At 35.8% G+C, this 135,472-nt stretch overlaps 7 protein-coding genes, 4 long non-coding RNA genes and 4 pseudogenes across 65 annotated transcripts; 8 read left to right on the top strand and 7 right to left on the bottom strand.

Moving 5' to 3' along the window:
* Window positions 1-14,701: 14,701 nt before the first annotated feature.
* LOC137723575 (receptor-like protein 6) lies at window positions 14,702-18,174 on the bottom strand. The gene has a single exon (XM_068462773.2). It carries the CDS (start codon window positions 18,056-18,058, stop codon window positions 14,891-14,893), a length of 3,168 nt encoding a protein of 1,055 aa, XP_068318874.1. The 5' UTR covers window positions 18,059-18,174; the 3' UTR covers window positions 14,702-14,890.
* A 3,338-nt stretch (window positions 18,175-21,512) lies between these two features.
* On the top strand, window positions 21,513-22,031 carry LOC137722098 (uncharacterized). Its single transcript, XM_068461080.1, has one exon. It carries the CDS (start codon window positions 21,513-21,515, stop codon window positions 22,029-22,031), a length of 519 nt encoding a protein of 172 aa, XP_068317181.1.
* A 1,674-nt stretch (window positions 22,032-23,705) lies between these two features.
* Window positions 23,706-24,518, top strand: LOC148697589 (uncharacterized). The gene has a single exon (XM_088691958.1). The coding sequence runs from the start codon at window positions 23,706-23,708 to the stop codon at window positions 24,516-24,518; it is 813 nt and encodes a 270-aa protein (XP_088548084.1).
* Window positions 24,519-47,477: 22,959 nt separating this feature from the next.
* Window positions 47,478-49,344, top strand: LOC148697588 (uncharacterized; annotated as a pseudogene).
* A 2,571-nt stretch (window positions 49,345-51,915) lies between these two features.
* On the top strand, window positions 51,916-54,689 carry LOC137723781 (uncharacterized). 5 transcript variants are annotated; one of them, XR_015961762.1, is made up of 4 exons: window positions 51,916-52,387; window positions 53,380-53,557; window positions 53,685-53,764; window positions 54,474-54,689. It is a non-coding gene; the product is annotated as an uncharacterized LOC137723781 (long non-coding RNA). The 5 variants fall into 5 exon arrangements; XR_015961761.1 differs by lacking the exon at window positions 54,474-54,689 and having other exon boundaries at window positions 53,356-53,557; window positions 53,685-54,194; XR_015961759.1 differs by lacking the exon at window positions 54,474-54,689 and having other exon boundaries at window positions 53,265-53,557; window positions 53,685-54,194.
* Window positions 54,690-54,930: 241 nt separating this feature from the next.
* Window positions 54,931-70,236, bottom strand: LOC137722096 (receptor-like protein 54; annotated as a pseudogene).
* Window positions 70,237-71,373: 1,137 nt separating this feature from the next.
* LOC137723798 (receptor-like protein 48) lies at window positions 71,374-73,424 on the bottom strand (annotated as a pseudogene).
* Window positions 72,883-80,805, bottom strand: LOC137723797 (uncharacterized). Of its 50 annotated transcripts, none has more exons than XM_088692795.1 (13): window positions 80,518-80,805; window positions 79,807-79,856; window positions 79,586-79,729; window positions 79,144-79,191; window positions 78,180-78,377; window positions 77,798-77,904; window positions 76,609-76,699; window positions 76,369-76,512; window positions 75,489-75,596; window positions 74,829-74,898; window positions 74,480-74,552; window positions 74,298-74,381; window positions 72,883-73,464 (listed from the first exon to the last, which is right to left on the bottom strand). In XM_088692795.1, exons 5-9 carry the CDS (start codon window positions 78,361-78,363, stop codon window positions 75,565-75,567), a joined length of 558 nt encoding a protein of 185 aa, XP_088548921.1. In that variant the 5' UTR covers window positions 78,364-78,377; window positions 79,144-79,191; window positions 79,586-79,729; window positions 79,807-79,856; window positions 80,518-80,805; the 3' UTR covers window positions 72,883-73,464; window positions 74,298-74,381; window positions 74,480-74,552; window positions 74,829-74,898; window positions 75,489-75,564. The 50 variants fall into 50 exon arrangements, with proteins under 50 accessions (XP_088548921.1, XP_088548918.1, XP_088548883.1 ...); XM_088692769.1 differs by lacking the exons at window positions 72,883-73,464; window positions 77,798-77,904 and adding exons at window positions 73,763-74,013; window positions 75,702-75,760 and having other exon boundaries at window positions 78,180-78,329; window positions 80,518-80,791; XM_088692792.1 differs by having other exon boundaries at window positions 72,883-73,313; window positions 73,395-73,464; window positions 74,480-75,596.
* A 996-nt stretch (window positions 80,806-81,801) lies between these two features.
* On the bottom strand, window positions 81,802-84,876 carry LOC137723799 (uncharacterized). The gene is made up of 4 exons (XR_011066968.2): window positions 84,706-84,876; window positions 83,856-83,924; window positions 82,434-82,481; window positions 81,802-82,082 (listed from the first exon to the last, which is right to left on the bottom strand). It is a non-coding gene; the product is annotated as an uncharacterized LOC137723799 (long non-coding RNA).
* Window positions 84,877-85,478: 602 nt separating this feature from the next.
* Window positions 85,479-88,970, top strand: APTX (APRATAXIN-like protein). Its single transcript, XM_068462982.2, has 6 exons — window positions 85,479-85,845; window positions 85,923-86,047; window positions 86,206-87,155; window positions 87,453-88,107; window positions 88,197-88,367; window positions 88,526-88,970. Exons 1-6 carry the CDS (start codon window positions 85,815-85,817, stop codon window positions 88,859-88,861), a joined length of 2,268 nt encoding a protein of 755 aa, XP_068319083.1. The 5' UTR covers window positions 85,479-85,814; the 3' UTR covers window positions 88,862-88,970.
* Window positions 88,971-89,928: 958 nt separating this feature from the next.
* LOC137722095 (uncharacterized) lies at window positions 89,929-90,702 on the top strand. Its single transcript, XM_068461077.1, has 2 exons — window positions 89,929-90,158; window positions 90,324-90,702. Exons 1-2 carry the CDS (start codon window positions 89,929-89,931, stop codon window positions 90,700-90,702), a joined length of 609 nt encoding a protein of 202 aa, XP_068317178.1.
* A 4,073-nt stretch (window positions 90,703-94,775) lies between these two features.
* On the top strand, window positions 94,776-96,159 carry LOC148697587 (receptor-like protein 6; annotated as a pseudogene).
* A 2,013-nt stretch (window positions 96,160-98,172) lies between these two features.
* LOC137721660 (pyruvate decarboxylase 2) lies at window positions 98,173-101,062 on the bottom strand. The gene is made up of 6 exons (XM_068460680.2): window positions 100,387-101,062; window positions 100,040-100,203; window positions 99,287-99,937; window positions 99,082-99,199; window positions 98,692-98,880; window positions 98,173-98,579 (listed from the first exon to the last, which is right to left on the bottom strand). Exons 1-6 carry the CDS (start codon window positions 100,906-100,908, stop codon window positions 98,409-98,411), a joined length of 1,815 nt encoding a protein of 604 aa, XP_068316781.1. The 5' UTR covers window positions 100,909-101,062; the 3' UTR covers window positions 98,173-98,408.
* Window positions 101,063-123,958: 22,896 nt separating this feature from the next.
* LOC148697586 (uncharacterized) lies at window positions 123,959-126,569 on the top strand. 2 transcript variants are annotated; one of them, XR_015961756.1, is made up of 5 exons: window positions 123,959-124,629; window positions 124,880-124,895; window positions 125,095-125,196; window positions 125,878-125,975; window positions 126,135-126,569. It is a non-coding gene; the product is annotated as an uncharacterized LOC148697586 (long non-coding RNA). The 2 variants fall into 2 exon arrangements; XR_015961755.1 differs by having other exon boundaries at window positions 123,969-124,629; window positions 125,095-125,126.
* Window positions 126,570-126,576: 7 nt separating this feature from the next.
* Window positions 126,577-127,269, bottom strand: LOC148697585 (uncharacterized). The gene is made up of 2 exons (XR_015961757.1): window positions 127,071-127,269; window positions 126,577-126,925 (listed from the first exon to the last, which is right to left on the bottom strand). It is a non-coding gene; the product is annotated as an uncharacterized LOC148697585 (long non-coding RNA).
* Window positions 127,270-135,472: the final 8,203 nt, after the last annotated feature.

Below are 135,472 nucleotides of genomic sequence, written 5' to 3'. Positions count from 1 at the left end.
AAACAAAATCAACAAAGATACACAGGGAAAAGAGTGGAACATGAAACCTAACCCTCCCCTCCTAAGCCGAACCTAAAGGTCTAAACCTACAAAACAGAACAAGCAACATCACAAGGTTAAAGAAAAAATCAAGAAAGTAAGACGAACCTATGTGTTGAGATGCATATTAATTTGAGAAGTGGAAGCCAAGAAAGCTAATATAGTCTGAAAACAAAGTAGCAAGAATCGCCATCGGAGGGGAATCAAATCATACCAAAGTTGGAGAAGACAAGCCCATATTAGCAAAATTGTCCTCAACCACATATCCTTCGTGATATATGTGAGAGGCATAGAAAGCCATCTTCCAAGTGCGGTCCAAACAAATAGACCATTGCGTACAAAGAGGCCAAGGAAGATCAAAATTAGTCAACTGGAGAGCAGAAATTCACCTTCCAGCCAAAGACAATGCCAACCCACTGATATGCGAACTCTACACCAGTAATAACTGCTGATAATGACAGCAATTTTGCATGCAAGATAAGGACAGCAATTTGTTGTTGAACAATTTGGATTACCTAAGTTCAGAGATCATATCAGACAACTGATTACATATTTAGAGAGGAGATAATATTACATAACACAAATTTCATTAGACAACCAACCTTTTAGATAGAGGTACGCCCTCTTCCCTTCCCACTACTTTGCAATTGTATTGTTCTGGCTTGTTGCAATATTTGATGATCGAACAACTTTATACCTTTTAACTTACCAAAATCTTTGACCTGAAAAATCAACACTTTTTATAGCGATTTGATAATTAGATTACAACGGTATTCGGAATACGACACTCTTTTTTCAAGTTCTTGTTCAAAAGCATTCTTTGTGGATTGATAAAGATTACTTTTAAGCACCATGAAACCTGAAGCGAAAGAAGAACGAAGGTCGCATTACATAATATTTTACATAAATGGCTAGGACACACTTAAAACTAAAATGTTACAGTGAAGAAAGTTCTTATTTCTTGGGCCTTGGTCTTGAAATAAAGAAAAAGAAAGAGAGGATGCGCCTGGGCATAACATGTGTAGAATATTTCAAGAATATATATATATATATATATATAGAAACTTATATTGATTCATCTTCCTCGCGTATTCGCTAAACTCCTTCCCCGCTCAGGTGCTCCACTCATGCCTCTACCTGGGACTTATTATTTGGACCACATCTTACTGTTTGCATGGGGAGTTGAACAAACAACTATGAGGACCGACAGATAAGATAGACTGTAAATTGCAAGACTGATTACGAACCTAACTTGCAGATTATAAAGATGCTAATGCAATTACCACTCACTTGGCTCCGATACCAAATTGGGGCGGAAGCTATATATGATTATGAAATAGGCAATCACCATCACAATTATCATCAGAGATGTTAGATGGAAAAGGGATAAGATGAGGTTCATAAACTTCTGGGATGAATATACCATGATACCAACTGTTATAAACAAATAAGAAGAATTGAACGAATGATTGATCGGTATTTACTTTATACTTGAGATACTTAATGAACTGATTGGGAGTTAAACACAAATGCCAATTAAAATTAGTGGTGATGAAAATATTTTTCATAATGAAATTAATGAATTTAAATTAATGATGCAAATATGACTTTGAAAATAATTTTATTTCAAATTGGAAACCAACTTACAATTTTGTCTACTGACGATTGATAAGAAAACAGATGGTGCTCGTAGGCATCCTTGATTGAAAATTAAAATACAAGTGTTTGATGTTTGATATTGGGATGGAGCTTCTTTACTTCTGTTATGAGAATTTTTAGAAGTATTTTTCTCCTTTCGACTAAAGTCCTCCTGCCCTGAAAATGTGCTCCTCTTTTATCCTGCTGAGAGGAATGATTGAGGCTGCCACAAGCTATAAAGGTTGGCTGATGATGAAGCTTTTATTGTGTATTCATGTGTTCTGACTTCGACATGATGGATGATTAGTAAAAAGTGATTTTACTATTCATGAATAGTGACTTGTTTGCTGTTACTGCTGATGAATGGTTCCTTGTCAGAATGATTGCTGCTATGTTAATCACATGGCTAGAACTGTGCGATTTACATGGGTAAAACCCTTAAAATGATTACAAATGATTTCATTTCAAAATTCAAATTTCAAATGGATCCTGAGAATCTTGGTAAGCGGACCACTTGACGGGTTGAGACGAAGCGTCTGATGAATCTGAATTTGTTTCTTCTTCTTCCTTGAGCAACAAGGCTGCTTCTGCCATAAGCTTATCTGCCAAATCTTGAAGTTGCGAGGATTTCTCTTTTTTCTTCGAACTTGTCACTTTGGATGATCTGGATGACTTGGTTTTGCCCTTAAGAAAGGACGAAAGACTAATGTCCGATAAGATTGAGTATTCTCTGGATTTCTGGCAATGCCTTCTGTGCTAGTGGAGATACCATTGGAACAGGAACAATGGGGAACTCGAATGAAACAAACCGATAATTTTTTGATAGTTGAATTTGTCCCAAAATCTGGCCTGTTTTGGCTTCATAGTTCTATCTTATGATCCAGGGGATCTTGTATTTGGCTATGAACAATGATAGAAGGGTGATTCTGCCATCGATCTGGCTTCTGTCAAACCTTTGCTGGAAACCAGATGATAAGACCTGCATGAGTTCTTCAAGTAATAGGCTGGCTGTTGGGCCATGTAATTGACTACCAATTAGGAAACCATGCTAGAAAGATGAGCTTGAAATTTCTGTCAAAGGTTACAAACCATGAATGGCTGAAATCAGCCGTCTGATGAAGAAATATATTAGTCTAGGCTTGAATGTAATCAAAATAATTATAATGGTTGTTCAGAAAGAGAACATGCTGGGTATGAAGTGGTTTGGTTTGGTAGAGGGAGATTCCCCAATCTTGTTCAGTAATAAACCTTCCAATATAGAGGGAATGGTAAAGTATTTTATGATCATGGGTGGTACTGTAAATTGGCTTAATAGCAATGCTTTCTGTCTCAGAGAGAATGGCTTGATAGTATTTAAGGGTTTTGAAAGATTCAGTTGGGTGATGATGGAAATTTGGAGGAAAAATAGTTTTGGCTATTTTTTTTGGGCTTTGTTTTTTGTCAATGTGGTGTGGGATGCAAAATAGGTATTCTATTGGGTTTTTCTTGACATATGGGGATGTTTTAGCATAGCTAGGTGGTTTGGATGATGATGGGGTTGACATGGATGAATATGGATCATATGACCTGGTTAAGGCCTTTTGGTAGTTTGGTCGGAAATTTCCTACTGTGGATCCTAAGGGAGTGAATCGGTTGGTGATGGCTAAGGCTGACGAGAAATCGGGAATAAAATCATGTTTTACTAGTGGTGGAGGTGGAAAAGTGGTTGGAAGCCTTCTTTGGCTATTGCTGTTTCCTGTCATTCTTCCCTTGCAGAAATTCTCTTGTTAAAAAATATGGGATGCAATTGTGGCTACCTTTAATATACTCAATGTCAAAATAAAAAATACTTAATATGGCTTGCTACCGTGCAAAAATTTGTTTGGATGACATATTTTGAACATCTTTTTGTAAAACATATTTTGCAGATTTGCAATCGACACGGACTAAATTTTTTTGATTTAATAAATCATCTTGAAATTTGCTAATGCATAATACAATAGATAAAATCTCTTTCTTAATAGTACTATAATTACTTTGTGTAGAATTCCATATTCCTGAATGGAAACGAACAATTTGTTCAGGAGATCTGGAAGAAACTAACTGCTTGAGGATACCTTCATAACCGATATCAGAAGCATTGGTTTCAACTATTTTGAATGAGTTGGGAGTTGGAATGCCAAGACAAGGCAAAGTCTTAACATGTGTTTTGATCTGTTTAACAATAGAAGTATGAATGGTAGACCATGTTGGAGGATTATCTTTAAGACAATCAAACAATGGTTTACACTGCTGACGGAGACGAGGATAAAATTCAGAAACATAGTTTAATTATCCAAGGAATCTTTGAAGTTGTGTTTTATCAGTGATTTGATCTGGAAATTTATCAACAAATTGAATGACTCTATCAATAGGCTGGATAGTAGACTGGTGGATATTATATCCTAAGAATCTAATGTTGGTCTGAAACAGTTTAATCTTGGATGCAGAAACAACTAATCCATTGGACTTAATGATTCTAGCAAATAAATGCAAATGCTTCCAATGTTCATATATAGACTTTGAATAAAAAAGCACACCATCAATATAAACAATCGAAAAATGGCTGTATTGGTTAAAAATTTCATTCATGATATTTTGAAATTCACTTGGGGCATTTTTGAGGCCGCAAAGCATTACATTTCATTCATAGTGTCCGAAAGGAGTTACAAAAGCTGTTTTGTATTTATCAGATTTATGGATTTGAATTTACCAAAAACCTGATTTCATATCAAATTTTGAAAAAATAACTGCTTGAGAAAGTCTTTTTATCAAATCTCTTTTGTTGGGGATTGGATACCGAATCCATTCCCGAAATTTCATTCAAAAGTTTATAGTTAATAACTAATCGGGGAGTACCTCTTTTTAACTCTGCGTTCTTTTGAACATAAAATGCAGGCATGACCATGGTGACTGACTTTTTCGGATAATTCCTTTATTATGAAGTTCTTGTATCTCTGTTTTGCAGAATTCCAAAATTCTTGACTCATTTGGATTGGCCTGGCTTTGGTTGAGATTTTTGATTCATTAAACTCCTTGATGTAAGGAAGTTTAACAATGTGTTGTTTTTGATGCCAAAAGGCGTTGGGGATATTAGAACAGATGTCATTAATAAGCTTCATTTGAAAATTATTAATAGTTTCTAACAAAGACTTGTTTGTTAGCTGTTCTTCAATTCGTTTGTGATTAATTTCTTCCTTTAAGAAATTAATTTGTTGTGTTTTATGAGTGATTAAATTAAGGGATCGTGAAAACTATTTTTCTATACGTGTTTTAATTTTTTGAGATTTGTTTCCTTGCAGAATTTAAATGTGACTTTCTGTCCTAAGACATGGGTGGTGATCCTATTGTGATGAACCTTAAAAGGATATATAAGTGCCAAGAAAGGGAGACCTAATATGACAGGATCAGAAATATTTTTGATTAAAACAAATGAGGCTTTAAAACAAATATCATTTTGGCAAACATGCGCTTTTGGTATTTCAAAATTTAACTGCATTGGTGATTGGTTTGCAGCACTAAGTATTTCATTGGACTTATGATAATACCTAGTAGGAATTAACCCTTCTTGAATACAATTCAAGTCTGCGCCCGAATCTATCAAAGTAATAGTTTCAATATGAAAATCATCAATTATTATTTTTATTTTAGAATACCATTTCTGGATTCTTATCTTATCTAAAAGACCTAAGATTAAATCTTTTGAAGATGATTTGCTCGAGTGAGCATCAGAGTGGGGATCTGAAGAAGAACTACTTTGTCCTTCATCATGATTATCAACAAGAGTTTGGGTTCGGACTCTACTGAGGTGTGTACGAATTTCTAGGTTTTCGGACTTTAGAAACCTAATTTCATTTTTGATTTTATTAACTTCTCGTTGAAGATCTTTGATTGTGATTTCTTTCTTAGTCTTATTGAACCTTTCCAAGGTTGTGCTAAGAGAGATTTTCGGAGTTGGCTGAGGTTGGCTACTGCCAGATTCTTTAGAAGAAACTAACTTCTTTAGTTTCTTAAGATAAAAAGATTTGAGTTCAGGGTCATCGACTTTATTTATTAATTCAATAAGAAGATCTTCTTGTTCTTCTTGCTTATTGAGCACTGAAATTTTGTTACAGCAAGCATCGGTACATCTTAGCTTGATGTCTGGAGATGAAAGGTTAGTTGAAGAACTATTACCAGAAGAGGATAATTCCAAACCATCATCTAATTGACTATTGTCTGTGTCCTTAAGTTCTAAGATTCTGATTAACTGAAGCTTCTCTTCCTCAGAGATCTTCAATTGGTTAATGGTTTTCTTAACACGACAATCATAGGCGTAATGGACATACTTGCCACACTTGTAGTAGTTTCCTTTTTGTTTGGGATTTTTGGAGTGGATTTTTCCGAGAGGATTTCCTCTTCCACTTGTTGGATTTTGATTTTTCATAAAACTTATTAGTTTCAAAATGTTTATTTTTTGAGTTATATTTATTATATTTGGGATAAGATCTACCTGAGTACTTATTAGAGTACTTGTGATAGACCTGGGATTTTTTCTTCTTGTTAGAAGGAGCAATAAGAGGTAATCCGTATTGTTCACAGAACGTTCCTAACTCATATTTAGCGATGGATTTGTCTTTGTTAACTTGTTTTGAAATTTTCATATCAATACACATTTTCAAGCCTTCCTTCTGGATAATATTAATTATATTTCCATAACTAAGGGTATGATATGGTATGATATCTTCTTCGTTAACTAAGACACTTTGAATTTTATGTGCAAAAAGATTTGGTAATCCATTTATAAATTTTTCTTTCCAAAATGGTTGGTTATTGTCTTCTCTGAGCATGACTCTAGACATGAACACATCTTTGTACCATCTAAAGTCCCTGAGAGTAGGACATCTCAGATTGCAAAGTTGATCATGGATCCTAGAAGTGACATTATTAGGTGTTCCTATAAAATGTTCTATTATTGTGAATAACAATGTATTGACTGCATCTGGGACTCCTTGTCCAATTTGCTCGTCAAAGATTGGTATTCCTTCTTCGTCTTTTTTAACAGCGTTTTTTATTTCATTTCTGAACTGTTTAGTGAGATGTTTCTCCCACCAGGAATGAAGCATTCCTATAAATCCAGTGACCAAAAGGTCGTCAACTTGTGTTTGGCTGAGATTATGATTGGTAATATATCTATTAGCAACCATAGAGATATGTTGAAGTTTGTTTAGAAATTCTTGTTCTGACAAACCATCTATATTCCATTCATAAAGTTTATCAGAAAAGACTGAGAATTCGTTTTGGATATTTCTTTCCTCAAACTGGAAATCTGGAGGTGTTGGCCTAGGATACCAATTTTTAGTAAGGGATGTTGGGTTGACTCTTCTATTGGTAATCCTTTTGAGTTCAAAATTTTGAAATGCTTGTTCAACTTTTTGAATGGAATCTGAATCATTGTCTGACTCAGATGAAGATGAAGATATTTCTGATTGGGATTGATCAGAGGGATGTTTTAAGACATGGACTGTCTTTTCTTGTTTTAATTCTGTTAACATTTGGTCAATTTTTTGACTTGTGGAAAGAGTTTTTAAGGCTATTGCCTTTGAAATGGATTCTGGGAAATTAACTAGGGGCTTCTCCCTGATTAGGGATTTTGGTTGAGAAAGTTTGTCAATTTTAGTTTCAATTTTATCAAGTTGTTTACCAATAGTGTGAAGACTCTGATTGGTAAAATTGTTTTGTTCAATGACAGGTTTAACTCCTGCATCTTCCTTAGGAAGCTTAAAAGGAGTTGCTGGGATTTGCGTATTTGCAGTGGTAATAAGAATTGTTTCTTGTGGAGAGTGACTAGAGGAGATAATAGTCTTGTCTTCTTTAAACCAATTTTCTTTAGTTATTACTTTTAACTTCTTATCAGACTCATAATATTTTTCAACATAATCGAAGAAAAATACTTCAAATCTGTGTGTTTGCATAAATTCTTTCCATTTTTTTTATGAATTTCTAATTTTTCTTCTTGAGTGTATTTATTTCTGAAAATATTCCTTCTTGGAATGTTTTCTTCAGCTTCAATATCGGCATTGAGCTTTTTTCTGTCCAGTTTAAAGGGTTTGTTTAAAGCTAAAAGCTGATGATGAATCTGACCTGTGTCAAAATCAGATTTTGTAGGAGAATGTTGTTCTCCTTGATCTTGAGGTTGGTAAACCAGATGTGTAACCTGAGAGGTCGTTTCGAATGATTTTAGTTTAATGTTAATTAAGTCATTAATTAATTCTTGTTGGGTGATAGACGAATTGGAGGCTACAACCTTTAATTTCTTATTGGCTATTGAATTGATTAACTCTTGATCTTGACCCATCCTATCAGTTGGTATGGATCCAGAAAAAGAATTTCTATTTGGAGTAAAAGATTTATGTGAGTGAACTGATTCACAAGATCTTCTTGCTGGATAATCAAAATTGATTTTAGCAGTTCCATCAAAATATTGTTCTATGTTGTCTAAATTAAATAGATTGTTTTGGATGGCAACTGGTTTGCTTTCATTAATCAAATACCAATCTGAAGGTAGACTGATATCTGACCACCTAATGGTTCTGAGAATTTTAATGTTTGCATTTTCTTGGTTGGTTTGAATTAGAAGTGTGTGGTCTCTAGGACTCTTGGTTAAAGCTTGAAAATTCATGTTTGTGCTGGTGACTTTATAATATACTTTGTATATTAAGGCCAAGGGCTGTGTTCCTTCAAGGACTTGGTATCCTGAAGTTTTGATGTTGAGGGTGAGTGCTTTCAGCATGTGGGGGGTTTGAAAGACTTATGGTAAGGTCTGGAATTCAATCAAAATGGATAGGTACATTGTATAAACTTGACTCGATCACTCCAAGTATGCTATCACTAAAGTTAGTAAATCTAGCATCTCGGAGACATAACAAAATAGAGGTATTAAGTCCTCTACGTGTTAATGGTTTTATGGCTATCTGAACTAAGCCAATGTGAATGTAGTTATGACTATCTTTCCTATGAGATTTAATTTGTTCTTGAGAAAACAATTGACAAGTTTCATGTTCTTTGCTAAGAGCATATGCTTTTTCAACAGTTTTAACATGATGTTCACTTCTAAATGAGGCTACTAATCATTTCTTTTTGTAAATATTTTTACTTGAAACTTTGGGAATATTCCAATCTGAAAAATCAATGCTGTCATCAGTTTGAAAATCAAGTTTTTGTTCTTCATTAACAATATATGGTATTGTGCCTAAACTGGATCTAGGGCTAGTGCTGGCCATTGAATTAGATCTAAATAATCTACTCATGAAATTCACAAATCAAGCAAACAAAATACAGAAAACTTATATATATATATATATATATATATATATATTATAGGCATATGTATATGCGTGCGTTTTGAGTTAGCAGAAAAGAGTTGGGTTCTTTGCCCAATAATTACATCTTTTCAAGAAAAGCCATGCAGCTTTTCATTATGGCTAACAGACATACCCATTGACCGGGTATCTAACTGCATGCTTTAAAACATATATGACCTTTGGATAAGAGGTGTTTTGTATCAGATATATCCATTGGACATACTGCTGCAATGTGTTGTATCCCATGGTGAAAAGACATACTCAAATCAAAGGATGTGTCGAACGGGTGTAATTCTCCCTATATATATCGGTGACATTAGTAGAAAATGATTCATTCAGAAATTTGTTGTCTACACAATTTCTTTTCTCTCTCTTCTCTCTCCATCACATTCATACAATTTCTTTTTAGTTATTTCTAAGGGAATATAATTCGGTTTTGCTAATCGAATATTCCATACTTTGTTGTATCCTTAAAGTGACTTGCCAAGAACCCTTTAGCAAACTCATTCGAGTGGGGGCAAATAACACTTTAAGGAAACGATTCAAATTGTACCTCAAAATTATCATTCAGATTATTCTCCACAATTCTACATTTACTCTAACAACATGGAATCCAGTTGCGTTGCTCATTTCAATGCCTCCACCTTTAGTTTATTTAAACATGTCTTTGATGAACACCAGTTATTTCTTAAAGCTGAGGGAATATCTTCACTACCATGTTGTGCACAGCTTTGTAATACCATTTCCTCCATCTCTTGCAGAATACAAATGTCCCGATTGCAACTCCTAAGCCAAACGTAAATCCAATTTCGACACTAATATGATCTCAATCAATTTCATGTCCATAATTTGGAAGGGGTCCATTCAATGTTGGTGGTGATGACAATCTTACTTTGTTATTCATCGTCAGAGGAGGCCCCCATAATCCTTTGTTCCCTATAAGCAGGCCCAACAGGGCAACTGTCAGGGGCCCAAGATTGAGAGGGGCACCAAAAGTTAAAAATCCACATAACTAGGTATTAAAATAAAAAATATCTAGAGCCTAAATTGAACGGCCCAGTTTTTCTACACATAATCCGTTTCTTAAGTTAAATGGCCCATGTTTTGGGTCATTAAAAAAACAAAAAAAAAATTAAAATAAAATAAAAACATAAGAGGGACCACTTGTCCCTAATTAACCCTAAGTTCCTAACATAACCTTCTTTTTCCCGATTCCCCACCTCTCTTTGTTCCCACTTCCCCATTGCCCTGCTTGCCGTCTCTGTCCTTTTCTTGATTAATTGAATTATTTGATTCATTTCAAACCCAATTTTTAAGTTCAATTTTATCAAATTTTCTAAAATGTTAGACTATGTGTTAGTGCATTTATAATATATAATAGATGTTAGGGTTTTTATAATATATAATATGTGTTGGAATGATAATTTTGATAGAAAATTTTTGTTATATCATGTGTAGGTAATTTTTACAAACAACTTTTCAAAGCCATGTCCTTTAGGAAACAACTCTCTGGTAATATGAAAAGGAAAAAAAAAAGGCAAAGGATATTGAAATTACGGAAACTTTAAGAGGATCTCTTGATAATTTTTTTTCTACAAAGAATGAGTCGGTTGAAAATTTGAGAGAAACTAATGTTGGTGAAGAGTCACAATATGTTGTTGAGGAGTCTCATGATCATGAAATTGGTGGTTATGTGGAGAAAGATGTTAATGACGAGTATCATGACCATGAAAATGGTGGTGATTTGGAGGAAAATGTTGGTGATGAGTCTCAAGACCATGAAAATGGTGCTGATGTGAATTTAAATGTTGATAATGATCATATTGATGTAGAGAAAAATATTGAATCCCCTGAACCTATTTTCCATTTAAACATTAATGATTCAAGAGTTTGGGATAGTCTTAATGCAGAAATGAGAGCCTTACTTGTAGAAAAGGGACCAATTCGAGAAACTAATATCACCTATCCTAAGGACAAACTCTCTAGAACGTTTTCTTCACACTACTATGATAAAAAATTACGAACGGGGCGTGAGGGACTAGCCGCCCCCCCCCCCCCCCCCAACATTGACTGGGTTCCAGTCCTCGTTAAATATATTTTTTTAAACATATGTTTTCGTATTAAAAAAGGGCACACTTTGAGCTTTCGCACTGGGCACCCAAAAACTTAGGACCAACCCTGCCTATAAGAGAGGCATTTTCAAATCTCAAAAACTAAGTACAAGCGGGATCATGCTGACCAGTTGATTATTTGAGAGATTCAAGAATGAAAGGAAAGTAAGCTTAGCTAACTGTGGTGAAATTTCCAACTCAACTTGTTGTGTAACATATTCAAGGACTCGAGTTTTAGCATGTTACCAAATGACTCTGGAATTTCACTTGTGAAACCAATACTTGACAAGTCGAGGTAATATAGTGATTCGAACTCTCCCATTTCCTTAGGTATTGGTCCGCTAAAATTGTTGGATAAGAAGTGATTCAATGTCAAGATGGTTAGAATCTTTACCATATCTCTCTCTGAACCTTTGCTGGTCACTGTTATAGCGTGCTCAAAATAAGCCTCAGCCCCTCCTTTCTTAAAGCTGGTTTCACTTTCATCAACTTTGACGGCCGATAGGGAATCATCTTCATTTGCCATCATTGCTCACCATGTTGTCAAACGTATTCCGGGTACTTCACCATTGAAATTGTTGTAAGCTAGGTCTATGATTTGAAGCACTGCCCAAGTGCCAAGAGTCTTGGGATTCCAATGCCTCCGTAGAAGTTGTTAGATCTCAAAACAAAGACGCGGAAGGTGGAGATGTTCTTCAACAACCATGGGAAGATATCTGTCATCTGATTGTTTGCAAGGTTTAAAACCTTTAAACGTGCACAGTTGGCTAGAGACTTTGGAAATTGACCCTCTATCTGATTTCGGTTAAGGGATAGAGTTTCTAAGTCACAACTTTCAGGAAATTGAAAATCAGAAATGGTTCAAGTTAAGGTCGTTTCTGAATAGTGCATAAGCCGGCATACAAGATTAACTGTAAATGAGACATCCGGCCTAGTCCAAGTTTAATATTTTTGAGGGTCGACCAATCTACTTTCATCATCTTTGCATGTCTATTAATTCTAGGATCGTTCGTATTGGGAAGTTTATTCCTGGTTACTCTTAGGGTTTAGACACTCGTATCATTTCTTCTATAGGGATCCGACCTATCCCTCGCAAAGTGCCTACTATTCTTCATGTGCTTTGGTCTCCTCCTTGTTTCCTTGGATTAAACTTAATACATATGGTTTGTCTAAAGGAAATCCTGATCCTGTTGCATGTGGAGGAGTTTTCAGGGATTGTCATGTTAGTTTCTTGGTGTTTTTGCCAATGGATTGGTCATTGCAACTCCTTTTTGGAAGAATGATCAACAATTATTATTGGTGTTGGGTTTGCATATCAACTGGGTTGGCATTGCCTTTGGTCGAAAAGTGAATCTTCCAGTGTTATTTCTGCTCTCCAATCAACCGATTTTGATCATCCTTGGCTTCTTCGTACACAATGGTCTACTTGTCTGGATCGCATTCGGAGTAAGCCTCTCACATATATCATGAAGGAAATGTTGTTTCAGATAAATTTGCTAACATAGGTTTGTCTTCTCTAACTTGGTGTGACATGACTTCCCTCTGCTAGCAGCTTGTGCTGCTTTGTTTTCATACTATGTTGGCTTGCCTAGCTTCTGCTTCTCAAACTGATGTGCATCTCGCCATGCAAGTATGTCTCCAATTCTTGTTTTTTCCTACCCTTGTGGTGTTGTTTGACTTGTTTTGCAGGTTATAGACCTTTCAGGTTTGGTTTTAGAGGGGTTAGGTTTCATGTCCCCCATCTTTTCCTTGTATCATTTTTGTTTTCGTTTCTAAAGGGGTAAGATCTATGTCCCCCTTCTTATTCATGTACTTTTTCTACTTTTCTTGGTATAATGAGGAGTAAGGTTTATGTCCTACCTAATTAAGTGTAACTTATTTTTTCATTATCAATAAAATATCTCTCGTACTGTCAAGGTTTTCTTAAAAAAAAAAGAAAATTAAATAAATAAATAAATAAATAAATAACCAAACTTTCTCTTCGGTTATTTCAATTTGGGGGGCATACTAAGTATCATATTGTACAAGAGGAATCTTGGTTTGTTAATTTTATTACAGCTGCCAGTAGTTAGTTAGAATCTTTTATTAGCACAAGCGTGTGCAGTAATCTAAGTATAAATACCCCTCTGTTATATTATTATTCTTATCAATGAAAGTATAATTTTCCTAATAGAATCTACATGGCTGTAGCCAACCATTTTTTTTCTGTTTTGTTTTAATTGCATGGTCAACGAATTGGAAGCTGCCTCCCCCAAGTAATTATAAGATATAAATTGTTTGTCCTCGCGGCCGGCCTGACTTTGAAGTCTTGTTCCATCTATCTAGAACCAGCAGGTAAAAATGGGATAGAATATGTGGTTTGCTTGACTTTGAACTCTTCCTCCATCTATGCAGCACACAAGTTTAAATTGATGGCGATAACTTATGCTTTTATTATATATATAGTTTTGAATGTTGAAATAGCATTGCCATGCCTTGGATGAATTAATTTCAACAAAAAACTAGATGCGGCAAGTACCTGTAAAGATTTCCATGTCTCTCTCAAACAAAGAAAATAGAGGAATATAAACAAAACAAGGGAGGACAAACAAAGCCAAAACAAGGGAGAAGAAACAATTCAATATGTAAAACTGTCTGATTCGGCCACTTAGTACTACAATATAGTGGTATTCATCTTCACTTATAAGTGAGAGATCTTAGGTTTGGTTCTCGCTAAAGACAAATTTGAACCATATTATATTTAATCCATTACGAGGCTAAGGTCACATTCCCCCCTTAGTGTAGATAATATTGTTTGCTAAAAATAAATAATTAAAAAAAAATTTGTTTGATTCAATGTTGATTTCCCATTTAATTTTGTTTCCATGTTGACTCTTAACCTCGACTGATTACGATGGTGATGTCAAATTATCAGAAAGACAGGCCAAAGGTCCACTTCCATCAACATCGATATTTTTTCAACTTGTTAACTATCACTTGCATCGTAGGACGAGTGTGAGGTTTTATCATAAAAAAACCTCGATTTTAGTTTAAGTAGGGTTATGATATTTACACTCTTCTTTTCTCAGAGTAACGGCCATCCCATTTAAAGGAAGCAAGAGCAAAGTCTATTCAGCTCAACCGTGATAAACAATCATGTGCACTAATTTAACAGTCATCACCAAGAATTAATAAACCGGATCAAAATCTTCATTTGGCATAAATTTTTCGTTTTTACAGAAACTGAAGGAACTGCTGAGGAGCTGTCTTTCCATATCCTTATCAATCAAAGAAAACTGAGCGATAATATGTAAACAAAACTTGACCAATGAATGAAAAAACAGCAAACATTTAAAAATCAAAGACAAAAATGAATAAACGTTCATGTTTTCAAACAAACAGAGGAGTACAAACACATAAAAGCAAAGAGCTATTTTTTTCACAAACCAAAGCCAAAACAAGGGAGAACAAACAAAAGAAGCACAATTAACCATAATAACCCCTTTTCCTTGGTCGTGTGCATGTCTGAATGTCCATCTGAGAAAAGTGTTAAAATGGAATTCATTCTTATCGTTTTTAAAGCAACCTCGACGGTACAAGAAATTTATTAATCATAATGCAGAAAGATACAAAATAATTTCCAAAACTAACTACAACACAAGTTATAAATTAAAATGTGAAACTATAAAGCATAGTTTTTATTTGTTGGATCTTACCCTAAGCATAACATGGAGTCCAGCTGCATTGCTTCTCATAACCATTTCAACGTCTCCACCTCTGATTTATGTGAATACGTCTTCGATGAGGATTAATTCTTTCTTCAAGTTGAGGGAATATCTTCACAAGGATTTTATACATAGTCTTGTAATACCATTTACTCCATCTCTTGAAGAACACAAGTGACCCAACAGCAACTGCAAAGCCAAATGCAAATCCAATTTCGATACTAATAAGACCCCAATCAATCTCATTTGTAGAATTTGGATGGCTTCTGTTCAATGTTGGTGGTGGTGACAGTCCTGCCTTGTTATCTACTGTCAACGGAGGCCCCCATAATCCTTTGTTCCCTGTAAATGAGTCTCTTGGAAATGTTGAAATTTGAGTACCAGCTGGGATCTTGCCGATAAGTTGATTATTTGAAAGATTCAAGAATGCAAGGAAATTAAGCTTTGCCAGTTGTTGTGGGATTTGCCCACTCAGCTTGTTTTGTGACAGGTCCAAAGACTCGAGTTGTTGCATGTTACCAAATGATGATGGGATTTCACCTATGAAAGCGTTACTCGACAAGTTGAGCAAATATAGTGATTTCAAATCTCCCATTTCCTTGGGTATTGGTCCACTGAAATTGTTGCATGAGAAGTCAATCAAGGTCAAGATAGTAAGAATCTTTGCCAGATCACTCTTTAAACCTTTGCTTGTAATCGTTATAGCATGCTCATAAAAAAATTCACCCCCTCCTCCATGAAGGTTTTCACCTTGAAAAACACTAACTGTTGACGGGAAACCAATATCTTTGTTATCTTTCATTGCTTGCCATGATGTCAGAGAGAATCCCGGTACTTCACCATTGAAATTGTTGTATGCTAAGTCTATGATTTGAAGAACGGGCCAGGTGCCATTGGTCTTCTGTACTGGACATCCAATGCCTCCATAAAAATTGTTGGACCGCAAAGCAAGAACGCTCAAGGTGGAGATGTTCTTCAACAAGCATGGGAAGGTGTCTGTTAACTGATTCTCTTCAAGGTTTAAAAATCTTAACCTTCTGCACCTGGCTAGAGACTTTGGTAACTGACCTTTGATTTGATTTTGGCTGAGGTCTAGAGTTTCTAATGAGTCACATTTTTCAGGAATAGTAATAATTCCAGCAATGTTGTTTTTCCTCACATTAAGTATCCTGAGTGTACTCATTGTAGCCAAGCATTGGGGAATCTCGCCACTCAGAGAATTATTGGACAAATCAAGAGTGAGAAGATCACTTGCATTGCATATTGAGATTGGAATACTAGAACTGAAATGATTGTCTGAGTAATCCAGATAATGGGCATACGGTGGGACAATTGAAATTGGCCCCTTAAGCTGGTTCGAATGAAGGTCAAGCTCAGTTACATGAGATGTGGAGTTGAGGAAAGGAGCTTCTAGAGTTACTAAAGAGTTACATGAAACATTTAGGTATTCAAGAGAATCAAAATTCCAAATCCAATTGGGTAGTTGGCCTTGAACTTGGTTATCCGAAAGGTCCAAACTTCGTAAATTAGTTTGATTTCTCAAGAAAACTGGGAATGTTCTCAACTTGTTAGAAGCCAAACTGAAATCAATAATTTGAGGAAATGAAGAGTATGAGGAATTGCCGCCCTTGTATAAAACCAGCAAGCTATTGTGTGAAAGATCAATGCTCGTAAGATTTGGCAGCTGATAAGGACCATTAAAAGGAAAGGCACTAAAATTATTTGAAGAAAGAGTGAGGGTTTCAAGCCCTTGAAAATTAAAGATAGACACCGGTACTGGTCCTTCTAAATTGTTGAAACTCAAATCAATGAAAGTAACTAAACTAGAAGAGACGTTAAAAATTTCAGGAAGTTGCCCAGAGAAATTATTATGGTAAAGTACTAAGTCCGGCAACAAGGGAAGAGAAAACAGAGATGACGGAATACTCCCCACCAGTTGATTGCTGTCCAAATGGAGATGTACCAAATTAATAAGGTTTTCCCAATGAATAGAACTAATTGGACCATTAAATGTGTTTGATGACACACCCAAACCAACCAATTTAGTTAGGTTCCCGATTGACTTTGGGATTGATCCAGTGAAATTGCATTTGGAAAGGTCTAGTGTGGACAACATGTTGAGGTTGCCAATAGAGTCATGCAAGAACCCTGAAAAGCTTGTCTCTCTTAAAATCAAGGATTGAAGAGATCCATTCTTGGGAAATTCTGGCAAAGAACCATGAAGTTCAGGATTAAGGGAGAGGTCAAGAGTTTGTAGAGTAGGTACCTGAAAAATCTGCTTCGGAACTGCTCCACGTAAACCACAATGACATAGACTCAAGGTAGTCAACTTTGAAAAATTGGCAAAGAATCTTGGAACTGGAGCAGAGATATTGTTTCCGTCCAAGTTCAACACCGTTAGGTTTGAAAAGTTGGAAAAGAATCCTGGAATTGGACCGGAGATGTTGTTGCCAAAACCACCCAATTGAATCACGGATAGAGATTGAAGCTTAGCGAGGGATTGATCGATAGGACCCGAAAGATTAGTTCGAGACAAGCTCAACACCTTTAGGTTTGGCAGTGAAGATGATATCGCTTGGCACCAGTGAGTCTTCTCTACTGATATATCTACACCGTCAAGATAAAGCTCTGTAAGCTCCGTGAGGTTCTGGAAAAGCATGCTGAACTTCGGGCTTTCAAGTGGTTTGCGGCGCCCGTTATTGTAACGTTGAGAAATATCAAGAACCTCCAACCTTGTCAAGCGTGAAATCTCAATGGGAATTTTCCCGAAATAAACATTATTTGATAAATTTAGATACCTCAAGTTTGTCAGCTTTCCAATTGCAGATGGAATGAGAGAGCCGTCGACAAAATAGTTATTGGCCAAGTTGAGGCTTTGAAGATGCTGAAGATCGAAGAGACTGCTGGAGCTGTCAATGCCACCCGAAATGTATTGGCTGCTAATGTCAAGACTAACAACACGCCCGTTGGTACCGCAAGTAACACCGACCCAAGAACAACAGTCGGTACTTGAATTCCACGATATAAACTTGGACAAAACCGGAGACTGTCCCACTGAGTCATCAGCATCATCAAACGTGAGGTTTTTCTTCAAATGGAGCAATGAAAGTTGCTGGTCTTTGACGCACTGGCTGTAGACTCCAGTTGTGATATTATCACAGATAATGAAGAAGAATAGGAGGACGAAAGATTGTAAAGTTTTCATTTTTGCAAGCTGATCAAGGGAAGTGTTTGGTGAAGAACTAAGGATTGTTGTGGTGGCTTTAAATTAATTTTCCTCGCTGCTGACTTGACGAAGTCTATCTCCCATCTATATCTGTAAACTGTTGCTAGTAATATTAAAACGTTGCAGAAATGAACTAGACAATGATGTGCCTTCAATATCGTGGAAAAATAGGTTTTTGGTTGGCATGAGTTGCTGACTTTGAAGTATTTCCCCCATTTTTCTAATGGAGTAGGTTAGAACTACGATAGGTGTAGGGAGTAGGTTAGAACTACGATAGGTGTAGGGCCGGAGAGAAATTCTATCTTAATTCACATGGCGATAGAGGCACAGAGAGAGAGAGAGAGAGAGAGAGAGAGAGAGAGAGAGAGAGAGAGAGAGAGAGAGAGAGAGAGAGAGAGAGAGAGAGAGAGGGAGGATATATCAATTGTAGGAACGAGGGATTCCCAATATGATACTCACTTAAGATTACTTCAATTACTGATATTATTGGGTCATCTAAAGTTTCTTGTCAAAATTGCATTGCCAATACGGACGCATTTGTTGACAGCGGGAGTAAAGAATTCAATTTAGTTTTGGGTTAGGTCATATTTTTGTGTGACCATGAAAACAGAACAAACAGTCCAAAATCAAAGACAAAACAAACTAGATGTTTATGCTATCAAACAAAAAAAGAGCTACATGCAAAATACATGAACGCAAAGATCTCATTTCCAAAAACCAAAGCCAAAACAAGCGATTACAGCCACAGAAGCATATATAATTAAGTAAAATTGTTTGATTCATTGTTGATTTCCTATGCATTTTCATTTGCTTGTTGACTTTTGATCTCGGCTCGATTAATTACGATGTGGAAACCAACTAGATGGCGTAGAGAAAAGCAACTAGATAGCGGAGAGAAGAAGGCACAAAATTCTGTCTCTACATAGATCAGTCTATCTATATATAAGACCTGAAGAAAGTTGAGGTTCCACCATAAACATAAAACTAATTGGCAACATAGGGAGTAACTCAATCTCTTATAAGTACATGCAAGGTCTCTCCTCTCATCAACATGAGATTCATTCTCAACAAGACCACTTTTCATGAAACAAATTAATATAATCTCATTGCAAAATTAATATCATCGCAAGTTTTGTTTTGTTCTTTTTCTTGTCAAGGCCATTTTTATTTTTCTGATCTGCATTATTGTGCTTCGGTTCGGACAAATAAGTCTTCATCCAAAAATCAAGGCAAAATATTATGAATTCCCTTTAAAATTCAGACATTATAATTGGCTCAGTTCAACTAAGTTGACTACTAATTGCAGCAATTCAGGCAGGTGGAGAATTTGTACCGAGACTGATGTTAGGAGGTTACAAGAGTTACCATAGTTAAGTCTATTCAAGAACAATACATTATTGTTTAGCTGTTATGTTGTTATTAGCTTTTATTAGGATATAATTAGCTTTCCGTTTCATTGTAACCACTAGGTAGATAGCTTACAGTTTAGGTAGATAGCTTACAGTTTATGTATAAATATGGGCTGTAATCCCTCAAATGAATAGATTGAATACACATTTTCTACATGGTATCTAGAGCCTAATTTTATTTTTTTTTTCGACATGGCTTCAAGTAGTGCATCGGCTTTTCCCCCTATCTCTATCCCCAATATCTCTCATCTTGTCGTGGGAAAGCCAAGTCAAACCTTTCTTGCTAGGCCAAAATCTTTGGCATTTTGTTGATGGCTCTTTTCCCTGTCCTCCATCCACTTTGGCCTCTTCTTCAAGTGATGACAAAACAACTACTCCTACACCTACGCCTAATCCTGACTACATCTCTTGGTTTCAAACAAATCAAAGTCTCATTAGTATCCTTCGTGCCACATTGTCTGAAACCGTCCTTCCTCAAGTCATTGGGTTCTCCACCTCAAAAGATATATGGGACTGTCTCCAGCAAAATTTCTCTCAACAGTCACTTGCCAATGCTGCACAACTGAAATTTCGTCTATTCTCTCTTACCAAAGGCTCCAAACCCGTTTCTGATTACCTTGCTCAAGCCAAAAGTTTGGCTGATGAACTCACTGCTATCCAAGAACCTGTGTCCAATTCTGACTTGGTTACTTACGTCCTTCGTGGTCTGGGACCTGATTACCAGATGCTTGTGATGGCTCTTCTCAATTTCCCGCCCCTCCCACCTTTTTCTGACCTTCGCACCAAATTGCTTGCTTTTGAGGGGCAACAAGCCTTTGCGGCTCAACTCAATTCTACACAGAGAGCTAATATTATTTGTGATACAGGTTTAGCTAAGTTCATTTCATAACAGAAAATTGATAACAAATTTACAGACTTAGGGTTCTATATATGTTTGAATTTCCATCCTAGAAAATTGTTAAGAAGGAAATGGAAAGGTTAGCATTGGGGACAAATTACCAGACTTATCAGTATTACAAAACCTCGACGGTATAAGGAAATTTACTGAAAGTAAAATAGAACGATACAAAGTGACTTCCAAAACTAACTACAACATAGTTAAATTAAAATGTGACAGTGAAACCAAAAAGCACAATTCATATACAGTGGCGAAGCAGGAGTGGCAGCCGCCACTCCCCTCGCCAGGAAACACCACTGGAGAGCTGGGTTCGCCACTCCCCGCACCAGAAAACCCATTGGTTCATCTCCTCTGTTTGCTGGGCGATCTGTTTTGCTGCGTGCAGTAGCAGTAGATTGCTATTTTTTTTTAAATCCAGGCCAAAACGACGTCTTTTTGGTCCTGATAAAAAAAAATTAAAAATTTTAAAATAAAACGGTGCCATTTTGTATATTTGAAAAAAAAAAAAATATATATATATATATATATATATATTATAAAGGGGGACCGCGTGTTGCCTCTTGGTTGTCCCCCGTTCCCCTTTACTTCAATCCCTCCCATCCCGTTCACCAATCAGAGACGGAGAGAGAGAGTAAGGCTGCTCCCAAAATCCCAGCAGCCAACCAAGTTCCAACACCAACCGTTCCCCTTTAATTTTTGTTAGGCTGATTCCTGTTGAGCCTTCACAAGCTACTCTCTAGCCGCTAAGCCGTCGGCTTCCAGCCTTCAAAGGTAAATATTTTAATTCTTAAATGTATATCCCTTATTAAACGACAATATCTTGGAGCATCCTAAGATTGCTGGCTTTCCTTGATTATAGAAGTAGATTGATATTTGTTAATCATGTATTAACATTCATAGTTGACTTCCTAGAATAGTCTCTTGTATTGTAGTATAAATTACATAGTCCATGTAAGGTAGAACTTGAATGTGAATAAACTACCATTATTATTATTTACTTGTTTGTTCTGAAACCCAAAGAACCAAAACCTTAGCAGCTTTATAATTTTAACATGGTATCAGAGCACCGTTTCTGGTGACTCTGAATACCCAATGTTTCTGCACACATCAAACAGACGGTATCACCATGAGTGAATCAGCAGCCAATCCAAAACCAACAGAGATGGCTACTGACATCTCAAATCCGTTCGTACTACATCCCTCTGATCAACCTGGGAATATTTTGGTCTCCAAAACCCTTCAAGGTGACAACTACAGCACATGGAGCCGTGCTATGCGCATCAGTCTAAGCGCGAAGAACAAACTGGGCTTGATCGATGGAACCATTGACCCTCCTGCTGAAACAAATAAGCAATTTGCATTGTGGCAACGATGCAACAACATGGTCCTCGTATGGATTCTGAACTCTGTGCATGAAGACATCGCAAACAGTGTTTATTACTACACATCAGCAGCAGATGTGTGGGCAGATTTGCGTGATCGCTTTTCTCAGGGAAACGATTCATGTGTGATTGTTGAACACAGACAGGAGCAAAAATCGATCTCAGTTTATTACACGAAGCTGAAAGCACTATGGGATGAATTGACGTCCTATCATGAGCCTCCAACGTGCACTTATGGGGGCTTAAAGAAAATTAATGAATGAGACGGGAAGGAAAGGGTGATGCAGTTTCTCATGGGATTAAATGAATCTTATGCCGCAGTACGTGGGCAAATCTTGTTGATGCAGCCGCTTCCAGACACTCAGAAGACATACTCTCTTGTCCTACAACAAGAGAAGCAAGTAGAGGTATCTCTCACTCGTAATAATAATAATTTGCATGCTATGAATGTTACAAGCAACAGGGAACCCGCTGCACAATGAGGAAACTCAGGGAACCTATCTTTTAAATGCTCTTATTGTGACCAAAAATACCACACTGTGGATCGTTGCTTCTATCTTTATGGCTTCCTACCGGGGCACAAATACCATGGCAAGAAAGTAACACCCCCCAACAAGAAGAAGCATGCAGCCAACCAAGTACAAATTGATGATAAAACCACCAAAGTTGGTGACCAGCACCACAAGGGAACCACTAGTGACGGGCCAAAATTTACTACTGAAGAATACAATCAAATCATGGCGATGCTTAAGAAAAACAACCTTGACGGTAACCCGCAACACTTTTCAAATGCCGCAGGTACACCTCTGTCTAATATGTCCAAAGTTTTATCAACTTAAACCCACTATTGGATCATTGATAGTGGGACAACAGACCACATCTCTCCTTCACCTCACTTACTAGATAAGAAAGCTTTGTCCATATTTGATTCTGTACAAATGCCGAATGGGGGAAAGGCAATTATAGAATCTGTTGGTTCAGTCCAAGTCACTCATTTTATTAAAATTGATGAAGTGTTGCATGTGCCTAATTTTCGCGTTTATTTGTTATCCGTTAGCAAACTCACCGAGTCCTTACACTGCATAGTGATTTTCTTTCCCACTTTTTGTGTGATACAGGACATGGATACGATGAGGACGATTGGCCTGGGCAAGCGATATAATGGGCTCTATTACTTGTCGCCAGAACAAAACCCCCACCTTGCTCACAACGTAAGCCGACATTCCAACCTTTGGCACCAACGCTTAAGACATCCATCTACCGATCCCTTTCAAGTTTTGACCAAGCAAGTTCCAACCATCATGTTTGACTCTAGCCATTCATGTGACGTTTGTCCTCTTGCCAAGCAAACTCGGTTATCTTTTCCATCAAGTTTTATTTCATGTAACGCACTTGATTTAATACATTGTGATATTTGGGGACCTTATTGAGTCAATTCCCATTCGGGGGCTCGATATTTTTTAACCATTGTTGATGATTATTCTCGCTATACTTGGATTCATCTTATGCGTTTAAAGTCTGAAACACAAGGGTTGTTACGTTCTTTTATCGCTTGGGTTTAAACACAATTTAATCGCATGATCAAAACCATTAGGGCAGATAATGGGGCTGAATTTACTTCCTTACGACCCTTCTTTGACAACACGGGTATTGTGTTCCACACATCTTGTCCCTCAACTCCCCAACAAAATGGGGTCGTTGAAAGGAAACATCGCCACCTTTTAAATGTTGGGAGATCACTTAGATTTCAAGCTAATTTGCCTTTATCCTTTTGGGAGGAAAGTGTTCAAACAGCTTGCTACTTAATTAACCGTTTACCCACACCACTTTTCCATCACAAAACTCCTTTCAAACTCTTGCATCATACACCTCCATATTTTACCCACCTTCGAGTCTTTGGTTGCTTATGTTATGCCACAAATCTCACCCCCGCACATATGTTTGATGCTCATGCTCGAAAATGCATTTTTGTTGGATACCCTCTTGGTCAAAAAGGTTATCGTGTTTATGATCTTACTACACAGAAATTTTCCACTACTCGTGATGTTGTTTTTCACGAAGATCAATTCCCTTTCATCTCTCAGCCACCAGATCACCAAACCGATAGTCTAGTCTTACCTCTTCCTACTACCACCATTGATCTTCCCAGCACCTTACCTTTGGAACTTACCTCGTCGCAAGCCAACAACCCCATAGCTCCTCAGCTTGACACGTCCATACCACCTCCCACTATTACCCCTCCCATAGACCCACTTATTCCCGAGCCCAACCCTCCACCATTATCCCATCCCATGCTTCCCACTTCACCGACACCATCTTCCCCACTTCCCCTTGCCAACCGACACTCTCACCACCCCACCAAACCTTCTGTGCGACTCCAGAGCTACCGCTTATATCACGTCCAATCGCTTGCTCCTGGTGCTAACTCCTCATCCATGTCAGGTACTCGCTATCCCTTATCTCACTATGTTTCTTATGCTCACCTTTCATCATCCCATCGCTCATTTGCTTGTGGTATTTATGCCCTTGTCGAACCAACCAATTTTGAGCAGGCTTATGGTGATCCTAAGTGGCAAGCTGCCATGCAATCCGAGCTTCTTGCCCTTGAACAAAACAGCACATGGACTCTCACTCGTCTCCCACCAGGTCATCAAGCCATTGGTTGCAAATGGGTCTATAAAATTAAGTACAACTCTGATGGTTTCGTGGAATGTTATAAGGCTCGCCTTGTTGCTAAGGGCTTCACCTAACGCGAAGGTCTTGACTACACTGAGACCTTCGCCCCTGTTGCCAAGCTTATCACTAGCCGTCGCCTCTGTTCGCCATTGGTTTCTTCACCAAATGGACGTCCAAAATGCCTTTCTCCATGGCGATCTTGAGGAAGAAATGTATATGCAGTTGCCTCCTGGTCTTCGTCGGTAGGGGGAGCATAATGTATGCCGACTCAACAAATTTCTTTTCCATTGAATTTTTTTTCCTAAAACTATTTTTTATTGATTTTTAAAGTTGAAAATATGAGAATATCTTTAAATTAAGGTTTTAAATCATTAATTTCAATTGTTTAAATATTAATTATAATAGATTTAGCATGGGAAAATATATTTTGAAGAACATGAATATGATAGTTTGTCGTTATGGTGAGAGAAAAAAAAATAAATAAATTGAAAAGAGGGGGATCGGTATGTAAATAGCGACTTTGGCTGAGATAGATTGCTAGTCATGTAGCGACTGTGCATGCATAGGATCGCTATCTTACTAGCAACTTCCTTCAAGAACAATAGGAATAAAAGTACCGATCGTAACATTTTTACCCCTCCTTTTTTTCTTTTTCTTTTTCCATTGAATTTTTTTTCCTAAAACTATTTTTTATTGATTTTTAAAGTTGAAAATATGAGAATATCTTTAAATTTAGGTTTTAAATCATTAATTTCAATTGTTTAAATATTAATTATAATAGATTTAGCATGGGAAAATATATTTTGAAGAACATGAATATGATAGTTTGTAGTTATGGTAAGAGAAAGAAAAAAAATAAAAAAATTGAAAAGAGGGGGCTCGGTATGTAAATAGCGACTTTGGCTGAGTTAGATTGCTAGTTTGGTAGCGACTGTGCTTCCATATGATCGCTATCTTACTAGCAACTCCCTTCAAGGAAAATAGGAATAAAAGTACCGATCGTAACATTTTTACCCCTCCTTTTTTTCTTTTTCTTTTTCCATTGAATTTTTTTTCCTAAAACTATTTTTTATTGATTTTTAAAGTTGAAAATATGAGAATATCTTTAAATTTAGGTTTTAAATCATTAATTTCAATTGTTTAAATATTAATTATAATAGATTTAGCATGGGAAAATATATTTTGAGGAACATGAATATGATAGTTTGTAGTTATGGTAAAAGAAAAAAAAAATAAAAAAATTGAAAAGAGTGGGATCGGTATGAAATTAGCGACTTCATTTCAGTTAAATTGCTAGTAAGCCAGCGACTGTACTTCTATGCGATTGCTAGCTTACTAGCAACTTCCTTCAAGGACAATAGGAATAAAAGTACCGATCGTAATATTTTTACCCCTCCTTTTTTTCTTTTTCTTTTTCCATTGAATTTCTTTTCCATTGAATTTTTTTTCCTAAAACTATTTTTTATTGATTTTTAAAGTTAAAATTATGAGAATATCTTTAAATTTAGGTTTTAAATCATTAATTTCAATTGTTTAAATATTAATTATAATAGATTTAGCATGGGAAAATATATTTTGAGGAACATGAATATGATAGTTTGTAGTTATGGTAAGAGAAAAAAAATAAATAAAAAAATTGAAAAGAGGGGGATCGGTATGAAATTAGCGACTTCATTTCAGTTAAATTGCTAGTAAGCCAGCGACTGTACTTCTATGCGATTGCTAGCTTACTAGCAACTTCCTTCAAGGACAATAGGAATAAAAGTACCGATCGTAATATTTTTACCCCTCCTTTTTTTCTTTTTCTTTTTCCATTGAATTTCTTTTCCATTGAATTTTTTTTCCTAAAACTATTTTTTATTGATTTTTAAAGTTGAAAATATGAGAATATCTTTAAATTTAGGTTTTAAATCATTAATTTCAATTGTTTAAATATTCATTATAATAGATTTAGCATGGGAAAATATATTTTGAAGAACATGAATATGATAATTTGTAGTTATGGTAAGAGAAATAAAAAAATTTAAAAATTGAAAAGAGGGGGATCGGTATTTAAATAGCGACTTTGGTCTAGTTAGATTGCTAGTTCGGTAGCGACTGTGCTTGCATATGATCGCTATCATACTAACAACTCTCTTCATGGAAAATAGGAATAAAAGTACCAATCGTAACATTTTTACCCCTCCTTCTTTTCTTTTTCTTCTTCCATTGAATTTTTTTTCCTAAAACTATTTTTTATTGATTCTTAAAGTTGAAAATATGAGAATATCTTTAAATTTAGGTTTTAAATCATTAATTTCAATTGTTTAAATATTAATTATAATAAATTTAGCATGAGAAAATATATTTTGAAGAACATGAATATGATAGTTTGTAGTTATGGTAAGAGAAAAAAAAATAAACAAAAAAATTGAAAAGAGGGGGATCGGTATGTAAATAGCGACTTTGGTCGAGTTAGATTGCTAGTTCGGTAGCCACTGTGCTTCCATATGATCGCTATCATACTAGCAACTCTCTTCATGGAAAATAGGAATAAAAGTACCGATCGTAACATTTTTACTCCTCCTTTTTTTCTTTTTCTTTTTCTTTTTCCATTGAATTTTTTTTCCTAAAACTATTTTTTATTGATTTTTAAAGTTGAAAATATGAGAATATCTTTAAATTTAGGTTTTAAATCATTAATTTCAATTGTTTAAATATTCATTATAATAGATTTAGCATGGAAAAATATATTTTGAAGAACATGAATATGATAGTTTGTAGTTATGGTAAGAGAAATAAAAAAATTAAAAAATTGAAAAGAGGGGGATCGGTATTTAAATAGCGACTTTGGTCTAGTTAGATTGCTAGTTCGGTAGCGACTGTGCTTGCAAATGATCGCTATCATACTAACAACTCTCTTCATGGAAAATAGGAATAAAAGTACCAATCGTAACATTTTTACCCCTCCTTCTTTTCTTTTTCTTCTTCCATTGAATTTTTTTTCCTAAAACTATTTTTTATTGATTCTTAAAGTTGAAAATATGAGAATATCTTTAAATTTAGGTTTTAAATCATTAATTTCAATTGTTTAAATATTAATTATAATAAATTTAGCATGAGAAAATATATTTTGAAGAACATGAATATGATAGTTTGTAGTTATGGTAAGAGAAAAAAAAATAAATAAAAAAATTGAAAAGAGGGGGATCGGTAGGTAAATAGCGACTTTGGTCGAGTTAGATTGCTAGCTAGGTAGCGACTGTGCTTCCATATGATCGCTATTATACTAGCAACTCTCTTCACGGAATATAGGAATAAAAGTACCGATCGTAACATTTTTACTCCTCCTTTTTTTCTTTTTCTTTTTCCATTGAATTTTTTTTCCTAAAACTATTTTTTATTGATTTTTAAAGTTGAAAATATGAGAATATCTTTAAATTTAGGTTTTAAATCATTAATTTCAATTGTTTAAATATTAATTATAATAGATTTAGCATGGGAAAATATATTTTGAGGAACATGAATATGATAGTTTGTAGTTATGGTAAGAGAAAAAAAATAAATAAAAAAATTGAAAAGAGGGGGATCGCTATGCAATTAGCGACTTCATTTCAGTTAAATTGCTAGTAAGCCAGCGACTGTACTTCTATGTGATTGCTAGCGTACTAGCAACTTCCTTCAAGGACAATTGGAATAAAAGTACCGATCGTAATATTTTTACCCCTCCTTTTTTTCTTTTTCTTTTTCCATTGAATTTTTTTTCCTAAAACTATTTTTTATTGATTTTTAAAGTTGAAAATATGAGAATATCTTTAAATTTAGGTTTTAAATCATGAATTTCAATTGTTTAAATATTAATTATAATAGATTTAGCATGGGAAAATATATTTTGAGGAACATGAATATGATAGTTTGTAGTTATGGTAAGAGAAAAAAAATAAATAAAAAAATTGAAAAGAGGGGGATCGGTATGAAATTAGCGACTTCATTTCAGTTAAATTGCTAGTAAGCCAGCGACTGTACTTCTATGCGATTGCTAGCTTACTAGCAACTTCCTTCAAGGACAATAGGAATAAAAGTACCGATCGTAATATTTTTACCCCTCCTTTTTTTCTTTTTCTTTTTCCATTGAATTTTTTTTCCTAAAACTATTTTTTATTGATTTTTAAAGTTAAAAAATATGAGAATATCTTTAAATTTAGGTTTTAAATCATTAATTTCAATTGTTTAAATATTAATTATAATAGATTTAGCATGGGAAAATATATTTTGAGGAACATGAATATGATAGTTTGTAGTTATGGTAAGAGAAAAAAAATAAATAAAAAAATTGAAAAGAGGAGGATCGGTATGAAATTAGCGACTTCATTTCAGTTAAATTGCTAGTAAGCCAGCGACTGTACTTCTATGCGATTGCTAGCTTACTAGCAACTTCCTTCAAGGACAATAGGAATAAAAGTACCGATCGTAATATTTTTACCCCTCCTTTTTTTCTTTTTCTTTTTCCATTGAATTTTTTTTCCTAAAACTATTTTTTATTGATTTTTAAAGTTGAAAATATGAGAATATCTTTAAATTTTGGTTTTAAATCATTAATTTCAATTGTTTAAATATTCATTATAATAGATTTAGCATGGGAAAATATATTTTGAAGAACATGAATATGATAGTTTGTAGTTATGGTAAGAGAAATAAAAAAATTAAAAAATTGAAAAGAGGGGGATCGGTATTTAAATAGCGACTTTGGTCTAGTTAGATTGCTAGTTCGGTAGCGACTATGCTTGCATATGATCGCTATCATACTAGCAACTCTCTTCATGGAAAATAGGAATAAAAGTACCGATCGTAACAGTTTTACCCCTCCTTTTTTTTCTTTTTCTTCTTCCATTGAATTTTTTTTCCTAAAACTATTTTTTATTGATTCTTAAAGTTGAAAATATGAGAATATCTTTAAATTTAGGTTTTAAATCATTAATTTCAATTGTTTAAATATTAATTATAATAAATTTAGCATGAGAAAATATATTTTGAAGAACATGAATATGATAGTTTGTAGTTCTGGTAAGAGAAAAATAAATAAATAAAAAAATTGAAAAGAGGGGGATCGGTATGTAAATAGCGACTTTGGTCGAGTTAGATTGCTAGTTCGGTAGCCACTGTGCTTCCATATGATCGCTATCATACTAGCAACTCTCTTCATGGAAAATAGGAATAAAAGTACCGATCGTAACATTTTTACTCCTCCTTTTTTTCTTTTTCTTTTTCCATTGAATTTTGTTTCCTAAAACTATTTTTTATTGATTTTTAAAGTTGAAAATATGAGAATATCTTTAAATTTAGGTTTTAAATCATTAATTTCAATTGTTTAAATATTAATTATAATAGATTTAGCATGGGAAAATATATTTTGAGGAACATGAATATGATAGTTTGTAGTTATGGTAAGAGAAAAAAAATAAATAAAAAAATTGAAAAGAGGGGGATCGCTATGCAATTAGCGACTTCATTTCAGTTAAATTGCTAGTAAGCCAGCGACTGTACTTCTATGCGATTGCTAGCGTACTAGCAACTTCCTTCAAGGACAATAGGAATAAAAGTACCGATCGTAATATTTTTACCCCTCCTTTTTTTCTTTTTCTTTTTCCATTGAATTTTTTTTCCTAAAACTATTTTTTATTGATTTTTAAAGTTGAAAATATGAGAATATCTTTAAATTTAGGTTTTAAATCATTAATTTCAATTGTTTAAATATTAATTATAATAGATTTAGCATGGGAAAATATATTTTGAGGAACATGAATATGATAGTTTGTAGTTATGGTAAGAGAAAAAAATAAACAAAAAAATTGAAAAGAGGGGGATCGGTATGAAATTAGCGACTTCATTTCAGTTAAATTGCTAGTAAGCCAGCGTCTGTACTTCTATGCGATTGCTAGCTTACTAGCAACTTCCTTCAAGGACAATAGGAATAAAAGTACCGATCGTAATATTTTTACCCCTCCTTTTTTTCTTTTTCTTTTTCCATTGAATTTTTTTTCCTAAAACTATTTTTTATTGATTTTTAAAGTTAAAAAATATGAGAATATCTTTAAATTTAGGTTTTAAATCATTAATTTCAATTGTTTAAATATTAATTATAATAGATTTAGCATGGGAAAATATATTTTGAGGAACATGAATATGATAGTTTGTAGTTATGGTAAGAGAAAAAAAATAAATAAAAAAATTGAAAAGAGGGGGATCGGTATGACATTAGCGACTTCATTTCAGTTAAATTGCTAGTAAGACAGCGACTGTACTTCTATGCGATTGCTAGCTTACTAGCAACTTCCTTCAAGGACAATAGGAATAAAAGTACCGATCGTAATATTTTTACCCCTCCTTTTTTTCTTTTTCTTTTTCCATTGAATTTCTTTTCCATTGAATTTTTTTTCCTAAAACTATTTTTTATTGATTTTTAAAGTTGAAAATATGAGAATATATTTAAATTTAGGTTTTAAATCATTAATTTCAATTGTTTAAATATTCATTATAATAGATTTAGCATGGGAAAATATATTTTGAAGAACATGAATATGATAGTTTGTAGTTATGGTATGAGAAATAAAAAAAATAAAAAATTGAAAAGAGGGGGATCGGTATTTAAATAGCGACTTTGGTCGAGTTAGATTGCTAGTTCGGTAGCGACTGTGCTTGCATATGATCGCTATCATACTAGCAACTCTCTTCATGGAAAATAGGAATAAAAGTACCGATCGTAACATTTTTACCCCTCCTTTTTTTCTTTTTCTTCTTCCATTGAATTTTTTTTCCTAAAACTATTTTTTATTGATTTTTAAAGTTGAAAATATGAGAATATCTTTAAATTTAGGTTTTAAATCATTAATTTCAATTGTTTAAATATTCATTATAATAGATTTAGCATGGAAAAATATATTTTGAAGAACATGAATATGATAGTTTGTAGTTATGGTAAGAGAAATAAAAAAATTAAAAAATTGAAAAGAGGGGGATCGGTATTTAAATAGCGACTTTGGTCGAGTTAGATTGCTAGTTCGGTAGCGACTGTGCTTGCATATGATCGCTATCATACTAGCAACTCTCTTCATGGAAAATAGGAATAAAAGTACCGATCGTAACAGTTTTACCCCTCCTTTTTTTCTTTTTCTTCTTCCATTGAATTTTTTTTCCTAAAACTATTTTTTATTGATTCTTAAAGTTGAAAATATGAGAATATCTTTAAATTTAGGTTTTAAATCATTAATTTCAATTGTTTAAATATTAATTATAATAAATTTAGCATGAGAAAATATATTTTGAAGAACATGAATATGATAGTTTGTAGTTATGGTAAGAGAAAAAAAAATAAATAAAAAAATTGAAAAGAGGGGGATTGGTAGGTAAATAGCGACTTTGGTCGAGTTAGATTGCTAGCTAGGTAGCGACTGTGCTTCCATATGATCGCTATCATAGTAGCAACTCTCTTCACGGAATATAGGAATAAAAGTACCGATCGTAACATTTTTACTCCTCCTTTTTTTCTTTTTCTTTTTCCATTGAATTTTTTTTCCTAAAACTATTTTTTATTGATTTTTAAAGTTGAAAATATGAGAATATCTTTAAATTTAGGTTTTAAATCATTAATTTCAATTGTTTAAATATTAATTATAATAGATTTAGCATGGGAAAATATATTTTGAGGAACATGAATATGATAGTTTGTAGTTATGGTAAGAGAAAAAAAATAAATAAAAAAATTGAAAAGAGGGGGATCGCTATGCAATTAGCGACTTCATTTCAGTTAAATTGCTAGTAAGCCAGCGACTGTACTTCTATGCGATTGCTAGCGTACTAGCAACTTCCTTCAAGGACAATAGGAATAAAAGTACCGATCGTAATATTTTTACCCCTCCTTTTTTTCTTTTTCTTTTTCCATTGAATTTTTTTTCCTAAAACTATTTTTTATTGATTTTTAAAGTTAAAAAATATGAGAATATCTTTAAATTTAGGTTTTAAATCATTAATTTCAATTGTTTAAATATTAATTATAATAGATTTAGCATGGGAAAATATATTTTGAGGAACATGAATATGATAGTTTGTAGTTATGGTAAGAGAAAAAAAATAAATAAAAAAATTGAAAAGAGGGGGATCGGTATGACATTAGCGACTTCATTTCAGTTAAATTGCTAGTAAGACAGCGACTGTACTTCTATGCGATTGCTAGCTTACTAGCAACTTCCTTCAAGGACAATAGGAATAAAAGTACCGATCGTAATATTTTTACCCCTCCTTTTTTTCTTTTTCTTTTTCCATTGAATTTTTTTTCCTAAAACTATTTTTTATTGATTTTTAAAGTTAAAAAATATGAGAATATCTTTAAATTTAGGTTTTAAATCATTAATTTCAATTGTTTAAATATTAATTATAATAGATTTAGCATGGGAAAATGTATTTTGAGGAACATGAATATGATAGTTTGTAGTTATGGTAAGAGAAAAAAAATAAATAAAAAAATTGAAAAGAGGGGGATCGGTATGACATTAGCGACTTCATTTCAGTTAAATTGCTAGTAAGACAGCGACTGTACTTCTATGCGATTGCTAGCTTACTAGCAACTTCCTTCAAGGACAATAGGAATAAAAGTACCGATCGTAATATTTTTACCCCTCCTTTTTTTCTTTTTCTTTTTCCATTGAATTTCTTTTCCATTGAATTTTTTTTCCTAAAACTATTTTTTATTGATTTTTAAAGTTGAAAATATGAGAATATATTTAAATTTAGGTTTTAAATCATTAATTTCAATTGTTTAAATATTCATTATAATAGATTTAGCATGGGAAAATATATTTTGAGGAACATGAATATGATAGTTTGTAGTTATGGTAAGAGAAAAAAAATAAATAAAAAAATTGAAAAGAGGGGGATCGGTATGACATTAGCGACGTCATTTCAGTTAAATTGCTAGTAAGACAGCGACTGTACTTCTATGCGATTGCTAGCTTACTAGCAACTTCCTTCAAGGACAATAGGAATAAAAGTACCGATCGTAATATTTTTACCCCTCCTTTTTTTCTTTTTCTTTTTCCATTGAATTTCTTTTCCATTGAATTTTTTTTCCTAAAACTATTTTTTATTGATTTTTAAAGTTGAAAATATGAGAATATATTTAAATTTAGGTTTTAAATCATTAATTTCAATTGTTTAAATATTCATTATAATAGATTTAGCATGGGAAAATATATTTTGAAGAACATGAATATGATAGTTTGTAGTTATGGTATGAGAAATAAAAAAAATAAAAAATTGAAAAGAGGGGGATCGGTATTTAAATAGCGACTTTGGTCGAGTTAGATTGCTAGTTCGGTAGCGACTGTGCTTGCATATGATCGCTATCATACTAGCAACTCTCTTCATGGAAAATAGGAATAAAAGTACCGATCGTAACATTTTTACCCCTCCTTTTTTTCTTTTTCTTCTTCCATTGAATTTTTTTTCCTAAAACTATTTTTTATTGATTTTTAAAGTTGAAAATATGAGAATATCTTTAAATTTAGGTTTTAAATCATTAATTTCAATTGTTTAAATATTCATTATAATAGATTTAGCATGGAAAAATATATTTTGAAGAACATGAATATGATAGTTTGTAGTTATGGTAAGAGAAATAAAAAAATTAAAAAATTGAAAAGAGGGGGATCGGTATTTAAATAGCGACTTTGGTCGAGTTAGATTGCTAGTTCGGTAGCGACTGTGCTTGCATATGATCGCTATCATACTAGCAACTCTCTTCATGGAAAATAGGAATAAAAGTACCGATCGTAACAGTTTTACCCCTCCTTTTTTTCTTTTTCTTCTTCCATTGAATTTTTTTTCCTAAAACTATTTTTTATTGATTCTTAAAGTTGAAAATATGAGAATATCTTTAAATTTAGGTTTTAAATCATTAATTTCAATTGTTTAAATATTAATTATAATAAATTTAGCATGAGAAAATATATTTTGAAGAACATGAATATGATAGTTTGTAGTTATGGTAAGAGAAAAAAAAATAAATAAAAAAATTGAAAAGAGGGGGATTGGTAGGTAAATAGCGACTTTGGTCGAGTTAGATTGCTAGCTAGGTAGCGACTGTGCTTCCATATGATCGCTATCATAGTAGCAACTCTCTTCACGGAATATAGGAATAAAAGTACCGATCGTAACATTTTTACTCCTCCTTTTTTTCTTTTTCTTTTTCCATTGAATTTTTTTTCCTAAAACTATTTTTTATTGATTTTTAAAGTTGAAAATATGAGAATATCTTTAAATTTAGGTTTTAAATCATTAATTTCAATTGTTTAAATATTAATTATAATAGATTTAGCATGGGAAAATATATTTTGAGGAACATGAATATGATAGTTTGTAGTTATGGTAAGAGAAAAAAAATAAATAAAAAAATTGAAAAGAGGGGGATCGCTATGCAATTAGCGACTTCATTTCAGTTAAATTGCTAGTAAGCCAGCGACTGTACTTCTATGCGATTGCTAGCGTACTAGCAACTTCCTTCAAGGACAATAGGAATAAAAGTACCGATCGTAATATTTTTACCCCTCCTTTTTTTCTTTTTCTTTTTCCATTGAATTTTTTTTCCTAAAACTATTTTTTATTGATTTTTAAAGTTAAAAAATATGAGAATATCTTTAAATTTAGGTTTTAAATCATTAATTTCAATTGTTTAAATATTAATTATAATAGATTTAGCATGGGAAAATATATTTTGAGGAACATGAATATGATAGTTTGTAGTTATGGTAAGAGAAAAAAAATAAATAAAAAAATTGAAAAGAGGGGGATCGGTATGACATTAGCGACTTCATTTCAGTTAAATTGCTAGTAAGACAGCGACTGTACTTCTATGCGATTGCTAGCTTACTAGCAACTTCCTTCAAGGACAATAGGAATAAAAGTACCGATCGTAATATTTTTACCCCTCCTTTTTTTCTTTTTCTTTTTCCATTGAATTTTTTTTCCTAAAACTATTTTTTATTGATTTTTAAAGTTAAAAAATATGAGAATATCTTTAAATTTAGGTTTTAAATCATTAATTTCAATTGTTTAAATATTAATTATAATAGATTTAGCATGGGAAAATGTATTTTGAGGAACATGAATATGATAGTTTGTAGTTATGGTAAGAGAAAAAAAATAAATAAAAAAATTGAAAAGAGGGGGATCGGTATGACATTAGCGACTTCATTTCAGTTAAATTGCTAGTAAGACAGCGACTGTACTTCTATGCGATTGCTAGCTTACTAGCAACTTCCTTCAAGGACAATAGGAATAAAAGTACCGATCGTAATATTTTTACCCCTCCTTTTTTTCTTTTTCTTTTTCCATTGAATTTCTTTTCCATTGAATTTTTTTTCCTAAAACTATTTTTTATTGATTTTTAAAGTTGAAAATATGAGAATATATTTAAATTTAGGTTTTAAATCATTAATTTCAATTGTTTAAATATTCATTATAATAGATTTAGCATGGGAAAATATATTTTGAAGAACATGAATATGATAGTTTGTAGTTATGGTAAGAGAAATAAAAAAATTAAAAAATTGAAAAGAGGGGGATCGGTATTTAAATAGCGACTTTGGTCTAGTTAGATTGGTAGTTCGGTAGCGACTATGCTTGCATATGATCGCTATCATACTAGCAACTCTCTTCATGTAAAATAGGAATAAAAGTACCGATCGTAACATTTTTACCCCTCCTTTTTTTCTTTTTCTTCTTCCATTCAATTTTTTTTCCTAAAACTATTTTTTATTGATTCTTAAAGTTGAAAATATGAGAATATCTTTAAATTTAGGTTTTAAATCATTAATTTCAATTGTTTAAATATTAATTATAATAAATTTAGCATGAGAAAATATATTTTGAAGAACATGAATATGATAGTTTGTAGTTATGGTAAGAGAAAAATAAATAAATAAAAAAATTGAAAAGAGAGGGATCGGTATGTAAATAACGACTTTGGTCGAGTTAGATTGGTACTTCGGTAGCGACTGTGCTTTGATATGATCGCTATCATACTAGCAACTCTCTTCACGGAAAATAGGAATAAAAGTACCGGTCGTAACATTTTTACTCCTCCTTTTTTTCTTTTTCTTTTTCCATTGAATTTTTTTTCCTAAAACTATTTTTTATTGATTTTTAAAGTTCAAAAATATGAGAATATCTTTAAATTTAGGTTTTAAATCATTAATTTCAATTGTTTAAATATTAATTATAATAGATTTAGCATGGGAAAATATATTTTGAGGAACATGAATATGATAGTTTGTAGTTATGGTAAGAGAAAAAAAATAAATAAAAAAAATTGAAAAGAGGGGGATTGGTATGAAATTAGCGACTTCATTTCTGTTAAATTGCTAGTTAGCCAGCGACTGTACTTCTATACGATTGCTAGCTTACTTGCAACTTCCTTCAAGGACAATAGGAATAAAAGTACCGATCGTAATATTTTTACCCCTTCTTTTTTTCTTTTTCTTTTTCCATTGAATTTCTTTTCCATTGAATTTTTTTTCCTAAAACTATTTTTTATTGATTTTTAAAGTTGAAAATATGAGAATATCTTTAAATTTAGGTTTTAAATCATTAATTTCAATTGTTTAAATATTAATTATAATAGATTTAGCATGGGAAAATATATTTTGAGGAACATGAATATGATAGTTTGTAGTTATGGTAAGAGAAAAAAAATAAATAAAAAAATTGAAAAGAGGGGGATCGGTATGAAATTAGCGACTACATTTCAGTTAAATTGCTAGTAAGCCAGCGACTGTAATTCTATGCGATTGCTAGCTTACTAGCAACTTCCTTCAAGGACAATAGGAATAAAAGTACCGATCGTAATATTTTTACCCCTCCTTTTTTTCTTTTTCTTTTTCCATTGAATTTTTTTTCCTAAAACTATTTTTTATTGATTTTTAAAGTTAAAAAAATATGAGAATATCTTTAAATTTAGGTTTTAAATCATTAATTTCAATTGTTTAAATATTAATTATAATAGATTTAGCATGGGAAAATATATTTTGAGGAACATGAATATGATAGTTTGTAGTTATGGTAAGAGAAAAAAAATAAATAAAAAAATTGAAAAGAGGGGGATCGGTATGACATTAGCGACTTCATTTCAGTTAAATTGCTAGTAAGCCAGCGACTGTACTTCTATGCGATTGCTAGCTTACTAGCAACTTCCTTCAAGGACAATAGGAATAAAAGTACCGATCGTAATATTTTTACCCCTCCTTTTGTTCTTTTTCTTTTTCCATTGAATTTCTTTTCCATTGAATTTTTTTTCCTAAAACTATTTTTTATTGATTTTTAAAGTTGAAAATATGAGAATATCTTTAAATTTAGGTTTTAAATCATTAATTTCAATTGTTTAAATATTCATTATAATAGATTTAGCATGGGAAAATATATTTTGAAGAACATGAATATGATAGTTTGTAGTTATGGTAAGAGAAATAAAAAAATTAAAAAATTGAAAAGAGGGGATCGGTATTTAAATAGCGACTTTGGTCTAGTTAGATTGCTAGTTCGGTAGCGACTATGCTTGCATATGATCGCTATCATACTAGCAACTCTCTTCATGGAAAATAGGAATAAAAGTACCGATCGTAAGCATGAGAAAATATATTTTGAGGAACATGAATATGATAGTTTGTAGTTATGGTAAGAGAAAAAAAATAAATAAAAAAATTAAAAAGAGGGGGATCGGTATGACATTAGCGACTTCATTTCAGTTAAATTGCTAGTAAGCCAGCGACTGTACTTCTATGCGATTGCTAGCTTACTAGCAACTTCCTTCAAGGACAATAGGAATAAAAGTACCGATCGTAATATTTTTACCCCTCCTTTTGTTCTTTTTCTTTTTCCATTGAATTTCTTTTCCATTGAATTTTTTTTCCTAAAACTATTTTTTATTGATTTTTAAAGTTGAAAATATGAGAATATCTTTAAATTTAGGTTTTAAATCATTAATTTCAATTGTTTAAATATTCATTATAATAGATTTAGCATGGGAAAATATATTTTGAAGAACATGAATATGATAGTTTGTAGTTATGGTAAGAGAAATAAAAAAATTAAAAAATTGAAAAGAGGGGGATCGGTATTTAAATAGCGACTTTGGTCTAGTTAGATTGCTAGTTCGGTAGCGACTATGCTTGCATATGATCGCTATCATACTAGCAACTCTCTTCATGGAAAATAGGAATAAAAGTACCGATCGTAAGCATGAGAAAATATATTTTGAGGAACATGAATATGATAGTTTGTAGTTATGGTAAGAGAAAAAAAATAAATAAAAAAATTGAAAAGAGGGGGATCGTTATGTAAATAGCGACTTTTTGAGAGTTAGATTGCTAGAACAGTAGCGACTGTACTTCCATATGATCGCTATCTTACTAGCAACTATCTTCAAGGACAATAGGAATGAAAGCACCGATCGTAACATTTTTACCCCTCCTTTTTTTCTTTTTCTTTTTCCATTGAATTTCTTTTCCATTGAATTTTTTTTCCTAAAACTATTTTTATTGATTCTTAAAGTTGAAAATATGAGAATATCTTTAAATTTAGGTTTTAAATCATTAATTTCAATTGTTTAAATATTAATTATAATAGATTTAGCATGGGAAAATATATTTTGAAGAACATGAATATGATAGTTTGTAGATATGGTAAGAGAAAGAAAAAAAATAAAAAAATAGAAAAGAGGGGGCTCGGTATGTAAATAGCGACTTTGGCTGAGTTAGATTGCTAGTTTGGTAGCGACTGTGCTTCCATATGATCGCTATCTTACTAGCAACTCCCTTCAAGGAAAATAGGAATAAAAGTACCGATCGTAACATTTTTACCCCTCCTTTTTTTCTTTTTCTTTTTCCATTGAATTTTTTTTCCTAAAACTATTTTTTATTGATTTTTAAAGTTGAAAATATGAGAATATCTTTAAATTTAGGTTTTAAATCATTAATTTCAATTGTTTAAATATTAATTATAATAGATTTAGCATGGGAAAATATATTTTGAGGAACATGAATATGATAGTTTGTAGTTATGGTAAGAGAAAAAAAATAAATAAAAAAAATTGAAAAGAGGGGGATTGGTATGAAATTAGCGACTTCATTTCTGTTAAATTGCTAGTTAGCCAGCGACTGTACTTCTATACGATTGCTAGCTTACTTGCAACTTCCTTCAAGGACAATAGGAATAAAAGTACCGATCGTAATATTTTTACCCCTTCTTTTTTTCTTTTTCTTTTTCCATTGAATTTCTTTTCCATTGAATTTTTTTTCCTAAAACTATTTTTTATTGATTTTTAAAGTTGAAAATATGAGAATATCTTTAAATTTAGGTTTTAAATCATTAATTTCAATTGTTTAAATATTAATTATAATAGATTTAGCATGGGAAAATATATTTTGAAGAACATGAATATGATAGTTTGTAGTTATGGTAACAGAAATAAAAAAAATAAAAAAATTAAAAAGAGGGGGATCGGTATGTAAATAGCGACTTTTGCCGAGTTAGAGTGCTAGTTCCGTAGCGACTGTTCTTCCATATGATCGCTATCTTACTAGCAACTCCCTTCAAGGCCAATAGGAATAAAAGTACCGATCGTAACATTTTTACCCCTCCTTTTTTTCTTTTTCTTTTTCCATTGAATTTCTTTTCGTAAAACTATTTTTTATTGATTTTTAAAGTTGAAAATATGAGAATATCTTTAAATTTAGGTTTTAAATCATTAATTTCAATTGTTTAAATATTAATTATAATAGATTTAGCATGGGAAAATATATTTTGTGGAACATGAATATGATAGTTTGTAGTTATGGTAAGAGAAAATAAATAAATAAAAAAATTGAAAAGAGGGGGATCGGTATGAAATTTGCGACTTCATTTCAGTTAAATTGGTAGTTAGCCAGCGACTGTACTTCCATATGATCGCTATCTTACTAGCAACTTCCTTCAAGGACAATAGGAATAAAAGTACCGATCGTAACATTTTTACCCCTCCTTTTTTTCTTTTTCTTTTTCCATTGAATTTTTTTTTCCTAAAACTATTTTTTTTTTATTTTTAAACTTGAAAATATGAGAATATCTTTAAATTTAGGTTTTAAATCATTAATTTCAATTGTTTAAATATTAATTATAATAGATTTAGCATGGGAAAATATATTTTGTGGAACATGAATATGATAGTTTGTAGTTATGGTAAGAGAAAAAAAATAAATAAAAAAATTGAAAAGAGGGGGATCGGTATGAAATTTGCGACTTCATTTCAGTTAAATTGCTAGTTAGCCAGCGACTGTACTTCCATATGATCGCTATCTTACTAGCAACTTCCTTCAAGGACAATAGGAATAAAGGTACCGATCGTAACATTTTTACCCCTCCTTTTTTTCTTTTTCTTTTTCCATTGAATTTTTTTTCCTAAAAGTATTTTTTATTGATTTTTAAACTTGAAAATATGAGAATATCTTTAAATTAAGGTTTTAAATCATTAATTTCAATTGTTTTAATATTAATTATAATAGATTTAGCATGGGAAAATATATTTTGAAGAACATGAATATGATAGTTTGTAGTTATGGTAAGAGAAATAAAAAAAATAAAAAAATTGAAAAGAGTGGGATCGGTATGTAATTAGCGACCTTCATGGAGTCAAATTGCTAGTTAGTTAGCGACTGTCCATGCATATGATCTCTATATTACTAGCATCTCCCTTCAAGGACAATAGGAATAAAAGTACCGATCGTAACATTTTTACCTCTCCTTTTTCTCTTTTTCTTTTTCCATTGAATTTTTTTTCCTAAAACTATTTTTTATTTATTTTTAAACTTCAAAATATGAGAATATCTTTAAATTTAGGTTTTAAATCCTTAATTTCAATTGTTTAAATATGAATTATAATAGATTTAGCATGGGAAAATATATTGTGAAGAACATGAATATGATAGTTTGTAGTTATGGTAAGAGAAAAAAAATAAATAAATAAATTGAAAAGAGGGAGATCGGTATGAAATTAGCGACTTGAATTCAGTTAAATTGCTAGTTAGCCAACGACTGTACTTCTATACGATCGCTAGCTTACTAGCAACTCCCTTCAAAGACAATAGGAATAAATGTACCGATCGTAACATTTTTACCGCTCCTTTTTTTCTTTTTCTTTTTCCATTGAATTTTTTTTCCTAAAACTATTTTTTATTGATTTTTAAAGTTGAAAATATGAGAATATCTTTAAATTTAGGTTTTAAATCATTAATTTCAATTGATTAAATATTAATTATAATAGATTTAGCATGGGAAAATATATTTTGAGGAACATGAATATGATAGTTTGTAGTTATGGTAAGAGAAAAAAAATAAATAAAAAAAATTGAAAAGAGGGGGATTGGTATGAAATTAGCGACTTCATTTCTGTTAAATTGCTAGTTAGCCAGCGACTGTACTTCTATACGATTGCTAGCTTACTTGCAACTTCCTTCAAGGACAATAGGAATAAAAGTACCGATCGTAATATTTTTACCCCTTCTTTTTTTCTTTTTCTTTTTCCATTGAATTTCTTTTCCATTGAATTTTTTTTCCTAAAACTATTTTTTATTGATTTTTAAAGTTGAAAATATGAGAATATCTTTAAATTTAGGTTTTAAATCATTAATTTCAATTGTTTAAATATTAATTATAATAGATTTAGCATGGGAAAATATATTTTGAAGAACATGAATATGATAGTTTGTAGTTATGGTAACAGAAATAAAAAAAATAAAAAAATTAAAAAGAGGGGGATCGGTATGTAAATAGCGACTTTTGCCGAGTTAGAGTGCTAGTTCCGTAGCGACTGTCCTTCCATATGATCGCTATCTTACTAGCAACTCCCTTCAAGGCCAATAGGAATAAAAGTACCGATCGTAACATTTTTACCCCTCCTTTTTTTCTTTTTCTTTTTCCATTGAATTTCTTTTCGTAAAACTATTTTTTATTGATTTTTAAAGTTGAAAATATGAGAATATCTTTAAATTTAGGTTTTAAATCATTAATTTCAATTGTTTAAATATTAATTATAATAGATTTAGCATGGGAAAATATATTTTGTGGAACATGAATATGATAGTTTGTAGTTATGGTAAGAGAAAATAAATAAATAAAAAAATTGAAAAGAGGGGGATCGGTATGAAATTTGCGACTTCATTTCAGTTAAATTGGTAGTTAGCCAGCGACTGTACTTCCATATGATCGCTATCTTACTAGCAACTTCCTTCAAGGACAATAGGAATAAAAGTACCGATCGTAACATTTTTACCCCTCCTTTTTTTCTTTTTCTTTTTCCATTGAATTTTTTTTTCCTAAAACTATTTTTTTTTTATTTTTAAACTTGAAAATATGAGAATATCTTTAAATTTAGGTTTTAAATCATTAATTTCAATTGTTTAAATATTAATTATAATAGATTTAGCATGGGAAAATATATTTTGTGGAACATGAATATGATAGTTTGTAGTTATGGTAAGAGAAAAAAAATAAATAAAAAAATTGAAAAGAGGGGGATCGGTATGAAATTTGCGACTTCATTTCAGTTAAATTGCTAGTTAGCCAGCGACTGTACTTCCATATGATCGCTATCTTACTAGCAACTTCCTTCAAGGACAATAGGAATAAAGGTACCGATCGTAACATTTTTACCCCTCCTTTTTTTCTTTTTCTTTTTCCATTGAATTTGTTTTCCTAAAAGTATTTTTTATTGATTTTTAAACTTGAAAATATGAGAATATCTTTAAATTAAGGTTTTAAATCATTAATTTCAATTGTTTTAATATTAATTATAATAGATTTAGCATGGGAAAATATATTTTGAAGAACATGAATATGATAGTTTGTAGTTATGGTAAGAGAAATAAAAAAAATAAAAAAATTGAAAAGAGTGGGATCGGTATGTAATTAGCGACCTTCATGGAGTCAAATTGCTAGTTAGTTAGCGACTGTCCATGCATATGATCTCTATATTACTAGCATCTCCCTTCAAGGACAATAGGAATAAAAGTACCGATCGTAACATTTTTACCTCTCCTTTTTCTCTTTTTCTTTTTCCATTGAATTTTTTTTCCTAAAACTATTTTTTATTTATTTTTAAACTTCAAAATATGAGAATATCTTTAAATTTAGGTTTTAAATCCTTAATTTCAATTGTTTAAATATGAATTATAATAGATTTAGCATGGGAAAATATATTGTGAAGAACATGAATATGATAGTTTGTAGTTATGGTAAGAGAAAAAAAATAAATAAATAAATTGAAAAGAGGGAGATCGGTATGAAATTAGCGACTTGAATTCAGTTAAATTGCTAGTTAGCCAACGACTGTACTTCTATACGATCGCTAGCTTACTAGCAACTCCCTTCAAAGACAATAGGAATAAATGTACCGATCGTAACATTTTTACCGCTCCTTTTTTTCTTTTTCTTTTTCCATTGAATTTTTTTTCCTAAAACTATTTTTTATTGATTTTTAAAGTTGAAAATATGAGAATATCTTTAAATTTAGGTTTTAAATCATTAATTTCAATTGTTTAAATATTAATTATAATAGATTTAGCATGGGAAAATATATTTTGAAGAACATGAATATGATAGTTTGTAGTTATGGTAAGAGAAATAAAAAAAATAAAAAAATTGAAAAGAGAGGGATCGGTACGTTGTTAGCGACTTTTACTTTGTTGAATTGCTAGTTAGGTAGCGACTGTGCATCCATATGATTGCTATCTAACTAGCAACACCCTTCAAGGACAATAGGAATAAAAATACCGATCGTAACATTTTTACCCCTCCTTTTTTTCTTTGTCTTTTTCCATTGAATTTCTTTTCCATTGAATTTTTTTTCCTAAAACTAATTTTTATTGATTTTTAAAGTTGAAAATATGAGAATATCTTTAAATTTAGGTTTTAAATCATTAATTTCAATTGTTTAAATATTAATTATAATAGATTTAGCATGGGAAAATATATTTTGAGGAACATGAATATGATAGTTTGTAGTTATGGTAAGAGAAAACAAATAAATAAATAAATTGAAAAGAGTGGGATCGGTATGAAATTAGCGACTCCATTTCAGTTAAATTGCTAGTTAGCCAGCGACTGTACTTCTATACGATTGCTAGCTTACTAGCCACTCCCTTCAAGGACAATAGGAATAAAAGTACCGATCGTAATATTTTTACCCCTCCTTTTTTTCTTTTTCTTTTTCCATTGAATTTTTTTTCCTAAAACTATTTTTTATTGATTTTTAAAGTTGAAAATATGAGAATATCTTTAAATTTAGGTTTTAAATCATTAATTTCAATTGTTTAAATATTAATTATAATAGATTTAGCATGGGAAAATATATTTTGAGGAACATGAATATGATAGTTTGTAGTTATAGAAAGAGAAAAAAAAAATAATAAATTGAAAAGAGGGGGATCGGTATGAAATTAGCGACTCCATTTCAGTTAAATTGCTAGTTAGCCAGCGACTGTACTTCTATACGATTGCTAGCTTACTAGCAACTTCCTTCAAGGACAATAGGATTAAAAGTACCGATCGTAACATTTTTACCCCTCCTTTTTTTCTTTTTCTTTTTCCATTGAATTTTTTTTCCTAAAACTATTTTTTATTGATTTTTAAAGTTGAAAATATGAGAATAACTTTAAATTTAGGTTTTAAATCATTAATTTCAATTGTTTAAATATTAATTATAATAGATTTAGCATGGGAAAATATATTTTGAAGAACATGAATATGATAGTTTGTAGTTATGGTAAGAGAAATAAAAAAAATAAAAAAATTGAAAAGAGGGGGATCGGTATGTAAATAGCGACTTTTCCGTAATCGGATTGCTAGTTAGGTAGCGACTGTACATCAATATAATCGCTACCGTACTAGCAACACCCTTCAAGGACAATAGGAATAAAATTACCGATCGTAACATTTTTACTCCTTTTTTTCTTTTTCTTTTTCCATTGAATTTCTTTTCCATTGAATTTTTTTTCCTAAAACTATTTTTTATTGATTTTTAAAGTTGAACATATGAGAATATCTTTAAATTTAGGTTTTAAATCATTAATTTCAATTGTTTAAATATTAATTATAATAGATTTAGCATGGGAAAATATATTTTGAAGAACATGAATATGATAGTTTGTAGTTATGGTAAGAGAAAAAAAAAATTAAATAAATTGAAAAGAGGGGGATCGGTTTGAAATTAGCGACTTCATTTCAGTTAAATTGCTAGTTAGTCAGCGACTGTACTTCTATACGATTGCTATCTTACTAGCAACTCCCTTCAAGGACAATAGGAATAAAAGTACCGATCGTAACATTTTTACCCCTCCTTTTTTTCTTTTTCTTTTTCCATTGAATTTTTTTTCCTAAAACTATTTTTTATTGATTTTAAAACTTGAAAATATGAGAATATCTTTAAATGTAGGTTTTAAATCATTAATTTCAATTGTTTAAATATTAATTATAATAGATTTAGCATGGAAAAATATATTTTGAAGAACATGAATATGATAGTTTGTAGTTATGGTAAGAGAAATAAAAAAAATAAAAAAATTGAAAAGAGAGGGATCGGTATGTAATTAGCGACTTTTACTGAGTTGAATTGCTAGTTAGGTAGCGACCTCCTTCCATATGATCGCTATCTTACTTGCAACTCCCTTCAAGGACAATAGGAATAAAAGTACCGATCGTAACATTTTTACCCCTTCTTTTTTTCTTTTTCTGTTTCCTTTGAATTTTTTTTCCTAAAACTATTTTTTATTGATTTTAAAACTTGAAAATATGAGAATATCTTTAAATTTAGGTTTTAAATCATTAATTTCAATTGTTTAAATATTAATTATAATAGATTTAGCATGGGAAAATATATTTTGAAGAACATGAATATGATAGTTTGTAGTTATGGTAAGAGAAATAAAAAAAATAAAAAAATTGAAAAGGGAGGGATCGGTATGTAATTAGCGACTTTTATTGAGTTAAATTGCTAGTTAGCCTGCGACTGTGATTTCATATGATCGCTATCGTACTAGCAACTCCCTTCAAGGACAATAGGAATAAAAGTACCGATCGTAACATTTTTACCCCTCCTTTTTTTCTTTTTCTTTTTCCATTGAATTTCTTTTCCATTGAATTTTTTTTCCTAAAACTATTTTTTTATTGATTTTTAAAGTTGAAAATATGAGAATATCTTTAAATTTAGGTTTTAAATCATTAATTTCAATTGTTTAAATATTAATTATAATAGATTTAGCATGGGAAAATATATTTTGAAGAACATGAATATGATAGTTTGTAGTTATGGTAAGAGAAATAAAAAAAATAAAAAAATTGAAAAGAGGGGGATCGGTATGAAATTAGCGACTTTATTTCAGTTAAATTGCTAGTTAGCCTACGACTGTGATTCCATATGATCGCTATCGTACTAGCAACTCCCTTCAAGGACAATAGGAAGAAAAGTACCGATCGTAACATTTTTACCCCTCCTTTTTTCTTTTTCTTTTTCCATTGAATTTTGTTTTCCTAAAACTATTTTTTATTGATTTTTAAAGTTGAAAATATGAGAATATCTTTAAATTTAGGTTTTAAATCATTAATTTCAATTGTTTAAATATTAATTATAATAGATTTAGCATGGGAAAATATATTTTGAAGAACATGAATATGATAGTTTGTAGTTATGGTAAGAGAAATAAAAAAAATAAAAAAATTGAAAAGAGGGGGATCGGTATGAAATTAGTGACTTTATTTCAGTTAAATTGCTAGTTAGCTAGCGACTGTGCTTCCATATGATCGCTATATTCGTAGCAACTCCCTTCAAATGTGATTTTGATCAAATGGGTAGCACTGGAAGTGATGTCTTCACTGAGATAGGGTTAACAAATTGGAAGAAAGGACCCAAAAATCTTCAAGTCCATGAGGGAGGTGTTGGAAGTCTTCATAACAAAGCTGTACAACAAGCTAGAGATTGGATGACACAAAAACAACACATTGAAACATTTGTGATTAAGCAAACCGATGAAGCTCGCATTAATTATCGTACTTTATTGAGTGCCTCACTTGAGTGCACAAGATGGTTGTTGGGACAATGTTTGCCTTTTCGTGGCCACAATGAATCGTTGAAATCAAGCAATAGAGGTAATTATTTGGAGCTTATGCAATTTCTTTCCAAGCATAATGAACAAGTTATGAAGGTTGTGTTTGTGAATGCTCCCAAGAATCTTAAGTATACTTCTTCTAATATTAAAAAAGATTGTGTCCGTGCTTGTGCCATTGAAACTGTAGATGCAATTACTAAAGATATGAAAGGTGCATTTTTTTTCTCTTTTGGTTGATGGAGCACGTGATTCTTCAACTAAAGAGCAAATGGCAATGGTATTGCGTTATGTGAACAAAAAAGGAGAAGCAATTGAAAAGTTTTTGGGTGTTCAACATGTCTCATCTACAACTAGTAGCTCACTTGAAGAGGCCATTAAGAGATTGTTTGCCACAACAGATTTGAGTATGTCCAAGTTATGAGGACAAGGCTATGACGGAGCTAGTAATATGAAATGTGAGTTAAATGGTCTTAAAACAAAGATTTTGAACAAATACCCTCAAGCAATTTATATTCATTGTTTTGCACACCAACTCCAACTAGCTCTTGTATTCGTGGCAAAGGAAAATGAGGATGTTGCCAATTTCTTCATCAATGCTAGTAGTTTGGTGAATCTTATTGGATCATCGTGTAAGTGTCGTGATGCATTTAGAGAGAAGCAACAAGAACAAATTCAGAAAGCTCTTGATTTTGGTAATCTTGAAACGGGTAAAGGGTTAAATCAAGAAAGCAGTCTCATGCGTCCATGTGATACACGGTGGAACTCACATTATGGTACTATAGTTAGTATTATTGTTATGTTTGAAGCTGAGGTGGAGGTGGTTAAATGGATTAAAAGTGATCACAACCAAGATAATCTTGGTGAAGCAACTAGGTTATTCAAAGACATACAAACTTTTGATTTTGCGTTTCACCTTTTCTTGATGAGACTTATATTGGGAATTATAAATGAGTTATCACAAGCATTGCAAAAGAAAGATCAAGATATTCTAAATGTGATGGCGTTAGTGGCAGTATGCAAGCAAAGACTACAATCCTTGAGATATGATGACTTTGGGGACTTGTTTCCTGATGTAGAAAAGTTTTGTGAGGAGCATGATATTATCGTTCCTAACATGGAGGATTTGCATTTCGTACCTTGAAAATCAAGGCGTAAAGCTCCAAGAATCACAAACTTCCATTACTATCGTGTGGACCTCTATTTTCAAATCCTTGATATGCAACTAAAGGAGTTGAATGATCGTTTCAATGAGGTAAACACCAAGTTGCTTCTTTGTATGGCATGTTTGAGTCCGATGAATAAGTTTGCATCTTTTGACAAAGCAAAAATTGTTCGTTTAGCCCAACTTTATCCTCAAGATTTTGATCGTATGGACCTCATGAATCTTCCAATTCAACTTGACAATTACATTCATGATATGAAGATGCATAGTGAGTTTTCATCATTGAGAGGAATTAGTGATCTTGCAAAAGAGTTAGTGAAGACCGGGAGGTGTGAAAGCTATATGTTAGTGTATAAGTTTCTTACATTGGTTTTGGTGTTACCTATTGCAACTGCTTCGGTGGAGAGAGCTTTTTCTGCTATGAAGATTGTGAAAACACCATTGCGTAACAAAATGGGAGATTAATGGTTGAGTGATAGCATGGTTGTTTACATTGAGAGAAATGTATTTTCTTTTATTGATAATGAGCCTATTATGCAACGTTTTCATGACATGAAACATCGCCGGCAACAATTGTAATTTGTTTGTATTGATTAATTATGGAAGACATTACTATATAAAAAGATTTAGTTGTTGTCATTTTTCTTTAACCTTCCATTCTTTTAAGTTCGCCCCTCCCTTCGAGAAATCATGGCTTTGCCACTGCCATTGGCCCCCTTATTTCCCTGCTACCAAACATTAAGGCTTCAACTTCAAACTTTTAAGCCATCCAAGCCACAAGTAGCCAGCCTCCAGCCGCCATTCTTGGCCCCCCTCTTAGATGAAGTTTTTAATGTCCAAATTTATATTAGCCTTAACCCTAATTGCTTATTTAATTTGAAATTTTGTTTATTTTATATAGAATCATAGAGTAATTAATCAATATGGTTATTAATTATTGATTATGAATATGAAATCTTATAATTATTGATGAATAAACTTGTTATTTAAAGTAAAAATTGATTTCTTGATTATTGATTAATTGACCATTGATATTGATTAATTGAATTGAACTTTGTTTCATGAATAATTTATATGATATTGGTATTGATTAAGAATCTAAGACTTTTTTATCTTCTCATAGTATACAATTACGTAATGAAATGATACTATAAGAAACAATGTTTAAACCCTCCTCCAAATATTCCAAATGGTCATCCTTCAAATATTTTAGGTAGTCCTTTTCGACTATTCCGGGTAGTTCCCACAAAGCGAGGACACTGAATTTGATGAAATATTGGCTAATCTTTTTTAACCTTGTACTCTTTTAAGTTCGCCCCAACCCGCCATTTAGTGCTACTGTCTAGTGGTATTTCTCTTCACTTGTAAGTGAGAGGACTTAGGTTTGATTCTCACTAAAGGCAAATTTGAACTACATTATTGCTAGCAAATTGTCAAGGTTAGCCCACTCCCCTATCCCCTTAGTGTAAATAATATCATTTGTTCGAAAAGAAAAAAAAATCGCCCATCCCCCTTATAATTCCTGGCTTCACCACTGTGGACACACACAAAGTGTGTGAGAAAATTTTTTATTTTTGTTTTTGAAATAGAAGGAGAGAGGAAGAGAGTAATAGAGAATGTGGGAATGGGAAGTTTTTATTTTTTTTATTTTAATTAGAGATATGTTAGGATTACATGTAGGTGAGGCTTTGGAAAAAAAAAAAGCAAAATTTGGTTGTGTGAAATTACATTTCTACCCCATATTTCTTATTCATGTTCTGTTTTAATTAGAGGGTTAAGCTGATAATTTCATAGGGTTTTGGTTGACAATGAGTGTTTTGTTAATTAGTAGATATTATTTTTTATCTAGTTTTCATTTTTGTCCTTTCTTTTTCGTAAAATAGGGTCTTTGTTTATTTTTCTTTTTGTTCTTTTAAGTTTATTATTACTTTTATTTTATTTTTCACATCTTGAGGACAATGTGTGTTAGGTTTGGGGTGGAAAATAAGAATTTTTAGGTTTTTTATTTTTGTGTCAGTTCAAAATATTATTCATTTTTGAAACATAGAACGCAAGAAAAATAATAGTCATAGTCTGAAGAATTGAAAAGAAAATTTTCAAGATCTAGGTGAAAAATCATACCTAAGACATTTCAGAGAATCAACTCGATTGGAGCAGCAATGGCGTCGTCTTCAGTAGAGAGATCAAAAGCCAAATGGCGTCGGACACTTTCTTCTGCTTGATCTGAGCATCAGTGAAAAAGACAGATATATGGAATGACATGTTCATCTTCGTCTAGCGTGAAAAGAAATCAGAGGGTTGGGATTGGATTTTGGATGGCATTTGGTATTTATACCACCTCTTTCAAATCCATCAAAATCATTCACCAAATAAAATCCTACTAAATCTTTGAGCTTTTGACTACACCTTTACTTATGCGATTTTTTTTTAAAAATCATAATTGATTACCTCCGGATTTGGATGAATTTTCAAAACTACAGCATGATTTCAAAATCTTTTAAAATCCTCTTCTAAAATCTTAATTGACTACACCTAGATTTCAAAGTTTATTAAAATCTTATTAAATCCTAATTTGAGTACATCCCCTTATTTTGGTGCATAACTTTTTAGTGACAACCTAAAACGAAATTGCATCCATTAAAATACTATCGTTGACTAGACCCCCTAAAAATTGTTTAACCCATAGTTTTTGACATTTTGTTTGTCGAAATTGCATTGCCTTCAAATGCAATACAAAGTAGACTTCACAAAAAAGTGTGTAAAAAAAATTATGTAAAAAGATGGTGCAATGGATCCGGCTCGTGTGTGTGTGTATATATATATATATATTTGTATGGATAATGCTAGAGAGATTAAATTTAGAGGCAGTTTTGAAAACTAACATGACAGCTGATGATTGATTTATTAGATGTGCTTATTTCTATTGATGACATATAATTTAATTTGTAAATTTAATCTCTCTAACATTACTCTATCTGTTTACAATTCTTCAGCAAGGGCCATCACATTTATGAGAGATTTTTCACTATGACCGGTACATGAGATTGTACATCACATGTCACTAAACAAATAGTGGGATATGCGTGCTAAAATACGTGGTGTACCACTTATGTTTGCGTCTCAACTAAAAATTTCTAGGCAATTAAAAAACACAACTCCTGTCTTAGAATTCGATGACGGCTCTCACTCTCTTACCCAGCTCTGAAATCGCAGACTCTTTGCGAGTCTTGATTGCAGTTTCTATCGACATTTTTATGAGCTTGATTCCACATTCCGTAATCTGCATCTCCGATTCTTCAAGCCTATTCTACGATCTGCATCTCCGATTTTTCAAGCTTATTCTACGATCTGCATCGCCGATTCTTCGAGCTTGATTCCACAATCTACAGCAACCGTAATCGTCATTGGAAGCCAGATATGCTAAAATTTTGGTAAATTAATTTTCAGTTTTGGTTAGGGTTCTTGGCGAACCAGTTTCGGTAATCTAGCTTTGAGTTCTGATGAAGAATCTTGGTTTTGTGGCGTTTAATTGCATGGCTGAGGTCAATTTCGCAATCGCAGATTCAATTTTAAAGCGCAAGTCCAATTTCAGTCTGAATCGCAAATGCAGTCATCATTACAAGTAAGCTCAGATCAGAAAATCGCTTTTTTCTCTCTTTTCCTCTGTAAATGTAAGATGAACTAGTATTGACATAGCTTGAAGTTTTCAATAAACATTTCCTGATTTAATTTGTATATCGGAAATGAGAAAACATATATGTATGTATGTATATTTCTTAATGCACTACTGCGTAATGTGCATGTAATTATGTAGAGTGCATCGTCTCAGCAGACGGCGTAATGTGCATGTAGGATCTTAGAACAGTCATATGGCCGTTTTGGTACTTACTAGCTGAGAGATATCATTAGTTATATGATATGTTTGGATAAGATGCTGAAGATTAAAGAGACTGCTCGAATTGTCAATCCCACCCGAGATAGATTGGTTGCTAATGTCAAGACCAACATGTCCATTAGTACTACAAGTAACACCATCCCGTGAACAACAGTCAGTACTTAAATACCCTGATGTAAGTTGACGGAATAGGAGAAGAATCATAAAATGTAAGGTTTTTTTGTTGAAATGGAGCAATAACAGTTGCTGGTCTTGAATTCACTCGTGGTGAACTGCATATAGTGATAGTAATGATGTTGAAGAAGAATAAGAGGAAATATGGGTGCAACTGAACAACTGAACATAAAAAGTAACTAAGAATAACTGAACAACTGAGAATGGTTGTGGTGGCTTTAATATGCATGGTCGACGAATGAGAATAGGCACTCCGACTAGCTATGATAAGATTAATTATTTGTTCTTGTGGCTGGCTTGACTTTTAAGTTTTGTCACCTGTATGTGCTTATTTCTATTGATAACTTATCATTTAATTTGCAAATTTAGTCTCTCTAGTATTACTCTATTTGTTTACAATTCTTCAGCAAAAGCCATCACATTTATATAGGAAAGAAAAAATGAAGGCCATTAAAAAACAGAACTCCCGTCTTAGAATTCGATGACGGCTCTCACTCTCTCACCCAGCTCTGAAATCGCAGACTCTTTGCGAGTCTTGATTGCAGTTTCTATCGACATTTTTATGAGCTTGATTCCACATTCCACAATCTGCATCTCCAATTCTTCAAGCTTATTCTACGATCTGCATCTCCGATTTTTCAAGCTTATTATACGATCTGCATCGCCGATTCTTCGAGCTTGATTCCACAATCTACCGCAACCCTAATCGTCATTGGAAGCTAGGTATGCAAAAATTTTGGTAAATTAATTTTCAGTTTTGGTTAGGGTTCTTGGCAAACCAGTTTTGGTAATCTAGCCTTGAGTTCTGATGAAGAATCTTGGTTTTGTGGCGTTTAATTGCATGGCTAAGGTCAATTTCGCAATAGCAGATTCAATTTTAAAGCGCAAGTCCAACTACAGTCTGAATTGCAATTGCAGTCATCATTACAAGTAAGCTCAGATCAGAAAGTCGCTTTTCTCTCTTTTCCTCTGTAAATGTAAGATGAAGTAGTTTTGACATAGCTTGAAGTTTTCAATAGACATTTCCTGATTTAATTTGTATATCGGAAATGAGAAAACATACATGTATGTATGTATGTATTTTTCTTAATGGACTACTGTGTAATGTGCATGTAATTATGTATAGTGCATCGTCTCAGCAGACGGTGTAATGTGCATGTAGGATCTTAGAACAGTCATATGGATGTTTTGATACTACTAGCTGAGAGATGTCATTAGGAAGACAACAACATCCTCTGCAAATCGAACATGTTTGAATCTGCTCGTCCTATGCTTTGTCTATTAAATCTTTAAGCTATGCCACAGATTTTATATTTTCTTGTGTTGTTATAAGCTCAAATCTATGGTGGGTGTTTGTGTTTTCTGTTTCTTCTCTCCGATTTGCAATTTCATTTCTTTCCTGCAAGTATGAACCAGTTGTGATAGGGTTATCTGATATTTCTTTCCTGTGAGTATGAACCAGTTGTGATTGGGTTATCTGTTTCTTCTGTCCGATGTTTATGCATGCAAGCATGTCTATCAAAAACATTTGTCACCAAGAAGAGTGATGATTTCTTCTGTCCGATATTGAATGAGGTAATAGTCAGTTTTTTGTTTGTGTTACTAATGATTTGAGTGATCCAAATCCCATTATTTTTAGGAAACATGAACAGCACCGCCATCTTTAATTGGGCTAAACTTCAGTGATCCAATTCCTCTAAAGTTGCACCACTTCATGTTGAATTGCTCCAGCCCATCACAGCTCACGGTCCACTCGGTGATTCGTTGTGTTTCTCCAATTTAAGACTCAAATTCCATGCTTTGTTCACAAATTAACTTTTCTACATAACTCATATAAAACAAATTATTTCAGCAATTTAACATAAAATCAGAGCTACTTTTATAGATAAAAAGAAATACAAAATATACAACCCTAACTTATCTTTTATTAGTCCTCGAGCAAAACATTGAACAAAAACAAGAAATTAACTAAAACAAAAAGCAAAAATGAAGGCTCACTTTCGCTGGCGAAACAATTACACTGAGCATATGCAACAAGCCTTTAAACCTCTAGGTGTCCCTAGTAGGAGGAGTTGTGTTTCCTGAGGGTTTACCAATTACGCTACCCCGAAATGCTTTATGTGAACATTCCAACTCCACCACCTCTTATTTATGTGAACATGCCTTCTGTGAGGACCAATTCTTTCTTCAAGCTGAGGGAATATCTTAACAAGGATTTTATACATAGTCCTGTAATACCATTTACTCCATCTCTTACACAACACAAGTGACCCAACGAACAACTGCAAAGCCAGACACAAATCCGATTTCCACACTGATAAGATCCCAGTCAATCTCATGTCTAGAATTTGGATGGTTTCCATTTGCTTGTGGTGGTGACAATCTTGCATTGTTATCCATTGTCAGCGGAGGCCCCCATAATCCTTTGTTACCCATAAATGATTCTTTTGGAAATGTTGAAATTTGAGTACCAGTTGGGATCTTGCCAACAAGTTGATTATTTGAAAGATTCAAGAATGCAAGGAAATTAAGCTTTGCCAACTGCAGTGGAATTTCCCCGCTTAGTTTGTTCTATGAGAGGTCTAACGACTCGAGTTGATGCATGTTGTCGAATGACGTTGGGATTTTGCCTATGAAAGAATTACTGGACAAGTTAAGGAAATATAGTGACTTAAACTCTCCCATTTCCTTAGGTATTGGTCCATTGAAATTGTTGCCTGAGAAATCAACCAAGGTCAAGATAGTTAGAATCTTAACCATATCCATCCTTGAACCTTTTCCGGTAATTGTTATACCATCGTGAAAAGAAAAACCAACCCCCGCTCTCCCTCCTTTACCTGGCAATTCTAGGTGTCTGACCTTGCCAAGGGAATCATCTGCATTAGCCCTCATTGCCAGCCATGTTGTCAAAGATCTTCTCGGTATTTCACCACTCAAATTGTTGTGAGCTAGGTCTATGACTTGAAGCACTAGCCAGGTGCCATTGGTTTTGGGACATGCAATGCCTCCATAAAATTTGTTGGACTACAAATGAAGAACACGCAAAAGTGGATATCTTCTTCAAAAAACAAGGAAAGGCATATTTTATCTGATTGTTTCCAAGGTTTAAAACCTCTAATGATGTGCAGTTGGCTAGAGATTTTGGAAACTTCTCCGATTTTCCCCAAGGTCTAAAGTGTGCAATTCACATGATTCTAAAAACTCAAAATTTGAAATAGTTCCGGTGAGGTTGTTTCTCCTCAAATTAAGTGCTCCCAGACTCGTTTCTGTAAACAAACATTGAGGAACCCTGCCACTCAAGGAATTATTGGACAAATCAATAACGTCAAGAACTCCATTGTATATTGATTCTGGAAACCTAGTCTTTCTGTCAACTTGATAGAAGCCAAATTCAGTGCACCAATTTGAGGAAATGAGGAGTATGAGGAATTGATACCATTGTACAAAATCAGCAAGCTATTGTACGAAAGATCAATATTGGTAAGATTTTTTAGATGATGAGGACTGTTGAAAGGGAAGGCACTGAAATTGTTTGACGACAAATAGAGCTGCTCAAGCCCCTGAAAATTAAAGATAGACAAAGGAATTGGACCTTCCAAATTATTAAAACTCAAATCAAGGGTAACTAAGTTGGACGTGGCGTTCAAAAACTCACTGAGTTGACTAGAGAAATGATTACTAAAAACCACAATTTCTTGCACCAAGGGGAAAGAAAACTGAGACGACATAATTTGACCTTCCAAATTATTATAACTCAAATCAAGGGTAACCAAGTTGGAAGAGGCATTAGAAAACTCACTGAGTTAACTAGAGAATTGATTTTGGGAAAGTACTAATTCTTGCAACAAGGGAAGAGAAAAGAGAGATGGCGGAATACTCCCTTCAAGTAGATTGTTGACCAAATGAAGATCTGCTAGATTAATAAGGTTTTCCCATTGTATAGAACTAATTGTACCGTTGAACAGGTTTGAAGACATGTCCAAATAAACCAATTGTGTTAGATTCTCCATTGATTTTGGAATTGATCTAGTGAAATTGCAGTTGAAAAGATCAATTATCTCCAAATGCTTGAGGTTTCCAATAGAGCCCGACAATAACCTTGAAAAATTTGTGGCGTGTAGAACTAAGGACTGAAGAGATCCATTGTTTGGAAATTCTGGCAAGGAGCCATGAAGTTCTTCATTAAATGAAAGGTCAATAATTTGCAGAGTAGGTACTGAAAGATCTCTTTGGGAAATGTACCTCGCAACGAACAACCGGAGAGACTCAAGGAACTTAACTTCGAAAAATTCGCAAAGAATCTTGGAAACGGAGCAGGGACGTTGTTACCATCCCAATTGAACTCCCTCAAGTTTGTAAACTTTCCAATTGCCGAGGGAATGTGAGAGCCATAGCTAAATTTGTTATCGGCTAAATTGAGGGTTTGAAGATGCTTAAGATCAAAGAGACTGCTGGAATTGTCAATCCCACTGGAGATAGATTGGTTGCTAATGCCAACACCAACAACATGTCCATTAGTACTGCAAGTAACACCAAACCAAGAATAACAGTCAGTACTTGAATTCCATAACATGAACTTGGGTGGGGGAGTAGCTTCCAACTGGGGATCATGGAATGTAAGGGTTTTCTTGAGATTGAGCAATAACAGTTGCTGGTGTTGAATACAATGGTGGTGAACTGCAGGGGTGGTATTAGCACATGTAGTAGTGATAATGGAGATATTGGAGCAAAGTTTTCATTTTTCAGACACTTAATTTGGTAAGCTTAATTAGCAGAGAAAGTAATAAAAAAACAATTGGACAACTGAGAACAACAGAATTGGACCAAGGGGAAAGAAAACATAGGCGACGGAATTGGACCTTCCAATTTATTATAACTCAAATAAGGGTAGCCAAGTTGGAAGAGGCGTTAGAAAACTCATCGAGTTGACCAGAGAATCGATTTTGGGAAAGTACTAATTCTTGCAACAAGGGAAGAAAAAAGAGAGACGGCGGAATACTACCTTCAAGTAGATTGTCGGCCAAATGAAGCTCTACTAGATTAATAACATTTTCCCATTGTATAGAAATAATTGCACCGTTGAACAGGTTTGAGGACATTTCCAAATAAACAAATTGTGTTAGATCCTCCATTGATTTTGGAATTGATCCAGTGAAATTGCAATTGAAAAGATCAATTCTCTCCAAATGCTTGAGGTTTCCAATAGAGCCCGGCAATAACCCTGAAAAATTTGTGAACCTTATAACCAAGGATTGAAAAATCCATTGTATGGAAATTACGGCAAGGAACCATGAAGTTCTTCATTACCTGAAGGGTCAATAATTTTCAGAGTAGGTACCTGAAAGGTTCCTGAAAGATCTCTTTGGGAAATATACCTTGCAACGAACAATAGGAGAGACTCAAGGAAGTCAACTTTGAAAATTTCGCAAAGAATCCTAGAAATGGAGCGAAGACATTGTTAGCATTCCGGTTGAACTCCTTCAGGTTTGAAAGGTTGGCAAAAAATCCTGGAATTAGACCCGAGATATGATTACCATCCAATTGAATCACGGATAGAGATTGCAGCTTGGCGAGGGACTGATCAGCAGGACCTGAAAGAAGAGTGTTAGACAAGCTCAACACCCTCAGGTTTGGGAGTAATAATGATACACCACTCAATCCTCTGTGCTGATATATCCACACCATCAAGATATAGCTTTGTGAGATCTGTGAAGTTGTGAAAGAGCATGTTTAAATTAGGGCTCTCAAGTGGCGTGCACCCTGATTGTAAGATTGAGAAATATCAAGGACAGCCAACCTTCTCAATTGTGAAATCTCAGCTGGAATTTTCCCCTCACAGTCATAATAGCTATATGATAAATTTAGGTACCTCAAGTTTGTAAGCTTTCCAATTGCAGATGGAATGCGAGAGCCATAGCTACTTATATTACGGAAAATTCTATTTTAATCCTTGTCTAAAATTACTTTTTGAATAAGACCTTGTCTAAAATTACAAATTAATTCTAATCCTTGGCATTTAGTTGTAATTTTTGAGTAGCAAATAGGTTGTAATAATTATTGAGTTTTTTGTTTGTAGGTTATACATTGATTTCCTATAAATAATAAAAATGTTATTTTTCATATATTTTTTTATTGTGTGTAAATTTCTCCATACTTATGTATATGCATATTACATACATATGTATGTTTAGATATTATAATTACCCATCGATACATTTGTACCAACACAATTGTGTCGATACATTCGTACCAAAAGTTATGTACTGATACAATTGTACCGAAACTTATGTGCCGATACTTTTATTCCTATGAGTAAAATAACGTACCTAAAGTTATGTACTGATACAATTGTACCGAAACTTATGTACCGATACTTTTATTCCTATGAGTAAAACATTGTACCTAAAGTTATGTACTGATATTTCCGTACCTATAAATAAAATAAGGTACCGAAAGTTATGTATAAATTATTTTTGTTTTGTTGTTGAATTTTTTAATAATAAGAATATGTTTTTTATTAAATTTTTATCTATTAATATGATTGGAGCACAAAAAAGTACATTTATTATGGATTGATAAAGAATTTCGAATGGTAACAGAAATAACAAATGTGTTATAATTACTCATAGGCTTCAGAAGTATCAGTACAAAAGTTTTGGTACGAATGTATCAGTACATAACTTTAGGCACCTTATTTTACTCATGTATAGAAGTGTCGGTATGTAATTTTCGGTACAAATGTATCAGTACATAATTTTCGATACAAATGTGTTGATACAAATGTATCGATAAGTAATTACAGTATCTAAACATACAAATGTATGTAATATGCAAATACATGAAAAAAAATGATAATACATGATAAATAACATTTTTATTATTTATGGGAAATCAATGTATAACCTACAAACAAAAAACTCAATAATTAGTACAACCTCTTTGATATTCAAAAATTACAATTAAATGCCAAGGATTAGAATTAATTTTTAATCTTAGACAAGGTTTAATTGAAAAAGTAATCTTAGACAAGGATTAAAATAGAATTTTCTATTTTTCCAATTCGGTGGCCAATGGCCGTTCCTATAAAACCGTTCTCAGTTGTCCAATTGTTTTTTATTACTTTCTCTGCTAATTAAGCTTAGCAAATTAAGTGTCTGAAAAATGAAAACTTTGCTCCAAAATTTCTTCCTCCTACTCTTGTTCAATATCTCCACCATCACTACTACCCGTGGTAATACCATCCCTGCAGTTCACAACCAATGTATTCAACACCAGCAACTGTTGTTGCTCAATCTCAAGAAAACCCTTACATTCTATGATCCCCAGTTGGAAGCTACTCCCCCACCCAAGTTCATATCATGGAATTCAAGTACCGACTGTTGTTCTTGGTTCGGTGTTACTTGCAGTACTAATGGACATGTTGTTGGTCTTGACATTAGCAACCAATCTATCTCCGGTGGGATTGACAATTCGAGCAACCTCTTTGATCTTCAACAGCTTCAAAGCCTCAATTTAGCCGATAAAATTCTATTTTAATCCTTGTCTAAGATTACTTTTTGAATAAAACCTTGTCTAAGATTAAAAATTAATTCTAATCCTTGGCATTTAATTGTAATTTTTGAATATCAAAGAGGTTGTAATAATTATTGAATTTTTTGTTTGTAGGTTATACATCAATTTCCCATAAATAATAAAAATGTTATTTATCATATATTATCATTTTTTTTTTATGTATATGCATATTACATACATTTGTACGTTTAGATACTATAATTACTTATTGATACATTTGTACCAACACATTTGTATCGATACATTCGTACCGAAAGTTATGTACTGATACATTTGTACCGAAAATTACGTACCGATACTTCTATACCTATGAGTAAAATAAAGTACGTAAAGTTATGTACTGATACATTCGTACCGAAACTTATGTACTGATACTTCCGAAACCTATGAGTAATTATAACACATTTGTTATTTCTGTTACCATTCAAAATTCTTTACCCATCCATAATAAATGTACTTTTTTGTGCTCCAATCATATTAGTAGATAAAAATTTAATAAAAAAAAAACAAATTCTTATTATTAAAAAATTCAACAACAAAACAAAAATAATTTATACATAACTTTCGGTACCTTATTTTATTCATAGGTACAAAAGTATTGGTACAGAAGTTTCGGTACGAATGTATCAGTACATAACTTTAGGTACGTTATTTTACTCATAGGTATAGAAGTATTAGTACGTAAGTTTCGGTACAATTGTATCAGTACATAACTTTTGGTACGAATGTATCAATATAATTGTGTTGGTACAAGTGTATCGCTAGGTAATTCTAGTATCTAAACATACATATGTATGCAATATGCATATACATAAGTACGGAGAAATTTACACACAATAAAAAAAATATATGATAAATAACATTTTTATTATTTATAGGAAATCAATGTATAACCTACAAAAAAAAAACTCAATAATTATCACAACCTATTTACTATTAAAAAATTACAATTAAGTGCCAAGGATTAGAATTAATTTTTAATTTTTGACAGTGTTTTATTCAAAAAGTAATCTTAGACAAGGATTAAAATAGAATTTTTCGTTGGAAAAAAGGCCTCAGGTATTGGTGGCTTGACTATGTGCTCTATAGGATTGGCATTGAAGTCTTCGGGCCATTATAAATGTATCATAAAGCAGGGGCTAGAGGAGAACGTTGTGGAATTGTGATATTTTTGGGTTGACTTGTTGACTTATAGATTTTGGAGTCTTGGTTTTTTTCTTTTCTTTTTTAAGTGATAAGTGAATATGAAAAAGATAAATACACACTTTTTATCTCCTAGGCATATGCCGTTTTATTTGAACTCATATAATAATCTTTTTGTACATCCATTTTCCTCTCTACACATATTAATTTTAATTAAACTATCAATATCTTTTTAAAATTTCCTATCATTAAATTGAATATTTTCAATAAAATCAACAAAAAAGATTAAATAAGAGTGTAGGTAAGTCCCTTGACAACCCCTAATCACAAATTTACAATAGCCTAGAGGCAATTACAAAGCAAGTGGAAATTTATCACTTGAGACGATACTAATGATATAATTGGATTTATCCATGACATTGTGGAATTGTGAGATTGCTTTTATGGGTTGATGACTCGATGTTGATTTTGAAGTCTTCATTGGTTTGTCTAAATTTATGGATTTTGATAGAGTTTAATTTTTAGATATTTTCATGTAAAATCTTGAGTGAAATTCTTCAAAATCTCAGAGGAATGTGAGATTTGTGAATGCTGAAAAATCCACTACGAAATATCTCTGATTTGAGGGAATTGGACTAATTTGTAATGTATTTTTTGCATTCACAAATTTCACCTTTCCCCTGTGATTTTGAGAGAATTCATCTAAAATATCTCGATATGTTACTAAGCTTGTTAGAAGGCCAGGTTGGCTACCCTTAAAGATGTAAGCAGTGGTATTTTTCTAAGAAATGGAGATAAAAGTCTCGATGCATTCTAATGATCCTAAAGAATTTAGGGAAAGTATGGATTTCATATAGTTAGAAAAAGTCATATAATCTTATAATTTTTATAAAAACTTGTATTTCACATTAAGTCCGGTTGAATATATATGAATATGCAGCAACGCCTATGGCCTGCACAATAATAATTGTTTCGAAGTATGGTTTTCCCACTTTTCCGCAGGTTACTCAGAATCGGCAAGATCCCCTCTTGTTCTTGCTGCTTGGGTCTCCCTTGGTTTGCTAGAATAGATGGGTCAATACCGCTCTTTGCTAGGACTAGTTAGATATGCCAATCCCTCCTTCCTACACGAGAACAGAAAAACCAATAGACCGTGAACACGGGCACGTGCGAACCGACCATGTATTTTTTAATTATTAATTTATTTATTTTACACATGTCAATTTATTATAGGTTATTTAGAGGCCTTACTAATTTTATTGGGACTGAAAATTGCACATATAAGGCACGATTGTGTTGGAGCAATATTAGAAAATATGAGAAATATAAAAGAATTCCAATAATAATAATCATAAAGAAATTCAACATTAATATAAACAACTAGAGAGAAAGTTAGAAAAACTGACAAACTTGGAGATTGAGGCTTGCATAAATGCAATGTCCTAAAAATAGAATTTCGCCCCTAGTCTTGTGCTTGTAGTTTGGTAGGCGTCCGTCTCCCAGGATTCAACAATCTATAATCCGAAGTCAAAGCACTTCAATCATCGGACTCTGACGAATTTCATATATTTCATACTCTCAAACCACGGCTCGGAATTTGACTAACCAAGAATAAAAGACCTTAGAGAAAAACTCTTCTCATAATAATCTCACGACTATACTAACATGAGTTTATATAAAACCTAAGATACTGGTTGATTAAGAGATGCAAACATACATCTATTAGATGATACCGTTTACCAAGGATTGCCTTGATCCCTTTCAAACGGTTATGCATTTTTCATTCAATATTTTGATTTAAATATTATAATTATTAATATTATAACATATAAATTCCAACAGATTGTGCAAGGGTTCTCCTTTCACCGATATGAGACTCTTTTGCCTTCACATTCTTGTATGTATAAGGCACAATTGTGCCCCGCAATCTTCATTGTCTTTATTTCTCTTGTTTCTTCGTTTATCTGTCTATAATTATGATTGAGACTGAAATTTGCAGATAGCTACAACTCCAGAAGACATGTGCATTACTTGGCCTTGAAGTCTTACGACATCTGCCTGACTAATTAACGTGCACAAATAAAAAAAGGGTGGGGAAGAGAGCGAGAAATTTCTTCCCTACAAACACCAGCACAGCCAAGTGGAAGATGAGCGTAGATGACAGTCACATTCACACTACCCCCGTGCTCTTCAGGTTCCCATTAAATGACTGTGAATGTTGATTTTCCAAGGCTGGAAGAGGTAATGGTATAGCAGACATAACATGGCATTAATTTTTTTCATATTTGAAGAAAAAACTACATGCATCCGGCAAGTACATAATCTAAAGCTTTCCATGTAGTTTAGGATAATATTGTTACGAAGCTTCTCTTCAAATCGATGGATTTTCATTTTATTGGTATTTGCATTGCATCATGCACTTGCTTAGTCCCAAAACCGGAATTTGAAAGCAGAACACAACTTTAAGCCAAACTAAGCTAGAATTTAGATTAATTTTACACATAGCTTCAACTCACTTATTCCCGGAAAGATAATAACTGCAACTCCTAAGCCAAACGTAAATCCAATTTCAACACTGATAAGATCGCTACCAATCTTGCGACAGGATTTTGAATGGCTTCCATTTGATTGTGGTGGTGGTGACAATCCCGCTTTCTTGTCGGCAGACAAAGGAGGCCCCCATAGTCCTTTGTTACCTATAAACAAGGCTTTCGGAAGTGTTGGAATCTGAGTTCAACTTGGGATCTTGCCAACAAGTTGATTATTTGAGAGATTAAAGAATTCAAGGAAAGTTTGCTAACTGCAGTGGAATTTGCCCGCTCAGCTTGTTCTGTGAGAGGTCTAATGACTTGAGTTGATGCATGTAGGCAAATGACGATGGGATTTAGCTTGTGAAAGAACTACTAGACAAATTAAGGAAATATAGTGACTTAAACTCTCCAATTTCCTCAGGTATTGGTCCACTGGTTGCATGAGAAATCAACCAAGGTCAAGATAGAATCTTAACCTTATCCATCCTTGAACCTTTTATGGTAATTGTTATAACATCCTCAAAATAAAAATCAATTCTGCCTCTTCCTATTTAACTTGAAAATTCTAGAAGTTTGATCTTGGCAAGGGAATCATCTTCATTAGCCCTCTTTGCCATTGGTTTTGGGACATGCAATGTGTCCATAAATTTTGTTGGATCGAAAAACAGGTACACACAAAGTGGATTTGTTCTTTACAAACAAGGCAAGGCATCTTTTATCTGATTGTTTCCAGGTTTTAAAACCGGCTTGAATTTGAAGTATTATTGCAGGGCCGGCCTGGACAGCAGGCCCCTCAAATACTTTTAATTGTAAGTGATAAAAATATTCCATGTAGTTTTGTGGTAAAAAACGTAGCTTCAACTCACTTTGCAAAGGTGCAGGAAATCATGAACCAAAAACAGTCAAGCTTCAACTTTAAGATGAAAGAAAAAAAGGAGAAGACTGCTGCCTTTTTCTTTTCTAGCATGCGCAATTCTAACCCCTTTGATTCGTTGCTTAGACATGAAAGGAACATCATCACTTGAGAAAATGGCAATCGTAGCGAAGAATGATATCTTATTCATTTCAGTATATTACAGATTGTTTAGGATTGAGCATTAGACCGTAGTATCTCCAAAACTCAACATCCCTTCATACAGTACTATGTAAATTGTAGACATCCTTTCATGGCTTCCGACTACAGTTGTTATTGAACTTTGGGGTTGGAATCCGAGGATTTTAAACCAGACATCATCAGTGCCTAAGTACCAATTAAAGCTAGTCCAAAATTTTGAAAGATTGATTTTTTATGTTTCAAAAGACTTGTGCGTTGTTGACTTTGAAGTCTTAGTCATTTTTTTACTTTTGCATTGATTAGCATATGTGAAATGAAAATCTCACACTTTTTTTTTGGTTGAAAACGGGGCATAAGCCCGAAAGAAAATGAAGATTATATAAGAATATCACAAGGTCACAAGACCCCATCTATATCTGCAACTAGCAACCGATCAATAGCGATATATTATTGCATCGTCACTGTAGGTAAATCCCTTGACCAAATCCTAATCACAAATTCACAAATAGCCTCCAAGTTAATACAAAGCAAGTGGAAATTTGTAACGTGAGAGATACTAATTGATATGATTGGAATTTGGATGTATTCATAACATTGTGGAATTGTGAAATTGCTTTTAAATTGACGTTGATTTTTGAAATCTTGATTTGTTTGTCTAAAGTTATGGATTTTGATGAACGAAATTCTTCAAAATTTTGGGAAAAAAAAAAGTGAGATTAGTAAATGCTTAAAATGCATTATGAAATCTCTGCAATTCGAGGGAATTGGACATAATTCTTAGCGTATATAAGCATCACAAATTGCACCTCTCTCCTTGCGATTTTGAGCAAATTCATTTAAAATATCTATACATGTTACCAAGCTCGTTGGGAAACCAGGTAGGCTACCCTTAAATATGTTGCCAATGTATCTTTGTAAAAAAAAAAAATGAAGATAAACATTTGTTGGTTTTAGAGATTTAATTAAATATGTTACAAATGTGGACCACAAATTATTTTAAATTTTTTATTTAAAATTAAACATAAACAGTACCTAACGAGAACTAAGGGTGGGCAAACGGGCTCTGGACCTGCGGGTAGGGGCAAGTATTAGAAGTTCGGAACAGGTACGGGGTAGGTCTATATTATTTTACCTACAAAACGGGACGGAGCTGGTCCAAGTAAACATAGGGGAGGGTGGATCCAGTTTTCTGAAGACACAGGCCCCCGGCCCGAACCATATCCAATAACCACATACGCTTAAATTACACACACACACACACTCGAATTGAAAGTCTGAAACTCTTTCTCCTCAGTCCTCCCTCTCGATCTTTCTCTCCCATAGTCCTACCTCTCGATCTCTCTCTCCTAGAGTCCTCCCTGACTCTTATCCCTCTCGATTATCAATCTCTGTCTATCGAACTCGACTTATCCCTCTCGATTATCAGTCTCTGTCTATCGAACTCTAAGGGACGGACGACGGAGTCAGTCTCTCTCTATCGAACTCGAGGGGACAAACAACGAAGTCGAACAACTGGAAACGACAAATCAGTCATCTCCTCTGTCCGACTCAGATTTGCATGGAAGCCAAGCTCTGCTGACGGTCTTTTTCAGTTTCAAGGTATTATGTTGTAGGGATTTAGGATTGAAAATTAAATTAGGATTTAGGGATTTTGTGGGGTTCTTGAATCTTGACTTTTAATCTGTTCCAATTTCAAATATTTTGTTTAATTGAATTTGAATATTCTGTTGGGTATTTTTAATTAGATTATGTAAACTGGATTTGAATGTTTCATGCAAATTAGATCAGTGGAGGGTTTCATGCAAATTGTTAGGTTATGAATCATGTACATAACCTGCTCAATGGGCATGCCGCATATCGATCTGGAATTTTTGAATGGCTTTACCAAGAAAATACCTAAGAGTTTGAGTTAATTTCAAGTCTCGATGTGCTTGACTTGCATGGGAACATGCTCAATGGGCATATCGATCTGGAATTTTTTAAGCTATCTGAGATCACTGATGTTGATTTGAGTGGCCATATGTTTGTTAGTTCTAGTTCCAGTTCACAACAGCAGAAGTTTCTACCCCGCCTTTCTGAGACTATTAAATACTTCAATCTTAGCCACAACCAGCGCACTGGGTCACTGGTAAGCGGTGGTGATGCTACAAATGTTTGAAAACCTTAAATAAAAAAATAAAAAAATAAAAAAAAAAACACCCGTGGACCGGGCCCAAACCGGTCCATTTCGAACTGGTCGGGTTGAGTCCTGTTCATGTATTAGAATTTGCTGTACTTGGCCCTTTTCTTTTAAACCGGGTCCAGTCCGATCCCTTCAAATTTGGGCCTGGTCCGGCCCGATTCGTGTCCAGCCCTAACGAAAATTGTTCTCACGATATATGATGAACGACTAAAATGTGAATATCTCCTCATACGTCCCATTAAATGACTATTGGCCAGCGAACTGTTAAAAAGGCGTTACGTTTTGGTGGCTTGACTACGTGCTCTCTGGGGTTGCCATTAAATTCTTTGAGCCATTAATGTAGCGTAAGGTTGGGAGTAGATGAGATAAGTCATGCTGTGGAATTGCGATATTGCTTGGTTTACTTATAAATTTTGAAGTCTTAGTCTTTTTCTTTTTTCTCTTTTTCTTTTTGCATTGATTGGCGAATGCGAAAATGAAAATCGCACACATTTTTTATTCTCTTAGACATATGCCTCTTTATTTTAGATCATTAAATTAAAATTCTTGTAAAATCAACAAAGACAATTAAATAAGAGTCTAGAGAGAGAAAAAAAAAGTGTGTATAATTTATTATGTTCAGTTATATAATTTTATCAGTAGTGATCTATTATTGCATCGTGAGTGTAGGTAAGTCCCTTGACCAAACCCTAATCACAAAAATTTGGAAATAACCGCTAAGTTAATACAATGCAAGTCGAAATTTGTAATGTGAGATGAGAGATACTAAGTGATATGATTGGATTTATTCATAACATTGTGGAATTGTGAGATTGCTTCTACGGATTGACGTTGATTTTTGAAGTCTTGATTGGATTGTCTAAAGTTATGGATTTTGATGAGTGAAATTCTTCAAAATTTTGAGAGGAAATGTGAGATTTGTAAATGCTTAAACTGCACTATAAAATCTCACTAATTCAAAGGAATTGGACATAATTCATAGTTTATTTTACGCATCACAAATTTTACATCTCTCCCTACGATTTTGAGCAAATTCATTTAAAATATCTGTACACATTACTAAGCTTGTTAGGAACCAGTTAGGCTACCCTTAAATATGTTACCAAAGGTATTTTTGTAAAAAATGGAGAAAAAAAATCTTCATTTGTTCTTATGATCCTGTTTGGGCCCAAAATATTATTGTTGGGCCGAGCAGCAAGATGTACTCGCCCCAAGGTGATGGTAAATACTATGGGCCGAATAATAACTCCCGGGTAAGCTGGCAGGATCGGCCAAATCCTATCCCAAGTAGTCCGGATGAATAGAAAAGGTCGAAGAAATCCTAGTACGACCAGGATTCTCGACCGGCAAGGAATGGAGTCCCGAAAAGAAGGAAAATTCAGAATCCCAGTGGGAGTAGGTTTGTTCGAGTTAGAATCGAAATGGGACAAGGACTCCCAATCCAAATCGGAATTGGTTTCAAGGAATGGGGTACTATAAATACAAGAAGTCATGCAACAGAAAAGCCTCCTTAAAAATCAGCATACAATTGCCCTGCGCAAAACCTCTCAAACACCTTGAGATTTTTCCTTTTCTTTTCCTGCCGACACACCTTCAGTTTGGATAAACAGCACTGTGGAAGCACCCGGCGAGCATCTTCAGTTTGGATAAACAGCACTGCTGCCGCAGAATCAGCCGACCAAGAAGCACCTTCAGTTTGGATAAACAGCACTGCGTCGAGGTCGACCGGTTATCTATCTAAGTCTCGGTCGAGAAGGGTTTTCGAACCTTTTTTGGCAGAGGTCACCTTACTAGCCTTCTCGGCATAGTCAGGTGTTACGAATTGCATTACTCGGCGTACTGGACGCCGAACGATTTTATGATTGGATACTCGCAAGTGAGTTTCAGGGTTCGGCATTCCGACGGCCGAACTACGTTCACCATCAAGACATACATCACGTTTGAGTACCTGTGCCCATATAGTTTGGTCTCGATTCAACGTGCTTATACTCTTACGAATATAATCACAGTGACCGAATCGGGCTTGGACGACTTGTGAACTCCGCAGAATTAGCAGCCTTGTCTTCAGGCTGTAGAACTCAGAGAGCGAGAGTGTTCCTTCCTCGGTCACAATCGCAAGATAGAGAAGTCAACAACGCGCTCAAAGCTACATCAACAAATTTTACTCCTCGGCCAAGCTCGGCCGACGAGTTGGCACGCCCCGCATTCGACCGAAGGACGTAGTTAGCTTATTAGTTACTCGGTCTGCGCGCCACATAGGTTTTGTAATTTTTAGGGTCAACAGATCCTAACGAATTTAGCCAAAATGTAGATTTCATATAGTAAGAAAAAATCTATATAATTATGTTTTTAATATAAAATAAATAAACTTGTATTTCACTTTAAATTCGGTTGAATATGATTATGGGGCAACGCCTATGGTCCACACAGTAATAAATGTTTTAAGTACGGTTTTCCTGGCTATCACAAGTTAATCAGAATCGGCAAGTTCCTGTTTTTCACAAGTCTCCCTTGGTTTGCTAGAATAGATGGGGCATTATCTTTGCTAGGACTAGTTAGATGCGCCAATCCTGCCTACCCCCACAAGAACAAAAAAAATCAACAGACCACGAACACTGGTACGATGAAAAAAGCTGAAAAAACCTTTCTTAATCTTAACAGTTTTCTTTTAAAATTTGTAATGTCTTTATAACTTTCTCTTATAAGAATTGTCATCTGATTTTAATACAACATCTATATGGCATTTAATACGTGTTCATTCTAAATATTCTCATAAAAATTATTGGTTTATTTTAAGCTATGCTTCTTGGAACTCGATTTTAATTTCACTCTACTCTCTGTAACTCAAAAGTCGTTACTTCATTCCTTGAAACTGAAACTTCGTTCCACTGTGCTCTTTGGAACTCGATTTTGATCCCATTTTCCCCTTGAAACTTGAAAGTCGTCTCTATAAAACTCAAAATTCGCTCTACATTACCTTAGATCTGTTTGTTTCTTATGTGGGTTTGATTTGAGTGCGCCAAGCTAATCAATTTCTTTTTATTTTTTTCATCTCTTCAATTTCTTTTAAACTTAATATTCATGGATTGTGCAATGTTAATGCATAATAGAGATTTATAAACAGATTTATTGCACCATGTGACATAGTCTTATTGGGTGTTGGGTCCTCCATATGTTTGCGGAGGCAACCTATAAGTTTTAGGGAGAAGAGAGTCTACAAGTCAAAGTTGAATGAATTTTGAGTTTAAGGGAAGAAAGCGAAACCCAAACAGAGTTTCATGAGGCGTAGCTAAAATTAAGCCTAAATTATTTTCTTATTTTTCTATTTATTTTGGATAAGAGTGGACATCCAACTGACCGAAGCGGCTGATCTGAACCATATTGGATGATTTGGTTTGGTTTTGACCTAGAAAAAGGTCAAACAATTTAAAAATGGGAACCACACTGATTTACTTTTAATTTGGTTCGGTTTCGATACTTTTGAAACTGGCCAAAACTAAACCGAAACGACCATGTATCTTTTAATTATTACTTTATTTATTTTACACATGTCAATTTATTATAGGTTATTTAGAGACCTTACTAATTTTGATTGAGACTGAAAATTGCACATATAAGGCACGATTGAGCAAGGGTTCTCCTTTTCACCGATATGAGACTCTTTTAACTTCACATTTTCATAATAGGGCACAATTGTGCCCCGCAGCTGTTGATTACAATCTTCATTGTCTTTATTTCTCTTGTTTCTTCATTTATCTGTGTATAATTATGATTCAGACTGAAAATTGCACAAAACTACAGGTCCAGAAGACTTGTGCGCTACTTGACCTTGAAGTCTTACCACATCTGCCTGACTAATTAACGTGCTCAAAGAGAAAAAGGGAAGTGGGGAAGAGAGCGAGAAATTTCGCCCCTACAAACACCAGCACAGCCAAGTGGAAGATAAGCGTAGATGACAATCACATTCACACTAACCCTGTGCTCTTCGTTGTCTACCGTCAATGGTGGTCCCCATAATCCCTTGTTACCTATAAAGGAGATACTTGGAAATGTTGAGAACTAAGTGCCAATTAGGATCATGTCGACCAGTTGGTTGTTTGACAGATTCATGAATGAAAGGAAACTAAAGTTTGCCAACTATGGTGGAATTTTCTCACTCAACTTGTTATGTGATAGGTCTAAGGATTCGAGATTCTGTATGTTGCCCAATGACAATGAGATTTCACTTGTGAAAATATTTTTAGACAAATTAAGAACATATAGTGATTCAAAATCTCCCATTTCCTTAGGTACTTGTCCACTGAAATTGTTGCATGAGAAGTCAATCAAGGTAAAAATAAAGATAATCTTTAGCAGATTCATCTCTAAACCTTTACTAGTAACTGTTACATCATCTTGAATAGAAACACTTGAATATGCCCCATGTACCTGTGTAAATCCCAAGACATTGACACCATCTTTTCTATCCATCATTGTCTGCCATGTTATCAAAGATATTGCCGATATTTTACCATTAAAATTGTTGTCAGCAACTTCTATGATTTGAAGCGTTGGCCAAGTTCAATTTGCTTCAGGACGTCCAATGCGTTCGTAAAATTTGTTGGATTGCAGAACAAGGACACGCAAAGTGGATATGTTCTTCAAGAAGCATGGGAAGCTATCGGTTATATGATTGTTTATAAGATTCAACGTCTGTAAACCTGTGCAGTGGATGAGAGATTTTGGAAGCTAACCTTCGATCTGATTTCCACTAAGGTCAAGAGATTCTAATGAGTAATCTTAAGTAAAAATAAAATTGAAAAGATTTCCAATAAGAATGTTTCTCCTCAAATTAAGTACTCCAAGGCTGCCTGTGATCAAGTATTTGGGAATCATGCCACTCAAAGAATCATTAGACAAATAAAAAAGCCGAAGAACTGTAGCATTGCATATTGAAACTGGAATGGGCCCATGCAAGTTATTGCTTGATAGAGAGAAGAACAAAGTCTTATTAAGGAATCCCCGATCTCATTTGGTATACTAGAGCTGAAATTATTTCTAGAGTAATTCAGATACGTAGCAATTGGAAAGAAAATTGAGAATTTTCCCTGAAGTTGGTTTAAATGAAGGTCAATGACTGTCAAATCAGATGAGCAAACTAGAGGAGCTTCTAGAGTTACAAAGGAGTTACAAGAAAGATTTCAGTAACTAAGATAACCAAGCTTCCAAATCCAATTTGGTATCTCATCTTGAATCTGGTTATCTGAAAGGTCCAAGTAATCTAATTATGATTGATTTCTCAAAAAACCTGGGAATGTTCTCAACTTGTTAGAAGCCAATTCTAATACAACGATTAGAGGAAAAGAGGAATTTGTATCACTATAGAAAAACAATAAGCTATTGTGGGAAAGATCAAGTATGGTAAGGTTTTTCAACCTTTGTGGACCATTGAAAGGAAAGGCACTAAATTTGTTGGAAGATAGATAAAGCCTTTTAAGCCCCTGAAACTTGAAGATAGATACAGGTATTGGACCTTCCAAATTGTTGAAACTCAAATCAAAGTAAGTTACTAAGTTGGAAAAAAATGTTCGAAAATTCAGGTAGTTGACCAGAGAAATGATTATTGGAAAGTACTATTCTTTGCAACAAAGGAAGAGAAAACAGAGACGACAGAATACTCACTTCGAGTAAATTGTCGGCCAAATCAAGCACAACTAGATTAATAAGGTTTTCCCAGTGTATAGAACTAATTGGACCATTGAACAAGTTTGAGGACATGTCCAAAAAAACCAATTATGTTAGGTTCTCCATTGATTTTGGAATTGATCTAGTGAAACTACAGTATGAAAGATCAATTGTCTCCAAAAGCTTAAGGTTTTCAATAGAGCTCAGCAATGATCCTGAAAACTTTGTGACTTTTAGATCCAAGGACCGAAGAGATCCAATGTTTGGTAATTCCGGCAAAGAACCATGAAGTTCTTCATTAAATGAAAGGTCAATAATTCGCAGAGTAGGTACCTGAAAGATCTCTTTGGGAAATGTACCTTGCAACAAACAATTAAAGAGACTCAAGGAAGTTAACTTTGAATGGAAGCTAACCGTAGAGCTTTGTGAAGTACACTGCGGCATGAGCTGAAGCCTCTTGAACAAAATGGAGGTAGTTTAGCCTCTGTTCCTCCCAAATTACAAAAACTTAGTAGCTTCACTAAAAAATGCATGAAGAAATGGATACATAGTTTTCATGCAGAGAGTACATTAAATCTTTTTATAGAGTATGAGACAACCATAAAGAGATATCTAGCATTATATCTTAGGTACATGTATAATACACAAATTTGATGTGCGCCTATGTAAATCTTTTAGGATTGTCAAATGGCCAAAATATATTGGACAATAATCGAAAGAAAGCATTTTTAGTTGGTAACTATTATAACTCCCAATCAAAACAAAAAGCCTGCTTGACCAAGTTTAATAAACCAGCATAGATGAATTATCATTATTGTTTGTCGTATATTTGTAGCTTCATCTTTCGTCTTTTCTTTACTTTCTCAATTTCTCTCACACTACAACATCATTCAATGTATTAAAATTTCAGATAAAGATAGAGGACGCCTTATTGACTCTAATCCTCACTAACCAACCAAGCTTAAATGCAACTATTTTGCTCAAATTAAATAAATTGTACCCCTCTTCCCCCATTTTCCGCGCAATTCACCACCTAAACAATGCAATAAAAAAAATCAAAAGAAGGGATAAAAGATTGTTACAGATGGTTAAATTTATTTACACCGAAAAATGTTTTAGCTTTTTGAAATAAGTTTTACATGAAATGTATAAATTGGGTGAATCAAGCTCTTGGAGCTCTTTGAACCACTTTATGAGCCTAATTGGTACAATTGAAAATGAAGAGTGTAATCAAACTTCATGAGCCTAATTGAAAAATTAAAGACCAGCTTGAAAATAAATTAAAAAGCTGAGAATATGATGCAAAAATGCATTTACCTGCTCAGTTTCAAGTAGCCTAAGAAAAGGCCTGGTATATTCTGGAAATTGAGTAATCATATCTGTACATAGGTGTTCACTTGCCTAAAAAAATAACAGAAATGAAATAAATTACAATATATTCGGAATACTAGTGTATAAAACGTGATTTCCAAAGATCCAAGCTAATTAAAATGCCAAACCCTTTCAAGTAAGCTTGGCAGCCACTGATCAAGGTGTGTTAAAACCGATGAACAACAAAATGTAAGTCGTAATCTGCAGAAGATTAATACCTTCACTAACTAAATGAATCGAGAATGAAAACATCTAAATTCTATTAATTAAGTACAATTACCAGAGGAAACTGAATAAAATGTCAAAATTGATACGTTGACATAAGGTTGGAGGCCTCAAAATCACTAATAAAATATGCATAAACCCAATATGCATCAAAATCACCAAGTCTTGACTTCACTTGCTTTGTCAGAATATAAAAAGTTCAAATAATATTGTTTCCAAAAAATTTGTTCAAAGAAAACAAAAACCATTCACCTCTAACGCTCTAACCATATAGCAGGGTGGACTTCCTCTTCCGCATTTAATGGTGAATTGAAGACCAATGCTGGCGGTAGACCAAGAGTAAGTGCAACCCAATTGCAGCAACAAAAACACAATTGACTTTCACACTACATAAATAAATGATAAAAAAACACATACTTGCACCAATGCATTGTTTTTCTTTTTCTTTTCTGTGCAGCATAAAAATAAAAAATGACAACATTCCCCTGAAACCAAATTCATCCTCCAATTTCTTGCAACAAATTTTAGTAATTACGAACGCCCCAAACTTACTAAAAGATTTTCAATAACCTTCTTTCATTGCAGGGTCCAAGAAGAACCAAACCATTACAGGAACTCGCATTGCAAACATAATAGAACTAATTCAAATATGAAAACCCACAAATCACAATGCTCATATCCAGTGAATCATCTTCATGGACCGCATCTTCTAAAATCGTAAAAGGCCTTTCTTTCTCCACTATTTGAATCTTACATTTCTTTTCTACTATTGATCTATGAAACCAAACTATCACTTAATTAAATCTCAAACACTTCCAACTAAATCTAAAATTAAATAGAGCTGTTCAATTATATTAAACTACATATAGGGAGGGGGAAAGAGACAAAAGAGAGAAGAGAGAAAAGAGAGACCTGGAATTACCGGATCCTCAATACTGACCAGGCCATAATTCTGATTGGGTTTCAAAAGTGGAGTGTAAACCAAATGCTATATAAGTGTTGTCGGATGCTGAAAAGTAACTGCAATCCAGGGAACCATGTCATTTATAAGTATAAAAAAAATAAAAAGAATCAGGGAAAATCTGTGATGGTGAAAAACATAAAGGCCAAACCAAAACTATAAACCTGTATTAGAGGTTTATTAAATCCAATGTTGAAACCCATTTGATAGTATTGTTCAAAACCTAAAAAAGGATTGAATAGTCATGGTAGAGTGGAGGGAAGAAGAAGCAAGCCACTATAAAATTACAAACATCGTCCAGCTGAGAACAAATATGTAAAAAAGTTGGCCACTTATTTGTAAGATGGAGAATATATTAAGGCATGCTCATGGATACGGAGGCTAATGAACATCGTTAGATACTGGGTACACATCATTCATTTAGTAGATATAGAGGGTAGGAGAATGTAGTTTCAAAATTGGAGAAGACCACTTACGAAGAAAAATATAATATAAATGTTAATTGCAAATATAAATCCAATTTTCAAACAAAATTCACTAACATAAATCTGAAATTTGAATTGTCTATGTTTTCTATTGAAACCCATTGTTTATCTTATAGCCATCATACGTCTCAAACAACACCTTTTCATCAAAAAATTTAAAACCATTCGTACTCATACCAATCAAGTCTATCATGCTCAAACCAATTCGGTCTAATACGTAACAAAAGAGTTGTACTTCATATTTACTATACCATGTCTCCTTTCCATGTCCCTTGGCAAAGTCAATATTGTCCCACCAACTGACCATTATTTTGCAACAGTTAAAATCTACCCCACGGGATCTTACCACAGGAGGAGCGGCTTCCGCCACCGTAAAAAGCATCGCTTCCTCTGGCTCCATCCTTTACCAAATTGTTGGAATTGACGCTCATATCTACTGGTTTAGGAGCTGGTTGTTTTGCATTTTTCGCAACCCAACCTTCCCTCATACCTGAAAGTTCCCAAGAAAGTTAAGAGCAGAAAGAAATAATAACCCACACGTTCTCCACGTTGCACATAAAGCTCATAATTTTAGAAAACAACATACTTGGCACGAATAAATTTCTCAGTCCCACTTCTGTCAAAATTTGGTGGCAATTCTTTTTCCCAATAACTGTTTCCCTTTTCATTACCCATGGCTACACAAAAGTACATAGAGAGTTAAGTAACAGGATAATGAATCAGAACATAGTAGTTGGTTAGATAAGATTAAAAACACACGAAGCAAGAATATGAACACTGAGCCCTAAACCCTAAATGAATACTATCAGACCATACATAACATGCATAATAGTTTTGACAATATGAGGACATTGAGGACAAACTTCAACACTCATGAAATCTTATAAAATTGCATTGTTCGATAAGAATCAATTATGTTTGGTTCTTTCTTGTTGAGGGAGATGTTACAACCAACTCAGCTAAAGAGTCATTCCTACAACAACATCAACCTATGCAAAATACGACATATGCACATGCTATGCCACATATAACTTATCTTCTTTTTTTTTTTTTTTTTTTTTTTTTTTTTTTTTTTTTCCAGTAGGCTGAGCTGATATGATATTTAGCATGAGAAATTAAAAGATATTTAGTTTCAAAGAGAAGAGAAGGCAGCAGCTAATATCTTACCAGTTGATAAGATCCCCATGTTTAGAAAGCAAGCTACACCATCTTTAAGATAGTTTGGCAGTTAACGAAATGGAATTCCCCATAATTTTGACAAAAACGGTAAGAGGAGACATATAAATAGTGCCAGCAATTCACATTTACAAAAGATATTGGCTTTCATTAGGTGAATTCAATTTCAGGACACCAAAAATATAAATTTGAAAGGCCATCAATTTGTATGCCTTTTTCAAGAATGCCTGACAGATTGGGGAAGCATAGAAGAGGAGTAAAACATTATTAGGCATAAGCCACATGATGGAAACATTGCAGTACACATTGATATGCAAGGTGCAAGACACATGAGAACTGCTTCCCAAATATAGTCCTTACAAAGAGTAAATTAGACCAGTACAATGATACACAAAGCAAGACATGAAAGAAGTGGGAGAACATTTATTGTCAAAGAAATTATGTGATAATAAACCTATGCATTTCATTCGAGAAAGTAATTCATGCTCCTGCATGCTGCCGAATGTTAATGAAACTGAAAAGACATAACGAATTAAAGTAATGCAACTTAACAAAAACAAAGACATCTAGCTGTTCAAGAAATAAAGTCAAAACATTACCTCAAGAATTCGATGAAACCTAGATACATCGTCAAGGGCGATTTTGAGGGAATAGTTGATATAGAAATACAGCTCAAATCCATGAAAATGGCACCAAACACTATTTCCTAGGATGATGCGACAACTTATCAAAGTCAGAAAATGCATTATCTCAGTTTATATTAGTTTAGTTTAGTTTGGTAACATATATGATCCCCGTGCAGCAACATAGAATACTTAGCAAAAGTTGCATTTCTGAGAACAAATAACCAACATGCTTGACCGAAAAAACAATGTAGATGCTTTAGTAATACAAAATTACAGTTTAATTCAGGTTTCTCAGTCACCAACCATTGTCATAGCAGAAAAATAACCCTAAAAGAATTTAGGAGCACAAACTAACCTTCCTTTGTCGAGCAGCAAGGAAGAGGGGGAGAAAATTGATTCCTGGAGGAGCTTTTTTGTTCAAAGTTAAGTCGAGTAGCAAGGAAGAAGGGTTGGGATTGTTCGTGAGCTGGTGTTGCGGATATAAACATATAGAAAGCTCCACTGTCTTGTAACAAACACAAATCGAATATGATCACCATGTCACATTAATTACCTAAAATTCATAAGGTTATATACATTAGTATGTTGAACAAATTAGTTCCATTTCATTAAACTAAAAAATTTACAGAATATGAGAAATAAAGAATTTTTATTGTTTATATGAAAATAGAATAACAAAGAACACCACTGACTGCCATTTTATTCAGTAGTTTCCACAAACGGCAATTGCTGAGATTGTCAAAAATCTTCGAATAAAGCCTTCAACTCAACCATCCATACACAAACATAATAGACAATGTTTTTTAGCGAATTATGGACAAAGTTTAACATTCAAATGCAATGAAGTGGAAAACAAAATCCAATTCTAGGACGAATTGAATCCTTATTAATCCTTCCTGGTTTGGTACCTAAGAACCAATGAAGTGACATTGGCAATATATGGTTATGCATGCTATAAGAAACCATTCATTTGTAGATGGTATTGTGTCACCAATATTGTATTTAAAGATGCAATACATAGTTCGGTAAAAAATCAAAACGAAAAGGATTAAGATGTTGAAAATACAAAACTGGATTCTTTTATTTGGTAAAGACGGTTCCCCCACTGGCTGTCTGAAACCACAAACACTTTTTTACATAGAAACTTTATAAACTAATAGATTAAAATAAATCTAAGTGTTATAAATGAAAAATCCTGGGATTGATAGCTATGGCATCAACAGTGCCACCACATCCCAAATAAATGAATGAAAATATAGTGATTGACGGCCAACTAAGAAGCTCAAGCTTGAACATAAACCAAGGCATAAGATGCTTACCAAACTTTTCAAATGGCTAAATTGTTCATTTAAGTTGACAACTTCTTCCTGCAATCCATAAGTAAGATCATTAGATGCGGTAAATAAAACATCATACTTCATCCATGGCAATCTAGCAGAGAAACCAATTGAATTCAGATGGAGCCTAATTTGTGGAACTACATTTATATGCACTAAAATGCATTATCATGTTGTCATATTTAAAACTGAGGTTTATGCAGTATGCTATCTTTAGCTTACACAAAATTTTTGTCCCTCATTTTTGAAGTTCTGCACTTCATAATTCATATACTTTCTGTTTCCCTTCTAATGAAGTTATGGACTGCTTTCCATTTGGAATTTGCGTAAGACAATGTTATGATATTCCTAATTTAGAATGTGTTTCCATTCTAATGAATGCAAGCCCTAAATCATAAATATTGTACAATTAGCTCTCAATTACTTTGATGTGTTTGAGCATGTGGCAGGGCATGAGAATCAGAACCACTCCATGTTGTTCTCGGCTTCGTGATTTGGTCATTAAACAATACTTGATTCCCTCCATCCTTTATCACGTCTTCTTGGTGATCACTTATTCGTCTCTGAACTGTATCCACAAAAAACCACAAATTAATCCCAAAAACAATCATACAAAAAAATTGCGGATTAGATTCGATTACGTACCATTTTCCCAGGATGTAGAGCTCGGTGATGATTCCCTCCTCATTTTGCACCTTAGACATCGAGATTTTAAACCAGAAACCAAAATCAAACAAACATAAAGAAATACGACTGACAGAATCACAATGTAAGCCACCACTCCCTCGCTTCCACGGTTCCACCCACAACACCAAAAAACAACAATAACAATAATAACAATGTACAATCAGACAAAACAAAAATGCACCAAAGCCCTCCAGTGCTATAACAGCACTTCTAGTACAACTTCGATATCTATGGACTGTTCCTTTCTCCATGTTACATCGACAGTATTAGAGCTCTTACAACATCACAGATGCATGACCAAGAGTGCATTCCACAACCTTTTCTCTGCTCCTTTTCATCAGTTGGTCCTAAAGATTCTATTCTTTTAAATTCATCTTCTTTTTCGGTATCAACACACATTTATCACTTCATGTGTCCAACATAAAACACTTAACATTTCCGATGACAAATTTGAAGCAAATTATCAGAATCTGGGTACTGAGAATTAAATTACTCTTTGTTCTTATAGTCCCGATGGAAATTACTCATTGATTCACAATATTAATCAAACTAAAATGCAAGAAAAGAAAAATCAACAACCCATATCAAAATAATATGAAAAGATCCCAACAAACCAACCAAACAATTAACATTTAAAAAAAAATTGCAAACTTGGAGGGAAAGAAGCACCAGAAGATGAAGAGGAAGAAGAAGAGCCTGTTACAGAAACCCTTCTCGTTTTTCAGATACCCAACTCTGGGTCGAGTTAAGCTTCTCCGCCGCCGTTCTCAACGGCTTCGATTTACATGTCGTCAGTACCAGCGGCCTCTCTCTGCCTCCCTCCCTCTCTCTCCCTTCTCTCTCTCTGCTTACGGCATGGTCTCATCGAATCCCACCGCAGCTCAGAAAGAAAAGGGCATGAAAGTCTCTCTAAAATGACCATCGCTCCCCTGCTTTTCCACGATGGCATGAAGATCAGCGACAGAGAGAGACAGTGGCAGCTTCGTAAATAAAATGAAATGTACTCCAAAACACTGTTTATTTAAACCGTGAAATTGGAATCCTTCCTTTCGACTAAAGTAATTTTTGTGTGACCGTGAGTGTTGGTAAGGCCCTTGACCAAACCCTAATTACAAATTTACAATAACCTCAAGTTAATACAATGCAAGTGGAAATTTGTCACATGAGATGTGCTAATTGATATAATTGGATTTATTCATGACATTGTGGAATTGTGAGATTGCTTTTATCGGTTAATGTTGATTTTGGAAGTCTTGATTGGATTGTCTAAATTCATGACATTGTGGAATTGTGAGATTGCTTTTATCGGTTAATGTTGATTTTGGAAGTCTTGATTGGATTGTCTAAATTCATGACATTGTGGAATTGTGAGATTGCTTTTAATAATTCGGTTGAGTTTGATTCTTAAGTATTTTCATGTAAATTTTTTAGTGAAATGCTTCAAAATCTCAAAAAGAAATGTAAGATTTGTGAATAATAAAATGCACTGCGAAAATTTTCCAATCCAAGAGAATTGACACAATTCGCATTGTGTTTTAAGCTTCACAAATCTTACATATGTCCTTGCGATTTTGAAGGAATTCATTAAGCAATTAAAGAATTCTACTGCTTTATCTAAGTTGTCTAATACGCCCCACACGACCTCACACAGTTGGCCAACTCACTACATTATCCGATTTTTCTAAGACACCATCGACATGGCTTTCTAGATTATTTGTATTTAATATGTATTCATAACGTTGTATATTTTCGTGTAAATTATTTTCTTCTTTTTCTATTTATTTTGGATAGGGGTGGGCATCAACTAACCGAACGAACAAATTGACCAACCCAAAGCATATTGGTTGGTTTAGTTTGGTTTGGTTTTGAACAAGGAATAAGTCAAACGATTTAAAGCCGAATCAAACTTATTTACTTTTGGTTTAGTTTTGATATTATTGAAATCGACTAAAATCAAACTAAACCGATCATGTATTTTTGTAATTATTGATTACACATGTCAACTTATTATAGATTATTAAGAGATCTTACAATACACATACTATGAGTTACAATGACCATCAACATTTAGGAGATTTATTAGTCATAGTGACCGCGTGTTGCTACCGATGTTATAAGTGTATAAAACATGTAAAAAGTTGGACATTAAAGTACAAAATAAGGAGCAAAATTAGTGTCTTCAATATCTAAGTCTCTGCCAAAATGATCTTGGATCTTCAGCTCATGTTGTAAACCTGGGTACTAAAACAAAGTCAATTATTGAAACAACGACAATAAATCTTGTCACCTAGATTTCATCTAGGTTTGATCTAGATTTGAACTACATGCTGATGATCTGAATGAAAGAACGTAATAGTAACAGTAGAAATTGGTTTGAATTTCTGATGTCATGTGTCAGTGGGTTTTACTTTTTTAGACCACTATGCCTATTATATTTGTAGCAGGGAATGAACATTCACATATAACAAAAGGTTCAGGTTTTATCAAGACATTTTAACACAGTTAACTATCTATGCAGTGCTTTTAAATTAGTTTCCAAAAAGAAAAGTAACGCCTCATTTTGAATTTTATTATCTAAATCTTACCCTTAAGCAATTTAAAACTCGAAAAGATGCCCAAACTATAGTGATCCCCTGCAAAAGAAACCGGCAAACAAAGAAAAAAGAACAAAAGATGAGCAATAAAATTCACAGACCATAATACACAAAATTCCCTATAACGTACATTGATAAATCATTTTACCCAATCCAATTGAATTCCTGATCACAACACATAAGATAAACTAATAAACCAGTTTATCAAAATAACCATTAAATTTTAAACATTTAAAACCAAAGAGAACCAAACATGCATATTTGGAAAAAAAAAAAAATGGAGTGTTTTGAGTATCTAAACCTCACCCTCATCACTTATAAAATGTAGAGGTCCCAATGGAAAGAGAACTTGCAAAACAGCGTCCCAACACAAACACAACATATTAAACAAACAAATGAAGACAAATTTGTTTTTAAAAACCGACAATGAACAATAAAATTCAGAAATCCCAAGACACAAAATCGCAAACGACATAAAAATTAGTAATAAAAGTTATGAAAAAACAGACGCCACTTGACGCCAATGACGACCCCAAAGGCAAGCAAAATCCCAAACCAGTTAAGAAAAATTAAGAGTCCATTCCTCTGTCATATTCTTTTCCCCTGTTTCGCTACCCCTAATCCCAAATGTGTCTTCGATGCTCTTTGTCCCATTTTTCTCACCCTAATATCTCACCTGCAAAATCTTAACGCTGCTACTTTCCCCCGCCAGCAAACCCTAAACACCCTGTAATGCTATGTTCTTCCAAATCTATAACAAAAAACTGCATGCATAAACACGATAAAAATTTGCGAAAACCCACAACACAACCTAACTAAAAATCTCACGGATCAAAAGTTTCACCCAAAAGAACTCCCCAACTCCCCCCCCCCCCCCCCCCCCCCCCAAACACATCTCTCTTATCAAATGAATACTCCAAAAGCAATTCAATGGTTGATAACAACCCATTTAAAATTGAACCCAAAAAAATTAAGAGCTTCTCACATTTAAAATTGAACAAAACACAATCCATACATTATAACAAAAACTGCATGCATCAACATGCTAGAAATTCACCAATATCCACAGCACTGACCAAGACCCACAAAATCAGCCAAAAGATACAAAATAGAGGAAAAAAGCTAAATCTGGAAAAGGAAAAAAAAGAAGGGGCTGCAAATCGAAGAAGCTGAAAAGAAAAGGAAAAAGGGCGTTAAAAGAGTAGCCAAACAGCATCGAAAGCAATTCAATAGTTGATAACAACCCATTTAAATTGAACCCAATAATCTTCTACCATTTAAAATTCAACAAAACACAATCTATACAGTCGGAAAAAAAAAAACAGTACCAGATGCGAGATTAGAAGAACACCAAAAACAAAAAAACGATTCCATCCAACAAGAGATTCAGGAAAAAGAATAAAAATGATATACCTTGTTGATAAAGAGCTTGCAAAGCCGCAGATAAAAACTGGAAAATTCGAGCAACAACTTTTGCTGCAACTAAAAATCAAAGCAGATCAGAAAAGTACACCCAAAGCTTGAAAAAAATTAAATCACACACAATCAGAAAAATAGAAAATTCACCAGAAAAATATTAAAATCCCATGTGGCAAGAAAACCAAATAACTCACCAAAGAACTTTAGATCACATATCACACAATAATGTTATTGTTAACATCCTCTTCGGTTCTATAAAATCAAACAAAAGAAATTGCACAGAAAACCCATTTTGATATTCATATTTAATTATAAACTCACATCATGTGGCATTTTTCAGATGCAGGAAAAAAGAACAAATGAATTCCCACGAATGTAACTCTTACAAAAAAAATATATATATATATATATATATTTAATTCTACAACAAAACCCAAAAGCGAGCAACCAAAGTTTCTTACCTTAAGCACAAATGTCTTCTAAAGCTGCAGACAAAAGTTCCAGAAAAATAAAAACCTGATTATACACTTATACACCCACCTGCAAAACCCGATGGCACCCCAAAAAAAAAAAAAAAAAAAAAAAATCTAAAAATGAGAAGAGAAACAATTTCAACAGAAAATCCATTTGTTAAGACCCACAATACAACCTAACCAAAAAACACACGGATTAAAAGTTTCTCCCCAAAAACCCCATCTCTGTCATCAAACGAAAACTCCGAAAGCAACAACCCATTTAAAATTGAACCCAAAGAAATTAAAAGCTTCTAACATCTAAAATTGAACAAAACACAATCCATACAGTTGCATAAAAAAGTTGTAGATGCAAGATTAGAAGAACTCACCACAAAACTATCCACTTCGAGACCAACAGAGACGAAAAGAGGAGAGAGTAGACGGCTACGAAAGAAAAGCAGCAAAAGAAATGGGAAAAAAAATGGACCAAAAGCAGTGAAAAGGAATCACTGCAAAAAGACATCTACAACAATCAAAGCCAAAGCAAAGGAGGATGAAAGACACGTAGAACCAAAAGGTCGAAACCGGTGAGGATAAAAGCTTGGCCTCAGAGGGCAAAGAAGTCATTTTACTGTAAAAAAAAGGCAAAAAAATGGCTTAACAAACGAATTGAGGGGCATTTTGGTCCGCATGCTGCCATATAATAGTAACCAGATTAGAATATGTATTATATAATCAAATTGGAATAATAAATTGAATAAATTGTAGTAATGGTTTCAACTTTAATCAAATTGGAGCAATGGTCCTTCAAGTAAAAATTTATTACCATTAGTCTCTCAACTCATCTAAATGTGGAGCTATGGTCTTTTTTGTCAACTTCGTTAGAATTTTGTCAAAATAAGTTATGTTGGAATGACTATTGCTACAATTAGGATCTCTCAACTCATCAAAACGTGTAGCTATGATTATTTTCGTCAACTTAGTCAGGGACTAATGATAATGAATTTTTAGTTGAGCGATCAATGCTCCAATTGAGTTAAAGTTAAGAGATCATTGCTATAATTTACTCTAATAAATTATGTTTTGCCATATGACTTTCAGTTTGAGATGATTTTTTATGACAGAACTAAAACAAATCTTATGACTTTTGGTTGAAGATGGTAAGAAATACCATCTGCATTATTTATTAAAATATTAATATTTAGGAGGTGAGAGGTCTAAAATGAACCAGTCTTTCCGGTGGAGATGGCCTAATATCCTTGGAAAGGCCCTCAATCCAAATATGGATAGTGCTCGTGTGAGTCGTAACTGGGGTTTTGCTAGTCTAAAGAAATAAATCCAAATCGAATCGGGCGGGTCAATTTTCAGGTCGACGCAATTTGTCCCTTTACGCCGCCAAGCACGAGGCACCGGCGATAGAAGCTTCCAGCCCAGTGGAAGAAGAAACCGTTGGTTTTCAGCCCTTAATTCAAACGTGCCACACAGAGTCTCCCAAAACATGGACATGGATATCGACGAAAAAGCCAAAGGTACGCCCTTTCTCCGCGTTTAATAATTCTGGGTCGTCGTCACCTTCGATTACAAAACCTATATGCACTTTTGACAGGGGAAGAAAAGCAAGGAAAGTCCGTCGCAGTAATATTGGTGGGTGCGCCCGGAAGCGGAAAGTCCACCTTCTGTGAGCATGTCATGCGCTCCTCCTCCGCTCGCCCCTGGGTTCGAGTTTGCCAGGTATATCTATGTGCACACCATATGTTCGATGAAATGGCTCAGAGAGCTCAAGATTAGTATTTTCAGTAATTCATATGATACTCTGGATACTCCGGATTGCTGTTCATATGGGTTATTGTTTTTATGCTGTTGGGTTCTCATTTTTTATGTTTTTGTAGGATACTATAAAAAATGGTAAAGCCGGGACGAAAGCGCAGTGTATTGAGAGTGCAATGAATGCATTGAAGGATGGGAAGAGTGTTTTTATAGATAGGTGTAATATGGAGAAAGAACAAAGGGATGAGTTTGTGAAGCTTGGTGGTAGTGCCCAGGTTGATGTTCATGCTGTGGTGCTTGATCTTCCTGCCAAGCTTTGTATATCGCGGTCTGTGAAGAGAACGGGCCACGAGGGAAACTTGCAAGGTGGGAGAGCTGCTGTGGTTGTGAATAGAATGCTGCAGAAGAAAGAACTGCCCAAACTGAGTGAAGGGTTTGCTAGAATCACTTGTTGCCAGAGTGAGAGTGATGTTCAATCTGCTGTTGATGCATATAGTGGACTTGGTCCGTTGGATACACTTCCCAGTGGTTATTTTGGCCAGAAGAACGCCGGTGCGAAAGTACAACTAGGTATAATGAGGTTCTTAAAGAAAACAGATGGTCCTGCTAATAGTGAATCCACTTCGAAGAGTGTACCAGATTCTAATGCTTCTCGAATTATTGAAGAAAAGGAAACCTCTTCGAAGGGAACAGGTTCATTGTCCGAGAATTCTCGTAAGGAGTCAAAGGAAGGTGGAGAGCTATTTGTAGGCTCAGTTGGCGGTGATGTTTCTCTAAACGATTCCCCCACTCTGGCATTTCCCTCCATATCGACAGCAGATTTTCAATTTGACATTGAGAAGGCGTCTGATATTATTGTCGAGAAAGTTATAGAATTTTTTAATAAGCTTGGAAATGCTAGGCTTGTTTTAGTGGACTTGAGTCATAAATCAAAGATTTTGTCTTTGGTAAGGGCTAAAGCTTCAGAGAAAAACATTAACTCCAACAAGTTCTTCACATTTGTGGGAGATATCACTCGGCTTCATTCAGGAGGAGGTTTACACTGCAATGTAATAGCTAATGCTGCTAATTGGTAAGCATTTAGAAATACTATGCAATATAAATGTAAATATTTTGTTGCGGTGCTAGTTCACAATATGAAATAACAGATCTGTAGGATTTTGCATTTTTCCCCTCTGTTAAACCAAAACATGGTGTAGTAGAATTATGCTGAATTCGAGTTTTGCATATGTAACCCCTGCAGTTGAAATGTAAAGTTTGATATGTTTTCTTCACCTTTATAATATTTACTTTAAGTTAGTACGAAAAAAATGTGATTATATGTTTTACATATAAAGTATATTGAAAATAAATATTTATTCTGGTGCAGGCGTCTTAAACCTGGAGGTGGAGGTGTCAATGCTGCAATCTTCAGTGCTGGAGGTCCATCTTTGGAGGTTGCAACCAAAGAACAAGCCCAATCTCTGTATCCTGGGAGTGCTGTGGTTGTGCCTCTCCCTTCAATTTCACCCTTGTTTAGTAGGGAGGGGGTAACCCATGTCATACATGTTGTTGGACCCAACATGAACCCACACAGACCAAATTGTCTGAACAATGACTATAGTAAAGGCTGCAAAGTTCTCCGGGAGGCTTACACTTCACTTTTCGAAGGTTTCGCAACAATTGTGAGGACCCAAGCAAAGTCACCCAAGGGAAGCATTGAGAACCTGCAGGCAAAGCTGCCAAAGTCACAAGAACATTCTGATGCCTCTAGAAATCATTTTACAAACAGCGATCAAAAGACTAAGAGAGAGGATCCTCACAAATATGAGAGGAGCAAAAGAAGTAAAGCATATCAGGATGATACTGAAGATTCTAACACTGGTAAACCAAACCTGAGCAACAAGTCTGGTGGAAGCAGGACTAAATCCTGGGGGTCATGGGCTCAGGCTCTCTACAACACTGCTATGCACCCAGAGAAGCACAAGGATGCAGTGCTAGAGATATCAGATGATGTCGTTGTGCTGAATGATCTTTATCCAAAGGTAAATGATACCTAGTTTCCATATATTGTTTATCATCCTCTTCAACTTTCTGTCTGATGAAAAAAAAAAAAACCTTCGGAATTTCGCAGGCAAAAAGGCATGTTTTGGTGGTGGCACGATGTGCAGGTCTTGATCGACTGTCAGATGTTCATAAAGAACACCTTCCATTGTTAAGGACAATGCATGAAGTTGGTCTGAAGTGGGTTGAGAAATTCTTCCATGATGATTCATCTTTGGTCTTCCGTCTTGGATATCACTTGGTACGCATGCTAATTTTCTGAGAGCTTGCTGTTATATTCGTTTGCTCCAACATTGCCTTTTGGAATCCTTTTTGCTAAAGGACTCGTGAGGTTAGTATTAATACAACAGACTAGATGTAAATAATAAATTAAGTGTTTCGGGACATCATCTCTTGCAGGATCCCTCAATGCGACAGCTGCATCTGCATGTTATCAGCCAGGATTTTGATTCAACATACTTGAAGAATAAGAAACATTGGAACTCCTTCAATACTGCTTTCTTTCGAGACTCAGTGGATGTGGTGGAGGAAGTCAGTAGTGATGGAAAAGCAAAGCTAAAAGAAGACGATAGCATGTTGTCTATGGAGTTGCGATGCCACCGATGTAGAAGCGCTCACCCCAACATACCCCGATTAAAATCTCACATAACTAACTGTCGAGCCACCTTTCCAAGCACCTTGCTCCAAAATGGTCGTCTTGTTCACGCACCAAGCAATGTCAGCATTGGTCCGTAGGTGACAATCCATCGCATCTCATCGAAATTTTGCTGTATATAAATGCTTTTTGGTGGCTTAAACGTTATTGCATCGAGATCTTTGGTATGGCTTTCCATGATTCTCACAAGTTTGTGTTCTCGTAGGGGTTAGTAGTAACAAAATGCATTTTCAAGTACTCATTTGATTACCATTTCGTTTTTAGTTGTCAAAATTACAGTGTTTTTGAACTTGTTAAAACAACAAAAGTCAACAATTTCTCAGAAAGCATTTGGGATCTAATTAAATTGTGTGATCACCCTGTTTTGATTTTTTTCGTCAAAGTGTCTTCATCATCTCGTGTGACCAGTTTTCGATTCTTCAAAGTGACTTCGTCATATCGTGAGACAAGTTTTCAACTTGCCCCAACCTAAACGGCAGAGCCGTCTCAATGCAAACTTAGTCCTAAGATGAAAATGAAATGAGGTTTTCCAAATTTAGTACGTTATCATTTATCACTACCAAAAACGAAAACTTTGTTCCACTACTTGTGCCTCTTTTTCTTGATCGTTGTCCCGCTTCACAGCCGGTGTCTTGAAGATGAGCTATCAGCACTCCTCCATTTCAAGAAGAGACTTCTGTTCAATTCTTGTACGTCCACCAAGCTCGTATCCTGGAATTCAAGTAGCGACTATTATTCTTGGGATGGTGTTACTTGCAGTAGTACTAAGGGGGCGTGTTGTCAACCTTGGCCTTAGTAACGAATTTACCAAACGTGATGAGTCCCTCTCCAAGCTTCAGAGTCTCATCGTGATTCAATTGTGTTGAGTAAAGCAAAGTCTGTCATCAGTCCCTTGATTTAAGGAGTCCACACACGAGTCTTAACTCACGTAATAGCTTGTATAGGCCTTAATTCCAGGATCTTTATTGATCCATGTATCTGCATAAGTCTCTCTTTGTACCAATTACTCTTTTCTTAATGGAAACCATTCACACATAATAGAAGGTTTTACATGGTACCAGAGTTGAGTCTTTTTGGGAACCTGATAACCTAAAATCCTTAGCGTTCAAACATACCAAGAAATCATAGCACTACTCTTCTCGCCAACATGGCGACCGAAGATTCCAACAAACAAAAAGGCTCAACCAAGTTTGAGACCACCAAATACGAAGATCCCAATGATCCTCCTTATCTTCATCACTCCGATCAGCCTGGAGCGATTCTCGTCACACATCCACTAAATGACGAAAATTACTCCACTTGGAGCCGTGCCATGACCATGGCCCTTAATGCCAAGAACAAGGAAGGGTTCATTAATGGAACCATTAAAGAGCTTGCGTTGGCATCCACAATTGAATTCTAACAGTGGACTCGTTGCAACAACCTCGTGAAATCCTGGCCGCTCAACTTTGTCTCGAAAGATATCGGAGCAAGTGTCATCTACAACAATGTTGCATATGATATTTGGAATGAATTAAATGAACGTTTCTCTCACACAAACAGCGTACATCTCTTCCATATCGAACAAGAGATACATGGAAGTGTTCAAGGAAATATGAACATTGGTGCGTATTTTACCATACTAAAAAGCTTTTGGGATGATCATGATGCCTTGTGCTCTTTCCCAACTTGTGCATGTGGTGCTGCGAAGGAATTGATGCAGTTTCAGCGAAGTCAGAAAACCATGAATTTTCTCATGAGTCTCAATGAACACTATGTTGCAGTTCGTGAGCAAATTTTACTTATGGATCCCCTTTCTGCTATCAACAAGGCTTTCTTACTCATTATTCAAGATGAGAAGCAAAAAACAGTCTCAACACATGCTCCTGGAAGGTCCTCAATCACAAATGCAGCAGCTTTCGCTGTGTGGGACAACATGTGAAACTCTGGTAGGAATTTTTCTCCTAAAAATCCTCTTCTCAAATGTGATCGTTGTGATGCAACCAGACACACTTCAGATATCTGTCGAGCACACCTCAAGTGTGACTACTGTAATTGGAGGGGTCACACCATTGATTAATGCCGCAAACTGAAAAAGGCAAAGGACAACAGCGATAGGGGAGATTATCAAGATCGCAGGGCTTCCAACTCCAAGGTTAATCATGTTGACATCAAGCCAATACCTTCAGCAACATCTCATTCGTCATATAGTCTCACTTTCGAGCAATATCACAACCTGCTTGCACTCCTTGATAAGAGCCAATCCAACTCCACAGCCAATCATGTCGGTACCACCTCTACTATGAATGATTTCTCAGGTAGAGTTTTGTGTGCTTCTGCTTTCAATGAGGGAAAGAACTGGATCTTTGATACCGCTCACCGAGTTTAATGACTACAAGCATTCTAGTTTCCAATCGACAAGTGCACCTACCCAATCATGCACTTGCAGCAGTCACATTTATTGGCACAATTCGTCTCTCGAATGATCTCATCCTTCACAATGTGCTTTGTGTTCCATCATTTAAACGAAATTTAATTTCTGTCAGCAAGGCTTCTAATACCTCATTTTGCTTTGTCATCTTCACTGATAAAATGTGTCTACTTCAGGACCAACAATCCGGGAAGATGATTGGGATGGGAACTGAACGAGAAGGACTCTACTACCTTGATAATGTGACAAAAATTGGGTGCAATTCAGTATCAGTTGTTCCTTCGTCTCATCAACTTTGGCATCAACGTCTTGGCCACCTTTCCAATAGGCTATCTCTCCTTACATTAAGAACTTGAATTTTTGCAGTATTGATGATTGTTTGATTTGTCCATTAGCCAAACAAACACATGCTCCTTTTCCTTTTGAGTTCTATTAATACAAATGCACCTTTTGATTTAATTCATGTTGACATTTGGGGAGGTTACCATGTTCCCACTATCACTGGGGCACAATATTTCCTAACTATGTGGATGATTTCTCACGTTGCACATGGGTTTATTAAATGAATCACAAATTGGATGCACGATCATATCTCATCACATTCATCAACCTTGTTGAAACACAATTTCTCACACGAGTTAAAGTTCTTCGCAGTGATAACGGTCTAGAATTTTTTATGACACAATTTTTCTCGGATAAGGGAATTATACATCAAACAAGTTGTGTCTCTACTCCACAACAAAACAAAGTAATAGAGGGCAAACACCGTCACTTGCTCAATGTTGCTAAAGCCTTACTTTTTCAATCTCGTCTTCCCAAGAAATTTTAGGGTGATGCAACCCTCACTGCCACCTATCTCATAAATAGGACTCCCACTTCTCTTCTTCATAGCAAATCACCCTATGAAGTACTCTATCACAAGCAGCCAGCTTATGCACATTTATGAGTGTTTGGTTGTTTATGTTTTGCTTCCACACACCATCATCGTTCTGTCATTTTTTATGCAAGAGCCACTCGTTGTCTCTTTCTTGGCTATTCATATGGCACTAAGGGTTATCGGGTTTACGACCTTTAAACAGGTAAAATATTATTTCTCGTGATGTTATTTTCCATGAAAATGTGTTTCCTTTTTCATATTCCGCTGTAGTTTCACCTTTTGTGCATCCACATGCTCAAGATACTGACTTTCATGACACCATCATTCATCAGTCCATTCCACCAGAGCATGATTTAATCGACTCGTCGCCTTCTTTGCCGATGAGTCCTGCTTCAGTTCTTTCTCCTATTATTTCAACATCATCGTCACGTCTTAAACGACCCACTCATGCACCTGGTTATCTTCAACAATATCACATTGACGTCAACCTTCTTTCTCGGTCCATCCCTTTATCTCACTCGGGTTGGCCAAAGTGATAGGTACTTCTTACCCTTTGTCTGATGTGCTCACATATGATCGTTTATCTGCTTAACACTATGTTTTCACCACTTCCATTTCAGCTGCCATAGAACCCAATTCATTCTCACAGGCTATACGCGACCCCCAATGATGTTTAGCCATGGAACAAGAACTGGCAGCCCTTGCTGCGAATAGAACGTGGTCTCTTCAACTGTTGCCCCCTAGAAAGAAACCGGTTGGATGTAAGTGGGTCTACAAAATCAAATTTCGATTCGATAGATCCATTGAACGATATAAAGCACGCTTGGTCGCCAAAGGTTATAGCCAAAATTGAAGGCTTAGGTTATCGCAAGACTTTTGCTCCGGTTGCAAAACTAACTACAGTCCGCCTTCTCCTTGCCATGCCTCGGTCCAACAATGCCTCCACCAACTTGACTTCAACAATGCCTTTTTCCATGGTGATCTTGAAGAAGATGTCTACATGTTTTTGCCTCCTGGTTTCGGACGAAATGAGAAGACATAAGTTTGTAAACTTCATAAATCTTTGTATGGGCTTAAGCAAGCCTCCCGTCAATGGTTTATCAAACTCTCTTGTGCTCTTAGAAAGGTCGGTTATCAACACTCCAAGGTAGACTATTCATTGTTCGTCTAAAACCATGATGGTAAATTCACTGTCGTCCTTTTTTATGTTGATGATATTATCTTGGCAGGGAATGACATACAAGCAATTAAGGATACCAAGTCTTTTCATATGAAGCAATTCAAGTTGAAAGACCTTGGGCAATTAAAATAGATTTTGGGCATCGAAATTGCTCGCTTTATTAAGGTGAACAGCCTCTCAATGCAAAAATATGCCCTTGAAATACTTGAGGATGCATGTTACCTTGGCGTGAAACCAGGCAGCTTTCCCATGGAGCAAAGTTTATCACTCAAGAATGACGAAAAAATTGCATGACTGGTCCTTCTTCTTATCGACGACTTGTTGGGAGACTAATCTACCTGACGATCATGCACCTTGATTTGGTCTATGATGTCCACATTCTTAGTCAATTTATGGAGAAGCCTTAAACTCCACACTTGGAGGCAACCCAGAGTTTTACAATATGTTAAGCATACACTAGGGCAAGGTATTTTTCTTTCTGCAAGAAGTCCAATTCAACCGAATGTTTTTTGTGATGCGGATTGGGCCAGATGTCGTGACACACGTCATTCTACCATCGGATATTGTGCATTTCTTGGAGATTCCTTGATCTCCTGGAATAACAAGAAACAAAACACTGTGTCACATTCTAGTGCAGAGACAGAGTATCGTTCAATGGCTGCAACTTGTTGTGAAGTCACTTGGCTGAAATATGTTTTACAAGACTTGGGTATCAAACATAAACATCTAGTCAAGCTATATTACGATAATCAAGCGGCACTTCACATAGCTTTGAATCCGGTCTTTCACGAAAGAACCAAACACATAGAAATTGACCGCCACCTTGTACGAGAAAATGTTAAAAGTGGAATGATCAGGACATCTCACATTTCAACCATGAAACAACTAGCCGACATCTTCACAAAGTCATTGAGCTTCTACCAGTTCACGACTTTGCTTTGCAAGTTAGGAATAATCAACATCCATTCCAACTTGAGGGGGAGTGTCGAGTAAAGCAAAGTCTGTCATCAGTCCCTTGATTTAAGGAGTCCATCTCCTTGATTATTGTACATTCATCTCAGATTGCTTTTCATCCACATAGGATTCTAACTTATGTAATAGCTTGTATATGACTTAATTCCAGGATCTTGATTGATCCATGTATCTGTATAAGTCTCTCTTTGTACCAATTACTCTTTTCTTAATGAAAACCATTCACACAGAATAAAAGGTTTTACAAATTAGATAGCAACAATATCTCCGGCCCAATTCCAGGATTCTTTGCCAACTTTTCAAACCTGACTTCCTTGAATCTTAGTAATTGTGGTTTGCAAGGAACATTTCCGACCGAAATCTGTCAGATACCTGATCTACAAACTATTGACCTTTCCTCTAATCCGGAACCTTATGGTTCCTTGCCAGAATTTCGCAACAATAGATCTCTTTGATCATTGGTTCTAAGTGGGACAAGCTTTTCAGGGTTACTGCAAACTATTGACCTTTCCTATAATCCAAAACTTCATGGTTCCTTGCCAGAATTATACAACAATGGATCTCATGGGTCATTGGTTCTAAGTTGGACACTCGGAATGACTAATGGTCTAGTGAATGTTAAGTTGGACTAAAATTTTCTCAACGGGAGTATTCCGTCATCTATCTTTTCTCCTCCCATATTTGAATTACTATCACTTTCCCATAATCAATTCTATGGTCGACTCCCTAATTTTCGTAATGTCTCTTCCAACTTGTTTGCCTTCGATTTGAGTTTCAACAATTTGGAATGACCAGTACCAGTGTCTGTCTTTAGCTTTCAAAACCTTAAACAACTTTTTCTTACTTCCAACAATTTTAATAGCTTTCCTTCCAATGTTAGTTCTAAACAGCCACCTTTTTGTACCTTGATATTTCCCACAATAGCTAAGTAATTAACAATACTCGAACAAGTTCCTCACATTTGTTGTTCTTCCTTCAAGTAGACAACTTGGATTAGGTTCCAATAAGTTGAGAACATTACCAGATTTCTTGAGAATTCAAACCTATTTACGAAAGTTGGACCTTTCGAAAAACCAAGTTCAAGGCCAAGTTCCCAATTGGATTTTGGGGGTCAGTTATCTTTATGATCTAAATCTTTCTTGTAACGCCTTGGTAAGTCTTGAAGGTCATTTAATCAAATCTACATCACCGGTGAACATCCTTGACCTTCATTCAAACCAACTTAAGAGGCCTATCCTACTTTTCCTATCATGTGCGGTTTATATGGATTGGTCGAGCACTCGAGTGTACCATCTAACATCGGTTATGTTCTTACTTGTCCCGTTTCTGATTTTCTTGGTTCCACTTTGTTCTTGTCTCTTTCAAGCAAGAACTTGCATGGGCTTATTCCAGTATCAATATGCAATGCAAATGAATTGATCATTCTTGATTTGTCGAATAATTCTTTAAGTGGTAGGATTCCCCAATGCCTGGGTGCAATGAGCAATCTTAGAGTTACTCAATTTAAAGAGAAACAACCTTACGAGAACTATTTCTAATTTTGAATTTCCTGAAACTAGTGACTTGAAAACTTTAAAGCTTAATCGAAATCAAATACAAGGTCAATTTCCAAAGTCGTCAACCAACTGCAAACATTCACAAGTTCTAAAACTTGATAGCAATCAGATGACAGATACATTCCCATGCTTTTTGAAGAACATCTCCACCTTGCGTGTCCTTGCTTTGTAGTCCAACAACTTCTACGGGGCATTGGATGTTCAGAGACCAATGGCACCTGGCGAGTGCTTCAAATCCTAGACCTAGCTTACAACAATTTCAGTGGTGAAGTACCGAGAGTAGCCTTGACAACGTGAAGGATAATGATGGTAACTAAGATGATTCCCTATTGACAGTCGATTTCCAAGAAAATCCACACATTGCTGGAGGACCTAGAATTTCTTATGAGCATGTTATAATAGTTGCCGGCAAAGGTTTAGAGATGGTTATGGTAAAGATTGTGACAGTCTATACCTTGATTGACTTCTCATGCAACAATTTCAGTGACCAATACCTGAGGAAGTGGGAGAATTCAAGTCATTGTATTTCCTAAACAAGTAATGCATCCACAAGGGAAATCCCATCATCATTTGGGAAAATGAGACAGCTCGAGTCCTTAGACTTATCACAAAACAAGCTAAGCAGCAAAATTCCATCGTAGTTGACAAAGCTTACTTTCCTTTTGTTCTTGAATCTCTCGAACAATCAATTGGTCGGCAGGATTCCAACTATTACTTAGTTTTCGACATTTCAAAAAACCTCCTTTACCGAAAACAAAGGATTATAGGAGCCTCCGTTGGCTGTGGACAACAAAGTAGGATCATCATCACCACCACCAACATTAAATGGAAGTAAACAAAATTGTGGAGATGAGATCGACTGAGATCTTATCAGTATCGAAATTGGATTCGCATTTGCGTTCGGAGTTGTCGTTGGCTCACTTGTGTTGTGCAGGAGATGGAGTAAATGGTATTACGAAGCCATGTATAAGATCCTTGTTAATGTGTTTGCTCAGCTTGAAGAAAGAAAAGGACGCCACTGAAGACATGTTCACATAAATCAAAGGAAGTTGAAATGGCTTTGAGGTATCTTAAGATCCAAGAAACAAAGAAGTGTGCTCTCTACTTTCACCTTTTAAGTGAATTATACTAGCTCTAGTTAGTTTTGTAATAATTTATAATGTATTTTCTGCTTTATTTTCAATAAACGTCAAGCAAAACTTAAAAAAAAAAAAAAAAAAAAAAATTCTGGCAACTGAGAAACAAGAGCCCAAGTAAACTTCCCTCTAATTGTATGATGACATGGATGCACCGCCTCGTGTTACGGGCATACTAAAAATTTTCTCCACAAACTTGTCAACCGTAAGATTGTTAGTATCTCTAAAAAATTAAAATTGGGAAACATGTTGGCAATAGGAAATTTTATATTTTGTCTTTGAACTTTCGCTATAATATATAACCGATTCTTGAACGAAAAATTTCTTGATTGAGGTTCTTGAACTTAACAAACATGCACTATTTTTGTCCATGTCGCTAATTTTCATTAAGATTTCTTAATATAATAATTCGCCATTCATGTTGGTTTCATATATCTAAATATGTGATCATGAATTAAATCTAAACTAAATTGAAGTTTAGGATCAATATTAGGGTGAAGGGAAATACTAAGCAAACTATCTTAAAAGTTGAATTCTATGTATTTTTCGACACCTTATATTTTGACAAAATTTTTGTATCCACATTATAAAATATTATGCTAAAAATATTTAGTTGCAGATAGTTCATAAAAAGTTCCGTTTTGATAGACCCCTTCACGGGTGAAAGTTCAGAGGTAAACTGTCGTTTTATATTCTTGTCATACGATCAAATCGACAAACAACATGGCGAAAAAACCAACGACGTCGGTGCACTTTTGTTATAGTTCTCTTTTGTCCTTTCCTTCTCATAACGCACTGAAAAAGTACCACGACAGAGTTATACCACTCCATGAGTACAAAATTGACAATTAATTTAACCAGAAATTATATGATATTGACATTTCAATATATTATATCAGTTGGAAATTAAAATAAAATCAAGAGTTTTGGTAATGTTGGATATTCACATTACATTTTATAAATTATAAATATAGTTAATAATCAAATTATTATTTAAAAAATTAGCCTATCTAACATTACGCTTGGTTACAAATTACAGTCAATAATGTTGCTTCTCAAACAAGTGGATTTGCCAAGAATACTTATTTTCTCGATCAGTTAGTTTTGATTAGATACACACCATAACATGGTAGTAAAGAATGCTATTCACATAACAGGCCCAGTAATATTATTGTATCGCGTTATCTAATAAAAAGTATGCACATGTTAAATAAAAAAGATTCACGCGTAACACTTAAACAGATGTGTTGAGAGTCAGACTTGAAATGCAAGTTTTTGCATTAATATGTAATACGCAAACTAGATCGCACAAACTAATTAAGATATGAGAGGATACTGTAATTCAAAGGGGAATGTACTTGAGAAACCCTTTTTCAAGGAAAAATATTAAAAACAAAACATAAGAAACCCTTCACAAGAAGGAACAAATACTAATTTTTTTTCTTCTTCCAGATCGAAAGACGCTACGATGATGAAAGGAAACGAGATGGGAGACTTTACTGAGGGTTGGGTGGGCGGCTGTTGGCAGCAGAAACCCTAGACCCCCACTGAAGCAACTCTTTGCTGGTATCATCCTTGTGGGCTATCACCTCAATGAAGCACAAGCTATCCTTCTTCGCCCCGGTTGCAGTCTCAATCGCTTCAATCAGCTCCTCTTCGCAACGGACCTGCAGAATTGACAGATTCGGTTACAAGGAGTTTTACGATCCGGGAAACCCTTTGATTGGTTAGTTGGAACAGATTAAGGAGACGATTAGAATGCATTAACAAACTAATTACCTTGGTTGTCCAGCACTTGCCCTCCCCGTTGTGGATGGCATCAACTAGTCCAGTGTAGTTCCAGTTCTTGATCACATTGTAGGGTCCGTCATGGATCACCACCCCAATTGTGTATCCGCCGTTGTTTATCAGGAAGATGATGTTCTTCTGCCCATTTCGGATCATGGTGGACACATCTTGAACAGTCACCTATTGGCGAGCGAAAAATAGAAAAGTTCAAACAAGCTCTTTCAAATACAGTGCATAATTTAAATTCAAAAGACGGGTGATTCGCGATATTGATGAAATGTTATGCTGCAAATCCGATAATATCAACCGAGAAAATTTGATAAGGTTCCTAATGGGTACTTTACAATTTACAGCGTGCTAGAGAAAAAGAACTAAATGTACCTGGAAACTCCCATCGCCGATGAAAGCAATCACACGCTTCTCAGGAACAGCTTGAGCATACCCAAGAGTAGCTCCAACTGACCAACCAATTGATCCATACTGCATTTGGAACTCATACCTGCAAACCCAATTTCAACTTCCCAATTGAATAAAAAACCATAACATAGAAAGAAACATGAAAAACCGCATTCTCTCCTTGTTTTACCCGCAACCAGCCGGCAATTTCAGTTTCTGGCAGTTAAACCATGAGTCCCCGGTATCAGCAATCACAGCAGTTTCACTTGACAGCGTATTCTGGATGTGGTGGAACAGAACATTAACCCTCAAAGGTTCTTTCGGTGCAGACTTTAGAGGACGTCCATTGGGAACAAAGATCCTGCTGTAGTTCTCATGAGCAGTTTTGTTGCGCTTGAGCCTCTTTGCCAGAGCTCGGAGGAAATCCTTCATGAGAACACAACCAAATGAAGGGCCATTTTCTATGGTCACGCGATCAGGCTGCACCACAATTGCCTTCTCTTTCTTCAGAAGCAGAGAGTATCCAACAGAGCTGTAGTCATTGAAAATCGGTCCAGCAAACAAGTATGCATCTGCAGACTCCACAATCTCGGCGCAAAAGGTAGTGCTCACAGCACCCCAGTATGTTCCAATGAAATGGGGGTGGTGCTCTGGCACAAGCCCCTTTGCAGATGGCATGACAGCCAGAGCATAACCACTAGCGTCAGCTAGTTCAACAAAGGCATCGCCAGCGTGTGCAACTCGAAGTTTAGGCCCCCCTACCATAACCGGCTTCACTGCCTTGTTCAAGAACTCTGCAGCCGCCTCCACGGCAGCCTTTAAGCCCAAATGATTGCTCAATCTGCAGACCAAAACAAACAAATATATAAATTTCACACCTAAAAAGTTACAAAGCATTTCCAGACACTTCAACTAAATGGAACAGAAACCCGAAAATGTGTACCTTGGAGACAATGAGAACGGAACAGGATCCCGGCTAAAAGTAGGATGAGGAATTCCAGCCAAGTTGCAGCTTATGCTGATATAAACAGGCTTGCTTTCTTTCAAGGCGGTTGAAATTGCGGTATCAATCATTTCATGAGCATCTTCCAGATTATTTACCACAGCCTAGTAAAAACCCACCATATGAAAATTAGCAACTTTCAAAACGAACCAAAAAGGAGCAAAACAATACCAAATTTAGCAAAACCAAACTCACTAGAAATCTTTCGAAAAACCCATCAATAACCCAACATCAAAATTCAAAATAAAAAATAAATTAAAAAACCAAAATCTTGATTTCATGCAAACCTGATAGCAAGTGACGGTCTGGAAGCATCTCAGCTCTTGGTTAAAATCCGGTAACCCAATAGTGTGGTGAAGAATCCTGTGCGTCCCGTAATCGTTCGAGTTGGGTCCTCCAACTATACAAATCAATGGCAGATTCTCACTGTAAGCTCCGGCGATAGCATTGAGAACACTGAGCCCACCCACAGTGAAAGTAACAACACACGCCCCGACTCCCCGCGACCTAGCGTAGCCGTCAGTAGCGTACCCGGCGTTGAGTTCGTTGCAGCAGCCGATGTTGGTGAGCCCGGGCTCCGCGATGAGGTGGTCGAGGAGGGTCAAGTTAAAGTCACCAGGGACAGTGAACACGTCAGTAACGCCGATTTGGACGAGTCGGCGGGCGATGTGGCGACCCAGAGTGGCATCTGAGGAGTTGACGGTGGAGGGGGCAGTGCTTTGGATTGCCGAAGTGGCGCCGTTCGGGAGGCTGCCGACGTCGGTGCAAGCCGGCTTGCAAACGTCGAGGGAACCGATTTTGGTGTCCATGGGTTTCTGAACTGGGTTTTGATCGTACTCAAAAACCGTACTTGAAAACTACTCGGAAAACAGAAATGATGGGAACTTCGCGACGGGATTTGAAAAATGGTATTAGGGTTTTTCTGGGATTTATGGAATTTGGTTTGGTAAAATGGTTTGGAAGGAGGTGAGTTTTTATAGGGGAAGTGAGAGGAAGATAATAAATACTGGGGTGAATGAGTGGCGCGCAAGTATTATAATATTAATTTTTGGTTCAAAAATCTTAGATGGGAATGGACATAGATATTTCTAATTATCCAATTAAAACTCTCTAATTTTTTTCTCCTTATACTTGCTAAACCTTGATGTTGATTTGTATTATGGAAGAAATTACTTTGTTAATAAAATATTACCTTTTGTAATGTGTGTTATGTTTAGTATATTAATATCACTCAAATTATAACCCTGATTTTTTCTTTGATGATCCTACTAAAGCTTGATTTTGTTTGTATTCTATAATAAGTCATTTTTGTTATAAAATATACCCTGTGTAATGTGTGTTATGCTTAATAGATGGCTATCACTTTGTCGGGCCTGAAATTCACATTTTTTACTTAATTGAAATCAGCTCAGAAGGTTGGCTGCAAGTCTCAACCCAGTGGAGAGATGCTAATGATTCGACTAGATACTGGATAAAGTATGACTGTCTTGAGATCAAAATCGGTTTCTGATGAGGTTCGAGTTATCTATTAAAGAATTATGATTGGTTTTTAAATCAGGGTTCACTTTATCACTTCATGCAACTAGATTCAGAACCCTAGTGCAAATGAAACTCGATGGTGATGAGTTTTGGTGAAGGAAAATGTGAAGATAATTTTGTATTTTGAAGTATATGTTGATGAATTGAAATGTAACCAAAATTATACCACTCGGCAAACTTGGACATCATGAAACTCGCCTCTATAAATATAAGTGGTTTTGCAATCTTCAACCCACATAAACAAACACTTTACGCTGAATCCTTGCTCTACATTAAATCTTCTCATGTCATGAGAAAAATACTAACTAACTGCTCCATTAACCCCTCTGGCAGCACATATTCAGTTTAATTAAACATCAATGGGTTAACAAACCGGCAACATATTCAGTTCGGTTGACCATCACCGAAGCTGTAGAATTAGTCGGTCTAGGAGTACTTTCAGTTTGGTTAAACAACACTATTTTTAGTTTGGTTGATTATCTATCCCAAGATACAAGCGTCGAAGATTCATCAATTCTTTCATCGAAAGAGATCACTTCATGAGCGTTCCTAGTAAAGTTAGGTGTTCCATGATTGCTTATTAACAACTATATTTCAGAGTTCGTCGTTTAGACATCCAAACTACTTTCATCATAAAGACAATCATTTCTTTTGAGTATCTTTGTCCCTACATCCTGATACCAATTCGGCAAACTTATATTTTCACAAATATAGTTGAAGCAGTTGAACCACATGCAAAAGATTGAATTTTGTAGCCATAAGGCATAATTTTATCTTCATGTTTCAGAACCCAAGGTCGAGAGTGTTCCTTCCTCGACCAAAATCGCTCGGTGCAAAAGTCAGTAGCCCATTTCATTAGCACACCACTAATAGCGGAGCAAGGAACTTTTCATAGGGTGGGCTAGTTTAAAGATTTCAATTTTTATAAACAAAAGAAACTTGATATTGTATTTTTTCACAGTATCAGCTAGCTTAAGAAAACTTTCACAAAGTGAGCCAATAATTTTTTTTTTATTCAAAAATACATGTTAAAATTCAAACAAATCCAAACTTGAAACATATATGTACAAGAAGTCATAAGAAAAATAGATGATTTGTAAACTGTATTATATAATTTTATATAATTAAGTTGAGACAACTAAGATTATTGACTAAATATATGGTGGGCTACATTCGGAAATCAATGAAAAGTACATGTAAAATTTTATTTTTTCCCGAATGCTAACTGGGCTATAGCCCATGATAGCCCTTAATGTGGCTCCGCTAGTGTACACTACCACATTTTCATCTCATTCACCCAACCGAGTTCGATTGTGAATTGGCACACATGCATCATCAAAATGACATAGTTAGCTCAGTAGTTACTCAGACCACGCGCCATATAGACTTTAAAAATTTTAGAATCAACACACTCAAAATATGATCTTATTTTTTTCCATAATGATCCTACTAATTCTTGATTTTGGTTGTATGATTTTATCGTATCCTTGATTTTGATTTATATTCTAGAAATTATTTTCGTAAATAAAATTGTTGACCCTAAAAACTACAAAGTCCATGTGGCGCGCATGCTGATTAATTAATTAGTTAACTATGTCCTTAGGTTATGTGCGAGGCTTGCCAACTCGTCAGCTGAGGAGTAAAATGTGTTGATGTTGCGTTGAGCGCGCTGCTGACTTCTTGATCTCGCGACTACGGCCGAGGAAGGAACATGCATCGGCCTTCGAGTTCTAGAGTTTAAAGATAAGGCTGCTAGTTCTGCGAAGTTCAATATCAAATTCAGCTTTCAATGTGCCGAATGTAGTAACCTGTAACACCTTACTTCACCGAGATGACTAATGAGATGACCTCTGCCAATAAGAATTCGAAAATCCTTCTCGATCGAGACTTGGATAGATAACCAGTCGGCCTCGACGCAGTGCTATTTATCCAAACTGAAGGTGCTCCGAAAACGATTGATTCTATGGCAAAGTGTTGTTTATCCAAACTGAAGATGTTTGCCGGTTGCCTTCACAGTGCTGTTTATCCAAACTGAAGATGTGTTGGCGGAAAAAGAAAATAAAAAATCTCAAGATGCTTGAGAGGTTTATGTAGGGCAATTTGTGTGTTGAATTGGATAGGCCTCTTCAGTTACACTAAGTCTTGTATTTATAGGCAAATGTTGTGTGGCGCAGCCATATAATTTTGAAAAGTCCCACTGCAATCCTAATTTGTGGAACTGTTGACCCTAAAAACCACCAAGCTTACGTGGCGCGTAGGCCGAATAACTAATATGTTAACGTCATTCGGTTGAATGCGGGGTGTGCCAACTCGTCGGCTGAGCTCGGCCGAGGAGTAAAATTTGTTGATGTTACGTTGAATGCGATGCTGACTTCTTGATCTTACGATTGTGGCCGAGGAAGGAACAAATCTCGGCCTTTGGATTCTGGAGCCTGAAGACAAGACTGCTAGTTCTGTGAAGTTCAATATCAAATTCGGCTCTCAAGGTGCCGAATGTAGTAACCTGGTAACACCTCACTTCGCCGAGAAGGCTAATGAGATGACCTCTTCCAATAAAGATTCGAAAATCCTTCTCGATCGAGACTTGGATAAATAACCAGTCGGCCTCGACGCAGTGTTGTTTATCCAAACTGAAGGTGCTTTGGGAACGGCTAATTCTACGGCAACAGTGCTGTTTATCCAAACTGAAGATGTTTGCCGATTGCCTTCACAATGCTGTTTATCTAAACTGAAAATGTGTCGGCAGAAAAAAGAAAATAAAAAATCTCAAGATGTGTGAGAGGTTTTGCGCAGGGTAGTTGTGTGTTGAATTGGAGGTCCTTGAATTGCACCCTAATTTCTCTATTTCTAGCAGCAAAACCCAACCCTAACCATACTCGAACTAGGACTCCTTACCCCTATCCATCTTATCTTGGCCAATCCCACTTCTATTAGGACTTTGAACTCACCTCCTTTTGAGCCCATATTCATTATTGGTCAAGAATCCAAATTGCACTTGGACTTCTTCGACCCCTTTGCTCATCCAAACTACTCCTTCTTGCGATAAGACTCGACCATCCTTGTTGAATAGCCCAGGACCACCAGGTAGCCCATAGTATATTTGAAACAGCTTTGGGCCGAACATAAACCTACACTCGACCCAATACTATTATTTTGGGCCCAAACATTGCCCCCTCGCTTCTGATGTCCTTGGCCAAAAATCATTAGACAATTTCGACCTCGAAGAAACGAACCCTATGAGATACCCATGGGATAACGAAAAAGCCTCACACGTCTTATCCATCGAGCGCGTTTATGAAGTGTGATCACAAGACTCGAATTCTCCTGCACACCCTGCCACGTGTCACTTCCTTGATTAACCTAGTAGCTCTCAATCATGATCCTCGAAAACATGCACCAGCCGGAACGTCTCTTCTACATTAATACATTGATTCCGCCACAGCACACAATCATGCGTCCTAAAACCTAGAGAACCTTGATCCTATCCTTAGAGATTCCCGAGATATCTGAAATGATTGGCCATTTCCTGGTTGATTTTTTTCCTCAAATTTGAAAATCAAAACACCTCAAATTATCAAACGTTTGACCTTCCTCTCGATACGCCTATAAATACCTAAAATCCTCCCATTCGTATATTTCACGCTTCTAGAAAACTTCGAAAAATCTCTTCGCCATTTTGCTTTCGAAATCCCAGAAAACAACTTCTTTATCCTAGAAATCCTCCCAAGCATTCCTCCAAACTCTTCTAGGTTTTCCAAAATGACTTCCAACACCTTTATCTCCAAGCTCAACGACGAATGTAGCAAATGCAAAAGTTTCATCGATCGGAGCGCCATCAAAACCCTGCGCTTCGAGAGTGACCTGAGCACTACCCATCAAATCCTGGGGCCACTCTTCAAAGATGCAGTACCTTCGTCTATCACTAACCTCTTCAAGGCTCACTACCTGACACCCTTACTACAAGGGTTCGACTGGTCAAAGTGGGACCTATCGAAACCCCAAAAAGCCTAGCCTACGACCAATGCCAACTGGGCGGCTTGGGTCATCCGAATGGAAAATTTCTTCGGCCAAGAGTGGAAGGCTCTTGGTATCTACAATGCCATCAAACTTTCGACCATAGAGCTAGTCATGGATAAAGAACTCCTTATGGCAGCGCTGAGTCTCTGGTGCTCGGCCACCAATACCATGGTCCTTCTCTTTGGCCCCCTCGGCCCTACCATCCTCGATGTCTCAGCTATTCTTAGGACTCCTCTATCTGGCATCCCGATAGATGCCGCTCTCTTTGGACGCCCGTCGAACCTCGACCTTAAGACGCTTTTTAACGATCGAGCTGTCGAAACATTGAGTCGAGATGGTCAAGAGCCCTCGAAGGAAGAGGTTCAAAAGCTACACAAGAACTTCTTCAACTACAACACTTTTATCCACCACTTCGCTGGTCGAGGCGAGGCAAGTCTTCGGAAGGGAAAACACGAAGCCTTCCTATTCTACTGGTACAACAAATTTATTTGTTGCACCCGGTCAATTAAATGTTTGGTCGAAAACATGCTAGTGGCCGAAGCCCTAGCCAATGGTCATACTCTGGCTCTTAGCTCGGCCGTTCTCACAAATCTTCTCCGCTGCCTGGCCGAGGCGACCATTGGAAAAATTGGTCCAAACCAGAATGGTCCCCTTTGGGTCTTCCAACTATGGCTACAAGTCTATTTCGCCACACTTCGGCTAGATATCTCTGCCTTCCAACTTACTACCTCGCTCGGCCTTCAATTGGCATCTCGGCCGCCGCCTTCTCACCAGGCCAAAGAAGTCTTCAAGTACCTTTTCGGCCTAAAAGTCCTCTCCGATGACGAATTTTTAATGTGTCGTCGTCAAGAGCACCCTTGCTCCATCAGGCTTCCAACATCAGCCTGGAATGAAAATGAAGATGCTGCCCTTTGCCAAAATTGGGGGTCGATCGTACTAACACGCGACCTTCCCCTTGGTTGTGATTCTTGCCAAGCGAGTTGGGAAGTCTACCACCCCCACTTCACAGACCGACAACTTGGATACCTTCAAGGTTGTCTGATACCTTTACTCACTTCCCGTTCCCTCCTCAGCCGAGAACGCCTTTCTGGCTCATGGGAGAGGGAGTGCAGAGACTCCAAGAAAGAGTTTCAAGATCGGTGCAAAACATTTCACCTCCGACCAACTCTTCCTGAATCTCTTGGCACAGACATGTGACATCCCACATCACCTAGGGGAGTGATCCTTATATGTATATTCCCATCCTTACCTAGCATGAGGCCTTTTGGGAGCTCACTGGCTTCGGGTTCCGTAGGAACTCCGAAGTTAAGCGAGAAGGGGGCTAGAGCAATCCCATGATGGGTGACCTACTGGGAAGTTGCTCGTGAGTTCCCAAAAACAAAACCGTGAGGGAATGGTAAGCCCAAAGCGGACAATATCGTACTACGGTGGTGTAGCGGGCCCAAGAAGTGATTCGTCCCGGGCCAGGATGTGACAGACACCTTTGGCGATTGGTGGGAAAAGTACACTGGAACTTTCTTTGGGGTTACGGTTAAAAACATCACCGATAAAATTTTCGACGATCGACCAAAGAAAATCTCTGCCACCCAATCCAAAGAGCCGGCCCGAGGTAGATGGCTACCGTTTCTTCTTTTTCTCTTTTCGATTGTCACTGATCCTTGCTAATGTGATCTCGTTTTCTCAGATGGTTGGTCGTTGAAGAAAGCGGATGTGATCGTCGTGGCTGCGGCAAAGAAGAAATTTGCTCTCTCTAAAATGAGTAAAACCGTCGTGCAACCTTCACAAGGCAAATGGCCTCGCCCGAAAGCTGAAGTGGCCGGTGAAGCTCTCCAACCCTCAAAACGCGTTAAGAAATTGGCGAAGAAGGGGGAACGAGAGATCCATTTGATTTCCAGCCACGCTACTAGGACAACCGCAACAAGCAATTCTCCCCCCGCCCTGGTCGTCCCGGCCCCAACGAAAGAACGGCTAACGGCATCTTGCCAAGCAACCCAGGCCATCCTTGGGGTCGTGGCTGATCTAGGGACTGCTTGGCTGGTCGAGGGTCCTGTAGTCCTGGGGACAACGATTGCACCTATCCTGGAAAAAATAACCCCACCCGTCGGGATAAATTCCCCGAAGAAACAGTCGACGATAATCTTGGAAGAGGTATGACTATGTCGCTAATGACCCTTCTTCATTTTATCAAATTTACAAATCTTAACAGCTGTTTATTTTAGGACGATGAGAGCGATGAGGGTGACGAGATTTCGCTGATGAGTCGTCCTCGACCAACCAAACTTACTTTCGCCAATCTTCCCCCTGTGGTAGAGGCGGCTATTCAACCAGATCCTCCTACGGCCAATCGTGGAAAGAGACCCCTGGTTGAACCTGAATCGAACGCAGAAACGCCGCTCCATCCACAAGATGAAAACCTTAACATTCCTCCACAAAATGTTACCTCAGCTTTTGTAAGGCTCACTCCTTTTTCTTTATTAATTTTATTATAACGCATCTGAACCCAGGCAAATATTAAATGTCAGGTGCCCGAACGTTCATTTCACTAACAATTCTATGCGCCGAAGGGTGTGATCTACATTTCCTGGCCACCTCAGTGGCCATCAAATGTAGATAAACTTCATCGGCCGCGTGAATTGAAAAGCAATTTTAGGTACTGGGCTCGGCCTTTAAGTTCTCTAAGTTCAAGCACTGAACCAGAAGACATGGCCGAAGTCTCTTCTCGGCAGGTTTAGAAACAAATTCCCTCTATTATGCATTCCATATAACTTTCCTTCTGCTTACAAATTTTCTTTTCCTGTGCAGGCTTCGTGGGAGGTCAAGCTCGACGCCTTGATTGTGACTACATCGGGAGGGGCTGGCTTTTCAACGACCGCAACCAAACCTTCCGTGTCAACGGTCGAACCAGATGCCCTCATCAAGCTGCAGGAACTGCTGTCCCTTTCGGTGTCACAAATTCTTGAGTGCCAGGGCCTCAACTCCGTAGGAGTATATCTGAACGATCTTACGGTTGATGGTCAGTTAAGCAACGAAGCTATTACTCAAGCAGCTTCTGCTTTGGAACAAACTCGAGAATATTTTGGTATTTTCGAAAGAGCTCTTCGGGCCAAAGGGCCGAAGATGACTTGAAAGCTGCAATGGTCGTTCAAGAAGCTTTGCATCCACGGGTCGACATGCTGAAAACGAAAAAGGAAGCGCTGGCCGACCTCGATCGTCAAATTACTGAACTTCAAAACTAGAGGTCGGCAGTTGCTTTCGAGCTAGCAAGAGAGTTCGAGTCGGGCGGCAAATCCTGCTTGAGGTGGTTGGAATTGAAGGCTGTTCTTGAAACTCTCATTCCCTCCTCACTTAAGGGTATTTAGCTATAAACAAATCGACCATCCGTACTTGTATACTCGTTTTTGTGAGCTTATTAATGAAGTAGACTATTCTTGCATCTCTCACATGACCAAATAATACTTCTTTAAAAATTTCCCATTGATTGGTAATTTGTGAATTAAACTGGTCAAGTCTCTAAGATGATATGCCCCCTTGCCGAGAACTTTGTGGACGATGAATGGTCATTCCCAATTCGGCGACCATTTGCTGAACCTGGGGTCTTTAATCCCTACGGGCAACACAGTTTGCCAAACCAACTTTCCCTCGCCGAACGTTTTTTGTCTGACGCGTTGATTATAAGATCGCTCGGCAATTTTATTCTGTGCTACTAATAAATTACACGCATCGAGTCGAATTTCTTCCAAGTCTTCTAACTCTTGTCTCATGGCTTGACTGTATTCGGCACTGAACAAACTACTTTGCTCGATCACTCATAATGAGTTTATACTTAGCTCGACTGGTAACATAGCATCGTGTTCGTAAGTTAACGTGTAAAGAATTGTTCTGGTGGCGGATTGGGGAGAAGTTCGGTAGGCTCATAATGCTTCGTTTAGCTTTAAATGCCACATCCCAGGCCTCTCTCTTACCATTTTTCCAAGAATGCCGATTAATACCTTATTGGTTGCTTCAGCTTGCTCGTTCGCTTGTGGGTAATACGGTGTAGACTGCTCAATTCGGAAATTCAAACTCGCCGTGTATTCGTTAAACCTGTCGGCTGTGAAGATTGTGCCATTATCGGTTATGATCGTTTTTGGCACGCCGAATCTGGTCACAATATTTTCTTCTACAAAATTGTAAACTTCTTTGGTTGTTAATTTAGTGTATGATTTTGCCTCGACCCACTTAGTGAAGTATTCGGTTACCACTAATATCCATGCGTGTTTTGCTGCTCCAGAAGATGGTGTGATTTTACCGATTACGTTCATTGCCCATCCTCTAAACAACCATGGTTTAGTAACTGAGTGGAGTAATTCGGCCGGGGCTCTCTGTACTGGTCCATGAATCTGGTACTGTATGCATCCTCGTGCGTATTCGATGCAATCCTTTAATATACTCGGCCAGAAGTAACCATGTCGTCGGAGCAACTAATGCATTTTGCGTCCTAATTGGTGAGCTTCACAAATTCCTTCATGTACATTGACCATTGCTTGGACAACCTCCTGTGGGCCGAGGCATAGCAATATTAACCCATCCTTACCCTTTTGATATAATTCATTCTGGTATGACACGTAATTCGTCGCGTGGACCCTCGTTCTCAGGTCATGTTTATCGTTGGGGTTATCGAGATATCGTAAAATCGCCCTTCTCTAATCGTCTGGTAGTGTCTCGACGGCACATACTTCTACAGGGTCTCCTCGCTCTAGTAACGATGGTAAAGACATCACTCTCGTGCGTATCACGTGATTGCGCTGGAGAACTTGTTGATTGACCAAGGCTGGGTAAGATTACAGGACTATGGGTGTTACCTGGCCTAGCTTGCCTTCCGTGAGTTATGCTCCAAAGGTGATTTGGGCGAGTTCGTCAGTGTCAGTGTTCTGAACACCCGAAATGTGCTCAAATGCAATTCGTTTAAACGACTCGGCCAAATAGGTGGCGACCATGTGATAGGGTGCCAGAGTACAACTCATGCAACGAAAAACGTCATTGAGTTGGTTAATCACCAAGGACGAGGACACGGGTTGCTCTTAAATCGTGCAGGACGTGAAGGTCGATGATAAGAGCTTCATACTCGGCTTGATTATTCATACAGCCGAAATCTAACTTGAGAGAAAAATACCAGCGGTAGTGGTTAGGGGATTAAATGGTGATACCAACACCAGCCGAGGTCGAGGTGTTGGAGCCATCAAAATGCATTGTCTAGTGGTTGTCGCGTGTTTTGATTAAGCCGATGTCAACGTTGCTGCCCCCAAAGCCATAGGGAGATGGGTGTTGGGCCAAAAAATCGGCGAGGGCTTGACCTTTGACGACCTTTTGGGGTACGTACTGCAAACTGAACTCTGATAAAACCATTGTCCATTTTCCAATTCGGCCTTTGACGATAGGTCAAGTGAGCATGTAACGAATAACATCTATTTGGGCAATGACCTGCAAAATTGATGGGAGCATGTAGTGCCGAAGTTATGATGCGGCAAAAAACAGAGCTAAGCAAAGTTTCTCGACGGGTGAATAATTGATCTCCAATGAATTCAGATTGCGGCTGAGATAAAAGATAGCTTGTTCATGCCTAACATCGTTATCTTGCGCGATGAGGCAACCGATGGACTTGGCGGCTGCCAAAATGTACAGTTTGAGAGGCTTACCGCGACGAAGTGGAACTAGTACTAGTGGCGTGGTAAGGGAGACCTTGATTTGCGTAAAAGCAATTTGATGTTCTTTGCACCACTCAAACTTATCGGAGTCCTTAAGTTTGAGGAGTGTAGAGAATGCTTTCATTTTGCCTGCCAAATTAGCTATGAAATGGCAGAGAAAATTTATCTTCCCGAGCAACGATTGTAGTTGCTTCTTGGTCATCATGGGTGGAGTGTTAATGATTGCGTGAGCTTTATTTTCGTCGACCTCGATGCCACGATGGTGCACCAGAAAGCCCAAAAAAATTACCCGTCGATACACCGAATGCGCATTTGGCCGGGTTCATTTTGAGATTATGTTGACGCATACGAAGGAATGCTTGCCGAAGATCATCCAGGTGCGTTCGACGACGTTTCAATTTCACAACCATATCATCGATATAAACTTCTACGACTGTACCGATCAAATCATGGAATATCATATTCATAGCTCGTTGGTATGTGGCGTCGGCGTTCTTGAGGTCGAATGGCATGACAACCCATTCATAGGTACCGAGTGCCCTCAGGCAACTGAAGACGGTCTTGTGAACATCAGTTTTAGCGATAAAGATCTGGTTGTAACCTGTACGGCCATCCATGAAGGACAACATTTCATGATTGGTTGCGGCATCAATTAGTAATCCAAGATTGGCATTGTGTATTCATCCTTGGGAGTGACCAGATTTAAATTACGGAAATCAATGCAGATGCAGATGGCTTTACTTTTCTTTAACACTAGGACGATATTGGCCAACCATTCGACATACCGAGTAGTCTGAATAAATCCGGCTTTCAAAAGTCAAACTAACTCATCCTTTATGCCGAGCTGTACTTTTGTCGAGAACTGGCGTGGGGGTTGTCGAAAAGGCTTACACCCCTCTTTGATGCGTAACTTATGTTCGACGAGATTTCGATCAAGGCCTGGCATCTCATAATAATTCCACGCGAAATAATCTTTAAATTCATAGAGCAATTAATAAAGCTCGACCTTCATAGGGGCGGCAATAATGCACTGATAAACAACGGTCGAGGCTCATCGATTGTGCCAACATTTATTTCTTCCAACGAGTCATTGACCTGGGGTTGATTGTCTTCGAGTTCGACCTATGCAACCTGAACTTTGTCGAATGATAAAATGCGGCCGTTATCCGCTTCAGCCAAAAATTCTATTAAGTTTATGCCCGAGTATGGTTGCTTAGCAATGGCATACCAATGAGCCAGCAGATGTTCCAAGGTGGATGAAATAGTAGCCTGACGCCTTTCTTATTTGACGACGTCAGTCATCGGCGTTGGTAATTAGATCTGTCAAGCCGAGTCTCGTCGAATCCTGCTGTACAGTCTCGACGCCTACCTCGATAGCTTTCTGAACTGAAATTCTGGTCGGCCGTCCGTCATTGTTAAAACCCTGGAGGGTGATGTAGCCGATGTGATCGTCATAATAGCGAGCCTGGATCATGTTGGTTTCAAACTTCTGATTATCGGCTGGAAGAACTACAACCGATTTGCCATCCCAAAAGATGAGAACTTGGTATGGCGATGAAGGAATGCAACTTGTTTGATGGATCCAATCGCGGCTTAGCAATGCATTATAGTCAGTCTTTGAGTTAATTATAAAGAATGTCGTCATTTGGTTACGATCTGCAACGCTGACTTCTAACGTGAGCACTCATTTGGTTTGAGACATGTCGCCGATGAAGCTGCTCATCGTTATCCTTGATGGTATAAGCTCGTCATTGGAACGGCGTAATGCCTTCATGATGGAAATCGGCATGATGTTGACTGTGGCTCCACAGTCGATAAACACTTTGGAAATGAGATATCCTTCAATATGAGCCGTGACGTATAACGGCTTTAGATGTTGGAGATTAACAGAAGGGGAACAGGGAAACAATTCGGCTAGGGTTGCCTTAAAGTTGTCGCTTTTACTGATTTCCCCATCTTCTTTAGTAGCGATGAAATCCACTTGTGTTGCTTCTTCGGCAACCACGTCCCCATCCAAAAAATTTGACTGATGGGTTCTCAGTTGAAACTCAGTCGGTAGGACATGGACCATACTGATCTCCATATGCTCGAGGATCGAATGACCCATCGGGTCTTAATCCTCGTCTTCCAGAGTAGTAGATGTAGTATCAGTCATTGGAGTGTCTTCAATTGGATTATTTAGCACTTCGGAATGTACCTGCTCCTGGGGCGCGTGAACTGAATCTATTTTGTTCTGGTCATCTTCCTCGAGTGTGTTTACTGCCGAAGATTGATTTCGTTCTTGTAGTGCTCTACGGGCTCGTTCTTCATAGGCAATTTGGGCATTCCTTGTGTCCAGGTATGCGTCTAAACGTGCCACACGATTTTCCTCATCGGCCGTAAGGTCGAAAAGAGATACGACCGAGAAAACTTCGACATGATATCGTAAATGTTGAAGGTCTTCGAGTGAAAAGGGTAACTCGGTGGTGTCTATATTTGTGTATGGGTGGAAGTTTTCTGGATAATTTGCTCAGTATCAGGGCAAGTTAGTGCTAGGTCGAGGGTTTCCTGACATGCCTTGGGTAGTCCGTATAAGTCATTGGCGGAATATTTCTTATGAAATTCCCGCATGTATTCTAAGGATTCACCGAGGAATGGAGGTTGCAGATTGTGCCGTATTTTTACTAACATTTCCTGCGGTGGTAGCAAGGGAAGTTTACTTTCAGCCTCTTGTCTAAAATGCTCGAGACGAGCTCTCATTTCTTCGAGCTAAAGAATAAACTTGATGCGTTTCTCGGACTTTTCAATGGTGGTCTCAAAGTCACAATCAACTGCCTTTTCTCTTGAAGTAATTCGGCCATAATGGTCTAGGTAGGCCGATCGTCGCCGCTTCTTACTACCTCTTTTGGCTGCCACCAGGTAGTCGAATTAGCTTGTGCTTCTTGTCATTGAGCCATGGAATCTATCCGCTGGTGACGACGTTTTTGAGACTTAGATAACGCCGTATACAGGCCAATTGGAGAATTGTAACTGTACCAACGTTGGTCACGTGGCTTTGGTGGCTTGAAGGTTTTTCGACTTACTGATGAACTCGAGCTGCCTGAGTTGCGTGAGTAATAGTCCTCATTATAAAATGGCACGTCAAAGTCAAGATGTCGTCTGACTGGGGCTGGGTCTTTTGCTTGTACCTGTGGGCTGAGTCTCTCAAACACTTACCGTTATGGGCCGACATCGAGTTTTTTCGGCGGTTTTGCTGCGGCTGTGGATGGTGAACATGAAGTTAGCGCCGGAGATGCTTTCTTTTTAGGTTCAATTCGTGTTTTACAATGGTCGCATAAAACCATTGATTCATTAGTTTCTTTGGAACTAGAACCTGACATGGGTTCAACGATGGCTGGCCCTAAAGACTCCGTGGGTGGTGCATTTGAAAATAAATCAATCTTCAATCTCGGCTGACCATTCTGCTTACATGCTGTATTGAGACGAATTCGACCTTCCATTTTCCTTTGTTTTTAGGGAGATGAGCATCCATCATACCAATTGTTGTTGAGGGGAAGGGATTGACGTCAACCGCCATCTGTTTCTCCAGGAATTTTAACTTACCCTTCTCAATCCAACTTTGAATAGCATCACGGAACACAACGCAATTATTGGTAGCATGTTTGTTTGAATTATGGTACTTGCATTATGTTTTGCCCTTTAATTCTTCGGCCTTAGGGATGTTGTGTCCTGGCGAAAGTTTGATGATCTTTGCTACCAAGAACTGGTCGAAAATTGCATTGGCTTTCGTAATATCGAAAGTGTAAAATTTTGATGTCTTAATCATCTCCTCGGAGACCGAGCGGGTTTTGGCATCTTTGGGACTGGTTTGAGCTAATGCCTTGCAAACGTATGGTTTATTTATCACTATTTAAGCCGCGTCCACACTGGTGTATTAGGGGTCCTCGCTTTCGACCAATGCGTAGCTAACCGTGGGATTCTTGTATATTGTTCCCCAGGATGGGGACTTTGATATTTTTTCCTCTCGGAGCAAATAATTATACTGCTCAATGTGCTGAGCAAGTTCGTATATATCTCAGATATTTACCCCCATGAATTTCTTTTTGTATTCCACGTCCAGGCCGTTTAGGGCAATTCTAACAAATTCAACTTCAGGGAGAGGTACTCAGCACCAATTCCTGGCCGACTTGAACCTTGTTAAGTATTCCATTAGCGATTCGTCTGAAGCTTAAGCCATCCTAGCCAACGATGAAACAGACATTTCCATCCCTGGTCGATAGAATTGTTCATGGAATTTCTTGACCAATTCCTCTTAACTCTGGACGGAGTTTGGTGGGAGATTAATGTACCAAGCAAAAGCTGAACCTGTCAGTGAAAAGTTGAATAGCCGTAGTTTATGGAAGTCGCTATTGACGTCCCTACATTGCGCCGTGAACTGAGCTACATGTTCTAACGAGGATAAGGACGATTCTCTGGCGAAAAGACTGAAGTCGAGGATCTTGAAGCCTTAAGGGTATTCGAACTTTTCCACATAAGCCGCGTATGGATGGATGAACTTTGGGAACTTCGGCCCTTTTTTTAAGGCCGAGTCGATCATTCTTTGGACCTCGATCATATTGACGGATGCTGCTTCTACTCTCTGGTCAGGTCCATCAGATCTATTGCTTGATCCGCCTCTTTTCTCCAAGTCAATTAGTTGTAGCCGAACGGATCCTTTCTCGGCTTATAATGGAACATTCTTAAAAGAAGGCTGTCGAGGTTGGCTGACATGGCCATCTTCGAAGGCTTTACTGACCAATAGTTCAAGCATCCTGGTCTGTGTATCACTATTGCTTCGTATTGCGTTAAGCAAATCATTCATTTTCTGGCCAATCGACTGCTCGAACTGCCGAGATTGTTCATCAAGTTGTCTTCGAAGAAACGACCTAGTTGGCGGATCAGAACCCTCCCCACCATCTTCGTCACAATCTTCCACTATTCCTTCGACGAAAATGCCTGCCGTTTCTTGGGAATTTCTGGGTTGCGAGGCTGTCCACCGAGACAAATTTCCTTCTCTCGGCATGTTGCACTTGTAGCCTCGGGTGGCACAACAATGAGGGGATTTTGTGCCTGAGACAAATCTTGTCCACGGCCTTGCATTGGTAAGTCGGTTGTTGACTTTCCCATGATTGTCTTCTTCTTTACGTATCGTGTCTCAATGGTCATGAACTCCGAAGTTTTAGCACTGGCCAAGTAAGTAATAAGCTAACTACGTCCTTCGGTTGAATGCGAGGCGTGCCAACTCGTCGCCCGAGCTCGGCTGAGGAGAAAAATTTGTTGATGTTGCGTTGAATGCGCTGCTGACTTCTTGATCTTGCGATTGCGGCCGAGGAATGAACAAATCTCGGCCCTTAGATTCTTGGACCTGAAAACAAGGCTGCTAGTTTTGCGAAGTTCAATATCAAATTCGGCTATCAGGGTGCCAAATGTAGTAACCTGGTAACACCTCACTTCGCCGAGAAGGCTAATGAGATGACCTCTGCCGATAAGGATTCGAAAATCCTTCTCGACCAAGACTTGGATAGATAACCAGCCAGCCTCGACACAGTGCTGTTTATCCAAATTGAAGGTGTTTCGGGAACGGCTGATTCTACAGCAATAGTGCTGTTTATCCAAACTGAAGATGTTCACCGGTTGTCTTCACAATGCTGTTTATCCAAACTGAAGATGTGTTGGCGGAAAAAAGAATATAAAAAATCTCAAGATGTTTGAGAGATTTTGTGCAGGGTAGTTGTGTGTTGAATTGGAGGTCCTTGAATTGCACCCTCATTTCTCTATTTATAGCAGCAAAACCCAATCCTAACGATACTCGAACTAGGACTTCTTACCCCAATCCATCTTATCTCAGACAGTCCCACTTCTATTAGGACTTTGAACTCACCCTCTTTTGAGGCCATATTCATTATTGGTCGAGAATCCAAATTGCACTAGGACTTCTTCGACCCCTTTGCTTATCCAAACTACTCCTTCTTGCGATAGGACTCGACCATCCTTGCTGAATGGCCCGGGACCACCAGGTAGCCTATAGTATATTTGAAACAGCTTTGGGCCGAACATAAACCTGCACTCGGCCCAATAATATTATTTTGGGCCCAAATAGGAATTAAAGCATATCCTTCAAATTGATCTGTGGGATTTGTTCCTTGACTTTTCAAAATTGTCAACTGGATAAGCAACAGCCTATCTTTTAGATGTCATCATTACTCCTTATTTTATGCAAATAATTAGCATGCAACATCCTATCTGATGATCCCCACGGTGCTGGAATCAAGGCATGCAAGTTTATCCCCTAGCTATGTATTTCAACACGACCCGGCAATAAAAGGGGCACTGCCTCTAGTAATTTAAATGCAACTTTAACTCTTGATCTTTCCACAAAAACTGTTTAGGTGCAATCATGCATTATCAAAAAATATCAACTTGATCTCATCTCCTAGCCCTCCACGTGTATGCATGTTGACTCATCAACTTAATATAATCACCATATTCCAAGAAACGTCACGTGCAACAATCCCATCCATGAGTTCTAAGTTAATTTGACTTGTACCACTTGCTTGGGGATATAATCTGCATCCTATTTATTCCGTTTAAGAATATATCAAGATAATTCATATTAAAAGATAATTATTATGATAAAAACCATAATATTATCTTTTAACAGTAACAAAATTATCCTTACTTTTCCATCCAACGGTTAGAAGCTATGTTTACTCAACGGCCTTGATTGCATGGGCTGATGGTGTAAATTTGGATCCAAACATTGCCCCCCAGTTTCGTTGAACTTCGGTTCGTAAGCCGAGTGGTTAAGGAAATTAGTCATTTGTAGCCAGTAAACCTCGTCGTACCGCTGAAAAAGAAATTTTGTTCCTTGGCAATAACATGTATGTTCTGTCAACACTGTGGTCTTCCTCGGCTGCCACAATCCATACCAGGCTCAGCAAAAATCTTTTGGGGGTAGTTCAAAATTAGGGTCGAGGTCAAGATGCATCTTTCTTGGCAGCTCGGCCTGCCTATATATATACACACATATTAAACGCATTGTCAACAACCATGATTGTGATACTGCCAATATATATATATATATATATATATATATATGTTAAACCCCAAGCCAACGACGCAGCAAAAAAAATCCTATGTGGCCCGAATCGTGACAAACCAACTTCGGCCAACAAAACGCGCGCGCAATGCTTCTCGTCGTCAGCCAAAGAATTGGATTCGGCCAAGTTTTCTTATTCAACCAAAGAATTGTATTCGGCCAAACTTGAACTTTTATTCGGCCAAAGAATTGGGGATCCCAACCAAATTGTAAAAACACCACCAAACCACGTGGTCTTATCGAATTAGGCAAGAAGCTCCAAATATGTCTGATAGCCCATTTGTATACAAACATTTTAACCAAATACCTTGGTCAATCATTCAACTCCAACAAACCCTCCATGCACCGACACATTTTTGTACGAGGTCAGGACTCAAGATGCTTGCCCCGTATTTTCTTACGCATTGGCCTGTACGGCCGAATGATTAAGAAAATAATTTGTTTTCGTCGACACTACCACATGAACTGACATCACCAAACTCGGCAAATGCTGCAAGATTTCTGTCCAACACCAAAACCCTATATATATAATATGTAGTCTCGGTAAGACTAAAATTTTAATCGCCGAGCATACAGTTTGCACCCTTATTTTTATGCATTGACCTAAAAGGCCGAATGATTAAGAAAATATTTTTTAGCAAAAGAAAATGAAAATGGCTGAACAATAATCAAGAGGAGGCCAACGATGCTTTATTCTGAGCCGAGATCTTTTTGTATCAAAATTTTCAATTTGATTTCGCTTTAGGCTGAATAAAAAATCACTTCCAAATATTTTTTACTTTGCGAAATATTTTTCATTCTCGGCTGCCGAATCTATTGTAAAATTATTAAGCCCCCTGGGCATAATAATTACACCAATTTCGGCTTTTAACTCAAATAACTTAGCCGAATGGGATTTCTTCATATCAGCTTTATCACCTATAATCATATCAATTGGTGTGGTTTCGGCGTCTAAGATCACGTCTCCAATTACCATATCAATAGATGTGGTTTTTTCATCTGAAGTCGTGTATCGGCCTTGTTCATCATTGGACTACTCCTTTGACGAATCAGTTTCTGAGTCGATCTTTGGCTAAGAAATTTGAACATTTTCTTCTAGGCCAACTAAATTTTTAGTCTCGACCAAAATAATTGGTGGCCTAGGTGTTTCTTTGGCCGTCTTGGCAATCTTCTTAGGCCGAATATTGGTTGTGGTTAGAGCGAAAAATTGCCCCCAAGCCTTTTGATCCAACCATTCTTCAAATGGTATTGATTTGAACCCAATAGGCGTTTTCTTATTGAGCCGCTCATAATATTCGAGCTCTATCTTTATTTAACCATTGATCTTGTAAGCTGTGATGAACCTTCACCATTCTCATTTGAGAGAAAGATTTTTGCCTTTCTTCATTTGCTCCGATGATCCGGTCAAGGCGTTGCTCGACAATTTCCTTGAATAGGCCCCAAATCTCACCCTCTCTGAGATCTTGATTTATCATGTGAACTCCATAGTTTTAGCACATGTCCCATTGGGCGTGCCAAAATGTTGACCCTAAAACTACAAAGCCTACGTGGTGCGCATGCCGAGTAATTAATAAGTTAACTACGTCCTTCGGTTGTGTGCGGGGCGTGCCAATTAGTCGGCCGAGCTCGACCAAGGAGTAAAACGTGTTGATGTTACGTTGAGCGCGTTGCTGACTTCTTGATCTTGTGACTGTGGCCGAGGAAGGAACACGCATCGGCCTTCGGGTTCTAGAGCCTGAAGACAAGGCTACTAGTTCTGCGAAGTTCAATATCAAATTTGGTTTTCAATATGCTGAATGTAGTAACGTGTAACACTTCACTTCGCCGAGATGGCTAATGAGATGACCTCTGCCAATAAGGATTCGAAAATCCTTCTCGACCGAGACTTAGATAGATAACCGGTCGGCCTCGACGCAGTGCTTTTTATCCAAACTGAAGGTGCTTCGGGAACGGTTAATTCTACGGCAACAGTGCTGTTTATCCAAACTAAAGATGTTCGCTGGTTATCTTCACAGTGCTGTTTATCCAAACTAAAGGTGTGTTGGCGGAAAAAGAAAATAAAAAAATCTCAAGATGTTTGAGAGGTTTGCGCAGGGCAATTTGTGTGTTGAATTGGAAGGGCCTCTTCTGTTGCACCAAGTCTTATATTTATAGGCAAATGTTGTGTGGCGCGGCCAAATAATTTTGTAGAGTCCCACTCCAATCCTAATTTGCGGAATTGAAGCATATCCTTCAAATTGATCCGTGGGATTTATTCCTTGACTTTTCAAAATCATCAGCTAGATAAGCAACAACCTATCTGATGATCCCCACGGTGCTGGAATCAAGGCATGCAAGTTTATCCCTTAGCCATGTATTTCAACAGGACCCGGCAATAAAAGGAGCACTACCTCTAGTAATTTAAATGCAACATTAACTCTTGATCTTTCTACAAAAATTGTCCAGGTGCAATCATGCATTATCAAACAATATCAACTTGATCTCATCTCCTAGCCCTCCACGTGTATGCATGTTGACTCATCAACTTAATATAATCACCATATTCCAAGAAACATCACATGCAACAACCCCATCCATGAATTCCAAGTCAATTTGACTTGTACCACTTGCTTAGGGATATAATCTGCATCCTATTTATTCCGTTTAAGAATATGTCAAGATAATTCATATTAAAAGATAATTATTATGATAAAAACCATAATATTATCTTTTAACAGTAACAAAATTATCCTCAGTTTTCCATCCAACGGTTAGGAGCCATGTTCACTCAACAACCTTGATTGCACGGGCCGATGGTGTAAATTTGAATCCAAACAAAAACACACACATTATTTTGTGCAAATAAAATAGAACTTTTGTAATGTGTGTGATATATTCTTTTTTTTTTTTATGTGGAACTAATGCAATATATATAGTTTGATTATATGGAATGAACGCACTAATATCATGTTTCGTAAAAACTCTTGATTTGACAAAACCATGTTCGATACCATTTACAAAATTTTAGTTTTGATTCTCATCACATAAGTTGAACACTTTGTATTTTGAGGCCAAAGGACCACCATCATGGCACCATGTGCTAATCTTCTTCTTTTTTCCTTTGCGTTTTGGGTTGGAAATGTCATAGTTTTGTGTGGCTTAGTTTAGTGGCAAAGTCAAATTAGCAGGAATGCGTTGAATTCTAATATTGTGGACACCAATATTCAGAACGTGCATCAATAAGATGAACAAACTGTAAAAAAAAAAAAAAAATACTAAGAAAGTTCTTTTGTGCTACGTAGAATAAAATGTTAAGAGCATTCAATTACCTAAATTAATTTGTATTAGTATTTTTATGGTGGCTCCTTATATTCAGACCATCTAATACTTGTGACATTTAATATTATGTAACATGTAAAGGGAATTCAAAACATTAGTGCAGTTTTGTTCACAATATATATATATATATATATATGGAATATGATCAAAGGACAAATATTTTTACAAATACTTTTACACTCTTTTTAAGTTTTTTGATAACATGACATCCAATGGTTCTTATTTATTCATTAAATGATATGGATGCTTATGTGGATTTTAACTAATATTAAAGATAAAATAAAACTGAAAAAAAAAACATAAAATCTGAAAAATTAAAAGTAAAATTAAAAAAGGAAGAAACCCTAGTTGTACGCAGTCCTCCGTCTCCCCCTCTGCAGAAATCTCAATTAACCCCGCTGCTCAACCTGCAAGCAGAGACCCAGTTCCGTTAGCAAAGACCCCCGTGCTCCATAGTTACCAAATGTTCCATTCACAATCAAGAACTTGAGAATGTTTTGTAAACAAATATGCAATGATTTAATGATTTGGTACAAATGAAGAACTAATGGGATTGAAATTTTTCTACAGGTACAGCGAAAAAATTAGTTGTTACAGGTTCGTTCTATATGCATTCACCATGAAAGTTTTTTTTTTACTTTTGAAAATTTGAAGTTTAGTGTAGAGGTTCTTAATTGAACGTAAACTACGCAGGTGTAGTCCTTGGTTCATTTTCACTTGTGCTGATATATACTGTCAGTCTCCATTGTGTACATACTTATTGACCAAATAGAAAATCAGCGGCAAACCATGATCGAAGAATTTTTGGAAAACTACAAAGCTCTCAGGCCTATACGAGGTACTCATATGCTGATATCAAGCGGATTACAAATAAATCCAGAGACAAGTTGGGACAAGGAACATTTGGAAGAGTGTTCAAAGGAAAGCTCTCGAGTGAGATCTTTGTTGCTGTAAAGATGCTCAACAATTCCGCAGGAAATGGAGAAGAGTTTATCAATGAAGTGTCAACATTAGGTCGGATCCACCATATTAACGTGGTTCGCTTGGTTGGCTATTACGCTGATGATTTAGACGAGCCTTAGTTTATGAATTTGCACCAAATGGTTCACTACAAAACTCATATCGTCAGTAGACAGCAAGAACCATTTTCTTGGTTGGGAGAAACTGCAACATATTACTCTCAGAATAGCCAAAGGAATTGAGTAAGTTCACCACAGATGTGACCAACGAATCCTTCATTTCGATATCAAACCTCACAATGTACTATTAGATGACAACTTCAACCCAAAAATCTCAGATTTCGGTCTTGCCAAGCTGTGCTCCAAGGAACAAAGTGTCGTTTCCATGACAACTACCGTTTCCAAGACATTGAGTTGCAAAACCACATCTGCAAAGGGGGAGACAGAGGACTACGTACAACTAGGGTTTCTTCCTTTTTTAATTTTAGTTTTAATTTTCTAGATTTTATGTTTTTTTTTCAATTTTATTTTATATTTTAATATTAGTTAAAATCCACATAAGCATCCATGTCATTTAATGAATAAATAAGAATCATTGGATGTCATGTAATCAAAAGGTTTAAAAAGAGTGTAATCATGCATTATCAAAAAATATCAACTTGATCTCATCTCCGAGCCCTCCACGTGTATGCATGTTGACTCATCAACTTAATATAATCACCATATTCCAAGAAACATCACATGCAACAACCCCATCCATGAATTCCAAGTCAATTTGACTTGTACCACTTGCAATCTGCATCTTATTTATTCCGTTTAAGAATATGTAAGGATAATTCATATTAAAATATAATTATTATGATAAAAATCATAATATTATCTTTTAACATTAACAAAATTATCCTCAGTTTTCCATCCAACGGTTGGGAGTTATGTTCACTCAAAAGCCTTGATTGCACGGACCGATGGTATAAATTTGGGTCCAAACAAAAACACACTTTGTGTGATGTGTGTTATGCTTAGTATATTAATATCACTAACATTATTTTGTGCAAATAAAATAGAACTTTTGTAATGTGTGTGATATATTCTATTTTTTTTGTGGAACTAATGCAATATATATAGTTTGATTATATGGAATGAACGCATTAATATCATGCTTCGTAAAACTCTTGATTTGACAAAACCATGTTCGATACCATTTACAAAATTTTAGTTTTGATTCTCATCACATAAGTTGAACACCTTGTATTTTGAGGCCAAAGGACCACCATCATGGCACCATGTGCTAATCTTCTTTCTTTTTCCTTTGCGTTTTGGGTTGGAAATGTCATGGTTTTGTGTGGCTTAGTTTAGTGTCGAAGTCAAATTAGCAGGAATGCGTTGAATTCTAATATTGTGGACACCAATATTCAGAACGTGCATCAATAAGATGAACAAACTGTTAAAAAAAGAAAAAAAAACCAAGAAAGTTCTTTTGTGCTACGTAGAATAAAATGTTAAGAGCATTGGATTACCTAAATTGATTTGTATTGGTATTTTTGTTATGGCTCCTTATATTCAGACTGTCTAATACTTGTGACATTTAATATTATGTAACATGTAAAGGGAATTCAAAACATTAGTGCAGTTTTGTTCACAATATATATATACAGATCCCCTAAGGGGAGGGATCCCCATTTTTTCAAAAAAATGGGGAGCCTTCTCCTGACTATTGGATGAAATGGGTGGTTGAGATTACATAGCTGATATACAGAGCTGATATAATCTTTCTTTTTCCCTTTTCTTTTCTGGTTCCTGCATCTTCCTTGTGACACAGACGCACATCATCTCCCATGAACAGAGCTTCGCACCAGCCAAATCACAGGCCATCGTGAATAACCTTTGAGATTTCAGGTATAGGTCTCCTCCTCATTCACTATTTAGGTGATTAATTTGGAATTTGGGTTGAACAATTGGGGTTTATATTTTTCAAATTCTAAACACAAAAACCTATTGCATTATGATTCGGGATGGTTCTGGTTTCAAATGTGTCTATAAATTTGGTGGTTTTATTTCGGGTTTTAGGGTAAAGACCTTTTGAATGGACTAAATTAATAGAGTATGAACTCGGGACCTTATAACCTTTGGGGTTTTGATTTTGCAGGGAAAGCCCCAGATTGGTAAGGATTTGTTATTGAGGCTGCCATTTTCATTACTAATTAAATTGTTTGCCATTTGCTTTTACTTAAAAAATGACTCTGTATATGCCATATATTGCCAATGATGCCATTTGCATTGCAGGTTAGTTATCCATTTTTGAAAATCCTATGCAGAGTAGTTGATAATGGTGATGAACTATTTATATGTGTTTGACTGCAGTGTGCACTCGTGATGGCTATGGCTGTTGACAAGTGAGTGATCTTAATTGTGAAACCTTAATTGTGAAAACCTTTTTAAGTATGCAGGGTTGGATATTGACAAGTGAGTGATTCTTTTCTTCCATTCTTTGCTAGCCTTTGTTTAGTTAGTACTACAGTGGAAATAAAGAGGTTGTCTTGTTATCTTTTCAGTCTTCAAAACTTGGAGTGTTGTTTGTTTGTCCTCTTTCCATATTTCTCGTGAGTGATCTTCTTGGCTGTTTTTCATCTTATGTAAATTAGTTTTAAGGTCTTCTCCTTATATGCAAATTGATGTAGAACTATCATTTGTTTAGTTACATGCTTGGAGAAGGTCTTGGTCTATCTGGTATTATGTCAATATTGTTCACAGGAATGGTAAGTGGAAGAACTGTACATTTTTTCTTTTCAGGTTTATATACATGGGCTTTGATATTGTCATGGAACAACATAGCTGGTCACATGTGGGGTTCATTTTTTTTTCTCAATTGTACCCTTTGAATTAGTAGTCTAATGTGAAAAGTTCTTATACTGTAGCAACTGAAACTTCCTTTTTTTCCTTAACTTGGTGCGTGATTGCCTCAGATATTTATTGTAGTTGGTATGCTTTCTGTATGTTTGCTGTGATGAGTCTTTGGTCACAATCTTACTTTATTAGTCTTTCAATTTCTAGACATTTGTTATTTCATTTTCCTTGTCCGTTTTCTACAAATCGCTGTATTTTGGTATGAAAATCTTAATCAGTTTGCCGAATGATTTTGTGCAGGGCAGCTAATGTTTTTTCTTGTGCATATTTGGTCAATTTGGTTCGACCTGCACACAGACATATACATTTAAAACACCAGAAAGCACTTTGGTATAGTGGTAAGGGTTTCATTATTTTCAGTCTCAATATAGTATGGAAGGTGATGATTTAATGTGAAGGAACTGTGCGTAAATGATATTTTTATTAGCTACACAAGTGAAATGTACAATGTTTGTGTCGAGTCTTAAGATGGAAATTTAAAGGAACCCATGCTGCAGAGGAGATGAAAAGAAACCGATGCTGCAGAGGATCTATGGCACTGCATAGGAGAGTGAAAATCAATTGAAGGCATTTATTCATTTCAAAGAGGAAGCTAAACGTCAAGATCACAGGAGCCTTGGTCAAGTTCTTGACCTGTTTTCATATCTTGGTTTACAAAATGAAGCCTCACTCATATCATGAATTTCTTATTCGAGTTGCTGAGTTGATGAGCAGCAACCAGCAAGCAGAGTATGAAAATGAAGTTGCAAAACTCAAGCTTTAGCAATTAGCAGCAAGCAGCAATAAGAAAAGAAGTTGCAGATGTCTTCCATGTTGACTCCAAAGTTATTTATCAGCATTTTGTAAATTGTTATTATTTTTCACTATGTATGAGAAGCATTGTAAAAGAATTGGATTGATATTCATGAAATAAAAAAAAGGCATTTGATGTCTTCCATGTTGCCTCCAAAGTTGGTATGCTATTGTTCTTTATCATTGAACTATAAATTTCTAAATAAAGTCATACAAAATACGTGAATTCCTTCAAGTTCATGGCCAATTCCTCCAAATTCATAGAATAAACTTATGCAAAACAGAGGAACCTCATTAACACCATACAAATTAGGAACAAAAAAAATGAGATCAGCTTCCTATGGACAATGAGTGCTCCTCATCCTGCAAGTTCATGGCCAATTCCTCCAAATTCATAGAGTAAACTTATGCAAAACAAAGGAACCTCATTAACACCATGCAAATTAGGAACAAAAAAATGAGATTAGCTTCCTATGGACAATGAGTGATGCTCATCCTGCAATTAACCAAAATAGAAATCATAAAAATGTTGATTAACAATAATAATGCTATTATACATCAAAGACAACAAACGCATTTCAACTATTGATATATTAATTGCACGATATACATAGAAAAACACACGGAATATGTATTCTTACCGATTGTGGAGCTCCGGACAATTTCTTTTGTCATGATTAACTCCATATTGCCCACACCCATGACAAAGGTTACCATTAACCCTCTTCTTGCATTTTCCTTTCTCTTTTCCCTTTTTATGTCTTTTTCCAGATCATTTGGTCTTAACAGGATCAAGTTCAAGAAAACCAACATCATCTACTATCAATTTTCTTTTTGCACGACATTCCATATCTCCTTTGGTTGCAGAAGGTTCCACATTTTCATTGGTATCACCAACCAATGGTTTAATCTTCTCATTCACAGCATCCATCGCCTCACAAAAGAATTTACTTGCCTCATCATTTATAATGACTTTATCAATCAAATGCAAATATTGTTAGAATAATTTACCACGCCTTTCAAGTACGGATTTGTCGACAGATATCTCCACATTAGAAACCGTAACCGATGATTTTGCAGATTTAGTGCATCTCTTCAATATGTATTCATCCGGCAATATCTGAAATTGACGTATTTTATGCAAATATGCCAAAAGATGGCTGCATGGGATTCCTGAACTATCAAATTGTTTGCAGCTACATGATGCAAAATCCCTGGATTTTTCATACAAAATTTCACGAACTCTACCTTTTTTGTCATCAATGGACAAAACTTTAAACATGTTGCAAGTATCATTTTCGCTTGTAAGCTCAATATTATAGCTGTAACTTTCCCACAACTACTCTTGAAAATCAAGGTAAGAGCTACTACGTGTATAAAGATTGGCCATTTGCGTATCCATCTTAATAGGGCATTTGAGTTTTGGCCTCTCGTTCAAATCAATATGATTTGCCTTCAACTCCGAATGGCGTTGGCGTACCAATGCCCTATTATATTTAACCATAAACTCGAGGAATGAGTCGTTCTTGGAAACATGTTTCTTTAGAAATGAATGTCCACTCTTAGCTCTTTGACTAGTTGAGCAATTTGCAGAAAAAACATGATTCACATAGGTTGGAACCCAAGTAGATCGAATCCTATATATCGATTGCAACCAGCCATTACCAGATAATCCACTTTTTGAAACAATGGCCATCAAACTCCTCTCTAGTCTTTGACTCCCAAATACATGCTTTGAAATCTAAATAATGATCTTTGTATTTCATTGCAGGAAGCTTGCTCGAGAACTTATCCAAAATATGCCACGTTCAGAATCTGTGAAACATGTTTGGAAAATAGTAAGGAATGGCTTTTGTCATTGCCAGATCTTGATCAATAATAATCATTTTTGGAGCATCACCTAGCATGGCATTCAAAAATTCTCTAAATAACCAAACGAATGAATTTTTCGTCCCGTCACTTAGAAAGGCACCAGCAAAAATGATTATTTACACCCATAAACAGGGCAAATATCATACTATACCAGTTGGTGCTGTATGTAGTGTCAAAAATGACCACATCACCATAAAACTTGTATGCTTGCCAACTTGCATCGGCCCAAAAACATTGAGTAATCTTGTGTTCTTCATTTGCTTGAATCTTGAATGTGAATTCAGAATTTCTTTCTTGCTTTAGCAAAAAATGATCATGCAACATTTTTCCATCATACCCCTTCATCTTGTTTCGCACTTTTCTTCGATGGTTATATAAATCTTCTTGTGTACAACCAACATTTTCAATTCCACCTACCTGCAATCCAAGAATGTCAAACTGTTTGTGTGGAGGTATGTTTGCCACGTTTAGCTGATCAGCTAATATTTTATGACACTTGGTAACCTTGCGATGAGACTTTAGCAAGTGGCGTCTTCGTGGGGATGTCATTGGATGATTATGACCTTCGTCAAATATGGTGACTGCATACCCACCAAATTTAGATCTCACAACTATCAATCTTGCTTTACAACCATATTTGGTTAATCCATGACGCTTTTGTTCGTCACCAATCCATTCTTTTGTATTACTTCCCTCTTTGTTGCACACAAACTCCTTTCTCGTGATCTCACCATCCTTATTTTTCTTACTTGAATGCATTCGGACACTAAACCAAGCCTCCCTTGCATAGTTGTTGTAAAATTCAAGCACTTCGTCTAATGCTTCGAAACGTTGACCTATGGTAGGCTTAAACTCATTTGTTACTTGAGGATAGAAAAAACAAATACCAGCTACAATTTCTAACTGATTTTCCATTGGACCTTGCATTTCATTAGCTTCCATAACTTGAACAGGCATTTCATCAGTTCCCGTAACTTCAATAATCATCTCATTAGCTTCCATAACTTGAATAGGCATTTCAACAGTTCCCGTAACTTCAATAGCCATCTCATTAGCTTCCATAACTTGAACATGAACATTAGCACAATCAAACATCCACACCAAAAAGAATAATAAAAAGCATCAACAAAACTTGAAAAGAAGAACAAAACTCAAATTATTCAAGAAAAATCTGTAACCAATTTGAATTAGAACTCAAAAGGTCTTTACCTTAAAACCCTAAAGAAAACCACTCAAATTATCCATTGCCTCTCGATTTTCATTGAATTGTCTATGTGAGTAACATGCTTTTCCAAGGCGATAAACCTCTTCGAGGTGAGTTTTCTGTAGTGGGTTTCGTATTTATGAGTTTTAAGTACTTAAGATACATGTTTTCGACTTCTGGATAAAGGAAAAATAAGTAAGTGCAATAGTATGATCGACTAACTCACTTGTAATCGAAACACAGCTGCTTTTCTTCTGGGAACCTCTCCAAAGATATCTTTCAAACCTGATAGAATGAAAAAACAATGTTCAAGCAACAGAAGAAAAATGTCTCATTCGCCTCCCCTTTTACCTGCTTAATGTTATCAAACTCTAGAGTCAAAAATGATTTTGCATATCTACTGCTGCTTGTCTTTCAACCTTATAAGCTGAGCAAATCACACTTTGGATTTGTTTCCCTGTTTGTCTGCAAATAGAAATTTGGACATCCCAAATCAGAAAAAACCCCAATTATTCAACCCAAGTTTCAAATTAATCATCTAAAATAGTGAATGAGGAAGAGACCCATACCTGAAATCTCAAAGGTTATTCGCAATGGCCTGTGATTTGGCTGGTGCGAAGCTCTATTCATGGGAGATGATGTGTGTCTGTGTTGCAAGGAAGAGGCGGGAACTAGAAAAGAAAAGGGAAAAAGAAAGATTATATCAGCTCTGTATATCAGTTATTTAATCTCAACTACCCACTTCATCCAATGGTCAGGCCATTTTTTTGAAAAAATGGGGATCCTTCCCCTTAAGGGATCTGTATATATGTGTGTGTGTGTGTGTGTGTGTGTGTGTGTGTGTGTGTATTAGTGCAATAATTGTAACTGTCAACTCAAAATAGTAAGAGAAATGTTAAGGAGACTCTCAATGTAGGACTCTCCATAAACTCTCAAACACTTCATGTTTTTAGTATAATAATTTATACTATTTCACTTTTAAGAGTCTCCCTAACATTTCTCAAAAGGTAAATTCTACAATCGGCCGTGGACACATTTTCTTGGTTTTGAAGAAAAAGCATCAACTAATTATTAGCTTTAATCCGGTTTATCCTAATTCCCAAAAAATAATAAAATTAGATCATAATCTCCTACAATCTAATTGTATTCTTTTTCACTTAGAAGTGAGAGGTTTTAGTTTCGATTCTTGTCAAATGCAAATTTAAACCATATTATTGCTAGTTTATTATAAGACTAAGATGCTAAACACACCCTCTTTCCTTAAGATGCTAAACATACCCTCTCTTATTTAATATAAATAATATTGTCTGTAAAAAAAAAAAAAAAAAAAAAAAAAAACATAACCTCTTCAGCCTACCGTTGTCGGTTTCTGGTTAGTGGCGCATAATTGTTCAAATCACAAAGACGACCACAAGGACAAGAATAGAAAGAAAAGACACGTCACGCGTCAAGGTTGGCAGGGTAAACGGCGCCGTAAGGGGAGACAATTCCGTGAGCAAAGGTTTTAAAGGACTGAAATCCACGGTCTGTGGAAACCGGAAGAGTCGCTGGTAATTGCGCATTGCAGTCGGCGCTGAACACGTACGTACCAATTAACATGTCATGTAGTGACGTGGGACGCAATCACAGGCATGAATGTAAGCCTTTTTCTCCTACATGGTCACCGACCAGGCGGCCCTTTTTCTTCTATGGTAAATAAGGCCTTACACTCTTGTTAGACTATCTTCGATAAAAATATTAAATTATTAGAATCAAATTATAATTGTTTTTTTTTTTTCAGTCAAATGGTAGATTTTATTAAATACCAATCGAAATGTTTACATCTTTCGCTAAAATATTAAATAAAAATTCCGGACCCAGAGTGTCCCAACAGAAAGCACCTCCATACAAGGCAACACATAAGACTACAACATGATCAACGGCATTTCCATTCCGATTTACAAACATAAACATCACCCTTCCTAATTGAGAGACCAACAGCCCAATATCATAAAGAAACCATTCCAAAGTAGCATCAATTGCATATTCCTTATTGATCATTTGAATAAGCATCAAGGAGTCGGATTCAATGTCCACATTTTGACAACCCATCTCGATGCAAACCTGTACCGCAGCACGTAAGGCAGCAGCCTCTGCCATTGCTGCCGTGCTGAAAAAGGGTCCTCCCGCCGCAAGCAACATCCCAGCAAAGTCCATCAAAACCCACCAATAGCCTCATTTGCCAGTCTTCCCGCACCAAGTCCCATCCCAGTTAATTTTGAGCACACCAAACGACGGCCTTCTCCACCTAACCAACTGACCCGCAAAGGTTTCTCCCTGCCTCAGCTCCAGCTCGTCAGGTTCACCCCTCTCAGCACCTTGAGCAACTCGAAACTCCAAGATTTGTTTCCTGACCACATGAACCATCTCCATAGGGTTAACAAGGACTCCATTAAATACCATTTCATTCTGAGACTTCCAAATTCTCCATAGCACAAAGACAAACTCCTGCAGTAATTGTTGGCTGATGTGGTAATATTAAATCTTATATCAAATTTTATGTTTCTCCAACCGATTTCTCAAATATTTTTTTTTTTTTTTAATAATGTAAAGATTTAAATGTTGGATAGTGGCCAAATTAGTGCCATGTTTTGTGGCTTTTTTCAAAGCCATGTTTTGTGACTTTTTCAAAGCCATGTTTTGTGGTTTTTCCAAAGCCATGTTTTGTGGGAGAAGGCTTGGATTAAGAAAAGCATAAAATGGTGAGAGCATTTGGCAAAATGTGCACGGATGAAGAGATGTAAAGCATCCAAAGAGATGGTGAGAGCATTTGGCTCTACCATGGGTAAGGGTGAGAGAAATCAAGAGAGCTAGAGTGAAAGATTTCTTGTGAAAGAACTCTTGGGGTAGAGTGAGGCTCTTGGGAAAATTCTGTGAGTGGGTGTACAAGGGATATGGGATTGGGTTATGTTGATTTAACTCATGTATACTTGTACTGTTATTCTTATAGTGAAGAGCAATATCTCTCCGGGGACGTAGACAGTTTTTTGCCGAACCTCGTAAATTTCTCTGCGTCTTTATTTCTTGTATTTTATTTTGTTCAACTGTGTGTGATTTTTGGTGAGGTTGTAATCTGAATCTCGGTTCCGCACTAACGAACGGGCCAAGGCACAACAATTGGTATCAGAGCATCGTTGGGGGCTTTGGTTCGTGGGAGGTCCAGATTTGTTGTTCACCATGGAATTTTCAGTTGAGCAGTTTAAAGGGAGAGGCGGTTTTGCTCTTGGTAAAGGAGAGTAATGGAAGCCTGAAGAAATGGAAGCCGTGTTTAGGGATGCTTGGATCAACTGGGAAAGTTGATGTTGAGGAAGAAGACAAAGGCCTCTTTCTTCTTACCTCACTTTCATATTTGTACGAGAACCTTGTGAAACTTTACTGCAAGGAAAGAAACAGTAAGTTTGGAGCAGGTGCAAGCTTCTTTGGTGTGGAATGATACACACAAGAGACCATGGATGATGGTGGGCACAAGACTGCTTAAGCTATTCAAGGTTGAAATCGTGGAAGAAAATTGGAAAGAGGATCTGAGAGAGACAGCAGGTTCGGATCCGGTTCCGGAGGCAAGGGTCCACAGTGCTACGGGTGCAAGGCCGGGTTAGCAAGTTTGTGGTGGAAGACTTTGAGTATGCCCTCTAGGTACTCGAAGCAACACTTCTCCTGGTGATGTTTAGTCTCAAGTGTTGCAGGGGTTTTGCAGCAGGTGGAGCTATGGGATTCACATGTGATGAGAAGGTCCTGAGGTAGGAGGAAGTGTGAGGAATGTTTGTCTGGCTCGACGGGTGTTGCTGGAAATGGGTGCACTGACAAGTTTCCAAGTTGCAGACAATGAAGAGGAGGAAAACCTGCTGGAGGAGACGAGGATGTGTCGAGATCCTGTCTGAAGCTAAAAGTTTTTTCTGCTTGCAGCAGCTGCACATGCATTGGCAGTGACTGAATCGGAACAGGACCAACGAGGTTGATTCAGAGTGTGCATGCTGGTACGTAAGGCCAATGGACTTTGATACAATTTGGCCAAGGTAGAGATTGTTGGATAGTGGCCAAATTAGTGCCATGTTTTGTGGCTTTTTTCAAAGCCATGTTTTGTGACTTTTTCAAAGCCATGTTTTGTGGTTTTTCCAAAGCCATGTTTTGTGGGAGAAGGCTTGGATTAAGAAAAGCATAAAATGGTGAGAGCATTTGGCAAAATGTGCACGGATGAAGAGATGTAAAGCATCCAAAGAGATGGTGAGAGCATTTGGCTCTACCATGGGTAAGGGTGAGAGAAATCAAGAGAGCTAGAGTGAAAGATTTCTTGTGAAAGAACTCTTGGGGTAGAGTGAGGCTCTTGGGAAAATTCTGTGAGTGGGTGTACAAGGGATATGGGATTGGGTTATGTTGATTTAACTCATGTATACTTGTACTGTTATTCTCATAGTGAAGAGCAATATCTCTCCGGGGACGTAGACAGTTTTTTGCCGAACCTCGTAAATTTCTCTGCGTCTTAATTTCTTGTATTTGATTTTGTTCAACTGTGTGTGATTTTTGGTGAGGTTGTAATCTGAATATCGGTTCCGCACTAACGAACGGGCCAAGGCACAACATTAAATGGTTGTTTTTATTAAAAAAATTGTTGAAACAAAATCTTATTGGTTGAAATGTTAGTGGAAATGGTTCATCATTAAACTAATAAAAAATAAATTTCACATTGATATCAAATTTGACTCCTATACACAAAGGTTTCGAATCCAATTAGCAAATAACATTTCAGTTGGAAGGATCTTTTATGTCAAAATGCATAGACCTATCTCTACCTAAGATTTGACATCACCTATGAAGATGTTCTTTAGACTGCAATGTCAAATTATAAGAATCAAATTACAATTGATGGCTGATGTGTGGTAATCTGAAGTGTTATGTCAAATTTTGTACTTTTCCAACTGAATTGTTAAATGTTATTTAATTATTTAAATAGAGCTTCAAATGGTTGTAATTATTAAAAAAAAATTGAAACAAATTTTTTATTAGTTGAAATGTTAGTGGAATAAGGCACCCACCATTAAAATGAATTCAAAATAAATTTGATATTGATGTCAAATTTGACTCCAAATCACAAAACCTTTAAATCCAGTCAACAAATAACACTTTGGTTGGAGAAACTTTTGATATCACCATTAATATGCACAGTCGCATTCCACTTAGGATTTTGACATCTCTTTTGGTTATGCTCTTAGGTGATCAAATTTTAGAAAGGAGGAATGATAAACGCTCATTATGTTTTTTTAAATTAATGATTAATGAGATTTTATCATAAAATTAGTCAGCAACTTGAGGGTCTTACAAGGTTTGATTCTTTACCGACACGGGACATTGTTCTCACATTCTCACATTTCATCTTAGTTTTTTCCATTTGATTCATTTAATATTGTACTCATATGTTAAATAAGAGTATGTAGAATGAAATAAAAGATGGGTGGTTATCATATTTCTTTGAGGGTACCGAGCATAATGTGTTCTAAAAGATTCTAGAATGATTTATCTTAGGCACTGAGATTTTTAATCGTTAGATCTTGACTATTAAATTATTGGCTAAGAGCCTAACGGCCAAAACTCATGTGAAGCATTTTATGTGTTGTCCATTACAATGAGAATAACTTGCATGCAATGCACCGTAATGGTATTTCAAGTTAATGAGAAATATTTCACTGAACCACAGGATTATTTCTCTGGTCCCACATTATCTCACAATACCAAACAAAATGTTTTGATTAATCCCATCCTACTTGTAACAATATGACAACTTCTTATTAGATGACTTTACAAGCCAGAGCACACGACGATCCTGCAAAAACTTTACTCCAAGTCCATCACATATTTGCCACATGAAAAAATTAATACTTCACATATCATAAAATATGCATATAGACACATAAATGTGATTTCACGTTTTCTACT

The sequence above is a fragment of the Pyrus communis genome, chromosome 4 (genome assembly GCF_041283825.1).
Source record: "Pyrus communis isolate YQ-2024b chromosome 4, ASM4128382v1, whole genome shotgun sequence".
NCBI lineage: Eukaryota > Viridiplantae > Streptophyta > Magnoliopsida > Rosales > Rosaceae > Pyrus > Pyrus communis.
This window is presented reverse-complemented; position numbering and strand designations above follow the sequence as displayed.

Excerpts from the sequence above, each read along its gene's own strand:
- LOC137722098 (XM_068461080.1), top strand. The coding sequence starts at position 21,513 with ATGAGTGAATCAGCAGCCAATCCAAAACCAACAGAGATGGCTACTGAC.
- LOC148697589 (XM_088691958.1), top strand. The coding sequence starts at position 23,706 with ATGTTTGATGCTCATGCTCGAAAATGCATTTTTGTTGGATACCCTCTT.
- LOC137723797 (XM_088692755.1), bottom strand. The coding sequence starts at position 79,687 with ATGGAGGGAATCAAGTATTGTTTAATGACCAAATCACGAAGCCGAGAA. Across the intron at positions 78,330-79,143 it reads TTAGCCATTTGAAAAGTTTG|ACAGTGGAGCTTTCTATATG; the intron begins GTAAGCATCTTA and ends GTTTGTTACAAG. Across the intron at positions 75,761-76,368 it reads CGGAAGCCGCTCCTCCTGTG|GTTTTGAACAATACTATCAA; the intron begins GTAAGATCCCGT and ends ATCCTTTTTTAG.
- LOC137721660 (XM_068460680.2), bottom strand. The coding sequence starts at position 100,908 with ATGGACACCAAAATCGGTTCCCTCGACGTTTGCAAGCCGGCTTGCACC. Across the intron at positions 99,200-99,286 it reads AAATTGCCGGCTGGTTGCGG|GTATGAGTTCCAAATGCAGT; the intron begins GTAAAACAAGGA and ends TTGGGTTTGCAG. Across the intron at positions 98,580-98,691 it reads GCAAGTGCTGGACAACCAAG|GTCCGTTGCGAAGAGGAGCT; the intron begins GTAATTAGTTTG and ends TCAATTCTGCAG.
- LOC137722095 (XM_068461077.1), top strand. The coding sequence starts at position 89,929 with ATGGCGACCGAAGATTCCAACAAACAAAAAGGCTCAACCAAGTTTGAG. Across the intron at positions 90,159-90,323 it reads GGAACCATTAAAGAGCTTGC|CGTACATCTCTTCCATATCG; the intron begins GTTGGCATCCAC and ends TCACACAAACAG.
- LOC137723575 (XM_068462773.2), bottom strand. The coding sequence starts at position 18,058 with ATGAAAACTTTACAATCTTTCGTCCTCCTATTCTTCTTCATTATCTGT.
- APTX (XM_068462982.2), top strand. The coding sequence starts at position 85,815 with ATGGACATGGATATCGACGAAAAAGCCAAAG. Across the intron at positions 86,048-86,205 it reads CCTGGGTTCGAGTTTGCCAG|GATACTATAAAAAATGGTAA; the intron begins GTATATCTATGT and ends ATGTTTTTGTAG. Across the intron at positions 88,108-88,196 it reads TGAATGATCTTTATCCAAAG|GCAAAAAGGCATGTTTTGGT; the intron begins GTAAATGATACC and ends GGAATTTCGCAG.